Raw genomic sequence first — 144,179 nt, 5'->3', positions numbered from 1 at the left:
GTATTACAACACATTAAAAACTCGAAAGGGAAAAATCAATTGATCATCTCAATAGATGCTGAAAAAGCATTTGACAAAATCCAACATCCCTTTTTGATAAAAACAATTCAAAAGGTAGGAATTGAAGGAAACTTCCTCAACATGATAAACAGCATATATGAAAAACCCACAGCCAGCATAGTACTCAATGGTGAGAGAATGAAAGCCTTCCCTCTAAGATCAGGAACAAGACAAGGATGCCCGCTGTCACCACTGTTATTCAACATTGTGCTGGAAGTGCTAGCCAGGGCAATCCGGCAAGACAAAGAAATAAAAGGCATCCAAATTGGAAAAGAAGAAGTAAAACTGTCATTGTTTGCAGATGATATGATCTTATATCTAGAAAACCCTGAGAAATCAACGATATACCTACTAGAGCTAATAAACAAATTTAGCAAAGTAGCGGGATACAAGATTAATGCACATAAGTCAGTAATGTTTCTATATGCTAGAAATGAACAAACTGAAGAGACACTCAAGAAAAAGATACCATTTTCAATAGCAACTAAAAAAATCAAGTACCTAGGAATAAACTTAACCAAAGATGTAAAAGACCTATACAAAGAAAACTACATAACTCTACTAAAAGAAATAGAAGGGGACCTTAAAAGATGGAAAAAAATTCCATGTTCATGGATAGGAAGGCTAAATGTCATTAAGATGTCAATTCTACCCAAACTCATCTACAGATTCAATGCAATCCCAATCAAAATTCCAACAACCTACTTTGCAGACTTGGAAAAGCTAGTTATCAAATTTATTTGGAAAGGGAAGATGCCTCGAATTGCTAAAGACACTCTCAAAAAGAAAAACGAAGTGGGAGGACTTACACTCCCTGACTTTGAAGCTTATTATAAAGCCACAGTTGCCAAAACAGCATGGTACTGGCACAAAGATAGACATATAGATCAATGGAATCGAATTGAGAATTCAGAGATAGACCCTCAGATCTATGGCCGACTGATCTTTGATAAGGCCCCCAAAGTCACCGAACTGAGCCATAATGGTCTTTTCAACAAATGGGGCTGGGAGAGTTGGATATCCATATCCAAAAGAATGAAAGAGGACCCCTACCTCACCCCCTACACAAAAATTAACTCAAAATGGACCAAAGATCTCAATATAAAAGAAAGTACCATAAAACTCCTAGAAGATAATGTAGGAAAACATCTTCAAGACCTTGTATTAGGAGGCCACTTCCTAGACTTTACACCCAAAGCACAAGCAACAAAAGAGAAAATAGATAAATGGGAACTCCTCAAGCTTAGAAGTTTCTGCACCTCAAAGGAATTTCTCAAAAAGGTAAAGAGGCAGCCAACTCAATGGGAAAAAATTTTTGGAAACCATGTATCTGACAAAAGACTGATATCTTGCATATACAAAGAAATCCTACAACTCAATGACAATAGTACAGACAGCCCAATTATAAAATGGGCAAAAGATATGAAAAGACAGTTCTCTGAAGAGGAAATACAAATGGCCAAGAAACACATGAAAAAATGTTCAGCTTCACTGGCTATTAGAGAGATGCAAATTAAGACCACAATGAGATACCATCTAACACCGGTTAGAATGGCTGCCATTAAACAAACAGGAAACTACAAATGCTGGAGGGGATGTGGAGAAATTGGAACTCTTATTCATTGTTGGTGGGACTGTATAATGGTTCAGCCACTCTGGAAGTCAGTCTGGCAGTTCCTTAGAAAACTAGAGATAGAGCTACCATTCGATCCAGCGATTGCACTTCTCGGGATATACCCGGAAGATCGGAAAGCAGTGACACGAACAGATATCTCCACGCCAATGTTCATAGCAGCATTATTCACAATTGCCAAGAGATGGAAACAACCCAAATGTCCTTCAACAGATGAGTGGATAAATAAAATGTGGTATATACACACGATGGAATACTACGCGGCAGTAAGAAGGAACGATCTGGTGAAACATATGACAACATGGATGAACCTTGAAGACATAATGCTGAGCGAAATAAGCCAGGCACAAAAAGAGAAATATTATATGCTACCACTAATGTGAACTTTGAAAAATGTAAAACAAATGGTTTATAATGTAGAATGTAGGGGAACTAGCAGTAGAGAGCAATTAAGGAAGGGGGAACAATAATCCAAGAAGAACAGATAAGCTATTTAACGTTCTGGGGATGCCCAGAAATGACTATGGTCTGTTAATTTCTGATGGATGTAGTAGGAACAAGTTCACTGAAATGTTGCTATATTATGTAACTTTCTTGGGGTAAAGTAGGAACATGTTGGAAGTTAAGCAGTTATCTTAGGTTAGTTGTCTTTTTCTTACTCCCTTGCTATGGTCTCTTTGAAATGTTCTTTTATTGTATGTTTGTTTTCTTTTTAACTTTTTTTTTCATACAGTTGATTTGAAAAAAGAAGGGAAAGTTAAAAAAAAAAAAAAAAAAGAAAAAAGACAAACAAGGAAAAAAAAAAAAAAAGTTGTAGTGCCCCCTTGGGGAGCCTGTGGAGAATGCAGGGGTATTCGCCTACCCCACCTCCATGGTTGCTAACATGACCACAGACATAGGGGACTGGTGGTTTGATGGGTTGAGCCCTCTACCATAAGTTTTACCCTTGGGAAGACGGTTGCTGCAAAGGAGAGGCTAGGCCTCCCTGTATTTGTGCCTAAGAGTCTCCTCCTGAATGCCTCTTTGTTGCTCAGATGTGGCCCTCTCTCTCTGGCTAAGCCAACTTGAAAGGTGAAATCACTGCCCTCCCCCCTACGTGGGATCAGACACCCAGGGAAGTGAATCTCCCTGGCAACGTGGAATATGACTCCCGGGGAGGAATGTAGACCCGGCATCGTGGGATGGAGAACATCTTCTTGACCAAAAGGGGGATGTGAAAGGAAATGAAATAAGCTTCAGTGGCAGAGAGATTCCAAAACGAGCCGAGAGATCACTCTGGTGGGCACTCTTACGCACACTTTAGACAACCTTTTTTAGGTTCTAAAGAATTGGGGGTAGCTGGTGGTGGATACCTGAAACTATTAAACTACAACCCAGAACCCATGAATCTCGAAGACAGTTGTATAAAAATGTAGCTTATGAGGGGTGACAGTGGGATTGGGAATGCCATAAGGACCAAACTCCACTTTGTCTAGTTTATGGATCGATGTGTAGAAAAGTAGGGGAAGAAAACAAACAGACAAAGGTACCTAGTGTTCTTTTTTACTTCAATTGCTCTTTTTCACTCTAATTATTATTCTTGTTATTTTTGTGTGTGTGCTAATGAAGGTGTCAGGGATTGATTTAGGTGATGAATGTACAACTATGTAATGGTACTGTAAACAATCGAAAGTACAATTTGTTTTGTATGACTGCGTGGTATGTGAATATATCTCAATAAAATGATGATAAAAAAAAAAAAAAAAAAAAAGCACACTAAGTAAATATGGTGTGAATTCAGGAAACAGGTCTCCTGCCCACCCACCCCCAACCTCACACATAACTGATTAACTGACATCCAAAATTCCTTGAATAAGCATGGTGGTTTTAAAATACAGTCCACAAATAGCTAGAAGTAAACACCTGAAACTATCAAACTGCAACTCAGGAGACTTTACTCTTGAAGACAATTGTATAGCAATGTAGCTTACAAGGGGTGACAGGGTGATTGTGAAAGCCTTGTGGATCACACTCCCTTTATGCAGTGTAGGGTGGATGAGTAAAAAAATGGGGACAAAAACTAAATGAAAAATTGAGTGGGAAGGGGGGTGGATGATTTGGGTGTTCTTTTTTACTTTTATTTTTTATTCTTATTTTTACTTTTTCTGGTATAAGGAAAATGTTCAAAAAAAATAGATTGAGGTGATGAATGCACAACTATATGATGGTATTGTGAACGGTTGACTGTACACTACATATGAGTGTATGGTATGTGAATATATCTCAATAAAACTGAATTTTTTTAAAAAAAGAAAAAAAAAAATGGGTTGATGAAGAAACCTTGAGGCCACTATATTGAGTGAAATAAGACAGACACATAAGGACAAATATTGCAGGGTCTCACTGATATGAACTAATAATATGTTAACTCATAGACATGAAATATAAGTTACCAGGATATAGAATGAGGCTAAAGAATGGGGAGCTGTTGCTTATTATGAGCAGAATGCTCATCTCGGGTGAACTTAAACATTTGGAAATGGACAGAGGTGATGGTAGCACGTTGTGAGAATAACTGACAGTGCTGAAAGGTGTGTGAAGTTGATAGAAAGGGGAAGCTCAGAGTCACATATGTCACCAGAAGGAAAGTTGAAGGTTAAAAGATGGGAATGTATAAAACAGTGAATCTTGTGGTGGACAATGTCTGTGATTAACTGTACAAATCTTAGAAATCCCTCATGAACTAGAACAAATGTATGACACTATAACTAGAAGGTAATGATAGAGGGGCATACAGGAAAAAAACATATACTTATTGCAAGCTGTATACTAGTCTTAACATTCTTTCATCAACAGTAGCAAATGTACTATACCAAAGCTATGAATCAATAACGGAGGGATGTTGGTTAGGGGTATAGGAGGATTGGAGTTCCCTTTTACCTCTTTATTTCTTTTCTGGAGAAATGAAAGTCTTCTAAAAATTGAAAAAAAGTTAATTGTGATGGATGCACAGCTGTATAATGGTACCATGGCCAACTGATTGTACACTTTGGATCTTTGGATACTTGCATGGTTTGTGAACAATCTCAATTTTAAAGAAAAAAGGTATTGAAAAATCTGTGGTTTGGTTGGGATATAAAATGTACAAAGATAAATGTAAAATTTACAAAAAAGGTGGGAGGATGGTGGAGTAGAGGTACAGTATATGTGTGTTTCAACACTGTACTGGAAGTTCTAGCCAGGGAATTTAGGCAAGAAAAATAAATAAAAATCATTCAAATTGCAAAGGAAGAAGTAAAACTTTCTGTATTTGCAAATGACATGATCCCTTATATAGAAACCCCTAAAACTCCACAAAAAGTCCACTAGAACTAATAAATGAATTCAGCAAAGTGGCGCGGTACAAGATCAACACGCAAAAATCAGTGGTGTTTTCATACGCATGTAGTGAACGATCTGAAAAGATTATCAAGAAAAATATACCATTTACAACAGCAACTAAAAGATTCAAATATCTAGCAATACATTTAACCAAAGGTTGCAAAGGACTTGTGCACCGAAATCTTCAAAACATTGCTGAAAGAAATTAAATACCTAAATAAATGGAAGGATATTACATGTTCATGGATTTTACGACTAAATACTAAGATGTCAAGGACAGCCTCTCTCTGCACGGAAAGCGCTTCCTGGAAAAACGGAGCAAGAAGCCTCCCTTAAGCCCTTACCGAAGCCAGGAAGAGTTTCCACTCGGGTCGGCATCCTCAGAGCATAGGAAGACTTGAGGGATCGCATACCTGCGACAGAACACGTGCATGTCACCAGAAAATGCAAACAGCGGAGGCTCCAGGACATACCTGGCTCCCAGGGGTGCAGCCTGCCTCAGAAATAGAGGATTAAGGCGGGAGTGCGATGAAAGCGCCAGGTCGCCACCTGGTGGTTAGGGAACGTACAGCACACTTTGGATGGAAATGCGCCGTATTAAAAAGAAAGATTCTAAGCAAATCCATAGAGATGGAAAATATAAATCAGGTTATCAGGTGCCGACGTGGGAGCAGGGAATGGGGAGTTATTGCCAAATTGATACAAAATTTCTTTTTGGGGTGATGCAAAAATTTTGCTAATGGATGCTGGTGATGGTAGCACAATATTGTGAATATAATTAACACCACTGAATTTTATATATATCAGAAAGTAATTAAAAGGGGATATTTCAGGTTGTGTATATGTAACTAGAATAATTTTTTTAAAAAAACGATAGGGCTGTACAACATAAACTGTGAACCCTAATGAAAACTATAATTAATAGTATAATTATAATAAGATTGTTTCACCAATTATAACAAAGTTACCGCACTGTGATGCTTAGGTTTATATGTCAATTTGGCCAAGTGATGGTGTCCAGGTGTCTGCCCAAGCAAGCACTGGCCTTACCGTTTCTGCAAGGACATTTGTGGCTGGTTAATAAACCAGAAGGCTGGTTTATTAAATGTTCAGTCAATTGACGTCACCATGACTGATTACATCAAGGAAGGGCGTGTCTTCCGCAATGGGAGAATTTAATGGGCTGGATTTAATCCAACCAGTTGAAGACTTTTAAAGGAGAGAGAGGGCCTTCACTTCTTCTTAGACTAGCCAGTGAAGTGTTTCTTGAGGAGTTCATCAAACATCTTCATCAGAGTTGCCAGTTCGCTGCCTGCTCTACGGAACTTGAACTCATGCATCCCCACAGTTGCATGAGATACTTTTATAAAATCTTATATTTACAGATATGTCTTCTTGTTTCTGTTTCCCTAGAGAACCCTAACCAATACACACACTAATACAAAATATTAATAATAGGGAAGACTGCGGGAGGGGGTGGGAACTCCACATTTTCTTCATGATTTTTCTGTAAACCTACAACTTCTCTAATTAAAGAAATTAATTTATAAAAGACATTCACAAAGTGGGAAAAAAAAAACAAAAAACAAAAAAACAAAGATTTCATTTATATCCAAAGAGATTTGTTGCAGATTCAATGCAATCACAATAAAAATTCCAACAATCTTCTTTGAGGAAGTGGAAAAGCTGATCACCAAATTCATATTGAAAGTTAAGGGCCCCCCAATAGGCCAAAACATCTTGAATAAAAAACACAAAGTGGGAGGACTCATGCTTCTTAATTTCAAAGCTTATCACAAAGTTACAGTAATCAGAACACAGTGGTATTGGCACAAGGACAGATATGTAGACCAATGGAATCAAACTGGGAGTTCAAAACTATACCCTCTCATCTATGGCCAACTGACTTTTGACAAGGATGTCAAGTTAATCAACATGGAACAATAGTTTCTTCAAGAAATAGTGCTCAGAAAACTGGATATACACATACAAAAGAATGAAGTAGACCCTCAACTCACATTATACACAAAAATTAACACACAATGCATCAAAGACCTAAATATAGGAGCTAAAACTATAAAACTCCTAGATGAAAACTGGGAAGCATTTTCCGGAATATGTATTAGGCAATGGTTTCTTAGAATTTACACCAAAAGCATGGCAGCAAAAGAAAAGAATATGCAAATGGAACTTTATCAAAATTAAAAATTTTGTGTAACAAAGAAAATTATCATGAAAGTTGAAAGATATCCTGCAGAATTGGAGAAAACATTTGGAAACCATATATAATGGTTTACTATTCAATTTTTATAAAGAATTCCTACAGCTCAAAACTAAAAACACAACCCAATTAAAATGGATAGAGGACTTCAAAAGACATTTCTTCAAAGATAAACAAATGGCCAATAAGTATTTTAAAAGATGCCAAACATCATTAGCTATTATGGATATGCAAATCAAAACCACAGTGAGATGCCTATCACTGCCCACTAGGATGGCTATTATTAAAAATGCATAAAAATTGGTGAGGATGTTGGTGGTAATATAAAGTGGTGCACATGTTAGGGAAATTAGACTGGCAGCTCCTCAAAAACTAAATATGGAACAACCATTATCAAATGACATGACAAGCTATTTCCCGAAGAATTAAAAGTATGGGCTCTAACATATGCGTGCACACCCATGTTCATAGTGTCATTATTCACCCTTGCCAAAAAGCGGAAATAAGCCAAGCGTCCATCAATGGAAGAATGGATGAACAAATACGGTATCTACATACTGAATATTATTATTCTGTTGTAAGAATGAATGAAGTTTTGGTACATGCTATAACAATGGATGAACCGTGAAGACATAAAAATTGAGAGAAAAAAGCCAGGCACAAAAGGACAAATAATGTATTATCACACTTACATGAAAAAAAATATATAGAACAACTAAATTCATAGTGTCAGAAATTAGACTATTGAATACCAGGGTCAAGGGTGAGGGTGGGGAATGAGGAATTAATGCTTAATTGGTACAAAGTTTTGATATTCTGGGTGACAGAAAAGTTTTGGTAACGCACGGTGTGTGATGGGAGCACATCACTGTGAATGTGTTTAACACCACTGAATTCTGTAGTTGAAAGTGGCTAAAATGATTACTGTTAGGTTGAAAATATGTTACCAGAACAGAACTGTACATCTGAAAGAGCGAATCCTCGTGGTTCAACAACCGAGCCCCACGAAGAAGACTGACTGGAGCACAACCACCACTCCCGGTCGCGGGCGCACAGGAGCAGGCGGCTCTGGTCCGCGCAGCCAGGCAGCCCCACACCAGCGCCACACGGCTGCAGGCGCAACCGCCGGGGAACGCGCGGGAGAGGTCGGTGGTCCTGAGGCTGCCGGCCACGCTGCGTGGTGCTGAAGCGTCTCCCGAAAATATTTCCACGTCTCGCTCTGCAGGTGTTGACTGGCACAGGCTTTCCCAGCGACCAAGCGAGAGCATCAAGGCCACTGCATCCTGTGGAGGTCCCAGTCATCGTACATGCCATCCCCCAAAACTTTCCAGGTCCTGCTTGTAGGTGTGAAGACGCCGGTGCTCCTGAATGTTTTCAAAGAACCCAAGAAACTCCGCTGCAGTGTCCTCTGCAAAGAATTCCTCAAGCAGCACCAGTAAAACATCTCGGAACTAAATCCTGGCCCCTCTTCTCTTATTTTTCTGTGTGCTGTCTTGGAAATCTCACATATTTCTTTAATTGATTCTTTTTTTTTTTCCTTTTCTTTCCTATACTAACAGCATTCAAAACTCTTGCCTGTATTTTATTTCTAAGCTTTAAACTCCGTTTAAGGGTATTACAGGCATCAAAAATGAAAAGGATTTTATGAGTATTAGTTTATAGATAAGCCCTTATTTATCTTTAAGCCAATTTGAGTAGAGCTCTTTTAAGGAGTCTCCTAAGTTAATTTGGTAATACCATGTGGAGTAGGAAAACACTAAACATTAAATATAGAGACACACAGGAATTGACAGCTTACAGTTTTAATTTAAAATTTTAAGCCGAGTCAGATATGAAAACACAGAAAACATAGAAATACAAACTCCCTAGTTTATATATTATTTTTGAGTTTTGCAGTTTTTTCTTTGTAGATTTTGAGTACCAATTAAAATAGGCATCCCTTTTGTCTTAATTTCGGAGCCCTCTTTTTCTAGTCCACTTCTAAGATGGGTAATATTCAGTTGAAAAGTTCCTCAAGAGTCACTGTAATTCTAAGTTATCCTTGGCGATGTTCTGCATTTAGCTAAGTAGGCACACCTCGGTGCCCCATAATTTTAAAACGTAAAAGATGCTGAGGTGCTGGCGGCAAAGTGCTCTTTGAATTTAGGGATCCCATAACCAGCCCCGAAAAGCTGCGAAACTGCTGTGAACTGACCAAGGGAAAGGTCTCGGGTACCCGAATAAGGGACCGTCCTACGGGGAATAATTGACCTTTAATCCCTGGACAGGAACTCAGTGAGGTGGGAGGGCTCAGACACAAGAGAGGAGCGCGGATCCGAGAGAGAACCCACCAATGAGTGCCAAGACAGTGAGGACAGGGAACACAATGGGACTTGCGACGGCGCCACGCCTGCCCCTCAGGTGATTCACAATCATCCGCAGTTTTCCTTTAGGTCTCTTTGGAGTCACCAAATAACTTAAATAAAGCTTGAGCAAAATTTGGTTAGATCTCAGAGCGTTTTATTAAACCAATTCATGAACTGGGGAGAGTCCAACAGCCACACAGAGAGAGGAATTTTGCCGGAAAAAAAAGAGGACAGCGAGTTTTTATAGGAAAAGGATTATTTGGGGAGGAAATCTCCATTGGTTAATGCAGGGTTGCTGAGCAAGGAGGTTAGCAGCACGAAAATAGGGAGCTGATGATAGCTGATTGGCCGACATAGACTCTAAGCAAGTCGGGCAGTTTCAGGAAATAAAAGTGTAGGTTTGTTTGTTTTGCTGATATAGGGCTTAGCACTGACAAATCTGGTTGGGGCTACTAGATTTTATTTATCACATCTACCTTTAAAAATATGAAAGTTAGCCATAAGCTTAAAAATTGCAAAATAGTTTCATTAAAAGGAAACAATTTCCTTTTGTAGTATAACACATGAATATTCTTAAATATGCATATACATAAACATATATACTTTTACATTTTAATAAAGTTCCATGTGTCTTGTGTTTGATTTTCTTGCAAAGAATTGCTACCAATTCAGATTCAGATAAGACCACAATGAGATAGCATCTCACACCAATAAAAATGGTTGCCACTGAACCAACAGAAAACCACAAATGCTGGTGGGACTGTATAATCATATAGCCGCTGTGGAAGACAGCTTGGTGGTTCCTCAGAAAACTAGATATCGAGTAACCCAATGATCCAGCAATTTCACTTCTCAGTATTTACCCAGGAGATCTGAAAGCAGTGACACAAACAGACATTTGCACACTGATGTTCATAGCGGCATTATTCACAATTGCCAAGAGATGGAAACAACCCAAGTGCCCTTCAACAGATGAGTGGATAAACAGAATGTGGCATATACACACGATGGAATACTATGCAGCAGTAAGAAGGACCAGGGTCCTGAAATATGTCCCGATATGGACGAATCTTGAAGACATAATGCTGAGTGAAATAAGCCTGACACAAAAGGAGAGATATTGTTGTTAGGTCCAGAGCCGTTCAAGAATCCACACAGCGCAGCCAGTCATGGTTTAAGTAGAGAGTTTAAGGTTTATTAGAGGAAGAAAGCAGGTGGGAGCCATCAGAAAAGAAAGAAAGAAAAATGGCTCTGGCCCTCTATCTGAGAGCAGAATTTTTTAAAGGAAAAACCCACGTGGGGAGGGAAGGGTGTTGGGGGAGAAGGGTGCCTGCTGGGTACATCCTGTGCCCCAATTGGGCGGGTGTCTATCAATTTCTAGGCTGATAGGTTGTTAGGATTCTAGCCTATTATTCTTCCCAGAAAAGCAGCTATGTTATCTATCTAGGGAGAGCAGGCCTTTTCAGTTGTTTGTCTCATAGAAATATCTGACCTTGCTTTTACCCACCTTTCGGAGTTGGGGCACCACTGTGTCTGAAACAGCCTTGAACAGCCTTCATTCTTTAGTTTATGGGGCACCTATTTTCTGTGAGATAAGCAGCAGGGCCCCTGGATCAGACATTCCTTCTATATGTTAGACTCTTTTTTCTGGGGTCTGACAATTGTATGTTATGACTAATGTGAACTCCCTGAAAAATGTAAAATCAATACATTAAAATGTAGAATATAGGGGACCTAGAGATAGAAGCTAGTGAAGAGGGAATAATAGTTTAGTATGTATAGACATGATAGTAAGGGTGAATTTAAAGGTATGGAAATGGACAGGGGTGATGATCATTCATTAATGGGATTGTAAGTATCAGTGCCACATTGAAGGCAAACATGATTGAAAATGGTTCTTAAAGTCATGTAACCCCAGTATAGTACTACAGATATAAATAACGTTTTGCATGATATACTTCTAAGGTAAAGTACTGGTACAAAGAGTTAACAACAGAGTGGTATATGGGAAAAACTACCCTTTGCATATTATAGATTGTATTTAATACTACATTAATACTAGGGATGAATAATTAGAGGATGATAAGAGCTTTGGGGTGTTTTGATAATAGTTTAAAATTGAGAGTGATGGTGATTGTACAACTGAATAAGGATAATGTGAGATACTGTTTGTTTATCTTGAACAGAATACATGCTATTCTGAAATCAGGAAGCCCCTACTTATTAAGTCAAGTCCTGGATCTTGAGGTTTGCTCTTGTGAAACTTGAGGCTGTAAATGGGAGGCTGGCCTTCCTATAGTTATGCCTGGGAGGAACCTCCAGAGAACCTCTTGTTGCTCAACTCAGAAAATAAATTTATTAATCTCCTCCCTACGTGGGACATGACTCCCAGGGGAGTGAATCTCCCTGGCAATGGAACCCAACTCCCAGGAATGAGCCTATCCTAGCATTGAGGGACTGAAAATGCCTTCTTGGCCAGGGGGGAGGGGAAAGGCAACAAAATCAGGCTATAGTGGCTAAGAGATTTCAAACAGAGTCAATGGGTTACCCTAGATGTTTTCCTTATGCAAGCACCAGCTAGATATCAAATGGCCACAGTATACTATGCCCAACCAACAGTAGTCCCAAAATACATAGGTCCCTATCTGAGATTCTGTAAAAGTTTTACTCACTATGTTTATCTCTCAGAAACTTAAATCCACCAGGTTTTGCTATGCCAGACAAGTCCTAAAACCCAGAGGCAACAGCTTCTTTGAGAACAACAATCAGATGCGGACCCCTTCCCTATAATGTCAACACCCCTTTTCAAGATGAGCAAGTTGGGGTGGTCACTAGACATCCCAGAGTATTGGAAAAGTGGATAGGAGGAAGGGGTAGCAACAGACAAGATAGGATTTAACAAAGGATTATGAATACTGAATTTTTATAAAAATTTTTTATATGCCAGGGTATTAGAATAGTTAGAAGGAAATAATTGAAATGGTGGAAATGTAACCCATAACATTCTTTGAAATCAGCTCTATAGCTACTCATTGAATTGTACTTTGAAAATTGTCAACTTTCTGTATATACCTTATGTTTCATAGCAGAGAAAGAACTGATTGTGGAACTGCAACCCACAACATTCTTCAAAATTTCCTCTATAGCTGCTCATTAAATTGTTCTTTGAAAATTATCACCTTTCTGTATATATGTTATATTTTACAATGAGGAAATAACTGAAATTGTGGAACTATAGCCCATGGCATTCTTTGAAACTTGCTATTAAACTACTTGCTAAATTGTACTTTGAAAGTTATCACTGTTATGGATATATGTTAAATTTCACAATAAAAATATTTAAAAAAATGGCTTTGTAACTGAGGAGTTATAATTTAAGGACTGATTATGATTACTGAATCATTATATAGATAATCCATTTTCCTTTCTGGTCTATTAGAGTAGACAGAGGGAAATACCTGAAATCTCTGAACTTGATCTCTGATAATGATTGGATAGACTTTATCTTGTGCCCTTGTTATTGTAAAACTTGGTGACTAACCTTCAATTATACCCAATTTTCCAGTTTCTTTACTTTAGAGTCTTATGATCGCTGAAGACAGCCCCTAATGTTTATTAATGAACTGTGTTGGGTCAGCCCAGAACTAACCCACCCCAACTCCAAAGTTATCTTGATAACTGAAGCTGCATCAAACCAAAATGAATCTATCTGACATGCTCAGTAGCTTAGATTTTAACCAATAAGTGAACTTTAACTCATTATAATACTAAAAGTCACACCCATCTTCAAATGAAGGCTGCCATTTTCTAAACTACATTCTGTGACTAAGTATAGAATCAGTTGTGCATGCTCAATAATTAGATGACCTCTAATTACGTCATGTGGGGCCATTGTACTCATTATCCTAAAACTTGTCCATATTTTGATACTATAAAACTATCAGAAATACTGTCATTCAGAGAAACAGATTTGGGGACAATAGGCCACCTGCTCTCCTGCTTCATGCCTAGCAATAAAACTCTTTCTCTCTTTGAAACCCTCATGTCTCAGGAATTGCTCATTTGAGTGAACCGGACAAAGAATCCACCACCCTGGTCCGGTAACAGCTTTCCATTACCCACATCTTTAATATGTTCTAGAGAGCACTATGTGATCTGTGTCCTACCAATCCCTTTCTCCATCCTCCATCACACTACCATATTTTATTTCTGTCACTTTATTACATATATTGCATATTTTCATATTTATTCATCTTTGATTCACTTTAAGTCCAGAGATCCTTTAAGGAATTCCAGCTTCGTATAAGCAGAATCCCAGTGAGTCAGGATCCCTGCAGTAGCTCCAGGATTTAAGACTGTTTCTTGGAACAAAACTACATTTAAAAGTACTTATTGATAACAAAGGAGTAAATATATCCTTCTAATGGACCTTCACATGGTCTTACCTCTTTGTTCTCTGACTTGGTATAAGGCTTGTAATTGGATATTTGTCTGGAAAAGCTGATCAGAGTGAACCGGGTGTGTCCACAGGATGAAGCCCTGTATCTCTGGAACTGGGTGTGGCCCCAGGAATGATTGGTTTATTAACAGTCTTTTATTACTAGTTTAATGGTTTTTCCCTATATAAAAGAAAGACAAAATAGAGGCTACATTTGCCCTGAGAAGAACCTGGTGAGTACAGGGCTTTGGGGGAAACAAAGCGCTGCTTTCATCTGGAGCCTGCCTCAGAATCCAGTTGGCCTCACTGTCTTCTACAGATCTGGTGTTCTGGTGAGTTCTCCAAACAATAAGGTAGGAACCAACCTCATTCTTTTAAAATTTTATAAATCCTGTCTTTCTTCAGACATTGTATATCAAGGCAACACTTATGATCTGTAAATTCTTTTGGGTTAATTTTATTTCACACTTCTCATTTCCTGTTTCTTACTATTTGCGTCTCTTTTTGCTTGAATCTATTTCATTTTTTTAATCTATTTCATTATATTATTGCCTCCTCCAAGATTCTTCATTTATGCTGCCCAATAAAGTAACTACTAGCCACATGTACTTACAAAATTTAAATTAAAGAAAATTAAGTAAAGCTAAAATTTCTAGTGCTCTACGGCCATATATGGTTTTCGGATACTGTATTAGATGACACGGATACAGGACATTTCCTTCATCTCAAAGTTCTGTTGGGCGCATGGATCTGAACCTTAGAACATTCTTCTGTATTTTCATTGGCTTATAAACAGTTTAATTTCTGTTTCTCTCTATTAATTCCCTTCTTTGGGCTTCCCAAGTGATTTTCTCATTGCATTAATTTTAATTTTAGATAGATGTTTATATCATTTCTTTTAATTATTTTTAATACTTTTCACAAGTTAATATAAGTATTTAAGGAAAATATTTTTCCTGTGAATATTATTATAACTGCACCACTGGAACTTTTACATAATATACTCCAATATTAGTATTTTTCATAATGTATATATTTAAAATTTGTGCCAAGGTTTCCCAAAAGAGAGGTTGATCCAATCTGCACATTTATTTGTTTTTACTTTATAATTCCTTCATCTATAAAGCTCTTTTCTTTTCTTCCATGGTAAGTATTTGATTTCCTATTAATGTATTGCTAAAATTTAAGAAGCGAGAAGGCCAGAATATTTCGGCTGTGTTAACTGCTATCTCCATATCACACAGACTAGCTCCTAGCCTATCGTTGCCGTAGGAATTTTAGAACATCCACTTAATGACATCACTTTTCCTTCCTGCAGTTCTGAATTAAAAGGGAGAGAAAGGGTTGGTGGAAGTATATCGATATCAGTTATTTTATTGATATATCTGTTAGAGGACATGCTTTTGGTGTGTGGAAGCAAAGAAGCCCCTGACACTGCCCCCAGAACTAACGAGATGTATCCAAACAGACTTCAAAAGCCCAGGCAACCGCCAGCCTGCCTCTGCAAGGCAGGGAGTGCCCTCCTTTAAACTCTGGAGGGAGAACCTAAACTGGGTGCTTTGGTGAGCGGTTGGTCAAGATTATTTTTTTTGTCTGAATAAATGAATGGACAAATAATTTTGTAGCATTAATAGGTTTTTGCTTTTTCCTAAAGATTATTTGTATACCTATGTTGTTTTTAATACATTTAATCTCCACTTCCTGAGATAGCTTCTATTGACTTCACAAAGAGTGATGAATTAGGTTTTATTTAGCTTCCTTCTCAAAATATGTGTCCATTTTTATTTCTGGTACAGAGTCTATGTAAATTAAACTATTGGATTTATTAATTTATTAATTAAATAATTAATAAAATTGTTAGTATTTCAATTGTGGGTTACACTTACACAAAATATACTCTAAATCCATCTCTGGCTGTGATATTTTAGGATGAATTTACTTGGATATAAAATGAAGGGTCACAATTGCTTTCCCTGAAGGTTTCTCAAATATTACATTTTTTGCATAAATATCTTTGCATATTCTGCTGGAGTTATTGTCCAGGACTTAAAATAAATCTGATTCAAGCATACTCTTTGCAGAGATTTTGATAATTTTAATTGTTGTATATGTGTTTTTTCATACATATCAGACTTTCTTAAACTCTATAATTCCTTTTTCATTTAATAGTTCTGTATTGAATCAAATCATAAAATGATTTTTTTCATATCATTTCCTTTCTCATTTTTACAAGTAACATGGATTTTATGGGTTTTAGGTCTGACCTCCATAGCTTTCACTTTCTCTCTAATCCTTTAAAGAGGTTTTAGTTAATCCTTTTTCCTATTGCTCATTTTAAAGCCCATCTTCCACATACAGAGGGCCTTTTTAGGAGTGTCTGTTTTCCTTTATTTTATCTTCCAGTGTGGTCTCTTCTCTGAGATTATTTTATTTTGTTTTTCTGTGATGTTTTGGATTTCTACCACATCATTTTTCCTTCTCTTTTTTTACCTTAAAACCTATCGCCTTTCTTGTAACTCTGTCTTGAAATTCTATAAGAAAGCAATTTAAATTTTCAATCCACTCTTTTCCTAAAATTGTTTGATAGCTTTTAAACAACATTCTTCTTCTCCAACTGAAAAACTAATCTTCTATTTAGTTCTGAATTTGTCGTGAAGTCAGAACTAAACAATACCATGCCTTGGGTAGTTTTTCTAGATCTTCCTTTAGGCTCCCTAGATGCCTTTGTGTGTTCTGCATAACTCAATCAGTTATGCAGTTCTCATTGGCATTGAGAACAATCCTGGATAGTGCCTACCTTTCTGTAGTTAGCAGATCCTTGCATTAACCTGGGACTACTCTTTTAGACCTGACTGAAAGCACCTCAGAGGATGAATCAGTGTCCAGACCAGCTATCAGCCCCCAAGCCACCCAAACCACTCTCCAGTTCTCAGACTCCTCAACACACCTACAAGGCTGAGGATCTGAATTCTTCATCACAAGCCATGTACCCAACGGATGCAGAGGAGAGCTTGGTAACCATCGTGGCACTGCCTGCCTATGTGATGCTGACGATATTCTCCTTCCTGTGCATTCCAGAGAGGATTCGAATTTCCAGGTATCTACCATTGTCCACGGGATTGGTTATTCATGCTATTCTGAAAAGAACAAGTACCTCAAAGCTCAAGGCACAGGCAGGTAATTGAGATGAATAGGACATGGGGTCTAGTCCAAGTGACTCAAACGGAAAACATTATTTTAAGAGCTTAGTGCACAGTTGAAGCATGAACCCAGATGCTTCACTGGCTTTGTAGCAATAAAGAAGGAGTCAGAAGTGAAACCTTGAGTTCTACTCAGTTTTGTAGATGAATGCAAATTTCTTCTCCCTACAGAGTTTGTAAGCTTTGGAAGATGCTCGTGGAGGACTTTTCACTATGGAGACATGTGGACCTGACATCAATGATGGTATGTTTGGACTCTAATTGTGAATATTCTTGAGGGTCTCTGGTAAACCTGGGATGGAAGATCTCACGCTGAGCCCACACTAGGCTTCTGGGAGGTGTATATTTGATATATCCTTGAGAGATTTCAGATTGCCTCTGGATCTTAGATGTCATTTTGTCTACTCCCTGAATTCAGCAGAAGAGTGATATTAGCCCTTTACCACCTACTATGTTTGTTTATTGCAGGTAAAAGCCCATGTTGCAAGGCATCTCTTCCAGAGATACTTGGGATCAGGACTCCAGTCATTGAGTTTGGGTGGCTACCTGATCTCTGGCCTGAATGGTGTTAAATACACTCCAGTTTTGATTAAGGAAGTTGGGAGGAGGTGTCCTCACCTGACCAAACTAGAAGTACATGATGCATTCCTGAGGACACTTCCCATCACTAAACTGCCCCAGTCTCTGAGGAGTCTGGAACTGCACAGCTGTGAGATTTCCAGGACATGGCTTCTTGAGGAAAGCGACTTCTCCCCACTGCCATTTTTGCAGCACCTTGTCCTGGATTGTGTCCCTGAATTCAATGACAGGCAGTTAAAGGCCCTGTCCAGGCTGAAGGCACTGTGTTCCCTGGAGCTGGTGGGACTTCCTCTAGTCTCTGACGAGGGGCTCATGGTGGCCCTCGCTGAAGTTAATGGCCTCTACAACTTAAAACTGGTGAACTGCTCCTTCTCAGCAGATGGGCTCCTGCAAGCAGTGGGCCAGCATCTTCAGAAGCTACAAAAGCTCATTATCAGTGTGAAGGGACTCACAACCAAAGGATTCTCTCAACTAGAAAAAATAGAGTCACTGCAGCACTTGGAACTAAATGGTCCTTTCACCAGTGAAGATGTCCCCTCTACTACTCACAACTTGTCTCTGTGCCTCAGGATGCCGAGACTCCAAACCTTCAAACTCCGAGGATCTACACCCCAGACCAGGGGAAACAGGAGGCCATGGCACATCTGTTGGAAATGATGCTCTATGTGAGGAGTTTTCTCATTTCCACGTTCTCCAGTGATTCCTAGCCTGGGAGATCTGTGTCTGGTGTGCTGCTAGGGCCTTGTTGTCTTCCTCACTGCTGTGTTTGCCTGCTGCATTCTTAATTGCACCCAATAAACAGTATCATGGAATGTTTAGCCTATTTTCAGTACAATGTAAGATGATTTTGCTTTATATTGCTTCCTTTATCTTCACAGTTTATTGTTATTTATTGGGTTATAACGATATAGGAGATAAACCAAGATAAGAGAATAGGACAGACTTGGAGGGAGAGATGCACATGGAATACAGCAGATATGAAGACCAGGAGTTAGGAAACAGTGGAGCATGGTTGCAATCTGCCTTTATTGCCCCAGATGAAAATAACAGTGATGCTTTGTAGTGTTCCATGGGTGAGCACCTTACACTCACTAAGACATTTCCATGTCTCAACAGCCACGTGAGGAGAAGAGCCCTCTCTCCACCTGTATATCACCCAGCGTACGGGGGAGTCTGGCTGGAGTCAGGTGGGCTGGGCCCATTAGCACATACCCTTGACACCTGAGCCATTTGCTCCTCCAGGAGGAGCCAATTCAATATTCTCACATTGTGGGAATGAGCATTTTACCACATGATGAAGATGATGAAAACGGTGAGGAAGATGACAATGAAGAATATGATGGAGATGATACTATTTAGAACAATTACCAACATTAAGCACTTGCCATGTGACAGCTAGCTCCTATCATAGGTTAACTGAGTTAATCTCCATACAACATCAGGAACTACTTGTATTACCATTTTCAGGCACACTGTCTGTCACAGCAGTCACCAGGAGCAGTGACGTGGTATAGTGGGTAATGGTTTAGAACCTGGAGTCAGACCCTGGCTCCACATCCTGAGTTGTCTCTCACTAGCCATAAGAGCTTGCACAATCTATGTGACTTCTCTGAACCTCTGCTGCCACATCTACAGAACAGGAAAATATTAGTGCTTACCTGGGAGGTTGTAGTGGGGAATTACATAATTCTATATAACATCTGGTAATCCCTTGTTAAAGAAATAATAACATTGTCTTAACTCTGGATAACCCATGCATCTGCCTTCTTATATCCCACACTTTTGTTTCAAGTCTCAACTGCTTTTTCTTCCAAGATCTCTGTTGGTTCTTCTATGCCCGTTTTTGACATAGCTCTTTGTTAAACCAATTTTTTGACATTCCCCAGTACTCCTTGTTATGAATTGGTTTTCCCTCATGCTTTCCTCTACACCTATTTTTGACACATAACTAAACATTCCTCATATACTTTGTCTACTTCTCTATTCTGTCCTCCTCAGAAATTCTGGTCTACAGGGTCCCACCTTCTCATGTTTATTCAGCAGAAGCATTGCTATACTGACAGAAAAGCTACTGTTTCTTCTCCCTCTGCAGCAACTGCTAGAGCCAGGTCTGTCCAGCTGGAGACACTAGGGCATGCAGTCAGGAGATGCCTCAACCTAAAGTTACCTTTGCCTAATTATAATAGTAAAAGTCACACCCACCAAGCAGGCTGAGCCGCCATTTTTGAACATGCGTCACAAGAAGTAGCGTGATTTGGAACTATGCATCCTTCACTGAAGCCTGCCCCTAAACCCACATCATCTCACCTTATCCTAAACCACTCCTCTAGACCCACATCCTGAAACTGCACAAATATCTCAAGCCTCTACAGCTGGGGAGATAGATCTGAAGTTTACCTCCTTTCTCCTTAATGAACTAGTTGTTCACAATAAAAGCTTTTCTTGAAATCCTGGTGTCACAGTGTTGGCCTCTGTGCAGTCAGCAGTGAGCCCACTTTGGGCAATCACAGGAAATGGTTACTGAACTTCCAGTTTATGAAGATAGGAAAAGAAGAACAAGAACTAGAGAGAAAATAGGTTGAGGGGTTTTTTGTTTAAAGATGAAACTGGCAAAATAGTTTACATGATGAGGGAATATTGTGAAGAGAAGTAGATATTGCTGGTAAAGAAGATTGAATATATAAGTGATAATATAAAGTACCCAAGAAAGCAGGAGAGAAAGGGATTCAATTGGAGAAATTATACAAGTTCAGTAGTACCAAAACCTCTACAATCTAATAGGACAGAAGTAGTAATGGGTGGGAATGGATACAGGAATAAGTGTTGACTACGTAATAGTGACATAAGGTAATCTGTCAGATCATCTAATTCATCTGTGTAGCAGGAGGCATTTCCATCCAATGAAAAGTGAAGGGAGACGGGGATGAATGTGGACCCGGCATTGTGGGACTGAGAGTATCTTCTTGACCAAAAGGGGGATGCAAAATGAGAAGAAATCGTTTCAGTGGCTGAGAGATTTCAAATGGAGTCAAGAGGTCACTCTGGTGGACATTCTTATGCACTATATAGATAACACCTCTTAGGTTTTAATGTATTGGAATAGCTAGAAGTAAATCCCTGAAACTACTGAACTCCAACCCAGCAGTCTGGACTCCTGAAGACAATTATATAATAATGTAGATTACAAGGGGTGACAGTGTGATTGTGAAGACCTTGTGGATCACACCCCCTTTATCTAGTGTATGGATGAGTAGAAAAATGGGGTTAAAAACTAAAGAACAAATGGGGTGGGATGGGGGGATGATTTGGGTGTTCTTGTTTCACTTTTATTTTTTATTCTTGTTCTGATTCTTTCTGATGTAAGGAAAATGTTCAGAGATAGATGGTGGTGATGAACACATAACTATGTGATCATACTGTGGACAGTGGATTGTATGCTACGGATGATTGTACAGTGTGCGAAAGTATTTCAATAAAACTGAATTCAATTTAAAAAAAAGTGAAGGGAGAGGTGAGAATGTGTGGGATGCAAAAGGTATGCAGAAGATCAGATGGACATGAGAAATTTTGGTCTTGGTAAGTATATGTTGAGATGTGTAAGTTTTGGTTAACCTGGGAACTAAAAATGAGGAACGGTGGGGGTGATGGAAGAGAAGAGAATTCCCATTTGGTAGGAAACCTGGGCATGCAGATAAATTTTCTGAGCAAGCTGAAAGGGAAGAAGTTGTAATTATATGATGGGGTCTGTTCCGGATTGCTAAGGAAATGCAAAATTCCGGAATGGATTGGCTTCTATAAAGAGGATTTATTAAGTTACAAGTTTACATTCTAAAGCCAAAAAAGGCATCAACAAGAGGATATCTTCACTGAAGAAAGGCCGATGGTGTCAGGAACACCCCTCTCAGGTGGGAAGGCACATGCCTGGCATCTGCTTGTCCTTTGCTCCTGGGTTCTGATTTCAAAATGGCTTTCTCCAAAAGGTCTCTGGGATTCTGTCTGACTTAGCTTCTCTCTCTCACCTCCTGTGCATCTTTGCTGGTTCTCCCAGGGCATTTCTTTCTAAGCATCTAGGGGTCCCCTCTTAGATTCTGCAAGGCAAACTCTGGGCTTCATCTCTTAGCTTAGCATCTCCAAACGTCTTTCTGTCTGCATCTCCAAGTGTCTGGGTCTGTGTCAGCTCTCTTAAGAACTCCAGTGAACAAATTAAGACCCATCTTGAATCTGTGGGATCACAGCTCCATGGAAATAATCTAATCAAAGTTCCCACCCTCAATTGTTTGGGTCACATCTCCATGGAAACAACCTTATCAAAAGGTCCCACCCACAAGTCTGCACCCACAAGACTGGATTAAAGAACAATCTTTTCTGGGGTACATAATAGATTCAAACAGGAACAGGGTCTCTGATTATTGATATGAAAGGTAACATTTTTGTTGAAACCCAGGTGACAATCCTATTTAGAAAATGTGATTGCTAGACAATTGAAGGAAAATTCAAATCCTAACTGTGTCATTTTCCAGCTATGTAATTTGGTCATATTATTGATGCTTCCTGATCCTGAAGCTCTGTTCATGTCATCTGTTATATTCACAAACAAAACATCATTGGCAGGACTGATTCAGTATTAATTAAGCAAATACATGTAAATACCAAAGCAAAGAGTCTTATTTAATAAAAACTTTATTTTTTATTTATTTTTATGGACCTCATGTACAAAGGGATGTGCTAATCCTACTTCTTTTTATGACAAATTATCATCATGTGTACATGAGATTAATTTAATCATCAACAAAGATTTTGGTGAGAATTTAAAGTTCAAAAATGCTTTTGAATATAATTCATAAAATTCAGTACTATTCCTCCTAGTGATGATTAATACAGCACAAGATTATAGCTACCACTTTACTAAAATATCAAATGGAGCAAATACACTTCCTTACAAATCCCCTTCATTCTGTTTTTTAAGTTGATGACTCATCTCCACTTAGGGAGGGAATTGAATAACACTTTGAGCACCATGGCCTGATTAACTTATAAAAGCTAATGACTTTTATATCCCCATCTGTAAAATTGGTGTATTCTTATCTTATTTATTGGCAGGAGTAACCAAAGCTTTGTTACTTTTGATCCATGGAGAAGAATTTCTCTTTTCTTAAATTACACTGAAAGTTCATATAGGTTGACCTAGGGAGTCACTCCTAAGTAATGTTTTCTGAGATTTGGGAAATTATGGAAAAGACTAGAATACTATAAATTCTTTCCTTTTGCTTAGTTTTTGCCTGATTTAGTGCTTGTTCTGTCTGAGTGAAAACCCAGAAAAAGGCAGTTAACACCTGAGTCTTGCAGATGCAATCGCAAGTGACAGGGACTTGCTCTTTCTCCTGAAATGACACCTCTTCTTATCAGCAGATGGGCAGGTTTTCCCTCTTGGCCCAAATATTCTAAATGCACCCAGGAGGTATTCAAGGATCTGAGCTCCTGGGAGGTTTCCCCAAGACATTGATTTGCTATGGTGGGTAAGGGACTGATCAAGAAATAACATCCTTCCCAACATTTACCCTAATTTACCCCATTGTCTATTAAGGCTTCCTTGAATAAAATAAATCTGAAAGGTTGTCTCTTAAGTATCCATCCCATGGTCTCTATGGGAAATAATTCACTCATTGACCATCTTAGTGGCTGCAGTGAGCTTAGGCATGTGGTGGACATATCGTGATGACTCAGAGCAGAAGTAGGGTCCAGTATGGAGGCTGATATTTTAGTAGCTGAGTTCAATCAATTCAGTGTTACAGGTGCTGTGATGAGAGCTGTGCTTACATTCTTAAAGGGAGAATGAGAAACAGTTGGGCCAGAGAATGCAATGTGAAATCATTTACTTGTTTTCCTATAATTTAAATTTATTAATGTTTTCATAAAATTTATCCGATCACTTTGAAAATCTCGAAAAATAACGAAAATTCTCATTACATCCCTTGTCCCCATTCACTATTTTACCTCTTTGTAATTAGCATTTGTTAAAACATGTAATATGGAAGCAACTGATAGGGAGCACTGTTTTTTCAAATTGATGAAACATTTAGGAGAAGACATCATAGGTATAATAAAAACTAGTGTCTGGAGTCAATTTCTGGAGAGACCAGAAGTGGTCAAGAGGTACCTGTTATCCCTGGGGAGAGAAACAGGATGAAGATACAAGAGCGACAATGGTAATTGATGCTGGAGGACCCAGAAAGCATGAGAATGAGACGCCTCATTGCAGGACAGGCATGCTAGGATGGTCCTTCAGCAGAGCAGTCTCAGGAGCCTCAACTGTGCTGCAGAACCTGACTGCTCTCATATCTTGTTAAAGAACAAGTGAGTTGGGTAAAGAGGATAGAAGCAGCCCCTGCTGACCCCAGGTTCTGTATGAATGTTTTTCATCCTGAACAACATTGGGCATTGAGTCAAGGGTCTCCACCACTTGAATAATCTTAAACTAATAGTCCTATCACTTGTATTTTTGTTTTCTGTATATGAAGCATTTACACACTGATTTGTTGCAACTGTCAACACTCCTAATACATAATTTTTAAATTTTTTATTGGAGAAGTTGTGGGTTTACAGAACAATCATGCATAAAATACAGGATTACCATACACCTCCCCATAAACAACAATTCAGTTGGTCAGGAAAATTTGTTACAATTGATGACAGCACATTTTTGTAATTCTACTATTTTTTTAAAAGTAGTTACACTTGCTACAATTAATGAAAGATTTTAAAAGTAATACTATGAATTATGGTCCATAGTATATATTGGGATATTTTTCCCCATGCTCCCAACCTATTATTTTTTGAATGCATGTCTTGATTTTATTACTCATCTATACATTCATTGGATAAAAGTTGTGTCAGACACAAGGTTTTAAAATCACGTGGTCACAGGATGAAAAATTTATAACTAGACAATCATTATCAAAGAACAAAGGCTACTGGATTACACTTCAACAATTCAAGGTATTTCCTTCTGGCTATTTTAATATACTAGAAAATAAAAAGAAATACCTATATAATGAGTCAGTAGTCATACGATTTGTTAAATAGTAACTTCTCAGTTACAACTCCTCTCTCTCATTTGATCATTCTCTCAATCTTCAGGGATATCTGGGCAATGACCATTCTAATTTCTTCATGCTGAAAGGGATGTCTCCATTATGGGGTAGAGGAATGAAACAGGTTGAGGTTATTGGAGAGACTGGTACCTCTGGGCTTCCGAGCATATCTGCCATAGGAGCTATCTGGAGGCTTTAAGTTTCTGAAAAAATAAACTTAATAGGTAAAACTTTTATGGAGACTTACATAAAGCCAAGGGTATTCTTTGGGGTTTTCAGGAATAGCATTGGTGGGGCTTGGCATACTTTGGCAATTTGCAGTATATGACAGAAGCTTGCATAAAAGTAACCTCCAGAATGACCTCTCAACAATATTTAAAATCTCTTGGCCACTGAGACTTTATTTTGTTTCATTTCTCTTCCCCTTTTTGGTCAAGAAGGCATTGTCAATCCCATGATGTCAGGGCCAGGCTCATCCCTGGGAGTCTGTCCCACATTGCCAGGGAGACTTACACCCCCTGGAAGTCAGGTTCCATGTAGGGGAGAGGGTAATGAGTTTATTGACAGAGTTGGCTTAGAGAGAGAGGCCACATTTGAGCAACAAAAGAGGTCTCTTGGGGTGACTCCTGGGCATAATTGTAAGTAGGCTCAGCTTCCCCATTACAGAAATAAGGTTCATAAGGACAAGCCTCAAAATTGAGTGCTCGTCTTATTAAATTAGAAGTCCCTAATCCTTGAGAAAATATCAGGATTTCCCCAGCTGCAGAATTTAATAGTTCCACATTTTTTCTCACTCCCTCAAGGGACTTTGCAAAACCTTTTTTTATTTTCTGCACAAAATACTCTGGAACGTATCAGGGTATTGCAATAACCTGTACAGAATAGCAAGATCTCATTCCCTATTCTAGGTTGCATGTAGTTAGGTTGTTTAAATAAACTGACCAGACAGGTTAAATAATTGCTTTCTGACAGCTTTAGCACACTGAAACAGATTTTGGTACCAAAAGAATGGGGTGCTGCGATTTGCAAATACCAAAAATGCTTGAATGGCTATATAAATGGATAAGGGGACGATTCTGGAAGAATTGTGAGGAGCTTGATAGAAAAGGCCTAGAATGCTTTGAAGAGACTGTTGGTAGAAATATAGATGCTAAAGGTACTTCCAATCAGGCCTTAGACAGAAATGGTATATGTGTCATTGCCAACTGGAAGAAATGTGATCCTTGTTTCAAAGTGGCAGAGAATTTGGCAAAATTGAGTCCTGGTGTTGGATGAGAGGTAGAATTTGAAAGCAATGAGTTGGATATCTAGCTGAGGAAATTTTCAAACTAAATGTGGAAAATGAAGGCTGGCTTCTCCTTGCAGATTATATTTGTTATGGTTTGCTAATGTTGCCATTAAGCAAAACACCAGAAACAGATTGGCTTTTCTAAAGGGGATTTATTAGGTTATAAAGTTACAGTTCTAAGGCCATAGAAGTGTCCAGACTAAGGCATCAACAAGAGGATACCTTCACTGAAGAATGGCCAATGGCATCCAGAACACCTCTGTCAGCTGGGAAGGCATGTGGTTGGCATCTGCTGGTCTTTTGTTCCTGGATTCTGGTTTCAAAAGGTCTTTCACCAAAATGTCTCTGGGCTTGTCTCTCTTAGCTTCTTCAGCTCTGGTGCGTTTAAGCATCTGGGGACCCTCTCTTAGCTTCTCTGGAGCAAACTCTGGGCTCACATCTCTTAGCTTGGCATCTCCAAGCATCCTTCTGTCTACGTCTCCAAGCATCTTCAAGCATCAGCAAGCATCAGCTCCCAAGCATGTCTCCAAATGTCTCTCTCAGCTGCTCTGAGCTTCTTTTGTAGGTGAGCTCTCTTACAGGACTCCAGTGATTTGATTAAGACCCACCCTGAATGGGTGAGGTCCACATCTCCATGGAAATAATTTTAAATGTTTCTGCCGTAACCAACAGACTAATCAGTCTGCCCCCACATGATTGCATTAAATAATACGGCATACGTCGGGGACATAATATATCCATTCTGGTTTGCTAATGCTGCCATTTTGCAAAATACCAGAAATGGATTGGATTTTACAAAGGGGGTTTATTTGGTTACAAATTTACATTCTGAAGGCCATGAAAATGTCCAAATTGAGGCCATTTTTATGGTGTTAGAACTCTAAATTTGTAACCAAATAAACTGCCTTTATAAAAGCCAATCCATCAATGAGTATGATTAAATGTACAAAGACAAGAATGTTTTCTGCATGAGGGAGCAGCAAGAAGGAATGAAGTTGTGAGGTATAAACTAGGTCAATGAATTGTGAGGACTGTAGATTCAGTGAAATAAGCCAGAAATGAAAAGACAAACATTATAATGCTTCACTAACATGGATTAATAATAATATGCAATCCCTGAGAATTGAATCTGAGGGCATGGGTTATCAGGGGAAGGCTTATGTAAAGTTTCCTAGATTGTAAGCTTTTACAACACTCATATCTGTTCATGAGTTGTAACAGTTATTTTTAAAGTTTGAGATGCTGTGCTATTTGTGTGTGAGCTGGTCAGTCCGTGGAGTATCGGGTGTCTGTGTGGTGCCTGGAACTCAGAGCTAGAGTTCAGCAGCTGTGAGTGTTGGCATTGCCCCATGAATCAAATGCTACAGAGGCTGAAAAGTACAGAGAACCATCGATTGTTTAATTAGGATGGAATGTATGGTCTCTGAACAAAACCATCTTAAAAAAAAAATGGGTTGATGACAAAATCTCAAGGGCAATATACTGAGGGAAATAAGCCAGAACAATAAGGACAAATATTGCAGGGTCTCACTGATAAGAACTAATTATAATATGCAAACTCATAGTCATGAAATATAAGGTACCAAAATATAGGACGAGGCTTAAGAATGGCGAGCGGTTGCTTAGTATGAGCAGAATGTTCAACTAGGATGAACTTAAATGTTTGGAAATGAACAGAAGTGTCTGTAGCAAGATGTGAGAATAACTAACAGTGCTGAAGGGTGGATCAATGAGGTGGAAAGGGGAAGCTCAGAGTCATATATGTCACCAGAAGGAAAGCTGGAGGTCAAAAGATGGGAATGTATAAAACTGAATCCTATGGTGGGCAATGTCCTTGATTAACTGTACAAATATTAGAAAACTCTTCCATGAACCAGAACAGATGTATGACAATACAACTTGAAGTTAATAATAGAGGGACAGTCCAGGGAGGTGGGGCAAGATGACGGAGTGGTGAGGAGCAAAATTTCATCTCTCCCCTAGAGCAGCTGGCAATTACCCAAGAACTATATGAAACAGTGTTTTCGGGGTCTCCAGTAACCAGTCACACATTGGACACAAGTTTGGAATTGGAGGAAAAGCTGAGATCGCAGCGAACATTGTAAGTTTCCCGGACCAGGGGTCTGGCGCCCCTCCCCACCCAGACCTCACAGACTGTCTTGCTGCCGGATCCCTGAAAGGGGGGAAAAAAAAACCAAAAAACAGCAACCTGCTGAGGGCAAGAAGGGAGGCTCAACCCAGCCTCAATGGCAGAATTAATTAACAAATTAATCAGCTAACTTTGGGAGCTGGGGTGCTAAAGAAGGGCCGGGCTCCGAGAAGTGCAGGCACGTAAAAGCAGGCACCCATTCCCAGACTCCAAAAAAGCCATTTCTTTTCCCCCTACACTTTGTCCCTTCTGGCTTCTCACTGATCCCTTATCTTTTTGCATTTCAATAGCCCCCTGCAGGGGTGGAACTGAAGCGGTTGGAGAGTAATTATCAGGCAATAGCCCAAAGCATATCTTTAAATGCTCTATTCTGACACTGACAAAACTTCCAGGCTGGGGAGAGACATTTAAAACAGACTCTTTTTTTTTTTTTCCCCCTTTTTTCTTTTTCTTGATTTCTTTTCTACTTTTTTTTTTTTAATCTAAAAGTAATATATGTGGTTATTTTCTATCAGAAAGCCCAGGTTGAGGGACTAGGCTGGGCTTGGGGGAGACAGAATACCCACAGTGTCTTTGAATTCCGTATTCACTACTGAAGGTCTCCACCCCCGTCTTTAATTGGCAACTCAGGCTGACCAAGGAATCTACCTGGAGAGGCCCCAAAGAGGAGAGGGGAGAAGGGAATAGTGCCCCTGAGAGACAACTGGAGTTCTGAGGATTGGGAGAGTGGAGGGAGGTCCAGCTCAACTGACAGTTCTCCTTCTGGGAATTCAGACCCCAGGGGCTGGAATTCAGATTCCGGCTTCAGTCAGCCATGCCCCTGACAGGATCAGAGTCACCAGGAGAACTAAAGGCTCCACACCTCCTTACACTGGTGGGGGAGCTGTGGGCTGGCCAGCGCCACCTGCTGGACAGGAGAGGAAAAGCACCAATTCTAAAGGCCTCATAGGAGGATCTCATTCTCGGGAAAACTCCATACCCTCCCAATGAGACCTGGGCCTCACTAGACTGGGGAAATCTGACTAGGGTTGACCACATCTGAGGAGACCCACTCACAAAAAGGTTACACAGAGGCAGAGCAAGAAACAGAAAAAACAAGAGGGGAAAAATTCTGATCAACTAAAGAGAACCTAAGTTAGAGGTCTAGAATAAGTTGAACTGAATAACAGAGTCCAGAGAACAAAGCCAACCAACAAGAAAACCACTAGGTAAAAGACAGAAAACAAGCTCCAAAATAAAATAATCAAGAAAATCAGATGCCTAAACAACTTAAGATAACAAGACATACCAGGAAACACAAAAACATGGACCAGCCAAAGGAACAAACTAATAGCTCAGCTGAGACACAGGAGTGGAGGCAACTAATGCTAAATAAATTTGATGAAATGAAGGAAGATATAGCAAAAGAGCTGAAGGATATAAAGAAGACACTGGCTGACCATAAAGAAGAATTCATAAACTTAAAAAAACAAATGGCAGAACTCATGGGAATGAAGGCCACAATGGAGGAGATGAAAAACACAATGGAGGGACACAACAGTAGATTTGAACAGGCAGAAGAAAGGATCAGTGAACTGGAAGACAGGTCATTCGAATTCATACACACAAAAGAACAGATGGTGAAAAAAATGGAAAAATATGAGCAGGGTCTTAGGGAGCTGAGTGACAACATGAAACGCACAAATATACGTGTTATGGGTATCCCAGAAGGAGAAGAGAGGGGAAAAGGGGAAGAAAGAGTAATAGAAGATATATTCACTGAAAATTTCCCAACTCTTATAAAAGACAGAAAATTAGAGATTCAAGAAGTACAATGTACCCCAAATAGAATAGATCCCAAAAGACTTACTCCAAGACACTTACTGGTCAGATTGTCCAATGTCAAAGACAAAGAGAGGATTCTGAAAGCAGCAAGAGAAAAGCAATCCATCACATACAAGGGAAGGTCAATAAGACTATGTACAGATTTCTCTGCAGAAACCATGGAGGCAGGAAGACAGTGGCATGATATATTTAAGATACTGAAAGAGAAAAACTGCCAACCAAGAATTCTATATCCAGCAAAACTTTCCTTCAAAAATGAGGGAGAGATTAAAACATTTTCAGACAAACAGACACTGAGAGAGTTTGTGAATAAGAGACCGGCACTACAAGAAATACTAAAGGGAGTGCTACAGGCTGATAGGAAAAGACAGGAGAGAGAGAGTTGGAGAAGAGTGCAGAAATGAAGATTATCAGGAAAGGTAAAAGGAGAGGAAAAAATAAGATATGACATATAAATTCCAAAAAACAAAATGGTAGTAGAAAGTACTGCCCTTACAGTAATGACACTAAATGTAAATGGATTAAACTCCCCAATAAAGAGACACAGACTGGCAGAATGGATTAAAAAACAGGACCCATCTATATGCTGTCTACAAGAAACTCACTTTAGACACAAGGACAAACATAGACTGAAAGTGAAAGGTTGGAAAGAGAAATCTCATGCAAACAACAACCAGAAAAAAGCGGGAGTAGCTATATTAATATCAGACAAGTTAGACTTCAAAAGCAAAACAATTAAAAGAGACAAAGAAGGACACTATATATTAATAAAAGGGTCAATTCATCAAGAAAACATAACAGTCATAAATATTTATGCACCAAACCAGAATGCCCCAGAATTCATGAGGCAAACACTGCGATCACTGAAAGGAGAAATAGATACCTCTACAATAATAGTTGGAAACTTCACTACACCACTCTCATCAATGGATAGAACATCTAGACAGAGGATCACTAAAGAAACAGAGATGTTGAATTGTATGATAAATGAACTAGACTTGACAGACATTTATAGAACACTACATCCAACAACAGCAGGATACACTTTTTTCTCAAGTGCTCATGGAAAATTCTCTAGGATAGACCACATGTTGGGTCACAAAGCAAGTCTCAACAAATTTAAAAATATTGATATTATACAAAACACTTTCTCAGACCACAATGGAATGAAGTTGGAAATAAATAAAAGGCAGAAGGTCATAAAATTCACAAACATATGGAGGCTAAACAACACCCTCTTAGAAAACCAGTGGGTAAAGGAAGAAATTACAAGAGAAATTAGTAAATACCTCGAGGAAAATGACAATGAAAACACAACTTATCAAAACTTATGGGATGCAGCAAAGGCAGTGCTGAGAGGGAAATTTATTGCTCTAAATGCCTATATTAAAAGAGAAGAGAGAGCAAAAATTGAAAAGTTAACTGCTCGCCTGGAGGAATTAGAGAAAGAACAGCAAACTAACCCCAAAGCAAGCAGAAGGGAAGAAATAACAAAGGTTAGAGCAGAAATAAATGCAATTGAGAACAGGAAAACAATAGAGAGAATCAACAAAACCAGAAGTTGGTTCTTTGAGAAAATCAATAAAATCGATGGACCACTGGCTAGGCTAACAAAAAAAAAGAGAGAGCAGATGCAAATAAATGCAATCAGAAATGGGAAAGGAAATATAACTACCAACTGTGCAGAAATTAAGGAGATAATGAGAAGATACTATGAGCAACTATATGCTAACAAACTAGACAACTTAGATGAAATGGACAACTTCCTAGAAAAGCATAAACAATCAACATTAACTCAAGAAGACATAGATGACCTCAACAAACCAATCACAAGTAAAGAGATTGTGTCAGTCATCAAAAATCTCCCAAAAAGGAAAAGCCCAGGACCAGATGGTTTCACATGTGAATTCTACCAAGCATTCAAGAAAGAATTAGTACCAATCCTGCTCAATCTCTTCAAAAAAATTGAAGAAGAGGGAACGCTACCTAACTCTTTCTATGAAGCCATCATCACCCTAATACCAAAACCAGGCAAAGATACTACAAAAAAAGAAAATTATAGACCAATTTCTTTAATGAATATAGATGCAAAAATCCTCAACAAAATACTCGCAAATCGAATCCAGCAGCACATTAAAAGAATTATACACCACGACCAGGTGGGATTTATTCCAGGTATGCAAGGCTGGTTCAACACAAGAAAATCAATTAATGTAATACACCACATCAATAAATCAAAGCAGAAGAACCACATGATCATCTCGATTGATGCAGAAAAGGCATTTGACAAAATTCAACATCCTTTCCTGATGAAAACACTTCAAAGGATAGGAATAGAAGGGAACTTTTTCAATATGATAAAGGCAATATATGAAAAACCCACAGCTAACATCACACTCAATGGGGAGAGACTGAAAGCTTTTCCTCTAAGATCAGGAACAAGACAGGGATGCCCACTATCACCATTGTTATTCAACATTGTGCTGGAAGTTCTAGCTAGAGCAATTAGGCAAGAAAAAGAAATAAAAGGCATCCAAATTGGAGAGGAAGAAGTAAAACTTTCACTGTTTGCAGATGACATGATTCTATATGTAGGAAATCCAGAAAAATCTACAGCAAAGCTACTAGAACTAGTCAATGAATACAGCAAAGTAACAGGCTACAAGATCAACACGCAAAAATCTGTAGTGTTCCTATACACAAGTAATGTGCAACAAGAGGAGGAAATCAAGAAAAAAATCCCATTTACAATAGCAACCAAAAGAATCAAGTATTTAGGAATAAACTTAACCAAGGACACAAAAGACCTTTACATAGAAAACTATAAGAAACTGCTAAAAGAAATTGAACAAGACCTGAAAAAATGGAAGAACATACCATGTTCATGGATTGGAAGACTAAATATAGTTAAGATGGCAATTTTACCTAAACTGATTTACAGATTCAATGCAATACCAATTCAAATCCCAACAACTTACTTTACAGAAATAGAAAAACCAATAACTAAATTTATTTGGAAGGGTAAGGTGCCCTGAATAGCGAAAAATGTCTTGAGAAAGAGGAGTGAAGTGGGAGGTCTCACACTACCTGACTTTGAAGCATATTACAAAGCTACAGTGCTCAAAACAGCATGGTACTGGCATAAGGACAGATATACTGATCAATGGAATCGAATTGAGTGTTCAGAAGTAGACCCTTACATCTGTGGACAACTGATCTTTGATAAGGCAGTGAAGCCGAAGCAACTGGGAAAGAGCAGCCTGTTCAATAAATGGTGTTTGGAGAACAGGATATCCATTTCCAAAAGAATGAAAGAGGATGTCCATCTCACACCTTATACCAAAATTAACTCAAAGTGGATCAAAGACCTAAACATTAGCACCAAGACTATAAAACTCTTAGAAGAAAATGTAGGGCAATATCTTAAAGATCTTGTGAAAGGAGGTGGTTTCTTAGACCTCACACCCAAGGCACGAGCAACCAAAGAACAAATAGACAAATGGGATCTCCTCAAAATTAAACACTTTTGTACATCAAAGGACTTTGTCAGAAAAGTAAAAAGGCAACCTACACAATGGGAGATGATATTTGGAAACCACATATCAGATAAGGGTTTAATATCCCGAATATATAAAGGAATCCTGCATCTCAATAACAGAAAGACAAACAATCCAATTACAAAATGGGCAAAAGACATGAACAGACATTTTTCTGAAGAGGAAATACAAATGGCTCAAAAGCATATGAAACAATGCTCAACTTCACTGGCTATTAAGGAAATGCAAATCAAAACCACAATGAGATTTCATCTCACACCTACCAGAATGGCCATTATCCAAAAAAACAGAAAATGACAAGTGCTGGAGAGGATGTGGAGAAAGAGGCACACTTATTCATTGTTGGTGGGAATGTAGAATGGTGCAACCACTCTGGAAGACAGTATGGAGGTTCCTCAGGAAGCTAAATATAGATTTGCCATATGACCCAGCTATTCCATTGCTGGGTATATACTCAGAGGAACTAAAACTTAAGACACAAACAGACATTTGTAAACCAATGTTTATTGCAGCATTATTCACAATTGCCAAGAGATGGAAACAGCCCAAATGTCCATCAAAGGACGAGTGGATAAACAAACTGTGGTATATACACATGATGGAATATTATGCAGCTGTAAGACAGAACAAAGACATGGATCATGTAATAATGTGGATGAACCTTGAGGACATTATGTTGAGTGAAGTTAGCCAGAAACAAAAGGACAGATTCTGTATGGTCTCACTAATATGAACAGACATTAATGAACAAACTTTGGGAGTTAAAAGCTGACAACACAGGCAACCAGGAGATAGAAAGAGGGCAGAGATCAGCCATTTGATGCTGAAGGACTACAGAATGTTTAGGATTGATTGCATAGATCCAGAAATAGATAGCATAATACTGTGTGATGGTAGCACGGTATTGTAAGTACACTGAACAAAGATGTCTGTGAGTAAAGCTGAAAGAGGTGGGACAGGAGAATGTATGACACCAGAGGTAAAGATAGATGATAAAGACTGGGACTGTATAACATGGCAAAAACTGGAGTGGCCAATGACTGTTACTAAATATACAAATATAAAAATGTTTTTGCATGTCGGAAAGCAAATGAATGTCAACCATGTGGAAATTTGAAACAGGGATGGTACTCAGGAAAAAACATAATCAAAGTAAACTGGAGTCTATGGTCAACAGTAACATTGTAATATACCTCCATTAAATGTAACAAAGGCAATATGCCACTGCTAAATGTATATGAGAGGGGGATATAGGGGATTAATACGGGATTCTTGGTAGTGGTGTTATTTGCTGTCCTTAGTAGTATATTGTATTGTATGACATGTTATTTTTCTTTTTATCATTTTTTCTTATTGATAAAAAAAATATTTTTTTCTTGTAGTAATCAGTATGTTCAAGTGCTGATTGTGGTGATAAATGTACAACTTTATGATGATACCATGAACAACTGATTGTACACTGTGGATAAATGTACGGTATGTGAATATAACTCTATAAAATTGTAGGAAAATATATATATAGGAGTAAAAGTGTTGGAGAAAACATGGTGAGAGGGATGATGCCTCACCAATATGGACTAACTACAATGTGTAAACTCAGAATTGAATCTTAGAACATAGCCTAACGTGGACCCAATAATTGTAATAGTCCCTAGATTGTAAGCTCTTACAGCAGTTAACTCTATCCCTGAATTGTAAGGCCTATCTCTAAACTTTGAGATGCTGATCCCCTAGCGTATAACCTTCTTGGTCTCTGGAACAATGCATATCTTTGAGACACCTGAAACTCAGAGCTAGAGCTCGGCAGATATGAATGTCAGTATTAGTGCATACAGCCATTGTCAAAAAAAAAAAAAAAAAGCTGAAAAAGAGCCCAGACTTCAATTAGTGATATGAATGAAGCAGGTCTGGTTAAGACTAGGGCAAGCCAGGCCAAAGGATAAAGGTTGAAACTGATTGTGTTTTAAAACTTCAACTTTCATATGAGACCAAGGGAATAGATATCTATTTGGTACAGGATCTAAATTTTCTAAACGGTACAACTCTACAGTCGATTTGTTCAAACACCACAATTGCATGGAACTTTGAATAGGAAGTGAGATACGGTAGGTTAGTATAGGCTGGAGTGAAATAGTGACACATCGTAGAGTAATTTGGGCAGATAATAAAAAATATATTTACAGCCTCCCCCTCCCCAGCCCCGAGGATCTGGGGGAAGGTGCGGATGTATTGGACATCCTCACCTGGACTGGTGTTGATGTTGTCACAAACATTGGGACTGGCGGTTTGATGTGCTGAGCCCTCGAGCATGGGACTTGCCCTTATGAAGCTCATTACCACAAAGGAGAGTCTAAAGGTGTATGTAATGGTGCCTAAGAGTCTCCCCCTGAGTACCTCTTTGTTGCTCAGATGTGGCCCTCTCTCTCTCTAACTGAGCCATCTCGACAGGTGAACTCGCTGCCCTCCCCTCTACGTGGGACCCGACTCCCAGGGGTGTAAATCTCCCTGGCAACGCAGAGTATGGCTCCTGGGGATGAATGTGGACCCAGCATCGTGGGACTGAGAGTATCTTCTTGACCAAAATGAGGATGCAAAATGAGACAAAATAGTTTCAGTGGCTGAGAGATTCCAAATGGAGTCGAGAGGTCACTCTGGTGGACATTCTTATGCACTATATAGATAACACCTCTTAGGCTTTAATGTATTGGAATAGCTAGAAGTAAATACCTGAAACTACCAAACTCCAACCCAGCAGTCTGGACTCCTGAAGATGATTATATAATAATGTAGATTACAAGGGGTGACAGTGTGATTGTGGAGAACTTGTGGATCACACCCCCTTTATCTAGTGTATGGATGAGTGGAGGAATGGGGATAAAAACTAAAGGACAAATGGGGTGGGATGGGGGGATGATTTGGGTGTTCTTTTTTCACTTTTATTTTTTATTCTTGTTCTGGTTCTTTCTGATGTAAGGAAAATGTTCAGAGATAGATGGTGGTGATGAACGCATAACTATGTTATCATACTGTGGACAGTGGATGTATATCATGGATGATTGTATGGTGTGTGAATGTATTTCAATAAAACTGAATTTAATAAAAAAAAGTTAATAAAAAAATAATAGAGGGACATATAGGGAACAAATACATACCTATTGCAAATTATATACTACAGTTAGTAGTATTTCAACATTCTTTCATAAACAGTAACAAATGTACTATACCAACACTACGAGTCAACAATTGAGGGGAGTTAGGTAGGGATATGCGAGGATTCGAGTTTCCTTTTCTTTTTTTTTCTTTCTTTTTCTTTTTTCATCTCTCACTTTATTTCTTGCATGGAGTAATGAAAAGTTTCTAAAAATTGAACAAAAATTAAGTGCGGTGATAGATGCACAGCTGTATAAGCTTACCAGGGGCAACTGATTGTACACTTCGGATCTTTGGATAATTGTATGGCATCTGAACAATTCCAATAAAAATTTAAAAAATAAATAAATAAAAAATAAAGAAGCTGAAAAGGAGATCAGACTTTGATTGGAGATATGAACAAAATGGGCTTGGTTGAGACCAGACTAAAAGGTAGAGGATGACACTAACTGTGTTTTGAAACTTTGGCTTCTGTGTGGGACCAAAGGAAGAGATGTCCATTTCGTACAAAATCTATATTTTCAGTAGCACACTATCTGATTAACTTGTATGGCCAGTTTACTCAAATACCATAATTACATGGAACTCTGACTAGGCTGTGGGATCTTGTTGGTTTGTATAGGTTAGCATGAAGCCCCGATACAACCCAGAGTAATCTGGGAAGAGAATAAAAAGTATTTATGAAGTCCTCTTGAGGGACTGAGGGAAATGTGGAAATATTAAACTTCCCTAGCTATGGAATATCCCCCAGATATTCTCACAAGCATTGGGAACTGCCAGATTGGTAGGCTGAGACCTTGATCTTAGGGCTTGCCTTTAAGAGGCTTGTTACTATGAAGGAGAGGCTAAGCCTACTCATAATTGTGCCTAAGAGTCACCCCCAGAGAATCTCTTTTGTTGCTCAGATGTGGCCTCTCTCTCTAAGCTAACTCAGCAAGTAAACTCACTGCCCTCCCCGCTACGTGGGACATGACTCCCAGGGGTATAAATCCTCCTGGTAACATGGGACATGACTCCCAGGGATGAGCCTGGACCCTGCATCGTGTGACTGAGAAAGACTTCTGGACCAAAAGAGGGAAGAGAAATGAAACAAAACAAACTTTCAGTGGCTGAGAGATTTCAAATGGAGTCAAGAGGTCATTCTGGATGTAACTCCTATGCATTATATACATACCCTTTTTAATTTTTAGTTAATTGGAATACTTAGAAGGAAATATCTGAAACTGTTGAACTACAATCCAGTATCCTTGATTTTTGAAGGCAAGCGTATAACTATATAGCTTATATGGTGTGACTGTGTGATTGTGAAAACCTTATGGCTCACACTCCCTTTACCCTATGTATGGACAAATGAGTAGAAAAATGGGGACAGAAAGTAAATGAATAATATGGGGGAGGAGGGTTATGGGATGTTTTGGGTGTTCTTTTTTTATTCTTCTTTTTATTTTTTGGACTAATGAAAACGTTCAAAAATTGATGGCAGTGATGAATGCACAACGATATGATGATATTGTGAACAAATGTTTTAAACTTTGGACGATGAGTGTATGGGATGTGAATATACTTCAATAAAGTAAAAAAAATTTTTTTCAATTCAATCCATTCATTCCTTGTACTTGGCACTATGGCAGCTCTAGCAAACCAGAACAGATTTTGTTCAAGTGGGCTTTAGCCCAGGAATACATGAGAGGTTCAACATAATAAAAGCAATTAATATAATACGCAATAAATACAATGAAGGAAGAAACCCACATAATCTTCTTCATTGATGAAATAAAGGCATTTGACAAAATCAAATGTAATTCCTTGATAAAAACTCTCATAAAACTAGGAATACAAGGAAATGCCTCACCATGATAAAGGGCATATTGATAATCCACAGGTAAAATTATACTCAATGGTGAAAGACTGAGATCAGAAGAAGAAAAGGATGCTGACTGTCACAACTGTGTTTCTACATTGTACTGGAAGCTCTAGCCAGACAATTTAGGTAAGAAAAATAAATAAAAATCATTCAAATTACAAAGCAAGAAGTGAAACTTTCCGTATTTGCAAATGACGTGATCCTTCATATAGAAACCCCCAAAAATTCACAAAAAAAACTTTACTAGAGCTAATATGAATTCAGCAAAGTGGCGGGGTACAAGATCAACAGGCAAAAATCAGTGGTGTTTTCCTACACGTGTAATGAACAATCTGAAAAGAAAATCAAGAAAAATATACCATTTACAATAGCAACTAACAAATATCTAGCAATACATTTAACCAAGGGTGTAAAGGACTTGTGCACAGAAATCTTTAAAATATTGCTGAAAGGAATTAAATACCTAAATAAATGGAAGGACATTACATGTTCATGGACTTTACCACTACATATTAAGGCGCTCCCTGGAAAAACGGGAGGAAAGGCTCCCTTCTACACTTACCTCGGGCAGCCAAAGCAGGGAGCAGTTTCCACTTGGGTAGGGATTCTCAGAGCCCGGGCAGACTTGGGGGGTCACATACCTGCGACAGAGCATATGCGTGTCACCAGCAAATGCAAACAGCAGAGGCTTCAGAACATACCTGGCCCTCAGGGGTGCAGCCTGCCTCAGAAATGAAGGATTACAGCAGGAGTGCTGTGAAGGCGCCAGGTCGCCACCTGGTGGTTAGGTCAGGAACAGCGCACTTTGGATGGTAATGTGCCATATTAAAAAGATAGGAGTCAGCAAATTCACACAGTCAGAAAATATAATTCAGGTTATCAGGTGCCGGAGTGGGTGTAACGAATCCGGAGTTAATGCCTAATTGGTACAAAATTTCTTTTTGCGGTGATGGAAAGTTTTGCTAATGGATGATGATGATGGTAGCACAACATTGTGAATATAATTATAACACCACAGAATTGTATAATATATCAGGATGTAGGTAAAAGGGGAAATTTCAGGTTGTGTATATGTTACTAGAATAAATTTTTAAAAACCATAGGAGGGGGGGGGCAAGATGGCAGACTAGTGAGCTGTATGTTTTAATTACTCCTCCAGGAAAGAAGGTAGAAAGCCAGGAACTGCGTGGACTGGACACCACAGAGCAATCTGACTTTGGGCATACTTCATACAACACTCATGAAAACGTGGAACTGCTGAAATCAGCGAAATCTGGAAGTTTTTGCGGCCAGGGGACCCGTGCCCCTCCCTGCTAGGCTCAGTCCCATGGGAGGAGGGGCTGTCAGCTCTGGGAAGGAGAAGGGAGAACTGCAGTGGCAGCCCTTATCGGAAACTCATTCTGCTGATCCAAATGCCAAACATAGATAGAAGGAGACCAGACACCAGAGAATCTGAGAGCATCCAGCCCAGCAGAGAGGAGACAGGCATAGAAAAAAAACAACACGAAAAACTCCAAAATAAAAGCGGAGGATTTTTGGAGTTCTGGTGAACATAGAAAGGGGAAGGGCAGAGCTCAGGCTTGAGCTCAGGCCCTGAGGCGCATATGCAAATCCCGAAGAAAAGCTGATCTCTCTGCCCTGTGGACCTTTCCTTAATGGCCCTGGTTGCTTTGTCTCTTAGCATTTCAATAACCCATTAGATCTCTGAGGAGGACCCTTTTTTTTTTTTTTTTTAATCCTTTTTTCTTTTTCTAAAACAATTACTCTAAGAAGCCCAATACAGAAAGCTTCAAAGACCTGCAATTTGGGCAGGTCAAGTCAAGAGCAGAACTAGGAGACCTCTGAGACAAAACGCAATAATCCAGTGGCTGAGAAAATTCACTAAACACCACAACTTCCCTAGAAAAGGGGGGTGTCCACTCACAGCCATCATCCTGGTGGACAGGAAACACTCCTGCCCATCGCCGGCCCCATAGCCCAGAATTGCCCCAGACAACCCAGTGTGACGGAAGTGCTTCAAATAACAGGCACACACCACAAAACTGGGCGTGGACATTAGCCTTCCCTGCAACCTCAGCTGATTGTCCCAGAGTTGGGAAGGTAGAGCAGTGTGAATTAACAAAGCCCCATTCAGCCATCATTTCAGCAGACTGAGAGCCTCCCTACACAGCCCAGCAGCCCAGAACTGCCCTGGGGGGACGGCACTCACCTGTGACATAGCACAGTCATCCCTCAACAGAGGACCAGGGGGTGCACGACCTGGAAGAGGGGCCCACTTGCAAGTCTCAGGAGCCATACGCCAATACCAAGGACTTGTGGGTCAGTGGCAGAGACAAACTGTGGCGGGACTGAACTGAAGGATTAGACTATTGCAGCAGCCTTAAAACTCTAGGATCACCAGGGAGATTTGATTGTTAGAGCCACCCCTCCCCCCTCCCTGACTGCCCAGAAACACGCCCCATACACAGGGCGGGCAACACCAACCACACACGCAAGCTTGGTACACCAATTGGACCCCACAAGACTCACTCCCCCACTCACCAAAAAGGCTAAGCAGGGGAGAACTGGCTTGTGGAGAACAGGTGGCTCGTGGATGCCACCTGCTGGTTAGTTAGAGAAAGTGTACTCCACGAAGCTGTAGACCTGATAAATTAGAGATAAGGACTTCAATTGGTCTACAAATCCTAAAAGAACCCTATCAAGTTCAGCAAATGCCAAGAGGCCAAAAACAACAGAAAATTATAAAGCATATGAAAAAACCAGACGATATGGATAACCCAAGCCCAAGCACCCAAATCCAAAGATCAGAAGAGACACAGCACCTAGAGCAGCTACTCAAAGAACTAAAGATGAACAATGAGACCATAGTACGGGAGACAAAGGAAATCAAGAAGACCCTAGAAGAGCATAAAGAAGACATTGCAAGACTAAATAAAAAAACGGATGATCTTATGGAAATTAAAGAAACTGTTGACCAAATTAAAAAGATTCTGGACACTCATAGTACAAGACTAGAGGAAGTTGAACAACGAATCAGTGACCTCAAAGAGGACAGAATGGAAAATGAAAGCATAAAAGAAAGAATGGGGAAAAAAATTCAAAAAATCGAAATGGACCTCAGGGAAATGATAGATAATATGAAACATCCAAATATAAGACTCATTGGTGTCCCAGAAGGGGAAGAAAAGGGTAAAGGTCTAGGAAGAGTATTCAAAGAAATTATTGGGGAAAACTTCCCAAATCTTCTAAACAACATAAATACACAAATCATAAATGCTCAGCGAACTCCAAATAGAATAAATCTAAATAAACCCACTCCGAGACATATACTGATCACACTATCAAACACAGAAGAGAAGGAGCAAGTTCTGAAAGCAGCAAGAGAAAAGCAATTCACCACATACAAAGGAAACAGCATAAGACTAAGTAGTGACTACTCAGCAGCCACCATGGAGGCAAGAAGGCAGTGGCACGATATATTTAAAATTCTGAGTGAGAAAAATTTCCAGCCAAGAATACTTTATCCACCAAAGCTCTCCTTCAAATTTGAGGGAGAGCTTAAATTTTTCACAGACAAACAAATGCTGAGAGAATTTGCTAACAAGAGACCTGCCCTACTGGAGATACTCAAGGGAGCCCTACAGACAGAGAAACAAAGAAAGGACAGAGAGACTTGGAGAAAGGTTCAGTACTAAAGAGATTCGGTATGGGTACAATAAAGGATATTAATAGAGAGAGGGGAAAAATATGACAAACATAAACCAAAGGATAAGATGGCCGATTCAAGAAATGCCTTCACGGTTATAACGTTGAATGTAAATGGATTAAACTCCCCAATTAAAAGATATAGATTCGCAGAATGGATCAAAAAAAATGAACCATCAATATGTTGCATACAAGAGACTCATCTTAGACACAGGGACACAAAGAAACTGAAAGTGAAAGGATGGAAAAAAATATTTCATGCAAGCTACAGCCAAAAGAAAGCAGGTGTAGCAATATTAATCTCAGATAAAATAGACTTCAAATGCAGGGATGTTTTGAGAGACAAAGAAGGCCACTACGTACTAATAAAAGGGGCAATTCAGCAAGAAGAAATAACAATCGTAAATGTCTATGCACCCAATCAAGGTGCCACAAAATACATGAGAGAAACACTGGCAAAACTAAAGGAAGCAATTGATGTTTCCACAATAATTGTGGGAGACTTCAACACATCACTCTCTCCTATAGATAGATCAACCAGACAGAAGACCAATAAGGAAATTGAAAACCTAAACAATCTGATAAATGAATTAGATTTAACAGACATATACAGGACATTACATCCCAAATCACCAGGATACACATACTTTTCTAGTGCTCATGGAACTTTCTCCAGAATAGATCATATGCTGGGACATAAAACAAGCCTCAATAAATTTGAAAAGATTGAAATTATTCAAAGCACATTCTCTGACCACAATGGAATACAATTAGAAGTCAATAACCATCAGAGACTTAGAAAATTCACAAATACCTGGAGGTTAAACAACACACACCTAAACAATCAGTGGGTTAAAGAAGAAATAGCAAGAGAAATTGCTAAATATATAGAGACGAATGAAAATGAGAACACAACATACCAAAACCTATGGGATGCAGCAAAAGCAGTGCTAAGGGGGAAATTTATAGCACTAAACGCATATATTAAAAAGGAAGAAAGAGCCAAAATCAAAGAACTAATGGATCAACTGAAGAAGCTAGAAAATGAACAGCAAACCAATCCTAAACCAAGTACAAGAAAAGAAATAACAAGGATTAAAGTAGAAATAAATGACATAGAGAACGAAAAAACAATAGAGAGGATAAATATCACCAAAAGTTGGTTCTTTGAGAAGATCAACAAGATTGACAAGCCCCTAGCTAGACTGACAAAATCAAAAAGAGAGAAGACCCATATAAACAAAACAATGAATGAAAAACGTGACATAACTGCAGATCCTGAAGAAATTAAAAAAATTATAAGAGGATACTATGAACAACTGTATGGCAACAAACTGGATAATGTAGAGGAAATGGACAATTTCCTGGAAACATATGAACAACCTAGACTGACCAGAGAAGAAATAGAAGACCTCAACCAACCCATCACAAGCAAAGAGATCCAATCAGTCATCAAAAATCTTCCCACAAATAAATGCCCAGGGCCAGATGGCTTCACAGGGGAATTCTACCAAACTTTCCAGAAAGAACTGACACCAATCTTACTCAAACTCTTTCAAAACATTGAAGAAAATGGAACACTACCTAACTCATTTTATGAAGCTAACATCAATCTAATACCAAAACCAGGCAAAGATGCTACAAAAAAGGAAAACTACCGGCCAATCTCCCGAATGAATATAGATGCAAAAATCCTCAACAAAATACTTGCAAATCGAATCCAAAGACACATTAAAAAAATCATACACCATGACCAAGTGGGGTTGATTCCAGGCATGCAAGGATGGTTCAACATAAGAAAATCAATCAATGTATTACAACACATTAACAAGTCAAAAGGGAAAAATCAATTGATCATCTCAATAGATGCTGAAAAAGCATTTGACAAAATCCAACATCCCTTTTTGATAAAAACACTTCAAAAGGTAGGAATTGAAGGAAACTTCCTCAACATGATAAAGAACATATATGAAAAACCCACAGCCAGCATAGTACTCAATGGTAAGAGACTGAAAGCCTTCCCTCTAACATCAGGAACAAGACAAGGATGCCCGCTGTCACCACTGTTATTCAACATTGTGCTGGAAGTGCTAGCCAGGGCAATCCGGCAAGACATAGAAATAAAAGGCATCCAAATTGGAAAAGAAGAAGTAAAACTGTCATTGTTTGCAGATGATATGATCTTATATCTAGAAAACCCTGAGAAATCGACGATACAGCTACTAGAGCTAATAAACAAATTTAGCAAAGTAGCGGGATACAAGGTTAATGCACATAAGTCAGTAATGTTTCTATATGCTAGAAATGAACAAACTGAAGAGACACTCAAGAAAAAGATACCATTTTCAATAGCAACTAAAAAAATCAAGTACCTAGGAATAAACTTAACCAAAGATGTAAAAGACCTATACAAAGAAAACTACATAACTCTACTAAAAGAAATAGAAGGGGACCTTAAAAGATGGAAAAATACTCCATGTTCATGGATAGGAAGACTAAATGTCATTAAGATGTCAATTCTACCCAAACTCATCTACAGATTCAATGCAATCCCAATCAAAATTCCAACAACCTACTTTGCAGACTTGGAAAAGCTAGTTATCAAATTTATTTGGAAAGGGAAGATGCCTCGAATTGCTAAAGACACTCTAAAAAAGAAAAACGAAGTGGGAGGACTTACACTCCCTGACTTTGAAGCTTATTATAAAGCCACAGTTGTCAAAACAGCATGGTACTGGCACAAAGACAGACATATAGATCAATGGAATCGAATTGAGAATTCGGAGATAGACCCTCAGATCTATGGCCGACTGATCTTTGAGAAGGCCCCCAAAGTCACTGAACTGAGTCATAATGGTCTTTTCAACAAATGGGGGTGGGGGAGTTGGATATCCATATCCAAAAGAATGAAAGAGGACCCCTACCTCACCCCCTACACAAAAATTAACTCAAAATGGACCAAAGATCTCAATATAAAAGAAAGTACCATAAAACTCCTAGAAGATAATGTAGGAGAACATCTTCAAGACCTTGTATTAGGTGGCCACTTCCTAGACTTTACACCTAAAGCACAAGCAACAAAAGAGAAAATAGATAAATGGGAACTCCTCAAGCTTAGAAGTTTCTGCACCTCAAAGGAATTTCTCAAAAAGGTAAAGAGGCAGCCAACTCAATGGGAAAATTTTTTGGAAACCATGTATCTGACAAAAGACTGATATCTTGCATATATAAAGAAATCCTACAACTCAATGACAATAGTACAGTCGGCCCAATTATAAAATGGGCAAAAGATATGAAAAGACAGTTCTCTGAAGAGGAAATACAAATGGCCAAGAAACACATGAAAAAATGTTCAGCTTCACTAGCTATTAGAGAGATGCAAATTAAGACCACAATGAGATACCGTCTAACACCGGTTAGAATGGCTGCCATTAAACAAACAGGAAACTACAAATGCTGGAGGGGATGTGGAGAAATTGGAACTCTTATTCATTGTTGGTGGGACTGTATAATGGTTCAGCCACTCTGGAAGTCAGTCTGGCAGTTCCTTAGAAAACTAGATATAGAGTTACCATTCGATCCAGCGATTGCACTTCTCGGTATATACCCGGAAGGTCGGAAAGCAGTGACACGAACAGATATCTGCACGCCAATGTTCATAGCAGCATTATTCACAATTGCCAATAGATGGAAACAACCCAAATGTCCTTCAACAGATGAGTGGATAAATAAAATGTGATATATACCCATGATGGAATACTACGCGGCAGTAAGAAGGAACGATCTCGTGAAACATATGACAACATGGATGAACCTTGAAGACATAATGCTGAGCGAAATAAGCCAGGCACAAAAAGAGAAATATTATATGCTACCACTAATGTGAACTTTGAAAAGTGTAAAACGAATGGTTTATAATGTAGAATGTAGGGGAACTAGCAATAGAGAGCAATTAAGGAAGGGGGAACAATAATCCAAGAAGAACAGATAAGCTATTTAACGTTCTGGGGATGCCCAGGAATGACTATGGTCTGTTAATTTCTGATGGATATAGTAGGAGCAAGTTCACAGAAATGTTGCTATATTAGGTAACTTTCTTGGGGTAAAGTAGGAACATGTTGGAAGTTAAGCAGTTATCTTAGGTTAGTTGTCTTTTTCTTACTCCCTTGTTATGGTCTCTTTGAAATGTTCTTTTATTGTATGTTTGTTTTCTTTTTAACTTTTTTTTTTCATACAGTTGATTTAAAAAAGAAGGGAAAGTTAAAAAAAAAAACAGAAAGAAAAGAAAAACAAGGAAAAAAAAAGATGTAGTGCCCCCTTGAGGAGCCTGTGGAGAATGCAGGAGTATTCACCTACCCCACCTCCATGGTTGCTAACATGACCACAGACATAGGGGACTGGTGGTTTGATGGGTTGAGCCCTCTACCACAGGTTTTACCCTTGGGAAGACGGTTGCTGCAAAGGAGAGGCTAGGCCTCCCTATGGTCGTGCCTAAGAGCCTCCTCCCGAATGCCTCTTTGTTGCTCAGATGTGGCCCTGTCTCTCTAGCTAAGCCAACTTGAAAGGTGAAATCACTGCCCTCACCCCTATGTGGGATCAGACACCCAGGGGAGTGAATCTCCCTGGCAACGTGGAATACGACTCCCGGGGAGGAATGTAGACCTGGCATCGTGGGACGGAGAACATCTTCTTGACCAAAAGGGGGATGTGAAAGGAAATGAAATAAGCTTCAGTGGCAGAGAGATTCCAAAAGGAGCTGAGAGGTCACTCTGGTGGGCCCGCTTACGCACACTTTAGACAACCCTTTTTAGGTTCTAAAGAATTGGGGTAGCTGGTGGTGGATACCTGAAACTATCAAACTACAACCCAGAACCCATGAATCTTGAAGACAGTTGTATAAAAATGTAGCTTATGAGGGGTGACAATGGGATTGGGAAAGCCATAAGGACCACACTCCACTTTGTCTAGTTTATGGATGGATGAGTAGAAAAATAGGGGAAGGAAACAAACAGACAAAGGTACCCAGTGTTCTTTTTTTACTTCAATTGCTCTTTTTCACTCTAATTATTATTCTTGTTATTTTTGTGTGTGTGCTAATGAAGGTGTCAGGGATTGATTTGGGTGATGAATGTACCACTATGTAATGGTACTGTAAACAATCGAAAGTACGATTTGTTTTGTATGACTGCATGGTATGTGAATATATCTCAATATAATGAAGATTAAAAAAAAAAAAAAAAAACCATAGGAGAGTACAACACAAACTGTGAACCCTAATGTAAACTATGGACTACAGTTAATATTGTAATTACAATAATGTTTCCACAACTGTAACAAAGGTGCTACACTAATACAAAATATTAATAATAAGGAAAACTAGGGGGGATGGGAACTCTATTTTCTACATAATTTTTCTGTAAACCTACAACTTCTCTAATAAAAATAGTAATTTAAAAAAGAGATTCACAAAGCAAAAAAATAGATGGCATTTGTATACAAAGAGCTTTGCAGACTCATACAATCCCAATAAAAATTCCAATAACAGGTTTTGCAGAAGTGGAAAAGCTAATCATCAAATTCATATTGAAAGTTAAAAGACCCCCAGTAGCTCAAAACATCTTGAATAAGAAATACAAAGCTGGAGGACTCACACTTCTTGATTTCAAAACTTATTGCAAAAGAAAACAGTAGTACTGGCACAAGGACAGATATATAGACCAATGGAATTGAATTGAGAGTTCAAAAATATACTTTCTCATCTATTGTCAATTGACTTTTATAAGGATGTCAAGTCATTCAATATGGAACAATAGTCTCTTCAACAATGGAACTGGGAAAACTGGATAGCCTCATGCAAAAGTATGAAAGTAGACCCTCAACTCACATCAAACACAAAAAGTAACACACAATGCACCAAAGACCAAATTACAGGAACTAAAACTATAAAACTCCTAGAGGAAAACTAGGAAGCATTTTTAGAAACACTTATTAGGCAATGGTTTCTTAGAATTTACACAAAAGCATGACAGCAAAAGAAAAAATAGACAAATGGAACTTCCTCAAAATTAAAATTTTTGTGCGACAAAGAATATTAAAATAAAAGTTGAAAGATATCCTGCAGAATTGGAGAAAACATTTGGAAACCATATATAATGGTTTAATATCCAATTTGTATAAAGAACTCCTACAACTCAAAACCATAAACACAACCCAATTAAAATGGACAAAGGACTTCAATAGACATTTCTTCAAAGAAGATAAACAAATGGCCAATAAGTACTTTAAAAGATGCCAAAGGGATCTTGCCGTTAGGGATATGCAAATCAAAACCACAGTGAGATACCTATTCTTGCCCTCTAGGATGGCTACCATTAAAAAACATAAAAATTGGTGGGGATGTGGATGCACAGGAACCCATGCACAATGTTGATGGTAATCTAAAATGGTGCACATGTTAGAGAAATTAGATAGGCAGCTCCTCAGAAATTCAATATAGAATTCCCATTACCAGATGACATGAAAAGCTATTTCCCAAAGAATTTAAAGCAGGATCTCAAACATTTATTGGCACACCCATGTTCATAGTGCCATTATTCACTATTGCCCAAAAGGTAGAAGCACTCCAAGTGTCCATCAATAGAAGAATGGATAAACAAATGTGGTATATACATGCAATGAATATTGTTATCCAGTAGTAAAAAGGAATGAAGTTCTGATACATGCTATAACAATGGATGAACCATGAAGACATCAAATTGAGTGAAATAAGCCAGGCACAAAAGAAGAAATATTGTATGATCACACCTATATGAAAAAAAAAAATAGAACAGGTAAATTCATAGGGTGAGAAATTAGGATATTGATTACCCGGGGGAATGGTGAGGGTGGGGAATGAGGAATTAATGCTTAATTGGTACAAAGTTTTGATATTCTGGGTGACGTAACGTTTTGATAACGCACGGTGTGATGGGAGCACGTCACTGTGAATGTGTTTAACACCACTGAATTCTGTAGTTGAAAGTGGCTAAAATGATTACTGTTAGGTTGAAAATATGTTACCAGAACAGAACTGTACATCTGAAAGAGCGAATCCTCGTGGTTCAACAACCGAGCCCCACGAAGAAGACTGACTGGAGCACAACCACCACTCCCGGTCGCGGGCGCACAGGAGCAGGCGGCTCTGGTCCGCGCAGCCAGGCAGCCCCACACCAGCGCCACACGGCTGCAGGCGCAACCGCCGGGGAACGCGCGGGAGAGGTCGGTGGTCCTGAGGCTGCCGGCCACGCTGCGTGGTGCTGAAGCGTCTCCCGAAAATATTTCCACGTCTCGCTCTGCAGGTGTTGACTGGCACAGGCTTTCCCAGCGACCAAGAGAGAGCATCAAGGCCACTGCGTCCTGTGGAGGTCCCAGTCATCGTACATGCCATCCCCCAAAACTTTCCAGGTCCTGCTTGTAGGTGTGAATGAGCCAGGGCCCCTGAATGTCTTCAAACTACCCTATTAACTCTGCCACAGTGTCCCCGGCAAAGAATTCCTCAAGCAGCACTACTAAAACATCTTGGAAATAAATCCTGACCCCTCTTCTCTTTTTCTGTGTGCTGTCTTGGAAATCTCACACATTTCTTTAATCGATTTTTTTTTTTTTTTTTCCATTTCTCTCCTGTACTAACAGCATTCAAAACTCTTGCCTGGATTTTATTTGTAAGCTCTAAACTCCATTTAGGGGCTTTAAAGGCATGGAAAATATAGATATTCCTTTTTACTTTCTGGTATATTAGAGTAGACAGAGGGAAATACCTGAAATCTCTGAACTTTGATCTCTGATAATGATTGGATAGCCTTTATCTTGTGCTCTTGTGATCGTAAAACTTTGTGACTAACCTTCACTTGTACCCATTTTTCCAGTTTTTTGACTTTAGAGATTTATGATCACTAAAGACAGCCCCTAATGTCTATTAATGAAGGGTCTTGGGTCAGCCCAGAACTAACCCACCCCAACTCCAAAGTTATCTTGATAACTGAAGCTGCATCAAACCAAAATGGACCCATCTCACATGCTCAGTAGCTTAGATTTTAACCAATAAGTGACCTTTAACTCACTATAATACTAAAAGTCACACCCATCTTCAAATTAAGGCTGCCATTTTGTGAACTACATTCTGTGATTAAGTACAGAATCAACCTGTGCATGCTCAATAATTAGATCACATCTGATTACATCATCTGGGGCCATTGTGCTCATTATCCTACAACTTGCCCATCTTTTGATACTATAAAGTATCATAATTATTGCAGTTCAGAGAAACAGATTTGGGGACAATAGGCCACCTGCTCTCCTGCTTCATGCCTAGCAATAAAACTCTTTCTCTCTTTGAAACCCTCATGTCTCAGGAATTGCTCATTTGAGTGAACCGGACAAAGAATCCACCACCCTGGTCCGGTAACAGCTTTCCATTACCCACATCTTTAATATGTTCTAGAGAGCACTATGTGATCTGTGTCCTACCATTCCCTTCCTCCATCCTCCATCACATTACCATATTTTATTTCTGTCACTTTATTACATGTATTGCATATTTTCATATTTATTCCTCTTTGATTCACTTTAAGTCCAGAGATCCTTTAAGGAATTCCAGCTTCACATAAGTAGAATCCCAATGTGTCAGGATCCCTGCAGTGGCTCCAGGATTTAGATGGTTTCTTGGAAAAAACTACATTTAAAAGTACTAACAAAGGAATAAATACATCTTCCTAAGGGACCTTCACATAGTCTTATCTCTTTGCTCTCCAACTTGGTATTAGGCTTGTAATTGGATATTTGTCTGGAAGAGCTAATAAAAGTGAACAGGGTGTGTCCCTCCAGAGAATGTAGCCCTGTATCTCTGGAACTGGGTGTGGCCCCAGGAATGATTGGTTTATTAACAGTCTTTTATTACTGGTTTAATGGTTTTTCCCTATATAAAAAGAAGACAAAATAGAGGCTACATTTGCCCTGAGAAGAACCTGGTGAGTACAGGGCTTTGGAGGAAACAAAGTGCTGCTTTCTTCTGGAGCCTGCCTCAGAATACAGTTGGCCTCACTGTCTTCTACAGATCTGGTGTTCTGGTGAGTTCTCCAAACAATAAGGTAGGAACCAACCTCATTCTTTTAAAATTTTATAAATCCTGTCTTTCTTTAGACATTGTACATCAAGGCAACATCTTATGATCTGTAAATTCTTTTGGGTTAATTTTACTTCACACTTCTCATTTCCTATTTCTTACTATTTGTGTCTCTTTTGGCTTGAATCTATTTCATTATTTTTTTAATCTATTTCATTATATTACTGCCTCCTCCAAGATTCTTCATTTGTGCTGTCCAATAAAGTAACTACTAGCCACATGTAGCTATTAAATTTAAATTAAAGAAAATTAAGTAAAGCTAAAAATTCAAGTGCTCTATATCCACATATGGCTTGTGGCTACTGTATTAGATGAGACAAATATAGAACGTTTCCTTCATCTCACTAAGTTCTATTTGGCACATAAATCTGAACCTTACAAAATTCTTCTGTATTTTCATTGGCTTATAAACAGTTTAATTTCTATTTCTCTCTCTTAGTTCTCTTCTATGGGTTTCCCAAGTAATTTTCTCATTGCATTAATTTTAATTTCTTTGGATAGTTGTTTATATCATTTCCTTTAATTATTTTAATACTTTATAAAAGTTAATATAAAATATTTAAGGAAAATGTTTTTCCTGTGAGTATTATTACAACTCTGCACCATTGGAAGTTTTATATAATATACTCATGTTACTATTTTTCATAATGTATATATTTTTAAATTTGGGCCAAGGTTTCTCAAATGAGAGGTTGATCCAATCTGCACATACATTTGTTTTTGCTTTATAATTCCTTCATCTGTAAAGCTCTTTCCTCTTCTTCCATGGTAAGTCTTTGATTTCCTATTAATGTATTGCTAAAATTTAAGAAGCGAGAAGGCCTGAATATTTTGGCTGTGTTAACTGCTATCTCCATATCACACGGACTAGCTCCTAGCCTATCATTGCTGTAGGAATTTGAGAGGATCCACTTAATAACATCACTTTTCCTTCCTGCAGTTCAGAATTAAAAGGGAGGCAAAGGGTTGGTGGAAGTATATCGATATCAGTTATTTTTATTGATATATCTGTTAGAGGACATGCTTTTGGTGTACCCCCAGAACTAAGCATCTGTATCCAAATAGACTTCAAAAGCCCAGACAACCTCCGGCCTGCCTCTGCATGGCAGGGAATGCCCTGCTTTAAAATCTGGAGGGAGAACCTAAACCGGGCACCATTCATCCTGAAGCCACCAAGGCTGAGTCTCTGCTCCTGCTTTGGTGAGCGGTTGGTCAAAGTATTTTTTTGCCTCAGTGAATGAATGGATAAATAATTTTGAAGCATTGAATAGGTTTTCACATTTTCCTAAAGATTATTTGTATACCTATGTTGTTTTTAATACATTTAATCTCCACTTCCTGAGATAGTTTCTATTGACTACACATAGAGTCTTTGATGAAATAGGTTTTATTTAACTTCCTTATCAAAATATGTGTCCTTTTCTATTTCTGGTACAGACTCTATGTAAATTAAATTATTGTGTATATTAAATTATTAAATAATTAAATTATTGGATTTATTAAATTATTGATTAAATAATTAATTAAACTATGGGTATTTCACTTCTGGGTTATACTTATACAAATATATACTCTAAATCCATCTCTGGCTGTGATATTTTAGGAATAATTTACTTGGATAGAAAATGAAGGGTCACAATTGCTTTCCCTGAAGGTTTCTCCAATACTATATTTTTTGCATAAATATCTTTGCATATTTTGCTTTAGTTATTGTCCAGGCCTTAAGATAAATCTCTGAATAGCACACTCTTTGCAGGGATTTTGATAATTTTAATTGTTGTATATGTGTTTTTTCATACTTACTGAACTTGCTTAAACTCTATAATACTTTTTTCTTTTCATAGTTCTTTACTGAATCAAATCACAAAATTATTTTTTTCATATCATTTCCTTTCTCATTTTTACAAGTATCATGGATTTTATGGGTTTTAGGTCTGACTTCCATAGCTTTCACTTTCTCTCTAATCCTTTAAAGAGGTTTTAGTTAATCCTTTTTCCTATTGTTCATTTTAAAGCCCATCTTCCACATATGTGAGTGCCCTTTTAGGAGTATCTGTTTTCCTTCCTTCCAATGTGGTCTCTTTTCTGAGATTATTTTATTTTGTTTTCTATGATGTTTTGGATTTCTACCACATCATTTTTACTTCCCTTTTTTTTACCTTAAAACTTCTTATTTCCACTCCTGAAACTCTGTTTTGAAATTCTATTTAAGTAATTTAAATTCATTTTTAATCCACTCTTTCCTAAAATTGTTTGATAGTTTTTAAGCAATGTTCTTCTTCTTCAAATCAAAAACTAATCTTCCATTTAGTTCTGAATTTGTCTTCAAGTCAGAACCAAACAATCCCATGACCTACTCCTGGTTAGTTTCTCTAGATCTTCCTCCAGTCTCCCTGGATGCTCTATGTTCTGGATTATTCAATAAGAAAATTGTATTTACTGATTGTCCTTTGGCATTGAGAACAATCCTGGATAGTGCCTACCTTTCCACAGTTAGCAGATCCTTGCATTAACCTGGGACTACTCTTTTAGACCTGACTGAAAGCACCTCAGAGGATGAATCAGTGTCCAGACCAGCTATCAGCCCCCAAGCCACCCAAACCACTCTCCAGTTCTCAGACTCCTCAACACACCTACAAGGCTGAGGATCTGAATTCTTCATCACAAGCCATGTACCCAACGGATGCAGAGGAGAGCTTGGTAACCATCGTAGCACTGCCTGCCTATGTGATGCTGAGGATATTCTCCTTCCTGTGCATTCCAGAGAGGATTCGAATTTCCAGGTATCTACCAATGTCCGAGGGAAGAGGTTGTCATGCTATTCTGAAAAGAGCAAGTACTGCAAAGCTCAGGGCAGAGGCAAGTAATTGAAAGGAAATAGGACATGGGGTCTAGTCCAAGTGACTCAAAGGGAAAGCATTGTTTTAAGAGCTTAGTGCACAGTTGAAGCATGAACCCAAATGCTTCACTGGCTTTGTAGCAATAAAGAAGGAGTCAGAGGTGAAACTTTGAGTTCTAGGCAGTTTTGTAGATGAATGCAAATTTCTTCTCCCTACAGAGTTTGTAAGCTTTGGAAGATGCTCGTGGAGGACTTTTCACTATGGAGACATGTGGACCTGACATCGATGATGGTATGTTTGGACTCTAATTGTGAATATTCTTGAGGGTCTCTGGTAAACCTGGGATGGAAGTTCTCACGCTGAGCCCACACTAGGCTTCTGGGAGGTGTATATCTGATATATCCTTGAGAGATTTCAGATTGCCTCTGGATCTTAGATGTCATTTTGTCTACTCCCTGAATTCAGCAAAAGGGTGATGTTGGCCCTTTACCACCTACTATGTTTGTTTACTGCAGGTAAAAGCCCCTGTTGCAAGGCATCTCTTCCAGAGATACTTGGGATCAGGACTCCAGTCATTGAGTTTGGGCGGCTATCTGATCTCTGGCCTGAACGGTGTTAAATACACTCCAGTTTTGATTAAGGAAGTTGGGAGGAGGTGTCCTCACCTGACCAGACTGGAAGTACACATTGCATTCCTGAGGACACTTCCCATCACTAAACTGCCCCAGTCCCTGAGGAGTCTGGAACTGCACAGCTGTGAGATTTCCAGGACATGGCTTCTCGAGGAAAGTGACTTCTCCCCACTGCCATTTTTGCAGCACCTTGTCCTGGATTGTGTCCCTGCATTCAATGACAGGCAGTTAAAGGCCTTGTCCAGGCTGAAGGCACTGTGTTCCCTGGAGCTGGTGGGCCTTCCTCTAGTCTCTGACGAGGGGCTCATGGTGGCTCTCACTGAAGTTAATGGCCTCTACAACCTAAAAGTAGTGAACTGCTCCTTCTCAGCAGATGGGCTCCTGCAAGCAGTGGGCCAGCATCTTCAGAAGCTACAAAAGCTCATTATCAGTGTGAAGGGACTCACAACCAAAGGATTGTCTCAACTAGAAAGGATGGATTCACTGCAGTACTTGGAACTAAATGGTCCTTTCACCAGAAAAGACTTCCTCTCTACTACTCACATCCTGTCTGTTGGCCTTAAGATGCCCAGACTCCATACCTTCAAACTCCTAGAATCTACACCCCAGACCAGGGGTATGAGTAGGCCATGGCTCATCTCTGGGAAATGATGATCTATGTGAGAAGCATTCTCATTTCCACGTTCTCCAGTGATTCCTAGCCTGGGAGATCTGTGTCTGGTGTGCTGCTAGGGCATTGTTGTCTTCCTCACTGCTGTGTTTGCCTGCTGCATTCTTAATTGCACCCAATAAACAGTATCATGGAATGCTTAGCCTATTTTCAGTACAACATAAGATGATTTTGCTTTATATTGCTTCCTTTATCTTCACAGTTTATTGTTATTTATTGGGTTATAACGATATAGGAGATAAACCAAGACAAGAGAATAGGACAGACTTGGAGGGAGAGATGCACATGGAATACAGCAGATATGAAGACCAGGAGTTAGGAAACAGTGGAGGGTGGTTGCAATCTGCCTTTATTGCCCCTGATGAAAATAACAGTGATGATTTATAGTGTTCCATGGGTGAGCACCTTACACTCACTAAGACATTTCTATGTCTCAACAACCACGTGAGAAGAGCCCTCTCTCCACTTGTATATCACCCAGAGTACGGGGGAGTCTGGCAGGAGTCAGGTGGGCTTGGCCCATTAGCATGTTCCCTTGACACCTGAGCCATTTGCTCCTCCAGGAGGAGCCAATTCAATATTCTCACATTGTGGGAATGAGCATTTTACCACATGATGAAGATGATGAAAATGGTGAGGAAGATGACAGTGAAGAATATCATGGAGATGATCTGCCTTCTCATCTCCCATACTTTTGTTCCTAGTCTCAACTGCTTTTTGTCCCAAGATCTCTGTGGATCCTCTATGCCCCTTTTTTCTTGACATAGCTCTTGGTTAAACCAATACTCTGACATCCCCCTGTTATCTATTGATTTTCCCTCATGCTTTCCTCATACTCCCATTTTTGACACATAGCTAAACATTCTCACATACTTTGTCCACTTCTTTATCATGTCCTCCTCAGAAATTCTCATCTACAGAGTCTTACCTTCACCTAAGAATTCACTCCTGCATTCTCTAGGTCCCTATACACCCTAGTGTTTGTCCATGACATTTAGCATCAAAGTTGATGAGATGCAAATCAACAATTACCTCAAAATTAAAGTTGAGAAAGAAAACGATATAGCGGAGATAAAGAGAAAAAAATATGATAAGGTCGCCTTGGGGATGGTGAATCTACAGCTTTGATGTCACCAAAATTCCCTGAACACCTCTAATCCTACAGAATTACCAAGTACCTGCTGTCCCTTCTGACTGGAGCCCAGTGCCCCACTGACTTCCAGTCTTCCACTTCAAAGCTATTGAGGCTCCATTTTCAAGTCTTGTGGAACAGCAAGGGGAGGCTCTGGTTAGAAGGCAAATAGTTACAGAGCCTAAGATCTGGGCAAGGGGTCCTGCTGCTCCACAGGCAGCCCATGCTGCAGAGACAGGGTATGAAGAGAGAAAAGGGGCCACCAGGTACCAGAAGACTGATTCCAGCTCTTCACACTCAGCACCAAGCCTCCAAAACAATACCAGCAAATGGGACACTGTTCCCCGTTTGTGCTCTTGGAGTGAAAACTCTGGCCCTTTTCATACCCAGAGTGGAACTGAGCTCCTCTGAGGCTCCTGGGTCACACATCTCAGGAGGTCATAGGACAGAAGAGGGCTGGACTCAGATATTCTCCTGTGGGAAAAAATGGGCTTCATCTTAACCTTAGCGGTCCCCTATCCCCCAGATAGGGCTCATAAGTGAAGCATTAAGGGGATAGGGGTTGTGAATGGAGTATGGGCTATATCAGGCCATATATGTATGGGGGTGCACCAAGGTTTTTCTTGAAGCTATGTTGACAGAAGATGCACACTACACTGTTCTTACTTAAAATGAGTGTTTATGGGGTCATTGGGCATAACGATGAGCATGCAGCCCTCTCAAAGCCCCTTGAGTGTGACTATCCAAAAGAGGAAATTTTCCCGTGGCCAGTGTCCTGGCTGAAGGGAAGTGTGTTTCACCTCAGGGAATTCTGATGCACCACACAGGATGGGGGGTGGGGATGTGTAAAACCCTGGGGGAGATTTACAACAGGGACAGAAACTACCAGGGTGCAGCCCTAGCATTTAATGTCTAGGCTCCTAGCAGGATTAGGAGGTGGTTAAGTGATGGGATGCCTGGATCAAAGGAACAGAATGAGGACGAGGGGCTGTCTCCAGGTACAGATTGGGATATCTAGAATAGGAAGTACACTCCACTGTATAACACAAAGGATGATAATCCCTTTGATTATCAGTTTGAAAACTGCTTGAGTCTGTAAAGTAAATGCAGTCTTCCTCCATCTGGATGAGGTGAGAAAATAAGTGCTCATCAACTTTGTTCTTCTTTAATAATGCAAACCTCAGTGAGTGCCCTCACCTGTCCCCAGTGATTCAGTAAGGAAACCTTGGAACAATGAATGGCACAAACCTCTTCCACTCCCCCATGGAAAATCTCATCACAATGAAGTCTATTCAAAATCTAGTCATATCACTTTTTTGATTTAGAATTTTCAGTGATTTCCCGTTAGCCTTAGAAGATGCACATTGGACCTATGATGGCCTTCAGGCCCTGAAACCTACTAACCTACTACCCTTGCCAGCCCAGTCCACCCCACTCAACTGCTATCTTGTCCTCTCTGGGTTCCAGGGGCACAACAGTTTCTAAAATATCTTATAGATTTTACACGTGATCTCTCAGCCTGAAAACAGAAATCTCTAAAGCCATTCCTAATTCTGCCAGTATTTCTACACTGTCAAACTATATACTCAAGAAAATGGAATAGCTGTCCTTTCCAATAGAGCTTTAGCATCTCCACTATGAAGTCATTCAGGGTTACGTACACGGAGTATTTTGACATTATTTCTCTAAATGATCTTCTCTAAACTACCCTTTAAACTCCATAGCATCTGATGAACTGTTTGTTTTGTTTGCCACTTTAATTCCACAACTACTTCAGAGTCAACCTGCATCATATGTTGATTTTGGACAAAAAAAGTTCATTACTTTGGAACCATGAAAATTGGAAACTTGATTACCTAAAATGCTTGCTTATAAAATAATACAGTGTATTCCTTTTTAATTTGAGAAGTGTACATTTTTACAAAAGACAAAAAATTCCTGTTGGAATCACAGGCCTGTACTAAAATGAAAATACCTGTGGTTTTTCATCAGAAATCATTTATACTTCTATATCTCAAGATATGCTCTGAAACTTTAAAACTTTTAATGCCATTTAAAAATATTTAAAGCACATACTTAGAGGAAAATTTAAAATGAAAGTAGATAATTTATTCTAGGAATTCTCAATATTTTGAATTTTGTAAGTTTTTACAACCTTCAGGATATCAGCTAACTCTAACTTGAACAGAACTACACTGGGTAGCCTTTTCTTGCTCTGTAGTAAAATATGCACACAACTGACCCTGGAAAAGTATTTTTTTTCCTTGAAATTTTCAGCACAAATATTTCTGCTTGGGGTACACTAATGACCACAGCCTGAGAGCATGTTGGCAGATTTCTAGTCGTCTTAGATAGAAAGAGCTGAAGGGACTGTCTTCCTTCAGGCTCTCTACCTTACTGCCATAGCACCCAAAATCCACAGAACAGTGAGGCCTCTGGGAAAGGATATGAAGGTTGCTTTTGAGACTTTTAAGATCACAGAAATAAAGGGGAAAAAAAAGTTTTCAGCAGTTGTATTTACATGATTTACTTAATTAAATGGAAACTGTCTTGTTAAAGAAAGTGTACCTCAATTAGATTTATCACAATCGGCTTTCAAGTTAATCTGAGTGTATCCTTCGGGTTATAGGGTAATGAGGTGATCAATTGCATAAAATAGGGATTCACCATCCAAACTCCTTTGCTTTTTTTGGAAAGACAAAGAAGGTCTGAACTCTCAGTCTGAGTGTAGTGACAGCATTCTCAATAAAGACTTAGTTTCACTGACTTTTCCAATCTTACTGGGTTCTGGTGAATAATGAATAGAATTTTCACCAAGAAGGTATGATCTGGCATCCTTTATTTTTTTAATGAATTTTTAATCTGAAATAACTGTTTAATCTCACTGCTGGCATTTGCGGGAAGGCCCTCTGATGGCAGGTTACATTACTGTAGATATGTAATTAGTCAGGATTTATAATTGGTAAGAAATAGTCAAAGGAAAACTTGCCTAATCTTAGTAATTAGAGAATGATCTTCTGCAATGAGACCAGTGGTAGAGACCTACAATAAATCAATAAACAAACAAATGTATGTAGAATGACAAATTGGTTGAGTGAAAATGAAGAAATAGTATAGCAATAAACAGTAAAGTAAGAAAGGCAATTGAGTGTGGAAGGGAAAGGCTAATAGACTGGGGTTCAGTAAAAAGACCTCAAGGAACTGACATTTTACTGAGACCAAAAGGAAATGAGTACTGTATGGGGTGAGAATCTGTGTGTGTCTGTTGGGGTGGAAATGAGGTATGCCCACAGTGCTCACTGTGGAGACAGCCATGCTTGATTGTATTGGGTGGTTCACGGAGGACATCTGCAAAATCAATCACTGGATGCCTGGTGGAGCCATTAACTAAAATTGGAGCCTAGAGGAGGAGTGATTTCTGTATTTTTTGTGATGGAGGTAATGTCATGGGATATATTTAATTTTAGGTGCATGTAACTATATAAGTAAAGATGATAGTTCAGAAATGGAATCCAAATAAGTGTTTTGTCATTGTCAGTTTAGAGATAGCAATGGATTTAATTGAAGCAATTGAATAATGTGTGCGAATGCCAGGATAGTGTTCAGAAAGGGGAGAGAAGAGGGACTAAGATGGAGTTATGAGACATTATAATGGTTTTATCTGAGGAATTCCTTGCAGAGGACACAGAGAAGGAATGAACAGAGTAGTCTGAAGATAGGTAGGAGCCTGAAATGTCAGAGAAGCCTAGGAAAAAGAAAGTTTCCTATTGGGGGTTATGTTTCAATTCTTCTTGGGTTCTGAGTAAAGGATTAAGACACACTCATTGGGTTTATTTATAGGAAGATTGTTGGTGATCCTAGCAAGGCATATTTACAAGTATCTTGGTAAGTCAAGCAGTGATGGTGAAACTGTACTCACTTTCCCACTCAACAGCCCCTACTTTATTGGCCTTGCAGAAATTTCTATTTCCTTTGTTTGAGCTCCTATCTCCTCATGTTTATTCAGAAGAAACATTGCTATACTGACAGAAGATCTACTATTTCATCTCCCTCTGCAGCACCTGCTAGAGCCAGTTCTAGCCAACTCCAGCCACTAGGGCATGCACAGTCAGGAGAAGCCCCAATCTAGAGTTACCTTTGCCTAATTATAATAGTAAAAATCACACACACCGAGCAGGAAAAGCCGCCATTTTTGAACATGCGTCACATGAAGTATCATAATTTGGAATTAAGCATGCTCCACTGAAGCCTGCCCTTTAACCCACATCATCTCACCTTATCCTAAACCACTCCTTTAGACCCACCTACCCAAAACTGCATAAATATCTCAAGCCTCTACAGCTGGGGAGATAGATCTGAGGTTTACCTCCTGTCTCCTTGATAAGCTGCTCACATTAAACACTTTTCTAGAAATCCTGGTGTCACAGTATTGGCCTCTATGCATCCAGCAGCGAGCCCACTTTTAGGAATTACAAGAAATGGCAACTGCACTTTCCGTTTGTGAAGATAGGGTCACATCTCCATGGAAATAATCTAAAAGTGTCTCACCCACAGTTGGGTGGGTCATATCTCCATGGAAACAACCTAATCAGAAGATTCCACCCGTAATATGTCTGCCTTCACAAGATCGCCTTATTAAAGAACATAGTCTTTCCTGGGGTACATAATAGTTTCAAACCGGCACAAGACCTATTGTGAGTGGGACCTTTTGATTAGGTTGTTTCAACTGAAGTGTACTCCACAAATTCAAGGTAGATTGTAATCCTTTACTGGAGACTTCTATGAGAGGATAAAAGGCAGGAACACCAAGAGAACTTGGAGAGAGAGAAATGCCCTGGAGATGCTAAGAGAGGACACACAGACCCTCAAAGAGGAGGCCACTGGAACCAGAAGCTGAGAGCACAGAAATCCAGGAGTGAAGGACCAGCAGATGCCAGCCATGTGCCTTGCTGTATGACAGAGGAACCCCAGATGCCAGTGGCCTTTCTTCAGAGAATGTATCCTCCTGTTAATGCCTTAATTTGGAAATTTGCATGGGCTTAGAATGGCAAATTTTCAAATTAATAAATCCTCATTGTAAAAGCCAATCAACTTCTGGTATATTGCATTTCAGCAGCTTTAGCAAACTGAAACAGTGTGCTACAGAAAATTTAAACTTTGCACAAAATAAACATCTCTCTCTCTTTGGTCTCACACAGAAGTTGAAGTTTTAAAATACAGACAATATCATCCTTTACCCTGTATGCTGATTTACCTTAGTCCTAACCAGATGAGCTTCATTCATATCCACTAAAGTCTGATCTCTTTTTCAGCTTCTTTAACAGATGCTATATGGAGTAATACAGAACTAACTCAGAGTCTCAGGTGTCACACAGATACCTGAAGTTCCAGGGAACTACCAGGTTGTACATCAAAAGCATTTTAGAAAAATAAGGAATGTTTTCCTTCCATCACTCCCTTTCATTTTGGTAATATTATTTAGTTCAGAACTATGTACTTCTGAGGCTTAAAATAAACATACACACAAACATCTAAGGACACTTGGACTGACCTATTATTCACAGCAAACCTACAGTATCCAATAACATGCAGGATTCATGATATTTTAATAATCAAATTATTTTCAATATTTTTACCTGCAGATTTGATATAGATAAGACAGCTTAAGTAACAACTGTAAACATTAATTTACCACTTTTTTTCAAATGGGACAAAACTAATTCATGAAATTTATTTTTACAATATTACAACCTTGGAACTTTTACTATATCAGGAAATAAACAGATGCATTAAAATATTGAAATATCAGACTTTATTCTCATAATATGATGACAGCTGCCTAACCTGTCTCTTTCCATGTACCCTGTAACAGGCCTGCAGAGTCTCAAGATGAGCAAAATAAAGCTACTCAACCCATGACTAATGCACAAGTAGGAATCAGAGAACACAAAAAAAAAACCCATCTTGGGGGTGGGGGAGGGAGGGCAGAATAACATCCTAAATCATCACATTGAGTCTTGGAGCCTAAGCCAGTGCACAGACTTCAGTGCAGACTCCTAAAATGAGGGACGTGCTTGGACATGGGAAAAAAAAATTATCCTAAAAAGATTCTCACTACTGACAACAGATCTGAGGCTAAATGTATCAGAATCCTGGCTTGGTGATGAAGAAGAGGAAGCAAGCTGTGGAAATTAACTTTACAGAAACAAGAAAATCACAGCATCAGAACACTTTTCCCACCATTTAAGATCCTGTTTTTGGCAGTGACCATGGGGTCAGGGGTTGCAGGTCCATGAACTCCCTATGTCTATCCAGCAGGCACCCCTACTACAATCAGGCTTTAGGAGGCTGTTACAGAGTCCTCAAACAAGAGTCCTCAACTTGGGGAGCACTAAGTCTAGGTAGGAAGAGGAAAATCACGCATACAAGAAATGGGTCCATGGTGGATCAGCCAGAAAGGAACTTTCAGAAATGATCACCTCTCTTACAGGCTCTCATGGCCTAAGTGGCCACTTCCCTGCTCTTTCTTGGAGAAGGGCACATTCTCACAAGGCAGACAGGAGAAGCGAGCGTGCCCAGGTGGGGATTCCTTCTCAATGTGCGAATGTGGAACCTGACCTCAAGCCTCCAGACTGGGGAGCTGGTTGCAGATTGCACCGTGGAGCCCAATTCGCAAGCCAGGCTCAAAAGACCCTTTGTGGCAGGCCTTCTTCACAAGCTGCCTGGGATTGAGGCCCGATCACCCAGGACCAGGGTGCATTTGTCTCTAACGCTGAGGGCTCCAATGAGGGGGCAAGGCCTCAGTATACCCCAGGAGCGCGCTCAGGTCAAGGTCGTCGGCTCCGAGATTCTTGGTTTAGAGCCCTCATGGAGACCGCTTTGTTCTCCCAGCCTCCGTTTCTCCGTGTGTAAAGTAAAGCCAGTACGGTGCTCCGGGACCCAAGGGTTTGCTGCCGACACTCCAGCTGAGGCCCGAGAGCGTAGGAGAGGCGAGGTCGCAATGACACCGCTGGGGTGCCCGGCCCGCTGGCAGCTCCCGCGCCAAGCAGGGCGACGACCCGACTCGACCCGGAAGCGAACGCGGCGGCCTGGGGAAAAAGCGTCAGCGGGGTAAGGGGCGCCCTGGGTCTCCACAGAGCCCTTTCCCCGTTTTATGCACGTTGGTTGAAGAAAAGGGCGCGCGTAAAGGATGGTGCCGCAGAGCTCCTTTTCCAGGTGACAAACCCTCGCCTCCGCAACCATTCCCCCGCAGCCAGTGCGTCTCGGGGGCGCCGCAGGGAGCGTGAAGGGTTGTGAGTAGTGTTGTCCCGGAGCCATGCTGCCGCGATGCCGAGAATACGGGGTACTGTACTCTCAGGGACGTCGGGAAGATTAGGATAATAATCCGCCACGCCGACCTGTCTGGGTAATACATCCCTGTCCACGAGGATTCTGGGTAATGTAGTCTCGTGACCACGAGGATTCTGGGAGATGTGGTCCTATGGCCACGAGGATTCTGGGTGGTCCCATGATCATGCCGCGATTCCGGGCGTTGGCCATGTTGGACTCGTTTACCACCAGGTGTCTGCACCTTTCCTGTTCACCGGCACCGCGCGGGAAGGAGGGTTGAAAAAGGCTGGGTCTCCTGTAGTTGAGGTGGGGACGTGGTGCGGGGAGAGAAAGAAACGCTTGCGAGGTTCAGGCCTGAAGTTCTGGGTGTTTTTTGTGGACGGGACCAGACTTCCAAGACGCGCTTTGGGGAAGGGGAGTGGAGGGCGGCTCGAACCGGAATCCGCAGTTAGGACAGGTTTCAGTCAGTATTCCCCTGGGATGGTGCGGTTGGGTCTGTAAATGCTCAGGATTTTATTTAGCATTGCGTGTAGCCTACGCTCTGGCTGGGTTGGGATGGTGGCTTCTCCTCGGATGGGAGGTGGAGGACCCACGTGCTGCAATGAATTACGAGGGGTTTTCTGGCAAGAGTGGAAGTGAACTCACCCTAGAGCAAATAATCCGCAGGTGATGAGGGCAAATCCCCGAGACTTGGGGCAGGTGAGTGCAACCCCGCATCTCACAACCCTAATGGCTCCAAGGCTTGTTGGAGGGAGGGAGGTGTTAAATAAGATAAAAAGGTGCCCTGCATTGGGCGTTGCCAGAGATAACCCCATTCCGAGATATGACAAGGATTCTCCCAGAATACAAAACAACTGGCTGCAAGAGTTTTCTAGAAAAATAGAATGTACCCTACAAAGTTCCCGGTAGGCCATACCTGGTGGTAAGCCAATTTTGGTCTAGGTGAGATAGCCTGTCAGAAATGGACAAGTATACCATACTAACCAATTTATAGCTGTTCCCCCACTTTGTAAGAACTTCCTATGTAATAAGGAACTGTAGGGTCAGCCAATCCTTGTAACTTCCCACTTGAAAATTCCCTAGCAGCTGTGACCAATATGGCTTTTGAGACTCACTTCTCTTTCAGTTTGAGTTCTCCCTGCTCTCTAACACTCTCGCTCTGGATAAACCCTTTTTCATTTTGATTTATATGAGGTGAACCTGTTTCTTTTGACAGGGGTTAGGGGACAGACTCTGCTTGGGTTTCCATGTGAAGGCCATGACTCAGGGGTTGTTGGTAGGCTCAGCTTGGGACAGGTACCACCAGAGGGAAAGGGTAGGCTAGATCCTGCCTTACACCGAGAGGGGCAGTTCTTAGAGCAGGCGTCACAGGAGGTTGGGTTGCATTGGCCACTTACCTGTGTCCCATTACTAGGGCTTCTTTGGTCATTGGGACTGGAGTAGTGGTGGTGACCATTCAGGCCAAGCAGAGTTTTTTTGTTGTTGTTGTGTGTGTGTTTTCATTTGTGCTTATCAACCAAAAAACTACTTTTCAGGTATTTTTTTAAGCATTAAATTCCCCACCCCCCATCCCCACCCCAGCCCCTGGTAAGCTCTATTCTAATTTCAGACTCGATGGATTTGCTTATTCTAGTTATTTCATATCAGTGAGATAATACAATATTTCTCCTTTTGTGTTTGACGTGTTTCACTCAACATGAAATCTTCAAGGCTCATCCTTGTTGTCACATGTATCAGAACTTTGTTCCTTTTTACAGCTGAGTAATATTTTATTGTATGTATATACCACATTATGTTTATCCACTCATCTGTTGATAGACTTGAGTTGCTTCCATCTTTGCATTGTTGTGAATAATGCTGCTATAAACACAGGTGTGCAAATATCTGTTCAAGACCCTGCTTTCAGTTCTCTGAAGTATATCACTAGAAGAGGATTGCCAGATCATATTGTAATTTTAAATTTAACTTTCTGAGGAACCACCGAACTGTATTGTATAACGGCTGCACCATTTTACATTCCCACCAACAGTGAGTGTTCTGTTTATGCACATCTTCTCCAACACTTATGATTTTTTTTAAATAGCAGCTATCCTAGTGAACATGAAATGGTATTTTACTGTAGTTTTGATTTTCATTTCCCTAATGACTAATGATGCTGAGCATCTTTTCATGTGCTTTGTTGGCCATTGGTGTATCCTTTGAGAAAGCATCTTTTGCCCATTTTTTAATGCATTTTTTTATTATGAATTTTAACATATACACATACAGTGATAGCTTTCAAAGTACTATCTAACAAGCAGTTGGAGAGCAAATTTCAGAGAATGTCATGGGTTACAGTTCCACAATTTCAGTTATTTCCATTATTGTAAAATGTAACATATATACAGAAAGGTGATAACTTTCAAAATGGAGCTCAACAAGCAGTTATACAGGTAATTTCAAAAAATGTTATGGGTTACAATTCCACAGCTTCAGTTCCTTCCTTATTGTGAAATATGGTATATTTAAAGGTGATAACTTTCAAAGCAGAATTCAATGAATAGAATAAATTTCAAAAAATGTTATAGGTTACAGTTCCACCATTTGAGATATTACCTTCTGGCTATTTTTATACCCTAGCATCTAAATATATATATATATGTTTATATAAGTTTCAGTATTTGTAATCCTTTGTTAAATCCTATCTTGTCTATTGCTACCCCTTCCTCTCGTTTAATCCCTTTCTCGCCCTTCAGGGGTGCCTAGGCAGTGACCACCATAACTTGTTCATATTGAAAGGGGGGGGGGTCAACATTATGGGGAAGGGGACTGCATCTGATTATTGTTCTTTTTTTTTTTTTAATCTTCATTTTATTGAGATATATTCACATACCACGCAGTCATACAAAACAAATCGTACATTTGATTGTTCACAGTACCATTACATAGTTGTACATTCATCACCTAAATCAATCGCTGACACCTTCCTTAGCACAGACACAAAAATAACAAGAATAATAATTAAAGCGAAAAAGAGCAATTGAAGTAAAAAGAACACTGGGTACCTTTGTCTGTTTGTTTGTTTGTTTCCTTCCCCTATTTTTCTACTCATCCATCCATAAACTAGACAAAGTGGAGTGTGGTCCTTATGGCTTTCCCAATCCCATTGTCACCCCTCATAAGCTACATTTTTATACAATCGTCTTCGAGATTCATGGGTTCTGGGTTGTAGTTTGATAGTTTCAGGTATCCACCACCAGCTACCCCAGTTCTTTAGAACCTAAAAAGGGTTGTCTAAATTGTGCGTAAGAGTGCCCACCAGAGTGACCTCTCGGCTCCTTTTGGAATCTCTCTGCCACTGAAGCTTATTTCATTTCCTTTCACATCCCCCTTTTGGTCAAGAAGATGTTCTCTGTCCCACGATGCCAGATCTACATTCCTTCCCGGGAGTCCTATTCCACATTGCCAGGGAGATTCACTCCCCTGGGTGTCTGATCCCACGTAGGGGGGAGGGCAGTGATTTCACCTTTCAGGTTGGCTTAGCTAGAGAGAGAGGGCCACATCTGATCAACAAAGAGGCATTTGGGAGGAGGTTCTTAGGCACAATTATAGGGAGGCCTAGCCTCTCCTTTGCAGCAACAGTCTTCCCAAGGGCAAATCCCGTGATAGAGAGCTCAACCCATCAAACATGTGGGCATGTTAGCAACCATTGCGGTGGGGCAGGCCAATACCCCTGCATTCTCCACCAGCTCCTCAAGGGGGCTCTGCATATTTTTTTCCTTTTTTTTTTTTTTAAATCAACTGTATGAAAAATAAATTTAAAAAATTTTAAAAAAACATACAATAAAAGAACATTTCAAAGAGACCGTAACAAGGGAGTAAGAAAAAGACAACTAACCTAAGCTAACTACTTTACTTCCAACATGTTCCTACTTTACCCCAAGAAAATAACCTAATATAGCAACATTTCTGTGAACTTGTTCCTACTATACTCATCAGAAATTAACAGACCATAGTCATTCCTGGGCATTCCTAGAATGTTAAATTTACCCACGATAGCTTATCTGTTCTTATTGGATTATTGTTCCCCCTTCCTTAATTACTCTATCGCTAGTTCCCCTACATTCTACATTATAAACCATTTGTTTTACATTTTTCAAAGTTCACGTTAGTGGTAGCATATAATATTTGTCTTTTTTGTGCCTGGTTTATTTCGCTCAGCATTATGTCTTCAAGGTTCATCCATGTTGTCATATGTTTCACGAGGTCGTTCCTTCTTAGTGCCGTGTAGTATTCTATCGTGTGTGTATACCACATTTTATTTATCCACTCATCTGTTGAAGGGCATTTGGGTTGTTTCCATCTCTTGGCAATTGTGAATAATGCTGCTATGAACATTGGCGTGCAGATATTTGTTCGTGTCACTGCTCTCCAGTCTTCCGGGTATATACCGAGAAGTGCAATCGCTGGATCGAATGGTAACTCTATATCTAGTTTTCTAAGGAACTGCCAGACTGACTTCCAGAGTGGCTGAACCATTATATAGTCCCACCAACAATGAATAAGAGTTCCAATTTCTCCACATCCCCTCCAGCATTTGTAGTTTCCTGTTTGTTTAATGGCAGCCATTCTAATCGGTGTTAGATAGTATCTCATTGTGGTCTTAGTTTGCATCTCTCTAATAGCTAGTGAAGCTGAACATTTTTTCATGTGTTTCTTGGCCATTTGTATTTCCTCTTCAGAGAAGTGTCTTTTCATATCTTTTCCCCATTTTATAATTGGGCTGTCTGAACTATCGTCATTGAGTTGTAGGATTTCTTTATATATGCAAGATTTCAGTCTTTTGTCAGATACATGGTTTCCAAAAATTTTTTCCCATTGAGATGGCTGCTTCTTTACCTTTTTGAGAACTTCCTTTGAGGTACAGAAACTTCTAAGCTTGAGGAGTTCCCATTTATCTATTTTTTCTTTTGTTGCTTGAGCTTTGGGTGTAAAGTCTAGGAAGTGGCCACCTAATACAAGGTCTTGAAGATGTTTTCCTACATTATCTTCTAGGAGTTTTATGGTACTTTCTTTTATATTGAGATCTTTGGTCCATTTTGAGTTAATTTTTGTGTAGGGTGTAAGGTAGGGGTCCTCTTTCATTCTTTTGGATATGGATATCCAACTCCCCCAGCCCCATTTGTTGAAAAGACCATTATGACTCAGTTCAGTGACTTTGGGGGCCTTATCAAAGATCAGTCGGCCATAGATCGGGGTCTATCTCCAAATTCTCAGTTCGATTCCATTGATCCATATTTCTGTCTTTGTGTCAGTACCATGCTGTTTTGAGAACTGTGGCTTTATAATGAGCTTCAAAGTCAGGGAGTATAAGTCCTCCCACTTCGTTTTTCTTTTTTAGGGTATCTGTAGCAATTGGAGGCATCTTCCCTTTCCAAATAAATTTGATTACTAACTTTTCCAAGTCTGCAAAGTAGGTTGTTGGAATTTTGATTGGTATTGCATTGAATCTATAGATAAGTTTGGGTAGAATTGACCTCTTAATGACATTTAGCCTTCCTATCCATGAAAATGGAATATTTTTCCATTTTTAAGGTCCCCTTCTATTTCTTTTAGTTGAGTTATGTAGTTTTCTTTATATAGGTCTTTTACATCTTTGGTTGAGTTTATTCCTAGGTACTTGATTTTTTTAGTTGCTATTGAAAATGTTATCTTTTTCTTGAGTGTCTCTTCAGTTTGTTCATTTGTAGCATACAGAAACATTACTGACTTATGTGCAGTAATCGTGTATCCCGCTACTTTGCTAAATTTGTTTATTAGCTCTAGTAGCTGTATCGTTGATGTCTCAGGTTTTTCCAGATAGAAGATCATATCATCTGCAAACAATGACAGTTTTACTTCTTCCTTTCCAATTTGGATGCCTTTTATTTCTTTGTCTTCCTGGATTGCCCTGGCTAGCACTTCCTGCACAATGTTGAATAACAGTGGTGACAGCGGGCATCCTTGTCTTGTTCCTGATCTTAGAGGGAAGGCTTTCAGTCTCTCACCATTGAGTACTATGCTGGCTGTGGGTTTTTCATATATGCTCTTTATCCTATTGAGGAATTTTCCTTCAATTCCTACCTTTTGAAGTGTTTTTATCAAAAAGAGATGTTAGATTTTGTTAAATGCTTTCTCAGCATCTATTAAGATGATCATTTGATTTTTCTCTTTTTATTTGTTAATGTGTTGTAATACATTGATTGATTTTCTTATGTTGAAAATCCTTGCATGCCTGGAATGAACCCCACTTGGTCATGGTTTATGATTTTTTTAATGTGTCTTTAGATTCGATTTGCAAGTATTTTGTTGAGAATTTTTGCATCTGTATTCATTAGGGAAATAGGCCTATAGTTTTCCTTTTCTTATAGCATCTTTGCCTGGTTTTGGTATTAGATTGGTGTTAGCTTCATAAAATGAGTTAGTAATGTTCCATTTTCTTCGATGTTTTGAAAGAGTGTAAGTAAGATCGGTATCAGTTCCTTTTGGAAAGCTTGGTAGAATTCCCCTGTGAAGCCATCTGGCCCTGGGCATTTATTTGTGGGAAGCTTTTTGATGACTGACTGGGTCTCTTTGCTTGTGATTGGTTGTTTGAGGTCTTCTGTTTCTTCTCTGGTCAGTCTAGGTTGTTCATATGTTTCCAGGAAATTATCCATTTCCTCTACATTATCCAGTTTATTGGCATACAGTTGTTCATAGTATTTTCTTATAATTTTTAAAATTTCTTCAGGATCTGCAATAATGTCACCTTTCTCATTCATTATTTTGTTTATATGGGTCTTCTCTTTGATTTTGTGCGTCTAGCTAGGGGCTTGTCAATCTTATTGATCTTCTCAAAGAACCAGCTTTTGCTGTTATTTATCCTCTCTATTTTTTTTTTTTTTTTGTTCTCTATGTCATTTATTTCTACTTTAATTCTTGTTATTTCTTTTCTTCTACTTGGTTTAGGATTGGTTTGCTGTTCATTTTCTAGCTTCTTCAGTTGATCCATTAGTTCCTTGATTTTGGCTCTTTCTTCCTTTTTAATATATGCATTTAGTGCTATAAATTTCCCCCTCAGTACCGCTTTTGCTGCATCCCATAGGTTTTGGTATGTTGTGTTCTCATTTTCATTCATCTCTAGATATTTAGCAATTTCTCTTGCTATTTCTTCTTTAACCGACTGATTGTTTAGGAGTGTGTTGTTTAACCTCCAGGTATTTGTGAATTTTCTAAGTCTCTGATGGTTATTGACTTCTAATTGTATTCCATTGTGGTCAGAGAATGTGCTTTGAATAATTTCATTTTTTTAAATTTATTGAGGCTTGTTTTATGTCCCAGCATATGATCTATTCTGGAGAAAGTTCCATGAGCACTAGAGAAGAATTTGTATCCTGGTGATTTGGGATGTAATGTTCTATATATGTCTGTTAAATCCAATTCATTTATCAGATTGTTTAAGTTTTCAATTTCCTTACTGGTCTTCTGTCTGGTTGATCTATCTATAGGAGAGAGTGATGTGCTGAAGTCTCCCACAATTATTGTGGAAACATCAGTTGCTTCCTTTAGTTTTGCCAGTGTTTGTCTTATGTATTTCGTGGCACCTTGATTGGGTGCATAAACATTTATGATTGTTATTTCTTCTTGTTGAATTGCCCCTTTTATTAGTATGTAGTGGCCTTCTTTGTCTCTCATAACATCCTTGCATTTAAAGTCTATTTTTTCTGAGATTAATATTGCTACCCCTTCTTTCTTTTGGCTGTAGCTTGCATGAATATTTTTTTGCATATTTTCAGTTTCTTTGTGTCCCTGTGTCTAAGATGAGTCTCTTGTATGCAACATATTGAAGGTTCAGTTTTTTTTTAATCCATTCTGTGAATCTATATCTTTTAATTGGGGAGTTAAATCATTTACATTCAATGTTATTACTGTGAAGGCATTTTTTGAATCAGCCATCTTATCCTTTGGTTTATGTTTGTCATATATATATTTTTCCCTCTATTAATGTCCTTTAATGTCCCCATACTGCATCTTTTTAGTACTGAACCTTTCTCTATGTCTCTCTCTCTCCTTTCTTTGTTTCTCTGTCTGCAGGGCTCCCTTTAGTATCTCCAGTAGGGCAGGTCTCTTGTTAGCAAATTCTCTCGGCATTTGTTTGTCTGTGAAAAATTTAAGCTCTCCTTCACATTTTAAGGAGAGCTTTGCTGGATAAAGAATTCTTGGTTTGCAATTTTTCTCACTCAGAATTTTAAATATGTCATGCCACTGCCTTCTCGCCTCCATGGTGGCTGCTGAGTAGTCACTACATAGTCTTATGCTGTTTCCTTTGTATGTGGTGAATTGCTTTTCTCTTGCTGCTTTCAGAACTTGCTCCTTCTCTTCTGCATTTGACAGTGTGATCAGAATATATCTCACAGTGGGTTTATTTGGATTTATTCTATTTGGAGTTCGCTGAGCATTTATGATTTGTGTATTTATGTTGTTTAGAAGATTTGGGAAGTTTTCCCCAACAATTTCTTTGAATACTCTTCCTAGACCTTTACCCTTCTCTTCCCCTTCTAGAACACCAATGAGTCTTACAATTGGATGTTTTATTTTATCTATCATTTCCCTGAGGTCCATTTCGATTTTTTTGATTTTTTTTCCCCATTCTTTCTTTTGTTCTCTCATTTTCCATTCTGTCATCTTCCAGGTCACTGATTCATTGTTTGACTTCCTCTAGTCTTGTACTATGAGTAACCAGAGTCTTTTTAATTTGGTCAGCAGTTTCTTTAATTTCCATAAGGTTGTCTATTTTTTTATTTACTCTTGCAATTTCTTCTTTATGCTCTTCTAGGGTCTTCTTTATGTCCTTTATGTCCTGTGCCATGGTCTCGTTGTTCATCTTCAGTTCTTTTATGAATTGCTCCAAGTACTGTGTCTCCTCTGATCTTTTGACTTGAATGCTTGGGCTTGGGTTATCCACATCTTACGATTTTTTCATACGCTTTAAAATTTTCTGTTGTTTTTGTCCCCTTTGCATTTGCTTAACTTGATAGGGTTCTTTTAGGATTTGTAGACCAATTAAAACCCTTATCTCTAATTCATGGAGTACACTTTCTCTAACCAGCAGGTGGCACCCGCGAGCCACGTATTCCCCTCAAGCCAGTTCTCCCCTGCTTTGTGATTGGGGGTGTGAGTCTTGTGGGGTCCAGTTGGTGTACCAAGCTTGTGTGTGTAGTTGGTGTTGCCCGCCCTGTATATGGGGGTGTGTCTGGGTGGTTAGGGAGGGGGTTGTGGCTCTAACAATCAAATCTCCTTGGTGTTCTGGAGATTTAAAGCTGCTGCAATAGTCTAATCCGTCAGTTCAGTCCTGCCACAGTTTGTCTCTGCCGCTGACCCACAAGTCCTTGGTATTGGCGTATGGCTCCTGAGACTTGCAAGTGGGTCCCTCTTCCAGGCTGTGCACCCCCTCGTCCTCTGTTTAGGGTTGACTGTACTATGTCACAGGTGAGTGCCATCCCCCCAGGGCAGTTCTGGGCTGCAGGGCTATGTAGGGAGGCTCTCAGTCTGCTGAAATGATGGCTGAATTGGGAATGTTAATTCACACTGCTCCGCCTTCCCAACTCTGCGACAACCAACTGAGGATGCAGGGAACACCAATGTCCATGTCTGATATTTTGGTGTGTGTGTGTGTCATTGGAAGCACTTCCCATCACACTGGTTGTCTGGGGCAGCTCCGGGCTGTGGGGCCAGCGACGGGCAGGAGTGTTCCCTGTCCATCGGGAAGATGGCTGTGAGGGGACGCCCCCCTTTTCTTCGGAAGTTGTGGTGTTTAGTGAATTTTCTCAGTCACTGGACTTATTGCCTTGCGTCTGAGAGCTCTCTTAGTTCTGCTCTTGTCTTGACTTGCCCAAATTGCAAGTCTTTGAGGCTTTCTGTATTGGGCTTTTTAGAGGAATTGTTGTAGAAAAAGAGAAAAAGATTAAAAAAAAAAAAAGGGAAAGGCCCTCCTTGCAGAGCTAATGGGTTATTGAAATGCCAAGAGACAAGGCGATTAGGGCCATTAAGGAATGGTCCAGAGGGGAGAAACCAGTTTTTCTTCTGGATTTTCATATGAGCCTGACTCTGCCTGAGCTCTGCCCTTCCCCATTCTATGTTCACCAAAAACCCTCCGCTTTTATTTTTGAGTTTTTCTTGCTGTTTTTGCTATCACTATCTCCTCTCCGCCGGGCTGGCTGTTTCCGGATTCTCTGGTGTCTGGTCTCAGTCTATCTGTGATTGGAGTTTGGATCAGTAGAATGAGTTTCCGATAAGGGCCACAACTGCCGTTCTCCCTCCTCGTTCCCAGCACTGACAGCCCCTCCTCCCACAGAACTGAGCCTGACAGGGAGGGGCGCAGGTCCCCTGGCCACGAAAACTTACAGATTTCACTGATCTCAGTCATTCCATGGTTCATGAGTGTTTATGAAGTATGCCCAAAGTAAAATTGCTCTGCGGTGTCCGGTCCACACAGTTCCTGGCTTTCTACCTACTGCCCTGAAGGAGTAATAAAACATACACCTCACCACTCTGCCATCTTGCCCCGCCTCTGGATTGGCTTTTATAAAGGGGATTTATTAGGTTACAAATTTACAGTTCTAATGCCATAAAAGTGTCCAAACTAAAGCATCAACAAGAGGTTACCCTCACTGAAGAAAGGCCAGTGGCCTACGGAACACCTCTGTCAGCTGGGAAGGCACATGGCTGGCATTTGCTTGTTCTTTGCTCCCAGGTTCTGGTTTCAAAATGGCTTTCTCCAAAATGTCTCTGGGCTTCTGTCTCTCTTAGCTTCTCTCTCTCAGCTCCTGTGCATCCTTCCTTGTTCTCCCAGGGTGTTTTTCGCTAAGTGTCTGGGGGTCCTCTCTTAGCCTCTCCAGGGCAAACTCTGGGCTTCATCTCTTAGCTTAGCATCTCCAAACGTCTTTCTGTTTGCACCTCTAAGCATCTGGGTCTGTGTGGGCTCTTAGCTCTCTTAAGGACTCCAGTGATGTAACTAAGACCCGCCCTGAATGGAGTGGGTCACACCTCCATGAAAATAAACTACTTAAAAGGTTTCACCCACAGTTGGGTGGGTCATTTCTCCATGGAAACAACCTAATCAAAAGGTCCCACCTGCAATAAGTCTGCATCCACAAGACTGGATTAAAAAAACATGGACTTTCCTAGGGTACGTAACAGTTTCAAACCAGCACATATAAGATCATGTTTTCTGCAAATTGGGAAAATACTGTCTCTACCTTTCCAATCTGGATGCCCTTTATTTCATTTTTGTGTCTAATTACTCTGGCTAGAACTTCCAGCACTATCTTAACTAACAGTGGTGACGCTGGTCATCCTTGTCTTGCCTGATGTTGGAGGGAAATCTGTCAGTCCTTCACTGTTGTATTCGGTGTTAACTGCAGGTTTTTCATGTGTGGATTTTACCATGTTGAGGAAATTTCCTTCTATTCCTAGTTTTCTCAGTGTTTTAATCAAAAAATGGTTGCTGGATTTTGTCAAATGCCATTTCCATGTCAATTGATATGATCGCGTATCTTTCCTTCATTCTTTTAATGTAGTATATTGCATTAATTGGGTTTCTTATGTCAAACCATCCTTTCATCTATATTCTTAAGGAATCTTGTTCTGTAATTTTCTTTTCTTGTAATTTTCTTTATCTGGCTCTGGTATTAGAATGATGTTGGCCTCAGAATGAGTTAGGCAATGTTCCCTTCTCTTCAAATTTTTGTAAGAGTTTGAGCAGGATTGCCATTAATTCTTCTTGGAATGGTGGGTAAAATTGAGCAGTGAAGCTTTCTATGCTTCTGGGCTTTTCTTTGTTGAGAGGTTTTTGATTACTGATTCAATCTCTTTACTTGTTATTGGTCTATTGAGATCTTCAATTTCTGCTAGAATCAGTGTAAGTAGTTTGTGTGTTTCCAGGAATTTGTCCATTTCATCTAGTTTATCTAAGTTGTTAGTGTATAGTCATAGTATTCTCTGATAATTCTTTTTATTTCTGGAGCATAAGTAGTACTGTTCCCCCTTTCATTTCCAATTTTAGTTATCTGTGGTGTTTGTTTGTTTGTTTTTTTTGGTCAATCTTGCTAAAGCTTTGTTGATTTTATTGAACTTTTCAAGGCACCAACTTTTGATTTCATTGATTCTATTAATTTTTTATCCTCTATTTTATTTGTCTCCACTCTATTCTTTATTATTGTCTTCCTTCCTTTTAGTTTGGGTTTTGTTTGCTTGTCTTTTTTAGAGCCTCCAGGTGTGAAGTTAAATCTCTGATTTGAGCATTCTCTTCTTTTGTAATTTAGTCATTTAAACTATAAATCTCCCTCTGAGTACTGCCTTTCCTGCATCCCATAAATTTTGGTCTATCCTGGAGAATGATTCATGTGCACTAGAGAAGAATGTGTATTCTGCTGCTGTTGGCTAAAGTGTTCTATATATGTCTGATAAGTCTAATTGGTTTAGAGTATTGTTCAAGTCTACTATTTCTTTATGGATCTTCTGTCTAGATTTTCTATCCTTTAATGAAAGTGATAAATTGAAATCTCTTACCACTAATGTAGAACCATTTATTTCTCCCTTCAAATCTGTCAATATTTGCTTCATTTATTTTGGGGCTCTGCCATTAGGTGTATATATGTTTATAATTGTCATTTTCCTGTCAAATGGACTCCCTTATCAGTATGTAGTGACCTTCTTTGTCCCTCATAACAGTTTTTACTTTGAGTCTATTTTATCTGATATTAGTAAAACTACCCAAGCTCTCTTTTAGGTGCTATTTCCATGGTATATTTTTCCATCATTTCACTTTCTGCCTATTTCTTTCTTTGAATTTAGGGTGACTCTCTTGTAAATAGCATATAGTTGGATCATGCTTTTTTATCCATTCTACCAATCTCTGCCTTATGAGTGGAATATTTAAGCCATTTACATTTAAAGTAACTACTGGTAATGCAGGACTTTCTTCTGACATTTTGCCATGTTGTCTTTGTAAGTCTTATGCCTTTCTTCTCCCTCAATTCTTCTGTTAATGCCTACTTTTATATTTATTTGATTTTTTTATTGTACCATTTTGAGTTCCTTCTCATTTCTTTCTGTGTACAGTATCCTCTTATAATCCTCTCTATCTCTGGGGTGTCAGTAGTAATGTCCCCCTTTTCATTTCTGAATTTGGTTATTTGCATCCTTTGTTTTCTTTTGTCAGTGTGGTAGTTTGGAGCCGTTATACCCCAGAAAAGGCCATGTTCTTTTAACCCCTCCATATGAGTGCAGACCTATTGTGGGTGGGATCTTTTGATTAGGTTGTTTCCATTGAGATATGACCCACCAAATTCAAGGTGGGCCTTAATCCTTTATGGAATCCTTTATGAAAGGATAAAAGGCAGAAAAAACAAAGAGAGTTCAGAGTGAGAAACACTCAGAGAGAGCTTAGAAAAAGCCTCCAGAGGAGGAGTGAGAGAAAGCCACTGAATCCAGAAGCTAACGGCAGTGAAACCCAGGAGAGAAGGACCAGCAGATGCTTGCCATGTGCCTTCCCATGCGACAGAGGTGTCCCAGATGCTGGCAGCCTTTCTTCAGAGAAGGTATCACCCTGTTGATGCCTTAATTTGGACATTTTCACAGCCTTAGAACTGTAAATTTGTCAGCTAATAAATTCCCATTGTAAAAGGCAACTCATTTCTGGTATATATAGAGCATTACATCCCAAATCACCAGGATATACATTCTTCTCTAGTGCTCATGGAACTTTCTCCAGGATAGATTATATACAGGGGCATAAAACAAGCCTCAGTAAATATAAAAAGATTGAAATTATTCAAAGCACATTCTCTGATCACAGTGGAATACAATTAGAAGTCAATATCCGTCAAAGATCTAGTAAATTCACAAATATCTGGAGATTCTAAACAATTCTAAACAATCAGTGGGTCAAAGAAGAAATTGCAAGAGAAATTGCTAAATATCTAGAGATGAATGAAAACGAGAACACAACATATAAAAACATGGGATGCAGCACAGGCAGTATTGAAGGGGAAATTTATAGCTCTAAATGCGTACATTAAAAAGGAAGAAAGAGCTAAAACCAAAGAACTAGTGGAACAACTGAAGAAGCTAGAAAATGAATAGCAAACTAATCCTAAAGCAAGTAGAAGAAAAGAAATAACAAGGATTAAAGCAGAAAGAAAAGATATGGAGAACAAAAAGCAATAGAGACAATAAATAAAACCATAAGTTGGTTCTTTGAGAAGATCAACAAGATTGACAAGCCCTTAGCTAGACTGACACAGTCAAAAAGAGAGAAAACCCAAATAAACAAAATAATAGAGAGGTGACATTACTGTGGACACTGAAGACATTTTAAAAATCATAAGAAAATACTATGAACCACTGTATGTCAACAAACTACATAATTTAGAGGAAATGAATGCTTTCATGGAAACACATGAACAACCTAGACTGACCAGAGTAAAAATAGAAGACCTCAACAAACCAATCACAAGCAAAGAGATCCAATCAGTCATCAAAAAGCTTCCTACAAATAAAAGCCTAGGGCCAGATAGCTTCACAGAGGAATTCTACCAAACTTTCAAAAAATAACTGAAACCAGTCCTACTTAAAATCTTTGAAAAAATTGAAGATGGAACACTATCTAACTCATTTTATGAAGTCAACATCACTCTAATACCAAAACCAGATAAAAATTCTACAAGAAAGGAAAACTACAGGCCAGTCTCCCTAATGAATATAGATGCAAAAATTTTCAAAAAAATACTTGCAAATCGAATCTAAAGGTGCCTTAAAAAATCATACACCATGACCAAGTGGAGTTCATTCCAGGCATGCAAGGATGGGTCAACATAAGAAAATCAATGTAATACAACACATTAATAAATCAAAAGGGAAAAATCAAATGATCATCTCAATAGATGCTGAAAAAGCAGTTGACAAAATTCAGCATCCTTTTTTGATAAAAACACTTCAAAAGGTAGGAAATGAAGGAAATTTACTCATATGATAAAAGGCATATACAAAAAACCCACAGCCAGCACAGTACTGAATGGTGAGAGACTGAAAGCCTTCCTCTAAGATCAGGAACACAAAAGAATTTCCTCTGTCACCAGTATTATTCAACATTGTGGTAGAAGTTCTAGCCAGAGCAGTCCAGCAAAACAAAGAAAAAAAGGCATCCAAGTTGGAAAGGAAGAAGTAAAACTGTCATTATTTGCAGATGGTATGATCTTATATTTGGAAAACCCTGAGAAATTGATGACAAAGCTACTTGAGGTAATAAACAAATTTAGCTAAGTGGTGGGATACAAGATTAATGCACAGAAGTCAATAATGGTCCTATGCACTAGAAATGACCTAACTGAAGAGTCACTCAAGGAAAAGAGTCCATTCTCAGTAGCAACTAAAAAAATCAAGTACCTAGGAATAAGCTTAACCAAGGATGTAAAAGACCTCTACACAGAAAATTACAAAACTTTACTAAAAGAAATAGAAGGGGAGCTAAGAGATGGAAAAATGCTCCATGTTCCAAGGCTAAACGTTGTTAAGATGTCAGTCCTACCCAAACTGATCTACAGATTCAATGGAATTCCAATCAAAATTCCATCAACCTACTTTGCAGAATTGGAAAACCTAGTTATCAGATATATTTGGAAGGGAAAGATGCCTCGAATTGTTAGAAACATTCTAAAAAAGAAAAACCAAGTGGTAAGACTTACGCTTCCTGATTTTGAAGCCTACTATAAAGCCACAATAGCCAAAAACAGCATGGTATTGGTACAAAGATAGACATATTAATCAATGGAATCAAATTGAGAATTCAGAAATAGATCCCCAGATCTACAGATGACTGATTTTTGATAAGGCCCCCAAATCCACTGAACCGGCACAAAACAGTCTCTTCAACAAATGGGGCTGGGAGAACTGGATATCCATATCCAAAAGAATGAAAGAGGACCCCTACCTCACACCCTACACAAAAATTAACTCAAAGTGGGTCAAAGACCTCAATATAAGACACAGTACCATAAAACTCCTAGAAGATAATATAGGGAAACATCTTTAAGACCTAGTATTAGGAGGTCGCTTCTTAGGCCAAAGCACAAGCAATGAAAGAAAAAATAGATAAATGGGAACTCCTCAAATTCAAAAGCTTCTGTACCTCAAAGGAATTTGTCAAAAAGGTAAAGAAGCAGTCAAGTCAATGGAAAAAATGTTTGGAAACCATGTATGTGATAAGAGACTGATATCTTGCATAATAAAGAAATCCTACAAATCAATGACAGTAGTACAAACAGACCAAATATAAAATGGGCAAAAGATATGAAAAGACAGTTTTCTGAAGAGGAAATACAAATGGCTAAAAAACACATGAAAAAAATGTTCTTCTTCACTAGCTATTAGAGAGATGCAAATCAAGACCACAATGAGATATCATCTCACACCAAAATAGAATGGCTGCCATTAAACAAACAGGAAACTACAAATGCTGTAGAGGATGTGAAGAAATTGGAACTCTTATTCATTGCTGGTGGGACTGTATAATGGTACAGCCACTTTGGAGGACAGTTTGGCAGTTCCTCAGAAAACTAGATATCAAGTTACCCTACAATCCAGCAATTTCACTTCTCGCTATATACCCGGAAGATCTGAAAACAGTAACACAAACAGATATTTGCACACCAATGTTCATAGCGGCATTGTTCACAATTGCCAAGAGATGGAAACAATCCAAATGTCCTTCAACAGATGAGTGGATAAACATAATGTGGTATATACACATGATGGAATACTGCATGGCAGTAAGAAGGAATGAGGTCATGAAACATATAACAACATGGATGAACCTTGAAGACATAATGCTGAGTTAAATAAGCCAAACACAAAAGGAGAGATATTGTAGGTTACCACTGATGTGAACTCTGTGAAAAATGTAAAATAAGTGTCTTAAAAAGTAGACTATAGGGGTCCTAGAGATAGTCAAAACTTAGTGAAGGGGAACAATAATCTCATATATACAGATGTGATAATGAGGGTGATCTTAATGGTATGGGAATGGTCAGAAGTGACTGTGGTACGTTAATGGGATTATAGGTATCAGTGATGTATTGAAGGTCAATATGTTCATGAATGGTTGTTTAAAAGCAAGTAACCCATAACCCACAGAGTAGTACCACAAACCTAAAAAAGTCTTAGCATGATTTACTTATAAGATATGATGCTGCTGCAGAGAGTTAACAACAGAGTGGTATGGAAAAACTACCCATTACATATTAGTGACTGTATTTAATAGGAATATCTTACCAACTCTACACAAATACTAGGAATGAATAACTAGCAGCTGATAAGAGCCCTTGGGATTTCCTCTGTAGCTGCTCGTTGAATTGTGCTTTGAAGGTTTTCACCTTTTTGTATATACCTTGTATTGCATAAGTAAGGAACTGAAATTGTGGAACTGTAACCAATAACAGTTTTTGAAATTACCTATATAACTGCTTGTTGAGCTGTACATCAAGAGATAACACCTTTCTGTATGTATGTTATATTTTACAGTAATGGAAATGGCCGATGTTGTGGAACTGTGACCCATGATATTCTTTGAGATTTGCTTTCTAAGTACTTGTGAAATTGTACATTGAAAGTTATCACTGTTATGTATACATGTTAAAGTTCACAATGATAAAAAAAAAATAAAAACTTTACTTGGAAGGAACACAATTTGGATGGCTACCTGAATCTGTGCTCCCCAAATTGCAATCCTAAGACTCCAAAAAAATACTTTTGTGGCATTGCAGCTCAGTTTATAATTTCTCAGTTGACAAACGCAAAGAGCTCACCTAGACGTGCTCCAAAGGCTTCCTCTTTGTACTGATTCAGCAAAGTAAGAAATAAACTCTTACCCAGCTCCTGGGGGACAGGGGCCTCACCCCACGCCAGAGCTTAGGCTAAGCTTGTAGATAGCAGAGCTCCCTAGGCCTTTCTGTCAGGGCCCTAGTTGAGAATTGCATTGGTACCCTCTCTGCACAGCTATGCATTTGGCTTTGGAATCAGGCTCTCCTTCACACACGGAGAGAACAGTTCTCCCTGGCAGCCTCATACTTTCCTTCTCTTCTCACAGGTCAGCCATTTGAGAGTTTCTGTTCTCCATGAACAGCGGGGAAATGGCCACAGGACCCCAGAGAACCAGGAGAGAGGTGAGAATTTCCTGAAATTCCATCTTGTCTGTCATTTGCCTTGCGACTGTGATATTAACACAGACAAAAGCCAGCATCCATCCTGGAGAAGGAAGTGTGAGTTAACAGAATCTGCACTGTGTATTCAGAGCTGGATCTGTCCGTCTGCCTCACCTGCCATTTCCTCAGTTGCCTCCACACTGGCCACAGCTGCTAGGTGCAGCTCACCCCAGCGCACCTCACCTACATGCATGTGATCTGCCACCTCTGAGCCCTCCAGGGCTCAGGGGACAGTTGCGGTTCAGCCAAGGGTTTGAACTCGGTTTGTGAGTTACCGGGTTAGGAGGGTCTTGAGAACTGGTGTGACATGTTGACTCCATGTATGGGGAGGAAATAGTGATTATTAGGGCCTAAAGAGGAGGCCATCTGATCCCTGAATCTAGTTGTCTGATGAACTGGACTTCACCGAATGGAATTAAAATTCATCAAGCACCTACAAAGATACAGGCTGGGCCCTCTTAGTTTCAGAGAAGATGTCCTGACATTTTCAGTACATGGGGTTGATTGGCTAATTCATATCCACCTTGACTGACCTATGAACACATCCAGTATAGAATTTTGGGAAGAAATAGAGATCTTGGCTTGATCTTAATTTTGGATTCATGGTAGACATTTACAAGTTCCAGGACAGGTTTAAAAAGATCAGTTTTGACATTATCAAAATATCATTGAGAGCTGTTCCTCATTTGTAAATTGATGGAGTGTCCAATTCAGGACATGGCCCAAGGTAACATCAAACCTTTTTTTAGTTTGTTTTTGTTTAGCGTTCATGTTCTTAGGGAAGAATTTTGATTTTTTTGGAAAAACCTAGCTTAGGTCAGCCTACTTTTCCTGTTCCCACTTTCCCACTTACCATGGATCCCTCAGGCAGATGTCTATAACATCTTTGTGAATATATCTGAATTCTTTTAAAATTAATAATTTCCTGCAGGAAAATTGATGAGACTCAGCTGTTTTAAGATGAGGCTTCTTGGGATGGATTGTATGGTGTATGAACTAAACTGTTTAAAAAATAAACAGAAAGATACAAGTGCTGGAGAAGATGTGGTAGGGAAGTAGCATGGTGCAGCCCCTCTGGAGGGCAATGTGTGGGTTCCACAGGAGGCTAAATATGGGGTTGCCATATGATCCTTCAACGCTGTTATTTGGTATATACTTGGTAGAACTGAAAGCAGGGACACAAATAGGCCTTCGCACACTGGTGTTTATAGCAGCAGTAGTCACGATTTGCAGTGGATAGAGGTGGTCTAAGGATGCATTGTTGGGTAAATGGAAGGACGAATTTGGTATATACATACAATGTATATTGAGCAGCTGCAAGAAGAAAAGAAGTTGTGAGACAGGCAACTAGGTGAATGAACCTTGATGACATTATATGAGTGAAATAAGCCAGAAATGAGAGGACAAATATTGTAAGGCCTCACTAATATAAACAAACTATAATGAGCAAATGCTGATAATTGAATTTGAGGACTTAAGTTATCGGGATAGAACGTGGGCAGAGATTCGGCAGTTGACAATGTGGAAGTACAGAATGTTCAGTAAGGCTTATTGTAAAGGGTCCTAGATTCTAAGTTCTTACAGCAGTCACATCTACTCCTGAGTTTTAATGGTTATTTAAGAGATGTTTATTTGGTACAAAATTTATTTCTGTAGCACACTATCTGATTTAACCTGTAAGGTCAGTTTATTTCAACAGGATAATTACATGGAACCTAGAATAGGGAATGAGATCTTGGTAACAATGTAATACCCCAATACATCCCAGAGTATTTGGGGCAGAAAATTAAATATATATATATATATATATTAAATATATATATATATTAAATATATATATAGGCAAAGTCCAATTGAGGGACTGGGGAAAAATGTAGAAATATTAAACTTCCCCAGCTGGTGAATTCCTGATATTCTTGCAAGCATTAGGGACTCCGAATTTAGTAAGTCAAGTCCTCAATCTTGGGGTTTGCCCTTATGAAACTTATTTTTGTAATGGTGAAGCTAAGCCTACTTACAATTGTGTCCAAGAGTCACCCCCAGAGAACCTCTTTTATTGCTCAGATGTGGCCTCTCTCAACCAACTCTGCTGATAAACTCACTACCCTCCCTCCTGTGTGGGTCATGACTCCCAGGAGTGGCAGCGAGGGACAGGACTCCCAGGGGTGACCTTGACCATGGCATCGAGGGACTGAGAAAGCCTTCTTGACTAAAAGGTGAGGAAAGAAATGAAACAAAATCAAGTTTCAGTGGCTAAGAGATTTCAAATAGTGTCAAGAGGTCATTCTGGGGGTTAATCTTATCCATTATATAGATATTCCTGTTTTAGTTTCTAATGTATTAGAATAACTAGAAGGAAACACCTGTTGAACTGTAGTCCAGTAGACTTGATTCTTGGTGATTATATAACTATGTAGCTTTAATTGTGTGATTGTGAAAACCTTGTGACTGACTCCCTTTATCCAGTGTATGGGCAGATAAGTAATAAAATAAAGACAAATATATATACATAAATAACGGGAAGATAAGGGGCATTGGATGTTTTGGGTGTTCTTTTTCATTGTTTTTATTTTTAGTTTTTTCTTTATTTTGGAGTAATAAAAATGTTCTAAAATTGATTGTGGCAATGAATGCACAATTATATGATATTGTGAGCCATTGATTTTATACTCTGGATGAATTGTATGGTTTGTGAATATATCTCAATAAAATTGTGTCAGAGGAAAAAAAAAAAGAAAGACGAAGCTTCTGTACCTGGCAGAGTGCCTGTCATGTAGGAAACCTCTGTTGCATGAAAGAACCAGAGCCTTAAGACATTTTGAAGGAGCTTAAAAAAAAAAATGGATTTTTGCATGTGCTATTTGAGATCTAGAACCTACCACATATGTCCGGGAGTTTTAAGTAGCGTTTAGGTTCCCTGTTATATGTGAGATCTGATTTTTAACAGACTAATGTGAGAAAATAAATACAGCATCACACATCGGTATGTCTCCCAAGGTCCTTTGCTTGAGAGAGAAACTAGAAGGTGTCTCAAACCTGTCACTAGAGGAAAGGCTCACAGTCACACGTCAACCATTGCACTTATCTTTCAGTGTACTCTTTTTTTTTTAATTGAGATTGTTCATATAACATACAACTAAAGTGTACAATCAGTTGCCCACAGCACCACTATACAGCTGTGCATCCATCAAGACAATTAATTTTTTTCAATTTTTAGAACATTTTCACTACTCCAGAAAAGAAACAAAGACAAAAAAAGGAAACTCACATCCTCCCATACCCCTAACCACGCCCCCCCCTCCATTATTGATTCATAGTTTTGGTATAGTACATTTGCTACTGTTGATGAAAGAATGTTAAAATACTACTAACTGTAGTATATAGTTTGCAATAGGTGTATATTTTTTCCCTATATGCCTCTCTATTATTAACCTCTAGTTATAGTGACATACATTTGTTCTAATACATGAGAGAGATTTCTAATATTTGTATAATTACAGACACTGTCCACCACAAGATTCACTGTTTTATACATTCCCATCTTTTAACCTCCAACTTTCCTTCAGGTGACATGCGTGACTCTGAGCTTACCCTTTCCACCACCTTCACACACCTGTTGGCACTGTTAGTTATTCTCATTACATGCTACCATCACCCCTGTCCATTTCCAAATATTTAAGTTCACCCTAATTGAACATTCTGCTCATAATAAGCAACCACTCCCCATTCTTTAGCCTCATTCTATATCCTGGTAACTTACATTTCATGTCTATGAGTTTACATATTATAATTAGTTCATATCAATTGAGACCCTGCAATATTTGCCTTTATGTATCTGTCTTATTTCACTCAATATAGTGTCCTCAAGGTTTCTTCATCAACCCATTTCTTTTAAGATGGTGTTGTTCAAACACTATACATTCCGTCCTAAATAAACAATCGTTGGTTCCCCGTATAGTCACGTATTTATGTATTGAGCACCATCGCCACTCTCTACATAAGGACATTTCTTCCACAAAGATGGAGGAAGAGTCAAAGAAGGCAGAGGCAAAAGAAAAAGGCAACAGAAAGAGAGAACAAACAAACAAAAATCTTGATAGCTAGAAGGTGACAAAAGGAAAGATAGCATTAACCTAAAGTAGAATAAAGAGTCAGACAACGTCACCAATGCCTGGAGTCCATACCCTTCCCCTATTCCCCACCCCCCCATATGCATTTAGCTTTGGTATATTGCTTTTGTTACATTAAAGGAAGCATAATACAGTGTTTCTGTTAATTCTAGCCTCTAGTTTGCAATGATTGTATTTTCCCCCCAATCCCACCCTATTTTTAACACCTTGCAATGTTGACATTCATTTGTTCTACCTCATGTAAAAACATATTTGTACCTTTTATTACAATCGTTGAGCAACCTAGGTTTCCAAGTTACACAGTCCCGGTCTTTATCGTTTGTCTTTTCTTCTGGTGTCCCACATGATCCCAGCCTTCCTCTTTCAACCATATTCACAGTCATCTTTGTTCAGTATACTTATATTGCTGTGCTACTGTCTCCCAAAATTGTTTTCCAAATCTCTCACTCCTGCCTTTTCCTTTCTGTCTGCAGTGCTTCCTTTAGTGTTTGCTGTAGAGCAGGTTTCTTGTTCACAAACTTGGTCATTGTCAGAATATTTTAAGCTTTCCCTCATATCTGAAGGATATGAGATTCTTGGATATAGGATTCTTGGTTGGTGGTTTTTCTCTTTCAGTATCTTAAATATATCACCCCACTTCCTTCTTGCCTCCATGGTTTCTATTGAGAAATCCACACATAGTCTTATCAAGCTTCCTTTGTATGTGATAGATCGTTTCTCTCTTGCTGCTTTCAGGATTCTCTCTTTATCTTTGATGTTTGATAATCTGATTAATAAGTGTCTTGGCGTAGGCCTATTATACAGAACTATTCTGTTTGGGGTACGCTGCGCTTACTGGATCCGTAATTTTTTTGTCTTTCATGAAAGATGGGAAATTTTCATTGATTATTTCCTCTATTATTGCTTCTGCCCCTTTTGCTTTCTCTTCTCCTTCTGGGACACCAATGACATGTGAATTCTTGCTTTTCATTTTGTCTTTAAGTTCCTGGAGACGTTGCTCATATCTTTCCATTCTTTTCTCTATCTGTTCTTCTGTGTGTAGGCTTTCAGATGCCTTGTTCTCCAGTTCCTGAGTGTTTTCTTCTGCCTCTTGAGATCTGCTTTGTAAGTTTCCAGTGTGTCTTTCATCTCTTGTGTTGTGCCTTTCATTTCCATAGATTCTGCCGGTTGGTTTTTTTGAACTTTCAATTTCTACCTTATGTACGTCCTGTATTTTCATTATATGGTTCATCTCTTTTGCCGTATCTTCCCTAAACTTTTTGAATTGACTTATTATTAGTTGTTTAAATCCCTGCATTACAGTTGAAGTGCAAGTTTGTTCCCCTGACCAGGCCATAACCTCATTTTTCTTGGTGTAGGTTGTAGTTTTCTGTTGTCTAGGCATGGTTTCCTTGGTTTCCCCAATCAGGCCTCCCCGGACCAGAATGGGCTAAGGTCCTGGAAGGAAGAAATATTCAGTATCCAGTTTCCCTGAGGGTGTGTCTTAGAAAATTGTTCTACCCTGTGATGCCTCAGGTCACTGTGCTTTTCTGCCCAGCAGGTGGCACCTGTTAGCCTATAATTCTTGACTGGTGTAAGGAGGTGTGGCTCTTTTTCCCCAAATTCTGAATGAAAGGCAGGTAGTAGAGCTGAGCCCCACCCCTTTCCTCTTAGAGAAGATAGACGCCCTAGGGGAAGGTCATTAGTATTTCAGTGGTCTCTTTCTGCCTATGCTATACCCTTGTCTGGGTCACAGAACTGGGAACTGAAAATGGCTGAGACTTTCTCCACTGAGTCAAAAAAGGAACAGAGCTAGTCTGAGGGGACCCTCCGGCTCTCCAAGGTCAGTCATCACCCAAAGCCACTGTCTACTTGTTGGGGATTTGTACCTCATAGTGAGCAGTTCACACTCACTAATTAAAACCCCAGTTGGAGCTCAGCTGAGCTATATTTGCTTGCTCGGAGAAAGCTTCTCTCTGGCACCACGAGGCTTTGTAGCTCAGGCTGTGTGTGTGTGTGTGGGGGGGGGGGGGTCTCCTGATTTGGATCCGTGGTTTTTACTTACAAATTTTATGCTGTGATCTTGGGCATTCCTCCCAATTCAGGTTGGTATATGAAGAGTGGATGGTCACGTTTGTCCCCTTGCAGTTATTCCAGATTATTTACTAGTTTTTTCTGGTTTTCTTTGTTGTTCCAGGGGGACTGCTTAGCTTCCACTCCTCTCTATGCCACCATTTTAGATCCTCCTCTCAGTGTACTCGTTTAAGGCAACACTCTCATTTTTCATCTCACAAACAATGATTTGTAAAGCACAGCGTCCATCCCCATCACTCCCAATCTTTTTCAACAATAGTTCTTAATCTTTTTTATCTCAGAACTCTCATAGAAATTATTGAGGCCCTCAAAGAGCTTTTATCTATGTGGGCATATCTATTGTTATTTACCATATTAGAAACTAAAACTAGAATTTTAAAAATATTTACCTACTTAAAAACTAAGCCCTTTACATATTAACTTACAGGGTGTTTGTTCCAGTTTGCTAAAGGTGCCGGAATGCAGTATACCAGAAATGGATTGGCTTTTATAAAGGGGATTTATTTAGGTTACAGTTTTACAGTTCTAGGGCCATAAAAGTGTCCATACTAAGACATCAACAAGAGGATACCTTCATTGAAGAAAGGCTGATGACATCTGGAATACCTCTTTCAGCTGGGAAGGCATGTGGCTGGCATCTGCTGGTCCTTTGCTCCCAGGTTTCATTGCTGTAAGCTTCTGATTCCAGTGGCCTTCTCTTTAAGCATCTGTGGGTTCTCACTTAGCTTCTCCAGGGCAAACTCTGGATTTTGTCTCTCCAAACATCTTTCTGTTTGCATCGCCAAGGTCTGGGTCTATCTTGGCTCTGTTCCCTCTCTCACTTATCTCTCTTAAGGACACCAGTAAACTAATTAAGACCCACGTTGAATGGGCAGGGTCACACCTCCATGGAAATCATCTAATCAGTAGGTCCCACCCACAGTTGGATGGATCATATCTCCATGGAAACAACCTGATCAAAAGATCCCACCCACAATAGGTCTGCACCCACAAGAGTGCATTTAAAGAACATAGTCTTTTATGGGGTAAGTAAAAGATTCAAACCAACACAGGATTTTTTGTCCATGAAAATTAACTTCATTTTCCAAAACAAACATTTAATGAAAAGAACAGAATGTTTTACATTTTTATGTCTGGTTTAATGGAAGATAGTGACATTCTCATCAGCTGCATGTGCTCCGTTAGCCCCCAGAGGGGGGATGGCTGTTGTGCCAGCCTTATACATAAGGGAACTGAGGTGAGTGAAGGTACAGGCACCAAGTGATGCCCCTAATAAATGAGGGGAGCTGTGACTGACTGTCACCAAGATCTTCTGATATTCCCTGAGCTGCCTCATGGGGTAATCTGTCCCCTTGTCCCCAAGTTACAGGCAAGAATCTGGCTTCCCATTATGCCTCCAACAAAAGAAGAGCCCTCCTCTGGAACACCCCTCCCCTGCAGTAGCTGCTGTCCCTCGTTGAGAGTGTGCCATGTGCCCAGGCCTCATGCCAAGCAGGCATCCCTGGACTTGAGGTCAGCTCCCCAGGTGGGGGAAATAGAAAGTCAACAGCAGTGCCTCACCCTACTTCTCTGGGAGTTCCAGTGCTGTAGGAGAGATCCATCTGCAATGTAAACTTACACTGGAATCTTAGAGAGTCCTTTACTATTCTCCAATTTTGCCTTTAAGCATTAACTTTAGAATTGAACCCCCATGTAAGCTATAGTTCCACATGATAGGGTAGAAATATATCCCACTGGCTTTCCAACCCCTTCTGCTCTGTGTAGTTAGGGTTCTCTAGGGAAACAGAACCAACAGGAGATATCTGTAAATATGAGATTTTATAAAAGTGTCTCATGCAACTGGGGTGCACGAGGCCAAATTCCATAGAGTAGGATGCATGAGACTAAATTCCATACGGCAGGATGCACAAGTCCAAATTCTGTAGGACAGGCAGCAAGCTGGCAATTCTGATGAAAATGTTCAGTGAACTCCCCAGGAGATGCTGGCTGGCTGAAGAAGTGAAAATTCTCTCACTTCTCCCTTAAAAGTCTTCAGCTGATTGGATTAAATCTAGCTCATTGAATTACCTCATTGCAGAACACTGCCTTTTTTTATGTAATCAGCCATAGATGCAATCAGTTGACTGCATGATTTAATAAAACAGCCTTCTGTTTTATTAACTAGCCACAAATGTCCTTGCAGTAGTGGGTAGACCAATGCTTGCTTGACCAGACACCTTGGCACCAACACCTGACCAAGTTGACACATGAAGCTGACAATCACAGTCCACCCCTTGTCAACTTGGCAGCTATACACATCACCTTAAACCATACTTAATCTCTAAATAGAACACAATAATAGACATATGTTTCGCCTAACAACACTCAGCTTTCTGCATACAACTGGAAACACACTTAATCTCTCCAGAATAGGGTGCAAGTCCTTGGGTAACATTCACTCTTAAACGTGATATTCTATAACTTACATGCTATGAAATGAACAGTACAATGTATGTCATATGATAAGGAGATGTTCTGGTTTGCTAATGCTGCTGTTCTGCAAAAACACCAGAAATGGATTGGCTATTATAAAAGGGGTTTATTTGGTGACAAAGTTACAGTCTTAAGGCCATAAGTGTCAAGGTAAAGCATCAACAATAGGGTACCTTCACTGAAGAAAGGCTGTTGACATCCAGAAAACTTCTGTTAGCTGGGAAGGCACATAGCTGGTATCTGCTTGGTCCCGGGTTGCATTTCAGAATGGCATTCTCCAGAATGTCAGCGTCAGCGTTCAATGGTGATCTTCAAAATATGACTCTCAGCTGCAGCTTTTATAGGGCTCCAGTAATTAAATCAAGACCCAAGCTGAATGGGTGGAGCCACACCTCCATGGAAACAATCCCATCAACAGGTCACACCCTAATCAAAGGTGACTAGTTGCATCTCCATGGAAATAATCAAAAGGTTCCAACCTAATCAACACTAATATATCTGACCCCACAAGATTGCATTAAAGAACATGGCATTTGGGGGGACATAATACATCCAAACCAGCACAGGGGATAAGGGAGAGAAGGAAAGGATATTTGCTTTATGGACAAATACAAAAATAAAACAAGAAGGAAATATTCATGCCATCATAGTCTTCATTTCTGTAACTGGTCACATAGTGATAGTTCATATTTATCATGACCTTCTTCCACTACCTATTCCATGTTCTCTTTACCCTCAGCAAGCATTTCAGCTGGCTGTGGTTCCTTGCCTGGTAGGATGACCCAAACCTTCATTCCTGAAGTTTCTGGGCCATTGGTAGTCCTGCCTGGATTGCCTTGTTGCAGTTTTCCATTGACTTTAATCACAGGGCATGGTGGTACTAAGAGAGGCCCTAAGGGATCTCCTGTATTCCAGAAAAACTCTTCTTTACCTCCATTGTGTCGTTGCACTCCTACATCCCTTTCATAGTCAAATTCAGTCACCCCAGCCAGTAAAGTAATTCCCTTCCTACCCTGTTGATTCCAGGCATGAGAAGCCCAAAGTGGCCAGGTGGCAGTCGTAACTTCCAGTTCAAACAAATTATATTTGTGACTCCTGGTGAGAGCCTTCCTTATACTGGAACTAAGATTTGTAGACCAGCAGAGCTTAAAGTGGCAGGGAAAGGAAGCAAAAATTTTCCTAGTGGATCACTAAGAGTGATAGTGAGTGGTGCCACTCCCATTTCCACCCCTTGATTTCTGGACCCGTGAGTCCTGGTTATGGGAGAAACAGCACCATAGAGTGGACACTGATTTGGAGCATACACAGCCTCCTTGAGAACACTGCCCCAGCCCTACAAGGTATTGCCACCTAGTTGGTGCCATAATTCAGTCTGCAGCCTTTTGCCATTCCACTGTTCTATCAACACAGCTGCCTCTGGATGATGGGGAAAATGGTAAGACCGAAGAATTCTATGAGCATGTGCCCATCCCCTTACTTCATTTGCTGTGAAGTGAGTTCATTGACCAGAAGTAATGCTGTGTGGAATATAGTGGTGGTGGATAAAGCATTCCGTAAGTCATGGATGGTAGTTTTAACAGAAGCATTGCATACAGGGAAGGCAAACCCATGTCTGGAATATGTGTCTGTTCCAGTTAGAACAAATCACTGCCACTTCCATAATGGAAGTGGTCCAGTGTAATCAACCTGCCACCAGGTGGCAGGCTGATCAGCTAGGAGAATGGTGCCATATCAGGGACTGAGCGTGGGTCTCTGCTGCTGACAGATTGGGCACTCAGCAGTGGCTGTGGCCAGGTTGGCCTTGGTGAATGTAAGTCCATGTTGCTGAGCCCATGCATAACCTCCATCCCTACCACCATGTCTACTTTGTTCATGAGCTCATTGGACAATGAGAGGAGTGGCTGGGGAGAGAGGCTGACTGTACTGGGTCATCTTATCCACTTGATTATTTAAAATATTCCTCTGCTGAATTCACGCTCTGGTGAGCAGTCACATGGGATGCAAATCTTTTTTTTTTTTTTCTCACTCAGGCGTTTATCCACATACCTCTTCCCCAGACTTCTTTGTCACCAATTTTCCAATCATGTTCCTTCCAAGTCCCTGACCATCCAGCCAAACCATTCACAACAGCCCATGAATCAATACACAAACACACCTCTGGCCGTTCTCCTTCCAAGCAAAATGAACAACCAGGTGCACTGCTCAAAGTTCCACCCACTGGGAGGATTTCCCCTCACCATTGTCCTTCACAGACATCCCAGAAAGGGGCTGCAGTACTGCAGCTGTCCACTTTCTTATGGTATCTGCATATTGTGCAAAATAATCTGTAAACCAAGCCTGAGTTTTATCTTCCTCAGTCAGCTGATTGTAAGGAACTCCCCCAAGAGGCCATAGTTCTGAACTGAAAGAAAAGGTAATGTGGCATGAGTGGCAGCCGTGGGCATTTGGGTCACTTGCTCATGTAACTTACTCGTGCCTTAAGGACATGCTCGAGCCCTATCTCATATATACTGTTTACATTTTATGATGGGATACTGGGGTGCATGCCCAACTTTTGCCTTGGTTGGTCAGACAACACCCAGCTCATGATAAGTAACTCAGGTCCCCTGGTAACTTGGTGGCCCATGGCTAAGCATTCTGTCTCTACTAAGGCCCAGTAACAGGTCAAAAGCTGTTTCTCAAAAGATGACTAGTTATCTACAGAGGATGGTAAGGCTTTAATCCAAACCTGAAAGGGTCTGCTTTGTGATTTTCTGACAGAGGCCTGCCAAAGACTCCAAACAGCATTTCTATATGCCACTGACTTCCAACAACATTGGATCAGTTGGATCATATGGTCTAAGTGGCAGAGCAGCTTTCACGGCAGCCTGGACCTGTCACAGAGCCTAATCTTTTTCTAGTCCCCACTCAAAACTAGAAGCTTTCTGGTTACTTGGTAAATGGGCTGGAGTAGCAGACCCAAATGAGGAATATATTGTCTCCAAAATCCAGAGGTCAACACAGCATTGTGCCTCTTTTTTTTTTTTTTTTTGGCCATATGAGGTGCCAGATGCAACAACTCATCCTTCACCTTAGAATGGATATCTCAACATGCACCACACCACTGGACACCTAGAAATTTTACTGAAGTGGAAAGCTTCTGTATTCATTAGGGTTCTCTAGGGAAATAAAGCCAACAGAAGATATCTGTAAATATTAGATTTTATAAAAGTGTCTCAAGCAACTGTGGAGATGCAAGAGTCCAAACCATAGGGCAGGATGCATGAGTCCAATTTCAGCAGGGCATGATACATGCATCAAAATTCCATAGGGCAAAAAAACAAAAGAATAAAAAAAAATTCATAGGGCAGGCAGAAAACAGGCATCTCTAATGAAAGTCTTCAATGAACTCCCCAGGAAAGGCTGGCTGGCTGAAGAAGTGAAAGTTCTCTCTCTTCTCCCTTAAAAGCCTTCAACTGATTGGATTAAATCCAGTTGATTGAATTATCTCATTGCAGAAGGTGTGCCCTTCATTAATGTAATCAACCACAGATGCAATCAGTTGACTGATGATTTAATAAACCAGCCTTCAGGTTTATTAACCAAGCACAAATGTCCTTGCAGTAATGCTTATGCCAGTGCTTACTTGACCAGACACCTGGACACCATCACCTGGCCAAGTTGACACATGAACTCAACCATGACAGTCTATGCCTTGTCTACTTGGCAGTTATACACAACATCTTAAACCATACTTAATCTCTAAATAGAGCACAATTATAAGCATATATTTTGCCTAACAACTCCTCAGCTGTCCTGGGACACTGGAAACACACTAAATCTCTCCAGAATAGGGTGCAAGTCTTTGGGTAACATTTACTCTTAAACTTGATTCCCTATAATTTAAATACTGCAAAATGAACAATAAAGCCTGTATCATATGATAAGGGGATAAGACAGAGAAGAAAACAAATATATTTGCTTTACAAACAAATACAAATGACTCAAAATAACAAGGAGGAAATAATCATGCCATCATAGTCCTCTTTCTGTAACTAGTCATGTGTTCATAGTTCATATTTACCACTACCTTCTTCCACTACCCATTCCATGTTCCCTTTACCATCGTCGTGCTGTTAAGCTGCCTGTGGTTCTTTGCCTGGTGGGGTGATGCAAACCTTTATTCCTGAAATTTCTGGGCCATTGGTACTTCTGTCTCGATTGGGTTGTTGCAGTCTTCCATTGACTTTAATCACAGGGCATAGTAGTACTAAGAGACGCCCTAGGGGATCTCCTGTATTCCAGGAAAACTCTTCTTTACCTCCATTGTGTAGCTGCAGTGCTATTTCCCCTTTATAATTAGGATCAGTCACCCCAGCCAGTACGGTAATCCCCTTCCTTGCCTGTTGATTCAGAGGCGTGAGAAGCCCAAAGTGGCCAGATGTCAGTCTTAGCTTCCAGTTCAATGGAATTATTGTTGTGTCTCCTGGTGGGAACACTCCTCCTTTTGGAACTAATACTTGTAGACCAGCAGAGCTTAAGGTTGCAGGGAAAGGAAGCAAAAATTTTCCTAGTGGATCTCTAAGAGTGATAGTGAGTGTTGTCACTGCCATTTCCACCCCTTGATTCCTGGACCCATAAATCCTGGCTATAGGAGAGACACCATCGTAGAGTGGATGCTGACTCAGAGCATACACAGCCTCCTTGAAAACACTGTCCCAGCCCTACAAGGTATTGCCACCTAGTTGGTGCCATAATTGAATCTTCAAAAGGCCAGTCCACTGTTCTATCAACACAGCTGCCTCTGGATGATGGGAAACAAAGTAAGACCAGAGAATTTCATAAGCATGTGTCCATTCCTTCACTTCATTTGCTGTGAAGTGGATTCCTTGGTCAGAAGCAATTCTGTGTGGAATACCATGATGGTGGATAAGGCATTCCGTAAGTCCACAGATGGTAGTATTGGCAGAAGCATTACGCATAGGGAAGGCAAATCTGTATCCAGAGTATGTGTCTATTCCAGTGAGAACAAATTACTGCTCATTCCATGATGAAAGTGAGAGGAGTGGCTGGGGAAGGAGGCTGACTTGTATCCGCCAAATGGATAATTTTATCCACTAGATTATTAAAATCTTCCTCTACTGAAGTCACCCTCTGGTGAGCAATCACATGGGACACAAATATCTTCATGTTTTCTGCCCACTCAGAAAGGTCTATCCACATACCTCTACCAAGAATTCTTTGTCACAAATTTTTCAATCATGTTCCTTCTAAGTTCCTGACCATCCAGCCAAACCATTCACAACAGCCCATGAATCAGTATATGATCACAACTCTGGCCAGTTCTCCTTCCAAGCAAAATGAACAACCAGGTGCACTGCTCAAAGTTCTGCCAACTGGGAGGATTTCCCCTCACCACTGTCCCTCAGGGACATCCCAGAAAGGGACTGCAGAGCTGCAGCTGTCCACTTTTGGGTGGTGCCTGCATATTTTGCAGAACCATCTGTAGGCTAGGCCTGAGTTTTCTCTTCCTCAGTCAACTGATTGTAAGGAACTCCCCAAGAGGCCATAGCTATGGGCTGGAAAAGAGAAGGTTATGTGGCGGGAGTGGGGGCCATGGTCATTTGGGCACTTTCTCATGTACCTTACTTGTGCCTTCAGGACACATTCAAGTACTATCTCATATATACCATTTCCATTTCATGATGGAGTGTTGCTGTGCACACCCAACTTTGACTTGGTGAGTCCAACAAAAATCAGCTCATGGTAGGTAACTCAGGTCTCATGGTAACTTGGCCCATGGCTAAGCCATCTCTATTAAGGCCCAATAGCAGGTCAAAAGCTGTTTCTCAAATGGAGAGTAGTTACCTGCAGGTGATGATATGCTTTATTCCAAAATCCTAAGAGCCTGCATTGTGATTCTCCTATAGAAGCCTGCCAGGGGCTCCAAACAACATCTCTATTTACCTCTGACACTTCCAGCACCATTGGATCAGCTGGATCATATGGTCCAAGTGGCAGAGTAGCTTGCACAGCAGCCTGGACCTGCCGCAGAGCCTAAACTTGTTCTGGTCCCCACTCAAAACAAGAAGCTTTCCTGGTACTTAGTAAATGGGCCAGAGTAACACACCCTGTTGGAAATAACACACACATATTTTGGAGGAATATGTTTTCTCCAAAATCCAGAGAGGCTAGATGCAATGGCTTCTCCACCTTAGAATGGATATCTTGACATGCCCCACACCACTGGACACCTACAAATTTTATTGAAGTAGAAGGCCCCTGTATTTTTCTTGGATTTAAGTCTCATCCTCTGTCATGCAAATGCCTTACCAGCAAATTTAGAGTAATTGCTACTTCTTGCTCGCTAGGTCCAATCATAATTATATCATCGGTATAATGACCAATGTGATGTCTTGTGGGAGGTAGAAACGATCAAGATCCCTGCACAAAATATGACATAGGGCTGTAGAGTTGATCTACCCCTGATGGTGGACAGTGAACGTATACTGCTGACTTTGCCAGCTGAATGCAAACTGTTTCTGGTCATCTTTACTAACAGCTATTGAGAAGAGCATTTGCCAAATCAATAGCTGCATACCAGGTACCAGGGGATGTGTTGATTTGCTCAAGCAATGATACCACATCTGGAACAGCATCTGCAATTGGAATCACCACCTGGTTAAGCTTACAATAATCCACTGTTATTCTCCAGGACCCATCTGTTTTCTTCACAGGCCAGATAGAGTTGAATGGGGATGTGGTGGGAATCACCACCTCTGCATCCTTCTAGTCCTTGAGAGTGACATTAATCTCTGCAATCCCTCCAGGAATCTGGTATGGCTTCTGGTTTACTATTTAGCTAGGCAGGGGCAGTTCTGGAGACTTCCCTTTGGCCTTTCCTACCATAATAGCCCTCACTTCATGAGCCAGGGAACCTACATGGGAGTTCTGCCAGTTGCTGAGTATGTCTGTTACAATTATGCTTTCTGGAACTGGGGAAATAACCACAGAGTGCATCTGTGGACCAACTGGACCAACTGTGAGACAGACTGTAGCTAAAACTCTGTCGATCACCTGATATCCATAAGCCCCTACTCTTGACTGTTGGACCAGAGAGACCTTTTACGTCTCCTGGAATGAATGTCACCTTGGAGCCAGTGTCTAATAATCCCTGAAATACTTGATCATTTCCTTTTCCCCATTGCATACTTACCCTGCTAGAGGCCATAGGTCCCGTTGGGGAAGGCTGGGAGGAAGATTAGCAGTATAAATTTTTAGCAGTGTAACAGGATCCTTCCCCAAGGGTACCTGGCCTTCCCCTCATTCAAGGGGCTCTAGATCTGTAAACTGTCTCAAGTCTGGGAATTGATTAAGGAGCTGTGATTCTCTATTTTGTAATTCAAAGTAGGCTTTTGTTCACTTGACATAGAATTCTTCTGCTTATATAGATCAAAAAAGAATTCAGTAGACTGCCCATCTATTTTACTTCTAGGTACTCCATGATCTACTAACAATGCCATCAGTCTCTGGTAGTCAGATTATTTTGGCTGATGCATTGAGCTTGTTTTCCATTATGGTAACCATGCCCACCTTGTCTTTGGTGATTAACTGCTGTCACATGGCTTCTACCAACTCGGGATCCAATTATCCCCATTGTGTTTAAGGATTCCAGCTCAGTGCAGCAGTTCCCATGGTAATATCTGAACTACAGAGAAGGGTGACAGCAGAGCTCTTCAGGGATGACGGAGCTAGTCTCACAAATTTATTCCTCACAATCCTGGTAAAAGGACATTCCAGTGGTATTTGAGCAGGTCTTCCATGATACATCCACTCTAACATTCCAATCTTTCTAAGCTTTTGAATCCCCTCCTCTACATTATGCCAGGGCAGTTCTGGCATTTCATCCTCAGGTAATGTCAGCCAGCTTTTGATCCATATTTCAGCCAACCACACAAACTTTTAATGCACTTTCTAACCCCTTGAGCTACAACATTGGATGCAGAATCTCTGCTTAGTGGGCGCTTATCAATAAATTCACCGGATCCAACTTTATATTCCTTCCACCATTATCCCACATGCTTAATATCCATTCCCACACATATTCCCCTGATTTCTGTCTATGTAAATTGAAAAACTCATGCAATTCTTTTGGAGTATAGCATACTTCCTCATGGGTCACACTTTGTACCTCACCCTTCAGGACCTGTTGGGAATTTAGTTATTGGTCTTAAGAGAGTGGGGGGAGGGGGGTGTCATGAAAATAATTAGAAGCATCCCTCAAGTCAGTTACCTCAGTACATTCAGTTGCAGTGTCATCTTGTGAAGCAGGATTATCTCTCCAGACAGAGGAGTGAGGGCTGCTTCCTCAGGAGAGGTGATTCCAGGTTTAGCAGGCAATGAAGGGTTAATTTCTTTAAGTGGATGGTTGGATGGCAGACTCCTCAAGGCAGGCTGGAGGTTGGGTAGCTTTCTCTTCAGTGCTGAATGAAGGTAGGGGGGTCTTGTTTCCTTAGGGCAGACCCTTACAGTTATATCTAGGAAAGCCTACAGAATCAGGGATTCCAATGTCCATAGCCATTATTATCAACCCATATGTCCCCATCTCAATTTTCAGGATCCCATTCTTTTCCAATCAATGCCTTTAACAGAGATACCCTGTGACGTTGATATTGTAGTTTACATTGTAAATCTGTTACTCAACACAATGAGACTCTGGGTCTGGTTTTCAAAGATCTCAAGTCTGTGGCCACAGGAAATGATTGTCTTTCAGGGCACACAGAGAAACCTTTACATCTGTCATGCAGCCTTTAACTTTCAAATTTGTAGCCTTCAACTCATCCCTTTCTGTTGTGACTTTATCCAGCATATATCTAAGAGCAACCAGCCGACATCGTATCTTTTAATTCCACAAAACTCTGTTAAGGCATCAAGAACGCTGCCTCCTAGAGCTTTGCCTCATACTGGAGTATGATTAGGAGAATCAAATGGTGATATTTTGCATATCTCTGTTGTCAATTAATGCCATGGGCTATCAGTGTCATCTTAATTATTGGAAATAGAGTCATTAGTGCCTTTGAATCTTATCAGAGTAGAAAACCAATTGTAAAAGTCCATTTTAAGATTCTGTTTCTCAAGAACCACTCCCAGTACCAGGCTCTATTAGGTAGGATTCTCTAGGAAACAGAACCAACAGGAGATATCTGTAAATATGAGATTTTATAAAAGTGTCTCACGCAACTGGGGATGCATGAGTCCAAATTCCTTAGGGCCAGATGCATGAGTTCAAATTCTGTAGGGCATTATGTATTTGTCCAGATTCCATAGGGCAGGATGCATGAGTCCAGATTCTGTAGGGCTGGATGCACAAGTCCAAATTCTGTAGGGCAGGCAGCAAGCTGGCAACTCCAATAAAGGTCTTCGATGAACTCCCCAGGAGAGGCTGGCTGGCTGAAGAAGAAATGAAAGTTCTTTCTCTTCTCCCTTAAAAGTCTTCAACTGATTGGGTTAAATCCAGCTGATTGAATTATGTCATTGCAGAAGACACTCTGTTTTTGATGTAATCAGCCACTGATGCAATCAATTGACTGATTATTTAATAAGCCAGCCTTCAGGTTTTATTAACCAGTCACAGATGTCCTTGCAGTAATGGGTAGGCCAGTGCTTGCTTAACCAGATACCTGGGCAGCATCACCTGACCAAATTGACACATAAACGTAAGCATCACACCTCTCCCAAGCCACTCCCTCCCCACACACACACACAGTTCACTACAACCCTCTTTTCTTTATTCCACCATTAGGGACCCTCCCTGCCCTCTTAATAGTCTTTTTCTTGCTTTCTTGTAAAGGGACTCTTTTCCTCACCACTGTCCCACATCTGAAATGACTGATCTCTTCCCTCTAGTCCCCTCTCCCATAAGTGAAAACTTAACAATACTCCATCTTATAATGACCTCTCCCTTTTGAGATTTCTCTAACATAGTGATTCATACCTTGGCTGTCCCTGGTAGTTTTATTGAAAATTCCTTTATTTTAATAACACGTATAACATAAAATTTTCCATTTTAACCAATCTTAAGTGTAAAATTCATTGACATTACTAAGATTCAAAATGTTATGCAAACATCACCATCATCCATTAACAAAACTTTTTCATCACCCCAAACAGAAACTTTGTGCCCATTAAGCAATAGCTCTCCATTCCACATTCACTTTCTGTCTTTTGAATTTGCCTATTCTAGGTATTTTTGTTTTTTCTTTTCTTTATTAGAGAAATTTTGGGCTTACAGAATGATCATGTATAAAATACAAGATTCCCGTACATCACTGACTCTGCTGCCAACACCTTGCCTTGGGGCAGAACATTTGTTACAATTGATAGCAAATTTTTGTAGTTGTATTATTAGTTAAAATCCATGGTTTAATTTAGGGTTCCTCTTATGTAGTGTAGTTCCATGGATTCTTTTTTATTTTTACTGTCTTACCGTATATGCAATCTAACATTTCCCCCTTTTAATCATATTCAGATATATATTGTACTACTGTTAACTGCTTTCACAGTGTTGTGCTACCATCACAACCTTCCATTAGTAAAACATTTCCATAATCCAAATAGGAACCTTGTACATTTTTTTAATCCTTAATTTCCCATTTCCTATCCCCACTGCATCCCCTGGTAATGTATATTCTAGATTCTGATTGTATGCATTTGCTTATTCTAATTGTTTAAAATCTGTGAGATCATACAAATTTGTTCTTTTCTAACTGGCTTATTTCACTCAACATGAAGTGTTCAAGATTCATTCATGTTGTCACATGGATCAGGACTTCATTCCTTTTTACAGCTGAATAACCTTCCATTTTAGGTATATACCACATTTTATCCATTCATCAGTTGATGGACACTTGGGTTGCTTCCATCTTCTGACAATTTTGAGTAGTACTGTTACAAACATTGGTGTGCAAATATCTGCTTTCAATTCTTTTGGGTATGTACTGAGTAGTGGGATTGCCAGATCATATGGTAGTTCTATACTTAGCTTTCTAAGGAATCACCAATCTGTCTTCCATAGTGGCTTTACCATTTTATATTGCCAACAGCAATGAGTGAGTGTTCTTATTTCTCCACATCCTCTCCAACATTTGTTATTTTCTGTTTTGTTTTATTTTTTTAATAGGAGCCATTTTAATGGGTGTGAAATGGTATCTCAATGTGGTTTTAACTTGCCTTTACATGATGGCTAATGATGTTGAGCATCTTTTTATATGCTTTCTGGCCATTTGTGCATCTTTAGAAAGATTTCTATTCATGTCTTTTGCCCATTTTTTTTTTTTACCATTGCTTTAATTTTTCTTTGATTATTAATGCATTGAAAACTTCAACATTTTTAAATGGCCTATAAACTGACTTTTTTTAAATTCAATTTTATTGAGATATAATCACATACCATGCAGTCATACAAAGCATACATTCACTTGTTCACAGTACCATTATATAATTGTGCATTCATCACCAGAATTAATTTTTTAACACTTTCATTACCACACACACACAAATAAGAATAAAAATTAAAGTGATTAAAGTGAAAAAGAACAATTAAAGTAAAAAAGAACACTGGGTGCCTTTTTAGTGTGATTTGTTTGTTTTGCCCCATTTTTCTACTCATCCATCTATACACTGGACAAAGAGGAGTGTGATCCACGTGGCTTTCCCAATCACATTGTCACCCCTCATAAGCTACATTGTTATAAAATCATCTTCAAGATTTAAGGGTTCTGGGTTGTAGTTTGATAGTTTCAGGTATTTACTGCTAGCTATTCCAATTCATTAGAACCTAAAAAGGGTTGTCTATATTGTGTGTAAGAGCGCCCACCAGAGTGACCTCTTGGCTCCTTTTGGAATCTCTCTACCATTGAAGCTTATTTCATTTCCTTTCACATCCCCCTTTTGGTCAAGAAGATGTTCTCCATCCCACGATGCCAGGACTAGATTCCTCCCCAGGAGTCATATTCCATGTAGCCAGGGAGATTGACTCCCCTGGGTGTCAGATCCCACATAGCAGGGAGGGCAGTGATTTCACTTTTCAATTTGGCTTAGCTAGAGAGAGAGGGCCACATCTGAGCAACAAAGAGGCATTTGGGAGGAGGCTCTTAGGCACAATTATAGGGAGGCCTAGCCTCTCCTTTGCAGCAACAGTCTTCCCAAGGGCAAGTCCCGTGGTAGAGGGCTCAGCGCATCAAACCACGAGTCCCCTAACTCTGTGAACCACATCAGCAACCGTTGAAGTGGAGAAGCCCAACACCCCTGCATTCTCCACCAGCTCCTTAGGGGGGCTCTGCATATTTTTTTCATTGTTTTTGTTTTGTTTTGTTTTTATTTATTATTTTTTATCTTCATTTTATTGAGATATATTCACATACCACGCAGTCATACAAAACAAATCGTACTTTCGATTGTTCACAGTACCATTACATAGTTGTACATTCATCACCTAAATCAATCCCTGACACCTTCATTAGCACACACACAAAAGTAACAAGAATAATAATTAGAGTGAAAAAGAGCAATTGAAGTAAAAAAGAACACTGGGTACCTTTGTCTGTTTGTCTGTGTGTTTCCTTCCCCTATTTTTCTATTCATCCATCCATAAACTAGACAAAGTGGAGTGTGGTCCTTATGGCTTTCCCAATCCCATTGTCACCCCTCATAAGCTACATTTTTATACAACTGTCTTCGAGATTCATGGGTTCTGGATTGTAGTTTGATAGTTTCAGGTATCCACCACCAGCTACCCCAATTCTTTAGAACCTAAAAAGGGTTGTCTAAAGTGTGCGTAAGAGTGCCCACCAGAGTGACCTCTCGGCTCCTTTTGGAATCTCTCTGCTACTGAAACTTAATTCATTTCCTTTCACATCCCCCTTTTGGTCAAGAAGATGTTCTCCGTCCCATAATGCCAGATCTACATTCCTCCCCAGGAGTCATATTCCACGTTGCCAGGGAGATTCACTCCCCTGGGTGTCTGATCCCACGTAGCGGGGAGGGCAGTGATTTCACCTTTCAAGTTGCCTTAGCCAGAGAGAGAGGGCCACATCTGAGCAACAAAGAGGCATTCGGGAAGAGGCTCTTAGGCACAGTTATAGGGAGGCCTAGCCTCTAATTTCCAGCAACCGTCTTCCCAAGGGTAAAACCTATGGTAGAGGGCTCAACCCATCAAACCACCAGTCCCCTATGTCTGTGGTCATGTTAGCAACCATCGAGGTGGTGTAGGCGAATACCCCTGCATTCTCCACAGGCTCCTCAAGGGGGCACTACATCTTTTTTTCCTTGTTTTTCTTTTTTTTTTTTTTTTAACTTTCCCTTCTTTTTTAAATCAACTGTATGATAAAAAAGTTAAAAAGAAAACAAACACACAATAAAAGAACATTTCAAAGAGACCATAACAAGGGAGTAAGAAAAAGACAACTAACCTAAGATAACTGCTTAACTTCCAACATGTTCCTACTTTACCCCAAGAAAGTTACCTAATATAGCAACATTTCTGTGAACTTGTTCCTACTATATCCATCAGAAATTAACAGACCATAGTCATTCCTGGGCATCCCCAGAACGTTAAATAGCATATTTGTTCTTCTTGGATTATTGTTCCCCCTTCCTTAATTACTCTCTATTGCTAGTTCCCCTACATTCTACATTATAAACCATTTGTTTTACATTTTTCAAAGTTCACATTAGTGGTAGCATATAATATTTCTCTTTTTGTGCCTGGCTTATTTCGCTCAGCATTCTGTCTTCAAGGTTCATCCATCTTGTCATATGTTTCACGAGATCGTTCCTTCTTACTGCCGCGTAGTATTCCATCGTGTGTATATACCACATTTTATTTATCCACTCATCTGTTGAAGGACATTTGGGTTGTTTCCATCTCTTGGCAATTGTGAATAATGCTGCTATGAACATTGGCGTGCACATATCTGTTCGTGTCACTGCTTTCCGATCTTCCGGGTATAGACCGAGAAGTGCAATCGCTGGATCGAATGGTAACTCTATATCTAGTTTTCTAAGGAACTGCCAGACTGACTTCCAGAGTGGCTGAACCATTATACAGTCCCACCAACAATGAATAAGAGTTCCAATTTCTCCACATCCCCTCCAGCATTTGTAGTTTCCTGTTTGTTTAATGGCAGTCATTCTAATCGGTGTTAGATGGTATCTCATTGTGGTCTTAATTTGCATCTCTCTAATAGCTAGTGAAGCTGAACATTTTTTCATGTGTTTCTTGGCCATTTGTATTTCCTCTTCAGAGAACTGTCTTTTCATATCTTTTGCCCATTTTATAATTGGGCTGTCTGTACTATTGTCATTGAGTTGTAGGATTTCTTTATATATGCAAGATATCAGTCTTTTGTCACATACATGGTTTCCAAAAATTTTTTCCCATTGAGTTGGCTGCCTCTTTACCTTTTCGAGAAATTCCTTTGAGGTGCAGAAACTTGAGGAAGTTCCCATTTATCTATTTTTTCTTTTGTTGCTTGTGCTTTGGGTGTAAAGTCTAGGAAGTGGCCGCCTAATACAAGGTCTTGAAGATGTTTTCCTACATTATCTTCTAGGAGTTTTATGGTACTTTCTTTTCTATTGAGATCTTTCGTCCATTTTGAGTTAATTTTTGTGTAGGATGTGAGGTAGGGGTCCTCTTTCATTCTTTTGGATATGGATATCCAACTCTCCCAGCCCCGTTTGTTGAAAAGACCATTATGACTCACTTCAGTGACTTTGGGGGCCTTATCAAAGATCAGTCGGCCATAGATCTGAGGGTCTATGTCTGAATTCTCAATTCGATTCCACTGATCTATATGTCTATCTTTGTGCCAATACCATACTGTTTTGGCAACTGTGGCTTTATAATAAGCTTCAAAGTCAGGGAGTGTAAGTCCTCCCACTTCGTTTTTCTTTTTTAGAGTGTCTTTAGCAATTCGAGGCATCTTCCCTTTCCAAATAAATTTGATAACTAGCTTTTCCAAGTCTGCAAAGTAGGTTGTTGGAATTTGGATTGGGATTGCATTGAATCTGTAGATGAGTTTGGGTAGAATTGACATCTTAATGACATTTAGTCTTCCTATCCATGAACATGGAATATTTTTCCATCTTTTAAGGTCCCCTTCTATTTCTTTTAGTAGAGTTATGTAGTTTTCTTTGTATAGGTCTTTTACATCTTTGGTTAAGTTTATTCCTAGGTACTTGATTTTTTTAGTTGCTATTGAAAATGGTATCTTTTTTTTTTTAATCTTCATTTTATTGAGATATATTCATATACCATGCAGTCATACAAAACAAATCGTACTTTCGACTGTTCACAGTACCATTACATAGTTGTACATTCATCACCTAAATCAATCCCTGACACCTTCATTAGCACACACACAAAAATAACAAGAATAATAATTAGAGTGAAAAAGAGCAATTGAAGTAAAAAAGAACACTGGGTACCTTTGTCTGTTTGTTTGTTTCCATCCCCTATTTTTCTACTCATCCATCCATAAACTAGACAAACTGGAGTGTGGTCCTTATGGCCTTCCCAATCCCATTGTCACCCCTCATAAGCTACATTTTTATACAACTGTCTTCGAGATTCATGGGTTCTGGGTTGTAGTTTGATAGTTACAGGCATCCACCACCAGCTACCCCAATTCTTTGGAACCTAAAAAGGGTTGTCTAAAGTGTGCGTAAGAGTGCCCACCAGAGTGACCTCTCGGCTCCTTTTGGAATCTCTCTGCTACTGAAGCTTATTTCATTTCCTTTCACATCCCCCTTTTGGTCAAGAAGATGTTCTCCGTCCCACGATGCCAGGTCTGCATTCCTCCCCGGGAGTCATATTCCACGTTGCCAGGGAGATTCACTCCCCTGGTGTCTGATCCCACGTAGAGGGGAGGGCAGTGATTTCACCTTTCAAGTTGGCTTAGCCAGAGAGAGAGGGCCACATCTGAGCAACAAAGAGGCATTCGGGAGGAGGCTCTTAGGCACAACCATAGGGAGGCCTAGCCTCTCCTTTGCAGCAACCATCTTCCCAAGGGTAAAACCTATGGTAGAGGGCTCAACCCATCAAACCACTAGTCCCCTATGTCTGTGGTCATGTTAGCAACCATCGAGGTGGGGTAGGCCAATACCCCTGCATTCTCTACAGGCTCCTCAAGGGGGCACTACATATTTTTTTCCTTTTTTTTCTTTTCCTTCTTTTTTTAACCTTTTCTTCCTTTTTAAATCAACTGTATGGAAAAAAAAAAATTAAAAACAAAAAAACAAAAAAACAAAAAAGAAAAACATACAATAAAAGAACATTTCAAAGAGACCATAACAAGGGAGTAAGAAAAAGACAACTAATCTAAGATAACTGCTTTACTTCCAACCTGTTCCTACTTTACCCCAAGAAACTTACATAATATAGCAAAATTTCTGTGAACTTCTTCCTACTATATCCATCAGAAATTAACAGACCATAATCATTCCTGGGCATCCCCAGAACGTTAAATAGCATATCTGTTCTTCTTGGATTACTGTTCCCCCTTCCTTAATTGCTCTCTATTGCTAGTTACCCTACATTTTACATTATAAACCATTTGTTTTACATTTTTCAAAGTTCACATTAGTGGTAGCATACAATATTTCTCTTTCTGTGCCTGGCTTATTTCGCTCAGCATTATGTCTTCAAGGTTCATCCATGTTGTCATATGTTTCACAACGTCGTTCCTTCTTACTGCCATGTAGTATTCCATCGTGTGTATATACCACATTTTATTTATCCACTCATCTGTTGAAGGACATTTGGGTTGTTTCCATCTCTTGGCAATTGTGAATAATGCTGCTATGAACATTGGCGTGCAGATATCTGTTCGTGTCACTGCTTTCCGATCTTCTGGGTATATACCGAGAACTGCAATCGCTGGATCGAATGGTAACTCTATATCTAGTTTCCTAAGGAACTGCCAGACTGACTTCCAGAGTGGCTGAACCATTATACAGTCCCACCAACAATGAATAAGAGTTCCAATTTCTCCACATCCCCTCCAGCATTTGTAGTTTCCTGTTTGTTTAATGGCAGCCACTCTAATAGGTGTTAGATGGTATCTCATTGTGGTCTTAATTTGCATCTCTCTAATAGCTAGTGAAGATGAACATTTTTTCATGTGTTTCTTGGCCATTTGTATTTCCTCTTCAGAGAACTGTCTTTTCAGATCTTTTGCCCATTTTATAATTGGGCTGTCTGTACTAGTGTCATTGAGTTGTAGGATTTCTTTATATATGCAAGATATCAGTCTTTTGTCAGATACATGGTTTCCAAAAATTTTTTCCCATTGAGTTGGCTGCCTCTTTACCTTTTTGAGAAATTCCTTTGAGGTGCAGAAACTTCTAAGCTTGAGGAGTTCCCATTTATCTGTTTTTTCTTTTGTTGCTTGTGCTTTGGGTGTAAATTCTAGGAAGTGTCCGTCTAACACAAGGTCTTGAAGATGTTTTCCTACATTATCTTCTAGGAGTTTTATGGTACTTTCTTTTATATTGAGATCTTTCGTCAATTTTGAGTTAATTTTTGTGTAGGGGGTGAGATAGGGGTCCCCTTTCATTCTTTTGGATATGGATATCCAACTCCCCCAGCCCCATTTGTTGAATACACCATTATGACTCACTTCAGTGACTTTGGGGGCCTTAACAAAGATCAGTCGGCCACAGATCTGAGGGTCTATCTCTGAGTTCTCAATTCAATTCCATTGATCTATATGTCTGTCTTTGTGCCAGTACCATGCTGTTTTGACAACTGTGGCTTTATAATAAGCTTCAAAGTCAGGGAGTGTAAGTCCCCCCAGTTCATTTTTCTTTTTTAGAGTGTCTTTAGCAATTCGAGGCATCTTCTCTTTCCAAATAAATTTGATAACTAGCTTTTCCAAGTCTGCAAAGTAGGTTGTTGGAATTTGGATTGGGATTGCATTGAATCTGTAGATGAGTTTGGGTAGAATTGACATCTTAATGACATTTAGCCTTCCTATCCATGAACATGGAATATTTTTCCATCTTTTAAGGTCCCCTTCTATTTCTTTTAGTAGAGTTACGTAGTTTTTTTGTATAGGTCTTTTACATCTTTGGTTAAGTTTATTCCTAGGTACTTGATTTTTTTTAGTTGCTATTGAAAATGGTATCTTTTTCTTGAGTGTCTCTTCAGTTTGTTCATTTCTAGCATATAGAAACATTATTGACTTATATGCATTAATCTTGTATCCCGCTACTTTGCTAAATTTGTTTATTAGCTCTAGTAGCTATATCATCGATTTCTCAGGGTTTTCTATATATAAGATCATATCATCTGCAAACAATGACAGTTTTACTTCTTCTTTTCCAATTTGGATGCCTTTTATTTCTTTGTCTTGCCGGATTGCCCTGGCTAGCACTTCCAGCACAATGTTGAATAACAGTGGTGACAGCAGGCATCCTTGTCTTGTTCCTGATCTTAGAGGGAAGGCTTTCAGTCTCTCACCATTGAGTATTATGCTGGCTGTGGGTTTTTCATATATGCTCTTTATCATGTTGAGGAAGTTTCCTTCAATTCCTACCTTTTGAAGTGTTTTTATCAAAAACGGATGTTGGATTTTGTCAAATGCTTTTTCAGCATGTATTGAGATGATCAATTGATTTTTCCCTTTTGACTTGTTAATGTGTTGTAATACATTGATTGATTTTCTTATGTTGAACCATCCTTGCACGCCTGGAATGAACCCCACTTGGTCATGGTGTATGATTTTTTTAATGTGTCTTTGGATTCGATTTGCAAGGATTTTGTTGAGGATTTTTGCATCTGTATTCATTAGGGAGATTGGCCAGTAGTTTTCCTTTTTTGTAGCATCTTTGCCTGGTTTTGGTATTAGATTGATGTTAGCTTCATAAAATGAGTCAGGTAGTGTTCCATTTTCTTCAATGTTTTGAAAGAGTTTGAGTAAGATTGGTGTCAGTTCTTTCTGGAAAGTTTGGTAGAATACCCCTGTGAAGCCATCTGGCCCTGGGCATTTATTTCTGGGAAGATTTTTGATGACTTATTGGATCTCTTTGCTTGTGATGGGTTGGTTGAGGTCTTCTATTTCTTCTCTGGTCAGTCTAGGTTGTTCATATGTTTCCAGGAAATTGTCCATTTCTTCTACATTATCCAGTTTGTTGCCATACAGTTGTTCATAATATCCTCTTATAATTTTTTTAATTTCTTCAGGATCTGCAGTTATGTCACCTTTTTCATTCATTATTTTGTTTATATGGGTCTTCTCTCTTTTTGATTTTGTCAGTCTAGCTAGGGGCTTGTCAGTCTTGTTGATCTTGTCAAAGAACCAACTTCTGGTGATATTTATCCTCTCTATTGTTTTCTTGTTCTCTATGTCATTTATTTCTGCTTTAATCCTTGTTATTTCTTTTCTTCTACTTGGTTTAGGATTGCTTTGTTGTTCATTTTCTATCTTCTTCAGTTGATCCATTAGTTCTTTGATTTTGGCTCTTTCTTCATTCTTAATATATGCGTTTAGTGCTATAAATTTCCCCCTCAGCACTGCTTTTGCTGCATCCCATAGGTTTTGGTATGTTGTGTTCTCATTTTCATTCGTCTCTATATTTAGCAATTTCTCTTGCTATTTCTTCGTTAACCCACTGATTGTTTAGGAGTGTGTTGTTTAACCTCCAGGTATTTGTGAATTTTCTAAGTCTCTGATGGTTATTGACTTCTAATTGTATTCCATTGTGGTCAGAGAATGTGCTTTGAATAATTTCAATCTTTTTAAATTTACTGAGGCTTGTTATGTCCCAGCATATGATCTATTCTGGAGAGAGTTCCATGAGCACTGGAAAAGTATGTGTATCCTGGTAATTTGGGATGTAATGTCCTGTATATGTCTGTTAAATCTAATTCATTTATCAGATTGTTTAGGTTTTCAATTTCCTTATTGGTCTTCTGTCTGGTTGATCTATCTATAGGAGAGAGTGATGTGTTGAAGTCTCCCACAATTATTGTGGAAACATCAATTGCTTCCTTTAGTTTTGCCAGTGTTTCTCTCATGTATTTTGTGGCACCTTGATTGGGTGCATAGACATTTACAATTGTTATTTCTTCTTGTTGAATTGCCCCTTTTATTAGTATGTAGTGGCCTTCTTTCTCTCTCAAAACATCCCTGCATTTAAAGTCTATTTTATCTAAGATTAATATTGCTACACCTGCTTTCTTTTGGCTGTAGTTTGCATGAAATATTTTTTTCCATCCTTTCACTTTCAGTTTCTTTGTGTCCCTATGTCTAAGATGAGTCTCTTGTATGCAACATATTGATGGTTCATTTTTTTTGATCCATTCTGCGAATCTATATCTTTTAATTGGGGAGTTTAATCCATTTATATTCAACGTTATAACCGTGAAGGCATTTCTTGAATCAGCCATCTTATCCTTTGGTTTATGTTTGCCATATTTTTCCCCTCTCTCTATTAATATCCTTTATTGTACCCATACCAAATCTCTTTAGTACTGAACCTTTCTCCAAGTCTCTCTGTCCTTTCTTTGTTTCTCTGTCTGTAGGGCTCCCTTTAGTTTCTCCAGTAGGGCAGGTCTCTTGTTAGCAAATTCTCTCAGCATTTGTTTGTCTGTGAAAAATTTAAGCTCTCCCTCAAATTTGAAGGAGAGCTTTGCTGGATAAAGTATTCTTGGCTGGAAATTTTTCTCACTCAGAATTTTAAATATATCGTGCCACTGCCTTCTCGCCTCCATGGTGGCTGTTGAGTAGTCACTACTTAGTCTTATGCTGTTTCCTTTGTATGTGGTGAATTGCTTTTCTCTTGCTGCTTTCAGAACTTGCTCCTTCTCCGTGTTTGACAGTGTGATCAGAATATGTCTCGGAGTGGGTTTATTTGGATTTATTCTATTTGGAGTTCGCTGAGGATTTATGATTTGTGTATTTATGTTGTTTAGAAGATTTGGGAAGTTTTCCCCAACAATTTCTTTGAATACTCTTCCTAGACCTTTACCCTTTTCTTCCCCTTCTGGAACACCAATGAGTCTTATATTCGGACGTTTCATATTATCTATCATATCCCTGAAGTCCATTTCAATTTTTTCAATTTTTTTTCCCATTCTTTCTTTTATGCTTTCATTTTCCATTCTGTCATCTTCCAGGTCACTGATTCGTTGTTCAACTTCCTCTAGTCTTGTACTATGAGTGTCCAGAATCTTTTTAATTTGGTCAACAGTTTCTTTAATTTCCATAAGATCATCCATTTTTTTATTTAGTCTTGCAATGTCTTCTTTATGCTCTTCTAGGGTCTTCTTGATATCCTTTGTATCCCGTACTGTGGTCTCATTGTTCATCTTTAGTTCTTTGAGTAGCTGCTCTAGGTGCTGTGTCTCTTCTGGTCTTTTGATTTGGGTGCTTGGGCTTGGGTTATCCATATCTTCTCGTTTTTTCATATGCTTTATAATTTTCTGTTGTTTTTGGCCTCTTGGCATTTGCTGAACTTGATAGGGTTCTTTTAGGATTTGTAGACCAATTGAAGTCCTTATCTCTAATTTATCAGATCTACAGCTTCGTGGAGTACACTTTCTCTAACTAACCAGCAGGTGGCGTCCACGAGCCACCTGTTCTCCACAAGCCAGTTCTCCCCTGCTTAGCCTTTTTGGTGAGTGGGGGAGTGAGTCTTGTGGGGTCCAATTGGTGTACCAAGCTTGCGTGTGTAGTTGGTGTTGCCTGCCCTGTATATGGGGCGTGTTTCTGGGCAGTCAGGGAGCGGGGGTGGCTCTAACAATCAAATCTCCCTGGTGATCCTGGAGTTTTAAAGCTGCTGCAGTAGTCTAATCCTTCAGTTCAGTCCTGTCACAGTTTGTCTCTGCCACTGACCCACAAGTCCTTGGTATTGGCGTATGGCTCCTGAGACTTGCAAGTGGGCCCCTCTTCCAGGCCGTGCACCCCGGGTCCTCTGTTAAGGAATGACTGTGCTATGTCACAGGTGAGTGCCGTCCCCCCAGGGCAGTTCTGGGCTGCTGGGCTGTGTAGGGAGGCTCCCAGTCTGCTGAAATGATGGCTGAATGGGGCTTTGTTAATTCACACTGCTCCACCTTCCCAACTCTGGGACAATCAGCTGAGGTTGCAGGGAAGGCTAATGTCCATGCCCAGTTTTGTGGTGTGTGCCTGTTACTTGAAGCGCTTCCATCACACTGGGTTGTCTGGGGCAGCTCTGGGCTATGGGGCTGGCGATGGGCAGGAGTGTTCCCTGTCCACCAGGATGATGGCTGTGAGCGGACACCCCCCTTTTCTTGGGAAGTTGTGGTGTTTAGTGAATTTTCTCAGCCACTGGATTATTGCCTTTTGTCTCAGAGCTCTCTTAGTTCTGCTCTTGTCTTGACCTGCCCAAATTGCAAGTCTTTGAAGCTTTCTGTATTGGGCTTCTTAGAGCAATTACTTTAGAAAAAGAAAAAAGGATTTAAAAAAAGGGCCCTCCTCAGAGATCTAATGGGTTATTGAAATGCTAAGAGACAAAGCAATTAGGGCCATTAAGGAAAGGTCCACAGGGCAGAGAGATCAGCTTTTCTTCGGGATTTGCATATGAGCCTCAGGGCCTGAGCTCTGCCCTTCCCCTTTCTATGTTCACCAGAACTCCAAAAATCCTCCGCTTTTATTTTGGAGTTTTTGTGTTTTTTTCTATGCCTGTCTCCTCTCTGCTGGGCTGGCTGCTCTCAGATTCTCTGGTGTCTGGTCTCAGTCTATCTATGGTTGGAGTTTGGATCAGTAGAGTGAGTTTTCAATAAGGGCTGCCACTGCAGTTCTCCCTTCACCTTCCCAGAGCTGACAGCCCCTCCTCCCACGGGACTGAGCCTGGCAGGGAGGGGTGCGGGTCCCCTGGCCACAAAAACTTACAGATTTCGCTGATCTCAGCAGTTCCACGTTTTCATGAGTGTTGTATGAAGTATGCCCAAAGTCAGATTGCTCTGTGGTGTCCAGTCCACGCAGTTCCTGGCTTTCTACCTACTTTCCTGGAGGAGTAACTAAAACATACAGCTCACCAGTCCGCCATCTTGCCCCGCCTCTTTTGCCCATTTTTTACTTGGATTGTTTGTTTTTGTTGTTAAGTTGGAGGATTTCTTTATGTATTCTGTATATTAAATCTTTAACATATATGTGGTTTCCAAATATTTTCTCCCATTATGTAAATTGTCATTTTAGTTTCATGATAAAGTCATCTGAGGCACAAGTTTTTAATTTTGATGAGTCCCATTTATCTATTTTTTTTATTTTGTTGCTTGTGCTTTGGGTGTAAAGTCTAAGAAACCATTGTCTTACACAAGGTCCTGAAGATGCTTCCCTACATTTTCTTCTAGGAGGTTGGTGACTTCTTCCTCTTTTATTTAGGTCTTCGATCCATGTTAAGTTCATTTTGGTATTAGTAAAGTCGGGGGCGGGGGTGTCCTTTTTTTTTTTTTTTTTTTTTGGCAAATGCCAATCCAGTTGTCACAGCACCATTTGTTGAAGGGACTATTCTTTCCTAATTGAGTAGTCTTTGCATCCTTGTCAAAAATCAGTTGGCCATAAATGTGAGTGCTTATTACTGAACTCTCAATTCAATTTCAGAGGTCTATTTCAGTCCTTGTGCCAGTACCTTGATGTTTTGATTATTTTGGCTTTGTAATAAGTTTTAAGATAAGGAAGTTCTCCAGCCTCCTTCTTTTTCATGATTGGCTTTAGCTATTCAGGGCCTGTTACCTTTCCTTGTAAATTTGATTAGCTTTTCCATTTCTGCAAAGTAAGTTGTTGGAATTTTGATTAGGATTTTATTGAATCTATAAATTGCTTGGGTAGGATTGACACCTTAATGATATTTAGTCTTCCAGTCCATGAGCACAGAATGTCTTTCTGTTTATTTAGGTCTTCTTTGATTTCTTTTAGCAATGTTTTGTAGTTTTCTGTGTACAAGTCCTTTATATCCTTGTACATATAAATCTAACCAAATTTATATTGATTCCTAGATATTTGATTCTTTTATTTGCTGTTGTGAATGGAATGTTTTTCTTCATTTCTTCCAATTCATTGCTTGTGTGTATAAATACTACTGATTTGAGGGTGTTGATGTTCTACCCTACCACTTTGCTGAATTCATTTGTTATGGATTTTTCGGGATATTCTGCATGTAGGATCACATCATTTACAAATGAAGAAAGTTTTACTTCTTCCTTTCTGATTTAGACACTTCTTATTTCTTTTTCTTGACCAGTTGCTCTGACTAGAATTTCCAGTACAATGTTGAATAAACAGTGGTGACAGTGGACATCCTTGTCTTATTCCTGACCTTAGAAGGGAAGCTTTCAATCTTTCACCATTAAGTAGGATGTTAGCTGTGGGCTTTTCATATATGTCTTTCATCACGTTCAGGAAATTTCCTTATGTTCCTAGAGTTCCAAATGTATTTATCAAGAAGGTTTGTAGATTTTGTCAGATGACTTTTCTGCATCAATTGAGATCATTTTTTTTTTCTTCATTCTGTTATGGGGTATATTACTTTAATCAATTTTCTTATGTTGAAAAAGCCTTGTATTACCAGAGATAAATCCCACACGATCTTGGTATATAATTATTTTAACATGCTGTTCAATTTGGTTTGCTAATATTTTGTTGAGGATTTTTCCATCTATATTCATAAGAGATTTTGGTCTTTAGTTTTCTTTTCTTGTGGTATCTTTATCTGGCTTTGGTATGATGGTATGTTGGCCTTGTAGAATGAATTAGGGAGTGTTCCCTTCTCTTCTATTTTTTGGAAGAGTTTCAGCAGAATTGGAGTTAAATCTTCTTGGAATACCTGGTAGAATTTCCCTGTGAAGCCATCTGGTCCTGGGCTTTTGTTTGCTGGGAGGTTTTTGATTACTGAATTCAATTCTTTACTAGTAATTGATTTGTTGAGATCTATTTCTTCTTGAGTCAATGTAGGCAGTTTGTGTTTCTAAGGATTTGTCAGTTTCATCTAGTTTATCTAATTTTTTAGCATACGATTGTTCATAGTATCCTCTTATAGTCCTTTTTATTTCAGTGGGGTCAGTAATAATGTCCCCATTTTCATTTCTATTTTCATTATTCGTATCCTCTTTTTTTCTTTGTCAGTCTAGTTAAGGGTTTGTAAATTTTATTGATCTTTTCAAAGAACAAACTTTTGATTTTGTTGAGTCTGTTTTTGTTTTGTTTGCTATTTCATTTATCTCCACCCTAATCTTGTTATTTCCTTCCTTCTGTTGTCTTCTGGCTTAGTTTGCTCTTTTTTAATTGGTTCTTCCAGTTTTGCGGTTAGATCTCTGATTTGAAGTCTTTCTTCTTTTCTTAATGTAGCATTTAGAGCTATAAATTTCCCTCTCAACATGACTTTTGCTGCATCCCATAAGTTTTGGTACGCTATATTTTCATTTTCATTCACCTCAAGATATTTACTAATTTCACTTCTGATTTCCTCTTTAACCCATTGCTTTTTCAAGAGTGTTTAATTTCCACGTATTTGTGAATTTTCCATTTCTCCCTCTGTTATTGATTTCTTGCTTCATTCTATTATGGCTGGAGAGTATACATTGTATGTTTTCAATATTTTAAGATTTATTCTGACTTGTTTTGTGACCTATCATGTGATCTAACCTGGAGAATGATCCATGTGTACTCTAGAAGAATGTGTATTCTGTTTTTCTTGGGTTAAGTGTTCTGTATATTTCTGCTAAGTCTGGTTGATTTAGAGTACCATTCAAGGCTTGTATTTCCTTACTGATGATCTGATTAAGTTTTCTATCCTTTTTTATGGAAGTGGTGTATTTAAGTCATCTATTATTAATGTAGAACTGCCAATTTCTTCCTTGAAATCTTGTCAGTATTTGCTTCATATATTTTGGGGCTCTACTGTTAGGTTCATATATATATCATAATTGTTACATCTTGTTTGATTGTCCCCGATAGTATATAGTGACCATCTCTGTCCCTCACAACTGTTTTTGACTTAAAGTGTTTTATCTGCTATTAGTAAAGCTTCCCCAGCTCTCTTTTGGTTACTACTTGCTTGGTATATTTTCTCTATCCTTTCAGTTTCAACCTACTTGTGTATTTGACTTTACGGTGAGCCTCTTGACAACAGCATATAGTTGGGTCTTACTTTTTTATCCATTCTGTCAAACTGTTCCTTTTGACTGGAGAATTTAATTCATTTACATTTAAAGTCACTATTGATAATATGGAACTTTCTTCTATTTTGCTATTTAGCTTTTTTTTGCCCCTCAATTCTTCTGTTAATGCCTACTTTTTAATATTTATTGTGTGTGTGTATTTGTGTGTTATACCATATTGAGTGCCTTCTCTTTTCTATTGGGATTTTTTTTTTTTATCTCTTTTCCTTGTAGTTACCATGGGGTTAAAATTTAACATCCTCTACGTATAACAATCACATTTGGTTTGATACCAACATAACTTCAATTACTTCAGAAGCACATGTATTTTTACTGTATCCCTCTGTCCCCCCCACCTTGTTTTTTGTACTTGTTACCACTTATATCTTTATACTTTGTACATCCACAACTATAGATCAAACATTAGTTTTCTGCATTTGCATTTTAGCACCTATAGGAAATAAGAAGTGGAGTTACATACCAAACAATAAACTGCAATAATACTGGCATTTATAATTACCAAATGGTTACCTTTACTGGAGGTCTTTATATCATTATGCCACTTTGAACCGCTGTCTAGTGTCCTTTCCTTTCAGGCTGAAGAACTCCCTTTAGCATTGCTTGTAGGGCAGGTCTAGTGGTGAAGAACTCCCTCAGCTTTTGTGTATCTGAGACTGTCTTAGTCTCTCCCTCATTTTTGAAAGAAAGTCTCAATGGATATGAAATTCTTGACTGGCTGTTTTCTTTCAGCAGTTCATGTATTTCAACACACTGCCTTCTTGCCTCCATGATTTCTGAGGGGAAGTTGACACTCAATCCAAATGGGACTCCCTTGTACATAACATGTTGCTTTTCTCCTGCAACTTTCAAAACTCTCTCCTTGTCCTTTGCATTCAATAGTATGGTCACTGGATGACAGGGTGTATTTCTCTGATCTTAGATGTGCATATTTGGTTATTTTGCTAAATTTGGGATGTTCTCTGTCATTTCTTTGAATATTTCTTCTGCCCCTTTCTCTCTTGCTTCTCCTTCTGGAACTCCCATAATGTTTATATTGGTGCACTGATAGTGTCCCAGAGGTGTCTTTAGCTATTTTTGTTTTTAATAATTCTTTTTTCTTTCCTCAGCTTGATTTATTTCAAATGTCTTGTCTTCCAGTTCACTGATTCTTTCTTTTACCAGCTCCAATCTGCTCTTAAAACCCTCCTGGGAATTTTTCATTTCAGTTTTTGAGGTCCTCAACTCCAGTAGTTCTGTTTGGTCCTTTTTAAAATTTCCTTAATCTACTTGAGCATTTTTACAATCTTTTTTTTTTTTAAGTCTTGTTTGGTATATCCACAGTCTGGTCTTCATCAGTGTTTTCTAGATTTTTATCCTCTTCCTTTGCCCCAGACTGTGTTCCTCTTTAGTTTCTTACACTCCTTTCATTGTCTGAAGCTACTTTTGCCTGGAGGGCAAATTCTGAGAGGAAGAGCAGGCCAGAAAGGACTTTCCCAAGTCAGTTTTTCCCAACCAAAACAGGATCAGGGATCCATGTAGAGGGGCAAACCTGCTCCAAAGTGCCCTTGGGCGGGTATCAGGAATGGTGCCAAAATCTTCTCCAGTGGCTCCCGAAAGCTCAGCTTTCCTGGCCTGCCCAGCAAATGCAACCCTTCCACTAATTGTCCCTAGCAGCCCTGAAGAAATGCAGGTTCCATAAGTCTCCACTATCACTGCCTCTGTCCAGGGCAGATTTGAAAAATGCGTACTGCTGTGTTTGTCTGGGCAGGTTGAAACAATGCCTGCCACCACCTTTATTTGGGCAGTTTGGAACAATGACTGCCTTCACAGCTGGACCTCCAGTGACACAAATTCTCTACTCAAAGGCTTTGAGCAGTAAATGGCCTAACCCACCCCTGGTCTTGGGGAAGAGGATTTTTACATCCATTTCTGTTATCAGTGAGCTAGCCAAGAACTGAACCCCACAGTGGCCTGCTGCAAGAGTGGGGGACGGCTGCAGGAGCTGCTGCATTGAGAGCACTATTTACTGTTCTTTGTACTTTATCAGCCTCTTCCTCCCGCTCTTCCCTGGATGCTGATAGTGTTCTTCTGGCCTCAGGGTTTCCAAATAGTTGTTCTAGGCAGTTCCTGCCTGTACAATAGTTGTTTTGGTGGAAGGACTAAGCCCTGGAGCTCCATACTCTGCGATCGTCCCACAATCCTTTCTCTGTTATCTTGTACCCTGCAAGATTACTGAATTTTTTTTAACTCTAGTAGCATTCTTGTGGATTACTTGGGTTTGCCTATCTATACGATTATTTTATCTGCAAATAGAGGTAGTTTTACTTCTTTCTTTACAATTTGGATACTTTTTATTTCTTTTTCTTCCCTAACTTCTCTGGCTAAAACTTGAGGTGTATTGTTGACATAGTATGTCCCATGTCTCATTTCTCATGCATGGTTTCTAAGACTTTATTTTGTTTTGTTTTGCTTTGTTTTGAATACATCATCCTTTTCTGTTTATCTGTATGCCTTGTAATTTTTGTTGAAATCTGCTCCACCAACCTGCCCTTCCTCTGTCTCTCTTCCTCTCCTCATACCTCCCTTTTCCCTGAAACACAGCAATACTGAAGTTAGGCTAGTTAATAACCCTACAATGGCCTCTAAGTGTTCAAGTGAAGGAAGAGTCACACATCTCTCACTTTAAATCAAGAGCTAGAAATGATTAAGCTTAGTGAAGAAGGCATGTCAAAAGCCAAGATGGGCTGAAAGCTAGGCCTCTTGCACCAGTTAGCCAAGTTGTGAATGCAAAGGAAAAGTTGTTGGAGGAAATTTAAAATGCTGCTCCGTGAAAACATTATTGATAAGAAAGCAAAACAGCATTATTGCTAATACAAAGAAAGTGGTCTGGATAGCAACTCAAACCAGCCACAACATTCCCTTAAGCCAAAGCCTACTCCAGAGCAAGGCCCTAACTCCAATTCTATGAAGTCTGAGAGAGGTGAGGAAACTGGAAAAGAAAAGTTTGAAGCTACCAGAGGTTGGTTCATGAGGTTTAAGGAAAGAAGCTGTCTCCATAACGTAAAAGTGGAATGTGAAGCACCAAGTGCTGATGTCAAAGCTGCAGCAAATTATCCAGGAGATCTAACTAAGATAATTGATGAAGGTGGCTACACTGAACAATCGATTTTCAGTGTAGATGAAAGAGCCTTCTATTGGAAGAATATGCCATCTAGGGCTTTCATAACTAAAGAGAAGTCAGTGCCTGGCTTAAAAGCTTCGAAGGACAGGCTGACTCTCTTGTTAGGGGCTAATGCAGCTGGTAACTTTTAAGTTGAAGCCAGTGCTCATTTATCATTCTGAAAATCCTAGGGCCCTTAAGAATGATGCTAAATCTACTCTGCCAGTGCTCTATAAATGGAAAAATTAAGCCTGTATGAAAGCATACCTGTTTACAACATGGTTTACTGAATATTTTAAGCCCACTGTTGAGACCTGCTGCTCAGAAAAAAAGATTTCTTTCAAAATATTACTGCTCACTGACAATGCTCCTGGTCACCCAGGAGCTCTGATGGAGATGTACAAGATTAATGTTTCCATGCCTGCTACCACAACATCCATTCTGCAGCCCATGGATCAAGGAGTAATTTTGACCTTCAAGTCTTGTTACTTAAGAAATACATTTTGTAAGTCTATAGCTGCCATAGTGATTCCTCTGATGGGCAAGGTAAATCAAAAAACCTTCATGGGAGCAGCTCAAAATACCAACATTGACATGAGTTTGGAAGAAGATTACAACCCTCATGGATGACTTTGAGGTGTTCAAGAATTCAGTGGAGGAAGTAACTGCATATGTGATGGAAATAGTATAAGAACTAGAATTAGAAGTGGACCCTGAAGATTGACTGAATTGCTGCAATCTCATGATAAAACTTTAACAATTGAGGGGTTGCTTCCTGTGGATGAGCAAAGATAGTGGTTTCTTGAGATAGAATCTACTCCCGGTGAGGATCCTGTGAACATTGTTGAAAAGACAACAAAGGATTTAGAATATTACATAATCTTAGTTGATAAAGCAGTAGCAGGTTTTGAAAGGATTGACTCCAGTTTTGAAAGAAGTTCTCTGGGTAAAATACTATCAAACAGCATCACATACTACAGAGAAATCTTTCATGAAAGGAAGATTTAATTGATGGTGCAAACTTCATTGTTATCTTATTTTAAGAAATTGCCACAACCTTTAGCAACTACCACCCTGATCAGTCAGCAGCCATCAACATCAAGGCAAGGCCCTCTACCAGCAAAAAGATTATGACTCACTGAAGGCTCACATGATGGTTAGCATTTTTAGCAATAAAGTATTTTTCTAAATTAAGGTATGTACATTATTTTTAGACATAATACTATTGCACATTTACTAGACTACATTATAGTGTAAACATAACTTTCATATGCCCCATGAAACCAAAAATTTGTGTAATTTGCTTTATTGCGATATTCACTTTATTGAGGTGGTCTAGAACCAAACCCGTAATATCTCTGAGGTATGCCTGCAACTAACTGAAACCAAAATAAAAAAGCAAAAGCAAACATACCAACAAAGAAATAAACAAACAAAAAAACATCTTTTCCAGTCTTTTCAGATTGGCTCTATGCTGGGACTTCCCTAAAACACTTAGCCAGGCTTGCACTAAACCAAGAAATCAGCCCAAGGTGAAAGCTTGGGGTCTTTTCAAGACTTTTCTGAGCATATGTATAGCCCTTGTTTTGTACCATGGCCTTCTCAATGTTTCCATATACAGAGGTGTTCCTGAATGCCCTAATTCCCTGATGAAAATACTGCCCAGCTTTTTTCTTGGGTCCCAGGCTCTGTTTTGTATGTCTCAACTGTTACCTTTCACCCCAGGTGTACCAGTTTCAATGTATTATGTCCCCCCAAATGCCATTATCTTTGATGTAATCTTGTGTGAGCATACCTATCAGTGTTAATTAGATTGTAATTCTTTGAGTGTTTCCATGGAGATGCGCCCCACCCAACAGTGGGTGATGACTCTGATTGGATAATTACCAAGGAGGTGTTGGCCCGCCCATTGGGTGGGTCTGAATTAAATTACTGGCACACTATATAAGATCAGACAGAAGGAGGGAGCTTGCTACAGCCAAGAGGGACACTATGAAGAATGCCCAGGAGCTGAGAGAGGAGCTGCAGATGAGAGACAGTTTGAAGACGGCCATTGAAAGCAGACTCTTGCTCCGGAGAAGCTAAGAGAGGACAAATACCCCAAGTGCAACTAAGAGTGACATTTTTGAAGAACTGCAGCCTAAAGAGGAACATCCTGGGAGAAAGCCATTCTGAAACCAGAACTTTGGAGCAGAAGCTAGCCACGTGCCTTCCCAGCTAACAGAGGTTTTCCAGACACCATTGGCCATCCTCCAGTGAAGGTACCCAATCATTGATGACTTACCTTGGACACTTTGTGGCGTTAAGACTGTAACTTTGTAACCAAATAAACCCCCTTTAAAAAGCCAATCCATCTCTGGTGTTTTGCATTCCAGCAGCATTAGCAAACTAAAACACCAGGTAACTGCAGTTTGAACTATTCCTTAATGTTTTTGAGCAATTCCTGCCACTTCTCCATCACAAGTGAGTTCAAGGATAGATGAAGCAGGTGCACACCTTGGGTCAGTTCTTCAGGTAGCCACCAGATGAGTTAGAATAGATATACAAACCAATTCGTGAATAAAGTGTGCTCTTCTCCCTCCAGATCCAGGGGTCCTGGTCACATGCAGAGAAAGTAAACTGATGCCACATTCTGGAGAGTGGGAGGGGGTGCCAGTTTGGATGTATTATGTCCCCCTAAAACACCATGTTCTTTGATACAATCTTGTGGGGGCTAACATATTAGTGTTGATTAGGTTGGAACCTATTAATTGAGGGTTTCCATGGAGATGTGACTAAATCAACTGTGGGTGAGACCTTTGATTGGATAATTTCCTTGGAGGTGTTACCCTACCCATTCAGGGTGGGTCTGAATTAAATCACTGGAGCCATATAAAAGTGTTCACAGACAGAAGGAGCAGCTGCAGCTAAGAGAGGACAAAACACCCCAAGAGCAACATTTTGGAGAACACCATTTTGAGACGCCACCTGGGAGTAAGCAGACCCCAGCCACGTGCCTTCCGAGCTAAACAGAGGTTTTCCGATGCCAATGGCCATCCTTCAGTGAAGGTATCCAATTGTTGGTGTCTTACCTTGGACACTTTTATGGCCTTAAGACTGTAACTTGGTACCCAAATAAATCCCCTTTATAAAATCCAATCCATTTCTGGTATTTTGCATAATAGCATTAGCAAACCAGAAGAGAGGGGCAAGGGCTAGTAAAAGCACCACGGAATCCAAAATTTTGATTGTTTTGAGTTTTGAGAGAATTGCTTGTGACAATTTCTGCTTGTTTTGGGGAGATCTTTCTGTGGAAGGATGGGAATTTGGAGATGGCTGTTCTCCCATCTTGCTCTGTAACTAGGAGCTTTTAAAAATACCAGTTCTAAGACTCCTCCCCAAGGTTTCTGCTTATTTGGTTTGGGTTGGGGCCTGAGCATTCATAATGGAAAATGTAAACATATAAATATATGTGTGTGTACATAAACATATATATACACATGCACACACACACATGCACACCAAGTGAGGGTTTGTGCAGCCAGGAGTAAAATCACAACCTTCTAGTCTGTACTTTTCTATTAATGATTTTAGACTGTATCATCTAGCAAGGGCTGACTCTTACTGTTAGGAATGGGTCTTAAAGCCATTCCTGAGCCAGCCAAGGTAGAAAGGGCATGCTGTCAGGTGAGCAGTTAGTGTGTTGGAGGGCTCCTCAATAAAGCCCATGTCCTCACAGGGGCACAACCAAAGCTTACAGCGAAGGACTCAAGTCTAGTACCCAAGGATGGAGGCTGTTCTGAAGCAGAGGGTGAAAAATAGGCATGTTGTCTAAGCAAAGTTTACCAGATACAGACTGGTGAGCTATAGAGTTCACATCTGGGCCATTGGCCACTAGCTAGGCTCACCTCCTGCCAGATGAAGTTCTGCAGACAGGCAAGTCCTATGCAGTCAGATCTATGGTTTTTCCGTGGGATCCAGGACTTGGGATTTTCATGTGCAATCCCAAATTTTAAATGATTCAAACAAAAGTTTGGTAAGTATGAAACTAACAAGATTCCCAGAACTAGTCACCAGACTCACTTGAGCTTTACACCCTCTCCCTTCCAAGACACCACCCCCCCCAAACCTTCTACCTTCCCAGGACTTCATGGAGCCCAGCACTCCAGAGTGCAGATTTTTAGGTGGCATGGGCTTCCCTTTGAGGCTTTTTCAATCAGGTAATTACAAGCATATAGTCATTCAATCAAATAAGTGCCTAATATGTACAGTCTATATTCCGTGTGCTGGGGAAACAGCATGAACAGCATGAAATTTACATTCTGCTGGGGGAGAGAGATAAAAGAGAATAAAGAAGTCTGCAGTACAGAAAGCTAAGGAGGTACAAAGTAAAGTGGGTGAATTCTACAGAGGCCAGGGTGGTTGTTCCTGAGCAGCAATGGTGAGTACAGGCAGCTACCCAAGTCATCTCAGTGATCGCCCTCAAGGTGAGCTCTGGGTTCATCCCATTTCACAACTGAGAACACTGAAGCACAGAGAGGGCACTCAACCTGTGTCAAATTTCCACTGCTTGGAGCAGAGATGGGCTCTAATGCAGGCCACTCTGATCCCTTTTCTTCATTGTGGCCCACTCAGGCCCTCAGGCCAGAGAAAGGTTAAGAGCCCCATGGGGAAGGGGTGTAAGTCAGCCCACCGTGGGAGCTGAAGGACAGATTGGTTGCAGGTTAGTCCTTCCATTCCTGTGAGTGGCTCTGGGCATTTCATCCAGTGCTTTGACTAAAAGGATTGAACAGACCAGGCTATTGCTAAATTTCTGTGCCTATAAACGCTATTCTATACTGTTTAATTTTCAAGTTTCTTCTTCTGCCTTCAAAGCTCCACAACGATTGGAACTCTATTTTTTTCCATGAAAATTCAATAAAAGCCTGCCTAGGCTCTGGGTGTAGGAGGTTCATAAATGAGAGGACTGGTTAGAGACAGGTATCTTGGGACACATGGCACCAGAAGCAAGGGCCTGCCATCTTCATGCCTCTCCAAGGACACGACTGGCTCTGGGTTACAGGGCTATGTTCTGTGTTGCAGGCTCTCATGGCCTTTGGGGATGTGGCTGTGGATTTTACCCAGAAGGAGTGGAGGCTGCTGAGCCCTGGTCAGAGGACTCTGTACAGAGAAGGGATGCTGGAGAAATACAGCATACTGGTCTCAGTGGGTAAGCATTCCTTCTCCAACATGACACATTCCCTACTGAGCTTCTGATATTTGCCTAGAGCTGGGCATCCCTAGGGAAGTTCTAGATCAGGGACAGTTCATGCTGGTTGATAACCCTCAATTGCAGTCCTCTTTCCTCAGTTGTCTGCTCTAAATGTGGCAGATGTTTATCTGTCCAGCATGGATGGAGCCAACATGCTGCATTTCTGACCCAAAAGCCCCTCCAGCAGCCAAGAACTCACCCTCTGAGGTCCAAGGTCTCCACGGTCCACCCTGTGGTCCCCACTCAGTCTGGTTCCAGTGAATAGCCCTCGAGCCTGTACCCAAGAGTCACCTCATTTGTTTTCCCCTGCAAGCAGGCATTCCCTTTTCCAAACCAGAACTCATCACCCGGCTGGAGCAGGGGGAAGAGCCTTGGAGACAGGAGAGGAAACGTCAGCTGGACCCCTGTTCAGCAGGACAGGGCCCTCAGCCTTTCAGCAAGAGGAGGCTTGTGTGTGGTGTGGGGGAAGACAGTGTTCTCTTGCCTCCTTGGCTGTGGCTAAGACTGCCTGATGCAGTCTCCTTCCAGCCTTTTGACTTTGCCTGGAGAGGAGCTGTATTGGATCCCTTGACTCATTCTTCTCCTGGGAAGTCTTCCTGCCTCTCATTTAGCCACCTTCTCTCTCACTCTCATTCTAAGTGTGTGGCCCCTTCTAGATACTACCGGGTTTCTCCTCTTCTTAACTTCATAAGTACTGCCCTGCCGATCATTTTTTCTTCTTCCATTACCTTCACTTTTTTTTATTTAAACTATTTATTTTGCAGTGATTTCAAACTTACAAAACAGTTTCAAAAATAATTCAAATCCCATACAGAAAACTTCAAATAACTCACTCCAGATCTGTCTCTGTTTATCTCTCAATTTTCTATATTTGAGAATAGGTTACATGCCTCATGTTCATTAACACATAATACTTCCATGTACATTTCCTAAGAATAAAGGTATTTCCTTATGTAACCACCTTAAATACAGTTACCAAGTTCAAGAACTTTAATATTGCTATAAAACTTTCAGTCTATATTCCCATTGTTTTCATATGTCCCAATAATGTCCTTTTGGGCCTTTTCTCCTCCATTATTAGATCTAGTCCATGATCATGTCTCACATTAATTGTCAGTGTCTGTTTAGCTGCTCTGTTTGATTTTTAATTGTGGAATTACGTATACAACAGGAACTTTGCCATCTGATACAGAAATTCTTAATAAAATATTAGCAATTGAATCCAATAGCAAATTAAAAGAATACTGTTATATTGGTATACCCCATACCAAGTGGGATTAATCCAAGGAATGCAAGGGTGGTTCCATATAAGAAAATCAATCAAGGTAATACACCACTTTAAGAAAATAAAGGGGAAAAAAATCACATGCTCATGTCAACTGATACAGAAAAAGCATTTGACAAAATCTAAAACCCTTCCAAGATAAACACACGCAGAAAAATCAGAAAAGAAGGAAACTTCCTCAAAACAATAAAGGTCATATATAAAAACATCCTATTCAACAGTGAAAGACTGAACACTTTCCCCCTCAGATCAGGAACAAGACCAGGATGCCCACTATCATCACTGCTATTCAACATTGTACTGGAAGTGCTAGGCAGAGCAATTAGGCAAGAAAAAGAAATAAAAGGCTTACAATTGGAAAGGAGCATGCGTTAAAAAAAAAAAAATGGACTTCTTTTTTGTAACCATCTTCTCAGAAAGTGAATGTTTAATATAATGTCATTACTCAAATTTTTAGCCCATAAGTTCTCATACAAATAAGTGAGTACCTGTCAGGGTTTTATTTAATTCATTAACTGGGGTAGCAGTAGAATAACAAAGCTGGTTCGAAGCATTTATGAGAAGCCGGGGTTTATATAGGCAGTGAGTTAAAAAAAGAATGCTGAATTCAGACTTAAAATAGAGATGAAAGTATTTAATGTTCCTCTAGTGCAATAAAATTGTAAATCTTGTACATTTTCTGCACATGGCAGAAAATCATGTCACCTCATCAATTTATATAATGGATATCATAAGGATGTTTATATAGGCAGTCAGATGCAGCAAGGGTGAGTGATACAAGAGATGTATGAAAGAAAAGTTTATTAGCTCTTACGGGTCCTAGAACAGAGAGGAGTGGCAGGCCTCACAGAGTCATGCATGGAAATATATCAGGAGCATAGGCTCAACCAAGCAGGCAGGGAGCAAAATGTTATAATATACCTGGGGATATACCTTTATAGTGCTATCGGGGTGAGGGGGCTGTAGCAGTTGGCCAAGGAAGAGTGATGATTGGGGTATTTGTATTTGACTTTTGTGGGGCACAGACCCAGAGAGGACACAGGGAAGAGAGGGGAAAGCTGCTTATCTTCTATAAGCAGGTGTTGGGTGTGGTCAGTGAGGGACCTAAGGGTAGGGTAAAAGATACTGAGGCATCATGACACTGCAAAAACCCCTGACGTTACTACAGACCTCAAGAATGCTGAGGCAGCAGGAAAGTGAAAAGTCCCTATTTGATTTGAATTCACTGCAGTTAACCTCTAATTTTATCAGATTGGTAACTCTAAGATGACATTACAAGGCCAACCAAATATATTTTTTCTAAATAATAAGCACATTAATGGTTATGTATATGTACTAGTAATATTTTCTACCAATTTGTGCTTCTCTTTTAATTTTAGATTTGCCTTTCTTGATATGAATGTTTGGTTTTATATACTCATAAATAACAAGCGATGTTTTTTATTATCCTCTATCCAAGTGTAAATATTTCCTCTCCAGAGATGGTTAGCATTAGTTTTTCCATCAGTTTTGTATTTTGTATTTTTTAATTTTATTTTTAATAATATGTACCAAATTTACATTAGCTTTTTTAAAAACTTTTTTAATTAGAGAAATTGTAGGTTTACAGAAAAATCATGTGAAATCTACATTCCCATATACTGCCCCCCATTACACACTTTGCATTAGTGCAGTAGCTTTGTTACAATTGATGAAAGAATATAACTGTAATATTAACTACAGTTCACAGTTTATATTAGGATGTATTTTTCCCCCAATATATCACCCTCTTATTAACATCCTGCATTAGTGTGGTACAGTTGTTATTATTCATGAAAGAACATTTTTATAATTGTACTGTTAACTATAGTCCACAATAGGCTTCACTGTATTATACAGTCCTATGTTTTAGCTCTTATTTTTTGTTCTAGTAACATATATAACACCTAAAATTTCCCTTTAATCACATTCATATATATAATTCAGTGCTTTTAATGTGGTGCTACCATCATCACCATTCATTTCCAAAACTTTACAATCAACCCAAATAGAAATTCTGTACAAATTAAGCATTAACTCCCCATTTCCTACCCCCAACCCAGCCTATAATCTAGTTTCTAACTCTCTGAGTTTACTTATTCTAATTATTCCATATCGTAAGATCATACAATATTTGTTCTTTTGTGTCTGTTCTCATTTCACACAATGTAAAGTCTTCAAGGTTCATCCATATTATTGCATGAACCAGAACTTCTTTCCTTTTTAATGCTAAATAATATTCAGTTGCATGTATATACCACATTTTCTTTATCCATTCATCAGTTGATGGACACTTGAATTGCTTCCACCTTTTGCCAGTTATAAATAATGTTGCTATGAACATGGTTATGTAAATGTCTGAGTTTCTGCTTACAATTCTTTTTAGGAATATACCTACTAGAGGGATGGTCAGGTCATATGGTACTTCTATACTGACTTTCTGAGGAACTGCCAAACTGTCTTCCACGGTGGCTGCACCATTTCACACTCCCAACAGCAATGAATGAGTGTTGCTATTTCTGCACATCCTCTCCAACACTTGTAATTTTCTGGGTTTTTGTAGTAGTAGCCATTCTAGTAGGTGTGAAATGATATCTCATTGTAGTTTGGGTTTGTATTTCCCTAATAGCTAGTGTTGCTGAGCATCTTTTCATGCGCTTTTTAGCCATTTGTATATCCTCTTTGGAAAAAGTGTCTATTCCATTCTCTTGGCCATTTTTAAATTTGATTGTATTTTTATTGTTGAGTCGTAGGATTTCCTTATATATTAAACCTTTATTGGCTGTGTGGTTTCCCACTGAGTAGGCTGCCTTTTTACCCTCTTGACAAAGTCCTTTGATGCACAAAAGTTTTAATTTTGATGAAGTCCCATTTATCTGCTTTTTTTCTTTTGTAGCTTGCATTTGAGTGTAAAGTCTAAGAAACCATGGCCTAATATAAGATTCTGTAGATGTTTCCCTTCTAGGAGCATCATAGTCTGGGTTCTTATATTTAGGCCTTTGATCCCTTTTGAGTTAATTTTTCTATATGGTGTGAGATTGGGAACCTCCTTCATTCTTTTGAATATGGATATCCAGTTCTCCCAGCACCATTTATTGAAGAAACCATAATTTCCCAATTGAGTGGACTTGGCAACTTTGTCAAAAATCAGTTGACTATAGATGAGAGGGTCCTTTTCTGAACTCTCAATTCTGTTGGTCCCTATGTCTGTCCTTGTGCCAATACCATGCCATTTTGACTGCTGTAGCTTTGTAATAAGTGTTAATGTCAGGAAAAGTGGGTCCTGCAACTTAGTTCTTCTTTTTCAAGATGGTTGTTGTGATTTGGGGCCACTTACCCTTCCAAATAAATTTGGTAATTGACTTTTCCATTTCTGCAAAGTAGGTTATTGGAATTTTGATTGTGATTGTGTTGAATCTGTAAATCAATTTGGGTAGAATTGACATCTTAACTACTTTTAGTCCGTGAGTATGGAATATCTTTCCATTGATTTAGATCTTTGACTTCTTTTAACAAACTTTTGTAGTTTTCCATGAGTAAATTTCCTTGGTTAAATTTATTCCTAGACATTTTATTCTTATAGTTGCTATTGTAAATGGAATTTTTTTCTTGATTTCCTCCTCAGATAGATTGTTCATTACTAGTGTATAGAAACAGTGCTGATTTTCATGTGTTGGTCTTGTATCCTGCTACTTTGCTGAATTCATTTGTTAATTCTAGGAACTTTGTTGTACATTTTTCAGGACTTTCTGTATATATGTTGTTCATATCATCTGCAAACATGGAAAGTTTTACTTCTTCCTGATTTTGGAGGCCTTTTATTTCTTTTCCTTACCTAGCTGCTCTGGCTAGACCTTCCAGCACAATGTTAAATAACAGTAGTGTCAGTAGGCATCCTTGTCTTGTTCCAGATCTTAGAGGGAAGGCTTTCCACCATTGAGTATGTTAGCTGTGGGTTTTTCATATGTGCCCTTTATCATGTTAAAGAAGATCCTTATATTCCTAAATTTTCTAAGTGTTTTTGTCAAGAAAAGGTGCTGGATGGATTTTGTCAAATGTATTTTCTGCATCAGTTGAGATTATCAGGTGATTCTTTCCTTTCATTTTGACAATGTGATGCGTTACATTAATTGATCTTCTTATGTTGAACCACCCTTGTGTACCTGGGCTAAAACCCACTTAATCATGGTGTATAATTCTTCTAATGTTTTGTTGGATTCGCCTGCAAGTATTTTGTTGAGGATTTTTGCATCTAATTGTACAATCCATATCTTCTAGTATATTCACAGAGTGGTGCTTTCATCATCATAATCAATTCTAGAACATTTTTGCCCACAAGAGGGTTCACTATTTTATATAATCCCATATTTCATCCTCTGGCTTTCCTTCTAGTGACATACATGACCCTAAACGTTTTCTTTTTCAACAAGAATCGTACCCATATATCATTGCTGTTAATTATACTCACAGAAATGTGGTATCATCACTGCTATCCATTTCCAAACCTTAACAATTAATCTTTTTACAAATTCTGCACAAATTAAGCATCAGCTCCCCATTCGCTGCCCTCATTCTATCTACTGTTGACGTTTTTCTAGATATTGTTACCATGCATTTGCTAGTTATATTTAGTTCATACTACTGAGGTCATACAATATTTGTCCTTTTGTGTCTGACTAATTTCACTCAACATAATGTCCTAAAGGTTAATCTGCATTGTCACACGTCAATACTTCATTTCTTCTTACGGCTGAATAATATTCCATTACATATACATATATATATTCCCACACACACACACTATATATATATATATATATATTTTTTTTTTCACACACACACACACACACACACACACCATAGTTTGTTCATCCATTCATTGGCTGATGGACACCTGGGTTGTTGCCATTTTTTGGCAATTGTAAGTAATGCTGCTATGAACATCGGTGTATAAATATCTGTTTGCATCCCTGCCCTCAGTTCTTCTGAATATATACCTAGCAGCTGAATTGCCAAATCATATGGTAGTTCTATATTTAGCTTCCTGAGGAACTGCCAAATTATCTTTAAGAGCGGCTGTACCATTCTACATTCCCAACAACAGTGAATAAGTAAGTGTTCTTGTTTCATCACATCCTTTCCAACCTTGTAATTTTCTGTTGTTTTTTTTAACAGTGGCCACTCTAGTAGCTGTGAAATGATATCACCATGTGGTTTTGATTTGGATTTCCCTAATAGTTAAATAGTTAATGAAGTTGAGCATCTTTTCATGTGCCTTTTAGTCATTTGTATATCCTCTTTGGAAAAATGTCTATTCAAGTCTTTCGTCCATTTTTAATTGGGTTTTTGTTTTTTTCTTTGTATCATTGAGTTGTAAGATCTCTCTCTATATCCTGGGTATTTTCTCCCATTGAGTAGACAGCATTTTTACCTTCTTGACAAAGTCCTTTGAAGCACAAAAGTATTCAAATTTGAGGAGGTCCCAGTTATCTATTTTTTCTTTCATTGCTTGTGCTTTGGATATATGTTCTAAGAAACCACCTAAGAAACCACCTCCTACCATAAGGCTTTGATGACGCTTCCCTACATTTTCATCTAGGAGTTTTATGGTTCTGGCTTTTATATTTAGGTCTTTGATCCATTTGCAGTAAATTTTTGTATAAGCTGTGAGAAATGGTTCTTCTTTCACTCATTTGGATATGGATATCCAGTTCTCCAAGCACCATTTGTTGAAGAGACTGCTCTGTTCCAGTTGAGTAGACTTGGCAGCCTTGTCAAAAATCAATTGACCGTAGACCTGAGGATCTATTTCTGAACTCTCAATTCAATTCTATTCATCAGAATGTCTATCTTTATGCCAATAGTACGCTGTTTTGACCACTGTAACTTTGTGATATGCTTTGAAGTCAGGAAGGGAGTGTGCTCCAAACTCATTTTTTTTCCCCAAGATGTTTTTGGCTATTTGGGGCCCCTTACCCTTGCAGATAGATGTGATAATTGGCTTTTCCATTCTGCATTTTCCATTGTTGGAATTTTGATTGGGATTGTGTTGAATATGTTTATCAGTTTGGATAGAATTGACATCTTAACAATATTTAGCTTTCCAATCCTTGAAACAGGAATTTCCTTCCATTTATTAAGTCTTCTTTGATTTCTTTTAGGAATGCCTTGAAGTTTTCTTAATATGGGTACTTTACTTCCTTGGTTAAGTTTATTCCTAGATATTTGTTTCTTTTAGTTGCTATTGTGAATGGAATTTTTTTCCTGGTATCTTCCTCAGATTGCTCATTACTATTGTAGAGAAGCATTACTATTTTTAATGCAATTTTGTTGAGATATATTCACACACTGTAAAAACCATCCTAAGTATATAATCATTGGCTCACAGTATTAATCTTCTCTCCTGCCACTTTGCTGAACTTATTTATTACTTCTAGTAGCTTTGATATAGATTTTTCGGGACTTTCTAGATACAGGATCTTATGATGCACAGACAAGAAAACTTTTACTTCTTCCTTTCCTGCCATCTGTATTCATTAGAGAGATTGGTCTGTGCTTTTCCTTTCTTATAGTATCTTTATCTGTCTTTGGTATTAGGGTGATGTTGGCTTCATAGAATGAGTTAGGTAGCATTCCCTCTTCAATTTTTTTGAAGAATTTAAGGAGGATTGGTATCAATTCTTCTTGGAATGATTGGTGGAATTCATCTGTTAAGCCATCGGGTCCTGGGTTTTTCTTTTTTAGGAGGTTCTTGATGACTGTTTCAACTCTTTACTTGTGATTGCTTTGTTGAGATCTGTTTCCTCTAGAGACAACGTATGTTGTTTGTGTGTTTCTAGGAATTTGTCCATTTCTTCTAGGTCACCTAATTTGTTGGCATACAGTTGTTCACAATATCCTCTTATGATAATTTTATTTTCGGGGGGTCAGTGGTGATGTCCGTCCTCTCATTTCTGATTTTATTCATTTGCATCTTCTCATTTTTGCTTTGTCAGTCTAGTTAAGGGTTTGCCCATTTTATTGATCTTTTCAAAGAACCAACTTTGGGTTTTGTTAATGCTATTGGGATTTTTTTGTTGTTCTTAATTTCATTTATTTCTGCTCTATTCTTTGTTATTTATTTTCTTCTGCTTGCTTTGGGATTAGTTTATTGTTCTTTTTCTAGTTCTCAGGTGTGCAGTTAGGTCTTTTATTTTAGCTCTTCCTTTTAAATGTAGACATTTAGAGCTATAAATTTCCCTCTCAACACTGCCTTTTCTGCATACCATAAATTTTAATATGTTATATTCTCTTTTTCTTGTGTCTTAAAATATTTACTGTTTCACTTGTAATTTCTTCTTTGTCCCACTGATTATTTAAGATTGTGTTATGTAACTTTTATATATTTGAGGATTTACCAGTTCTCTGCCTGTTTCTGATTTCCAGCTTCATTCCATTATGGTCAGAGGAGATGCTTTGTGTAATTTCATCTTTTTAAGTTTATTAAGACTATTTTTGTGACCCAACTTGTGGTTTATCCTGTGAATGATCCATGTGCACTTGAGAAAAATGTATATCCTGCTGTATTTGCGTGCAATATTCTGATATCTATTAGGTCTATTTCATCTATATTATTCAAATTCTGTGTTTGCATATTAATCTTCTGCCTAGATGTCCTATCCATTGATGACAGTGGTGTATAGACGTCTCCAACTATTATTGTAGAAATGTCTATTTCTCCCTTTAGTGTTGCCAGTGTTTGCCTCATGTATTTTGGGGCACCATAGTTAGATGCATAAATATTTATGATTGTTATTTCTTCTCGGTGGATTGCCCTTTTTTTTTTCCATTTTTAAATGCAATTTTACTGAGATATGTTCACACACCATATAATCCATTCAAAGTATACAATCAGTGGCTTATAGTGTCATTGTATAGTTGTGTATTCATCACCACAATCAATTTCAGAATATATACCTTAGTCCCCCCCCAAAAAAAGAAAAACATCCCATATCCCTAATTCCTCCCCTTTATATATGTGTCTGTGTATGTATGTGTGTGCGTGTGTGTGTGTATATATATATATGTCTTATTTACTCATCCACCCATACACTGGATCCAGGAAGTGTCAGTCACAAGGTTTTCACAACCACATGGTCACACGATTAAAGCTATACAGTTATACAATCATCATCGAGAATCAAGGCTACTTTGCATTACAATTCAATAGTTACAGGTATTTCCTTCTGGCTATTCTAATAAACTAGAAACTAAAAAAGAGTATCTATTTAATGCATAAGAATAACCTCCAGAATGACCTCTTGACTTGATTTGGAATCTCTAAGCCACTGAAACTTTATTTTGTTACATTTCTTTAAACCCTTTGGTCAAGAAGGCCTTGTCAATCCCTCAGTGCCAGAGTGAGTGAGGCTTATCCCTGGGAGTCATGTCTCATGTTCCAGGGAGACTTACACCCCTGGAAGTCATGACCCATGTAGGGGGGAGGGTAGTGAGTTAAATTTGCAGAGTTGGCTCTGTATCGCTCTAATTGCAGAGATACGGGCCACATCTAAGCAACAAAAGAGGTTCTCTGGGGGTGATTCAGGCATAGTTATAAGTAGACTTAGCTTCAGCATTTTCGAGATGTTTCATAAGGGCAAGCCTCTAGATTAAAGGCTTGGTTTACTAAATTGGGAGGCATTATTGCTTAAGAGAATAGCAGGAATTCCCTTAATGGTTCCACAAGTTTCCTCAGTCCTTCAAGGGGACTTTGCAAATACTTTTTTGTTTTCTGCCCAAAATTCCGGGACATGTTGGGGTATTTACATTAGCCTGTATGGAATAACAAGAACTCAGTCCCTATTCTAGGTTCCGTGTAATTACGTTGTTGAAATAAACTGACCAGGCTGATTGAATTAGATAGTGTGCTACAGAAAATATAAATTTTGTACTAAATAAACCTCATTTCCTTTGGTCTCACACAGAGGTTGGAGTTTTAAAATACAGTCAATATCATCCTTTACCCTGTATTCTAATTTGCCTTAGTTCTAACCAAGTCCATTTCATTCATATCTCTAATAATATTCTGATCTCTTTTTGAGCTTCTTTAATAGGTGCTTTTGGAGTAATGCTGATTTACAGAGCTGTAGAACTCTAACTCTGTGTTCTAGTTTGCTAATGCTGCCAGAATGCAAAACACCCGAAATGGATTGGCTTTTATTGGCTTTTATAAAAGGGGGATTATTTGGTTACACAGTTACAGTCTTAAGGCCATAAAGTGTCCATCAGCAAAGGGTACCTTGACTGGAGAAAGGCCGTTGGCATCCAGAAAACCTCTGTTAGCTGGGAAGGCACGTGGCTGGCATCTGCTTGTTCCCGGGTTGCATTTCAAAATGGCGTTCTCCAAAATGTCTGCATCAGCTTCCAATGGCCATCTTCAAAATGTCTGTGTCAGCTCCAACTCGCTGTGAGCTCCTTCTGTCTGAGCTTATATAGTGCTCCAGTGAACTAAAAAAGGCCCATGCTGAATGGGTGGGGACACACCTCCATGGAAATTAACCAACCTACAGATGGTTGAGTCACATCTCCATGGACAATGAACCAATAGGTTCCAACCCAGTCCACACTAATATGTATACCCCCACAAGAATGCATTAAAGAATATGGATTTTATGGGGGACATAAGTATACAAACCAGCACATTCCTGGATCCCAGAAAAACATATTCTTTCCAAATACAATGTACATTCATCCCATCACAATATCAGAGAAAGTTAAATGATTTCAGTAACAATAGTTAAGTATAGGATCCCATCAAAATCAGTTACAGGCATGGTCTGTCCAAGGGCAAAATTCCCCTCTGGCTGTAGACCTGTGAAATAGAACAAGTAATCTGCTTCCAATATACAAAGGAGGGACAGTCATAGGATAAACATTCCCATTGCCATAAGGAGAAACTGAAAGGAAAACAGGGTTTAAGGGACCAAAACAATTCCTAAAACCTGCAGGGCAAACTCCATTAGATTTCAAAATCTGAGAGTCATTTATCCCTGGGGCTTGAGACTGGGAGTCCAACCTTTTCCAAGGCCCTTCGTGGCAGCCCTTTTCCCTCCAAACACTGGGGTGAGTACTCCAACATATCCATATGTAGGGAAGACCACCTTTTCAGTCCAACCCTCCTCAAACATTGGGGTGCCACCCAGAATCTGCCTCTCCAGGGCAAAGGCTCTATGCCCTCTGAACAGTGGGGTGGTGGCCAGGCTCTCCCCAATGCCCTGGGAATGTGCTCCACCCTCTTTGGGGCCTGGGGTGTCAAACCTCTTCCTGAGCATTGAGGCAGAAGGCCCACCCTCAACTCCGGGGCAAATTCATCCTTTCCATGCATGTGGGCCACTCTGCTCTCCTAGCCCAAGACCTCTTGACTCCAGACTTCAATCTCCATGGCTCTGTCTTTGAAGAAATTTTTCCTTCAGTTTGTTCCTTGTCTGTCTCCTCCAGTCCAGACTGGCAGTGGCTCCATCTATAAAGATCTTGCAAAAATTCTGTTGGCTTCGCATGATGCACACAGGGGTCAAAGCTGTCAGACAATAGGGCTTTCCACAAATCCTTTCTGGATAATTCCCTCTCCAGTCCTGCCTTGTACTGAAATGGCAGCTGGGTTCCATGTTTGGTTAAATCCTCATGTTGGGCTATAGCTTCTGAGGTTCCACCTCCTGGAAGCCTGAAATTTTCCAAATCATCAATTTCTGGTTTCTTTAACCCAAGAGTTCAGTTCTAAGTTTATCTCTCTCTGCTCGCATTTTACTATAAGCTGGAAGGAGAAGCCATGTTATATCCACAACTTTTAATTTCAAAATCTTATCGGCCAAGTATCCCAGCTCATTGCTTTCAAATTCTTCCTTCCATCTGACACAAGGACTCAATTTTGCCAAATTCTTTGCCACTTTAAAACAAAGATTGCCTTACTTCCAGTTTGCAACAACACATTCATCATTTCTGCTCAAGGCCTTGTCAGAAGTATCTTTAGGGTCCATATTTCCACCAACAGTCTCTTCAAGGCAATTTAGGCCTTTTCTATCAATCTCCTCACAGTTCTCCCAGAATCTTCCCCCATCCATTTAAAAAGCCATTCCAACATGTTTGGTATTTGCAAGCTCAGCAGCAAAAGCACCCCACTTCTCTGGTACCAAAATCTGTCCTCGGTTTGCTAATGCTGCAGAATGCAAAACACCAGAGATGGATAGGCTTTTATAAAATGGGGGTTTATTTCGCTACACATTTACAGTCTTAAGGCCACAAAACGTCCAAGGTAACACATCAGCAATCAGGTACATTGACCAGAGGATGGCCAATGGCATCCAGAAAACCTCTGCTAGCTAGGAAGGCAGCCGGCATCTGCTCCAAAGCTCTGGCCTCAAAACGGCTTTCTCCCAGGACGTTCCTCTCCAGCAAGCTTGCTCCTCCTCAAAACATCACTCACAGCTGCACTTTCAAAATCTTTCCCTTATCCATTTTAAAAAGCTGTTCCAACATGTTTGGTATTTGCAAGCTCAGCAGCACCCTACTTCTCTGGTACCAAAATCTGTTCCAGTTTGCTAATGCTGCCAGAATGCAAAACACCAGAAATGGATTGGCTTTTATAAAAGGGAGGTTATTTGGTTACACAGTTAAAGTCTTAAGGCCATAAAGTGTCCATCATCAAAGGGTACCTTGACTGGAGAAAGGCCATTGGCATCTGGAAAACCTCTGTTAGCTGGGAAGGCACATGGCTGGTGTCTGCTTGTTCCCAGGTTGCATTTCAAAATTGTCCAAAATCTGCCCATTTTATTAATATATAGTGTCCTTCTTTGTCTCTCGCAACAGCTTTTGACTTAATATCTATTTTGTCCAATATTTTTTGGTTACTATTTGCATGAAATATCTTTTTTCCATTCTTTCCCTTTCAGTCTATTTGTGTCTTTTGGCCTAAGGTGAGTCTCTCATAAACAACATATAGAGGATTGTGCTTTTTAAACCATTCTTTAATCTGTGTCTTTTGTTTGGGGACTTTAACCCTTTAACGTTTAGTGTTATCTCTATAGGCAATACTTATTCTGGTCATTTTGTCCTTTGGTGTTTATATGTCATATCTTCTTTTTGCTCTCTTTTCCTTTATTGCCACCTCCTTTTCTGTATAGTTGATCTTTTGTGAAGTAATCTGATTGCTTTCTCATATTTATGTCTGTATATTTTTAGAATACTTTCTTTGGGGTTAACCTGTGGTTTTTATCATACAATCTACATCTATAAGTTATTAATTTGAAAAGATACCAACTTAGCTTCAATAGCATATACATTCTCTGCTCCTGTATCCCTCTGTTTCCCCTCTTTATGTTGTTTTGTTCCACATTGCCTCTATTATCAGGAAATATGCCTTTTTCTTGTTTAATTGTACTCTTACTTACAGGGATTAAAGAGTAGTGTTGTACATTGATGATACAGTACCATTGGGTTTTGCATTTACCCTTTTAGTTACCTTTACTGAGGATATTCATTTCTTCACACTACTCCAAGCCACTGTCTCCTGTCTTTTCCTTTCATCTGGCAGAATCCCTTTAAAAATTCTTGTAGGGTGGGTCTTTTGTTAACAGACTCTCTCAGTTTCACAATGTTGACGATGTCACTACCTTAGCAAAAGCAAGTCATATCAAATACTCCTATCATTTTCATGAAGGGTAACTCTTTTCAAACTCTTTCAACTGTTTTATTTACCTTTAAATGTCCAAATAATATGTGTGTATAAACATATTCGTTCATTCATGAATAATTATTTGACTTTCTTTATATGGCAAGCACTGTTCTCAGACCTGGGAATACAGCACTGAAGGAGATAGTCAAATACTTTTCTCCTGAAGCTTACACATGATTGAGGTAGACAAATTCTTAACAAAAGCAACAAATAAACATGCACTCTACATACATCATATCTGAAAACAGTAATTGCTATGAAGAAAATATTACAGGGAAAGTACATGGATACTTGCCTTGGGACAGTGGGTATGAATAAGCGTGGAGTTATCAGATGCCCTTGCTCAGGAAGTGACATTTAAGCAGAATGCAGAGTAACAAGGCAGAGAAGACAACAAATACATATTGGCAGAAGGAATTACCAGTGCAAAATCTCTAAATGGGAAAGAATTTTATGTGTTCACTTGAAAGAAGCTCAGCAAATACATATTGGTATGGATGAGAAAGTAGTAGGAGTTGAGTTCAGAGTGATGGAAGTGAAGTATAGGGTCCTGTATTCAATGCTGAGAAATCTGTTTGGGTCTAAATGTGATGGAAGCCATCAGAGAGTACAAGCTGGAAAGTGGCATAATCTGATTTATATTTTAGATTATGCTGTAGCTGGGGTAAGAGTTTTACTTCAGTGGTCCAGGCAAAAAATGGTGGTGGGTTGGACTAGGTGGTAGACTGGAGATGGTTAAGAAGTGGTCTGATTGGGGATATGTTATGAAATCTTGAATTTGACGTGACCCTGGACAATATCTGTCTTGTCTACTGCTTGAATCTTACTTCCTGATTTAGAGTCTGGTATATACTGGTCCACTAATAAATACTTATATATGAATGGAGAATCACAAATTCAGATTTATTTCACACTTGCTTTCTTTAAGCAATCATCTATCTCCCTCCTATATATAAGGCACTTCTGGACTGAATGATTCCTACCTCAGTAAATCCCTTTTCCTTTATTGAAGAAGCCACTTAAGACAGTTCCACAATTTCACATAGACAGGTATTTTTTAGTAGCCAGAAACAGTCATGAGCAGCCATGACTTTGAAGCTAATTATAGGGAGAAATGGCTAAAATCTTTGCCACTGTTTACAGAGGTAAAGCTGCCACTGATGCTTATTGAAAGGTTCCTTACCCACCCAACATGCATAGCACATGTGTAGCATGTGTGGTCTACATTTGAAAAGATATAATATATAGAAATGGAATTGGAAAGGAGGTACTGTGAGGGAAACCTTGGTTGGAGCCAGAGTTTGTGTTGCATTGTGGGGCTAGTCTTAGCAGCCCAGGCTGCCCCAGTTCTAACTATCCTGACTGAAAATTTTTCTCTTCAGCAGAATCAAAGCCAGAAATCCATCTCTTCCACTCTTGCCCACTGGCCTTCTGCAATCAGCATTTCCTCAACAAACACATGTTCTGCAACCATCCCCTTCAGTTGTCTCCAGGCTTATTTGCCAAAACTTACCTGCAACCAAGGAATCCTTGTGCTGCGAACCAGAAGCAGCAGCAGCAGCAGCAACAACAATTTTCTGACCAAAGTTGCCAGATTAATGCAGCAGAAGGTCAAGAGACAAAAGAAAGCTCCAAACCCTTGTTTAGGAGGGAGAGAGGAACATCAAGAACATTTTCCAGCCCACCCCTAAGACAGCCAGTAAATTCTAGGGAAAGGAACAGAGTGGTGCAAATGGAGGACAACCAAGCCCAGAGGTCAAATCCTAAGGAAACAGACAAAGTATTAAAAGGAGCAGAAAATTCAAGATAGGGAGCCTTCAGATGTGTGGACAAGCCTTTAGCCAGAAGTCAAAGCTACTCATGCACAAGAGAGCACACTCCAAGAAGCATTTTACATGCAGGGAATGTCAACAGGGCTTTAGTGGCATGTCAGCATTGCTCCTGCATCAGAGGATACACATGGGAGAGAAGCCCTATGTGTGCAGGGAGTGTGGGCAAGGCTTTAGTCACAAGACAAACCTCAAGAAACACCAGAGCACACACTCGGGTGAGAACCCTTATGTGCAAAGTGTGGACAAGGCTTTAGCAGTAAGTCACACCTCATCACACACCAGAGGATGCACTCAGGGGAGAAGCCCTTTACATGCATGAAGTGCGGGCAAAGCTTTAACTTGAAGTCAAATCTCATCAGACACAGGTGGAGACACTCAGTGGACAAGCCTTTTGTGTGCAAGGAGTGTGGGCAAGGCTTCATCCAAAAGTCTTCCCTTATCTTCCACCAGAGGAACACTCAGGGGAGAAGCCTTTTTTGTTTGTAATGAGTGTGGGCAAGGATTTATCTGGAAGTCCAACCTCATGCAACACCAGATGGCACACTCAGGGAAGAAGCCTTTTGTATGCAGGGAGTTGTGGACGATCCTACACCAATAAGTCATACCTCACCGTGCATGACAGAACACACTCTGGAGAGAAGCCTTATGGATGCCGAGAGTGTGGGCGAAGATTTAGAGATAAGTCATACCTAAATAGGCACCAGAGGGCACACTTAGGTGAGAAACGGTTTTTGTGCAAGGAGTGCAGGCGAGGCTTCAACTTGAAGCCAAATCTCACCAGACACCAGAGGACTCACTCAGGGGAGAAACCTTGTATGTGCAAAGAATGTGGGCTAAGATTTAGCTTGAAATCTAATCTTATCAGACATCAGAGGAGACATTCTGGGGACAAGACTTTTGTGTTCAAGGGTTGTGTGCAAGGCTTTAATGATAAGTCAGCACTCATCTTGCACCAGAGGACACATTCAGAAAATAAGCCATATGTATGCCAGGTATGTAGGAAAGAATTCAGCCAAAAATCAAACCTCAATAGACACCAGAGAATCCACTCTCAGAAGAAGCATTTTTTGTGTGAAGAGTGTGGCTGAGGCTTTAGTCAAAAGTCACAGCTCAATAGACACAGAAAAAATTCAGGTCACCACCCACCACCTCCCCATCCAAATTCTGAAAGAACTTCAGGGGCAGTTCCTTGACTCTATGAATGTAAAGATAACAATAACAACTAGGGAATTTTTCTTACTCTCTTGGAGTGTGAAAGAGTAGAAAAATGGGGAAGTTCTCAAATGTAAGTGATCAAATGACTCAACTTATCATTAAGTTTCCCCAGACCAGTGTTTACCTGTGGTCTGATTTTTGTTTTGTTTTGCCTTTTTTATCAAATAAATTTTGCTTCTTTACAGACCTGTAGCCAAGGCTGTGTCCTTGTTCAGAAATACATCACTGAGGCAGAGGGAATCTAGAAAGTCACAGGGAACCTGAATCAGCCCAACCAAATTTCCCAAAGAGATTCAACCCCTGAGAAAAATTAAGTCCCACTAGTGTTTAATATTGGAGATTTTGAACCTGTGCACCAGGAAAGGAGGTCAAGGGTTGAGGAATAGATATGCCAGGTGCAAGGAGGTAATGGCCTGGGACTCTTGGAGAGATGTCATTTCTTAGCAAGAGCTAAGCTAAGCTGCCGGGTATCAAGTATAGCTGATTAAGAGAAACCAAAATGAAAGTAACAGTCAAGCCTTTAACCACGTACTGCAATAGTTAATGCAGGCTAAAGCAGAGAAAGTACCAGACCCCTTTCTCCTATTTTCCAGGGGGTGGAGGTGGGGGGTTGTCTCAAGGTCTTCCCCGTCTCCCACAAATAAGGAGGTCTCAGCAGAGGTGCTTTAGGGAGGTCTTTGTTTTGAGCTCCAGACAGGGAGGTGCCTGGACTAGGAATGGAGATATGCCCAAGAGCATGACCAGCCAAGGGAGCTCAAGTCCCTAACTGCAACTCCCTGCAGAGACTGCAATACACTGCCTGTGCACCAAGTCTTTTGTGGGGTGGGCAGCTTTCCCCATGAGGCTTGTCAGGTAAGCCTTCGTACTTGCCTATGGTCAAGACTGAAAGGTCACACATAGGTTTCTGGCCAGGAGCTGGACCCCTAATTCCTACTGACCACATCTTCCCATGGTCATGCACCAAGGCCATGCTTCCCATAGACTGCTTTTATCCAGTGACCACACATTGCAGTCACTGAGGCAGGCCTGTTAATGGCAGCCCGCTTTCAGTGAAAGACTCAAACAGCCTTGCCAAACCTCCCTTAAAGTGACCATTGTCCAGAACACCTCCACCAACCTCCCACCTCTCTTTTTACTTAGGTCAGTCTTGCATTAGTGTCTAATAGCTGCCTCCCCATTTTTTCTCACATAACCATTTCCCCAAATAAAACCCTTGCACATTCAATCTGATCTTGGTGACTCCACAAGTGGTACTAGCAGCACTCTGAGAAAACAGTTGGTAAAATAGGATTTGGGGATGAGCTCACCCTCTTCCTGGCAGGTGAAGAGGACACTGTACTGCTGGGCAGGTGGGGTACAAGTGGAACTCAGCTGCTATAGGTTTCATGTGTGGTTACCTGGGTAAATGTATTGGTG

At 39.6% G+C, this 144,179-nt stretch overlaps 2 protein-coding genes across 2 annotated transcripts; both read left to right on the top strand.

Annotated features, from left to right (window-relative positions):
* Positions 1-54,180: 54,180 nt before the first annotated feature.
* LOC119516044 (F-box/LRR-repeat protein 12-like) lies at positions 54,181-55,747 on the top strand. The gene is made up of 3 exons (XM_037812235.1): positions 54,181-54,407; positions 54,683-54,755; positions 54,980-55,747. The coding sequence occupies exons 1-3, from the start codon at positions 54,181-54,183 to the stop codon at positions 55,745-55,747; spliced, it is 1,068 nt and encodes a 355-aa protein (XP_037668163.1).
* An 8,653-nt stretch (positions 55,748-64,400) lies between these two features.
* ZNF337 (zinc finger protein 337) lies at positions 64,401-143,822 on the top strand. Its single transcript, XM_037811977.1, is given in 8 exon segments — positions 64,401-64,489; positions 82,364-82,445; positions 125,539-125,665; positions 141,099-141,539; positions 141,542-141,778; positions 141,781-142,001; positions 142,003-142,122; positions 142,124-143,822. Coding segments are annotated over 7 exon segments (1,707 nt in total). The 5' UTR covers positions 64,401-64,489; positions 82,364-82,397; the 3' UTR covers positions 142,637-143,822.
* Positions 143,823-144,179: the final 357 nt, after the last annotated feature.

Source organism: Choloepus didactylus, chromosome 19 (genome assembly GCF_015220235.1).
Source record: "Choloepus didactylus isolate mChoDid1 chromosome 19, mChoDid1.pri, whole genome shotgun sequence".
Lineage (NCBI taxonomy): Eukaryota > Metazoa > Chordata > Mammalia > Pilosa > Megalonychidae > Choloepus > Choloepus didactylus.
Note: the sequence above shows the minus strand (reverse complement) of the source record. Positions and strands in the feature narration are given on the sequence as shown.

Coding starts and splice junctions, on each gene's coding strand:
- LOC119516044 (XM_037812235.1), top strand. CDS start 54,181: ATGAATCAGTGTCCAGACCAGCTATCAGCCCCCAAGCCACCCAAACCA. Junction 54,408..54,682: donor GAGAGGATTCGAATTTCCAG/GTATCTACCAAT, acceptor TTCTCCCTACAG/AGTTTGTAAGCTTTGGAAGA. Junction 54,756..54,979: donor TGGACCTGACATCGATGATG/GTATGTTTGGAC, acceptor TGTTTACTGCAG/GTAAAAGCCCCTGTTGCAAG.